The sequence below is a fragment of the Urocampus carinirostris genome, chromosome 1 (genome assembly GCF_059441175.1).
Source record: "Urocampus carinirostris isolate Australia breed hairy pipefish chromosome 1, RoL_Ucar_1.0, whole genome shotgun sequence".
In the NCBI taxonomy this organism is placed as follows: domain Eukaryota; kingdom Metazoa; phylum Chordata; class Actinopteri; order Syngnathiformes; family Syngnathidae; genus Urocampus; species Urocampus carinirostris.
This window is the reverse complement of record NC_142349.1, coordinates 32,178,768-32,321,913: the sequence shown is the minus strand read 5'-3', so window position 1 is coordinate 32,321,913 and position 143,146 is coordinate 32,178,768. Positions and strand designations below refer to the sequence as shown.

The 143,146-nt window shown below is 39.1% G+C and overlaps 9 protein-coding genes and 3 long non-coding RNA genes across 18 annotated transcripts; 5 read left to right on the top strand and 7 right to left on the bottom strand.

The window, feature by feature from the left end:
• Nucleotides 1–1,593: 1,593 nt before the first annotated feature.
• On the top strand, nt 1,594–17,354 carry tsen15 (TSEN15 tRNA splicing endonuclease subunit). 6 transcript variants are annotated; one of them, XM_088335213.1, is made up of 6 exons: nt 1,594–1,935; nt 1,999–2,080; nt 4,189–4,324; nt 4,612–4,803; nt 12,798–12,864; nt 15,453–16,000. In XM_088335213.1, exons 1-5 carry the CDS (start codon nt 1,894–1,896, stop codon nt 12,844–12,846), a joined length of 501 nt encoding a protein of 166 aa, XP_088191339.1. In that variant the 5' UTR covers nt 1,594–1,893; the 3' UTR covers nt 12,847–12,864; nt 15,453–16,000. The 6 variants fall into 6 exon arrangements, 5 of the variants coding, with proteins under 5 accessions (XP_088191339.1, XP_088191346.1, XP_088191330.1 ...); XR_015850437.1 differs by having other exon boundaries at nt 1,598–1,935; nt 4,612–4,790; nt 15,249–16,000; XM_088335220.1 differs by lacking the exon at nt 12,798–12,864 and having other exon boundaries at nt 1,595–1,935; nt 4,612–4,790; nt 15,249–16,000.
• Nucleotides 7,739–20,037, bottom strand: LOC148374350 (uncharacterized protein C1orf21 homolog). Of its 2 annotated transcripts, XM_088335258.1 has the most exons (7): nt 20,004–20,037; nt 19,813–19,901; nt 17,352–17,487; nt 15,361–15,440; nt 12,939–13,009; nt 12,777–12,840; nt 7,739–9,172 (listed from the first exon to the last, which is right to left on the bottom strand). In XM_088335258.1, exons 3-7 carry the CDS (start codon nt 17,440–17,442, stop codon nt 9,134–9,136), a joined length of 345 nt encoding a protein of 114 aa, XP_088191384.1. In that variant the 5' UTR covers nt 17,443–17,487; nt 19,813–19,901; nt 20,004–20,037; the 3' UTR covers nt 7,739–9,133. The 2 variants fall into 2 exon arrangements, with proteins under 2 accessions (XP_088191384.1, XP_088191376.1); XM_088335250.1 differs by lacking the exons at nt 19,813–19,901; nt 20,004–20,037 and adding an exon at nt 18,491–18,807.
• Nucleotides 20,038–22,863: 2,826 nt separating this feature from the next.
• On the bottom strand, nt 22,864–29,060 carry imp3 (IMP U3 small nucleolar ribonucleoprotein 3). The gene is made up of 7 exons (XM_088354922.1): nt 28,836–29,060; nt 27,670–27,777; nt 25,326–25,400; nt 23,812–23,891; nt 23,685–23,736; nt 23,526–23,598; nt 22,864–23,441 (listed from the first exon to the last, which is right to left on the bottom strand). Exons 1-7 carry the CDS (start codon nt 28,970–28,972, stop codon nt 23,415–23,417), a joined length of 552 nt encoding a protein of 183 aa, XP_088211048.1. The 5' UTR covers nt 28,973–29,060; the 3' UTR covers nt 22,864–23,414.
• Nucleotides 29,061–34,267: 5,207 nt separating this feature from the next.
• Nucleotides 34,268–59,813, top strand: ripk2 (receptor-interacting serine-threonine kinase 2). Its single transcript, XM_088335193.1, has 11 exons — nt 34,268–34,823; nt 40,916–41,069; nt 43,403–43,558; nt 45,001–45,158; nt 45,248–45,297; nt 46,694–46,855; nt 46,931–47,016; nt 49,365–49,463; nt 49,554–49,644; nt 51,292–51,468; nt 53,716–59,813. The coding sequence occupies exons 1-11, from the start codon at nt 34,624–34,626 to the stop codon at nt 54,096–54,098; spliced, it is 1,716 nt and encodes a 571-aa protein (XP_088191319.1). The 5' UTR covers nt 34,268–34,623; the 3' UTR covers nt 54,099–59,813.
• A 2,371-nt stretch (nt 59,814–62,184) lies between these two features.
• LOC148374347 (Y+L amino acid transporter 2) lies at nt 62,185–70,529 on the top strand. The gene is made up of 10 exons (XM_088335153.1): nt 62,185–62,263; nt 62,591–63,112; nt 64,606–64,731; nt 64,815–64,959; nt 65,464–65,587; nt 65,681–65,784; nt 67,000–67,096; nt 67,181–67,330; nt 70,063–70,246; nt 70,316–70,529. The coding sequence occupies exons 2-10, from the start codon at nt 62,602–62,604 to the stop codon at nt 70,384–70,386; spliced, it is 1,512 nt and encodes a 503-aa protein (XP_088191279.1). The 5' UTR covers nt 62,185–62,263; nt 62,591–62,601; the 3' UTR covers nt 70,387–70,529.
• An 894-nt stretch (nt 70,530–71,423) lies between these two features.
• On the bottom strand, nt 71,424–85,729 carry LOC148374344 (uncharacterized). The gene is made up of 5 exons (XM_088335165.1): nt 85,606–85,729; nt 83,253–83,361; nt 79,375–79,485; nt 74,424–74,499; nt 71,424–73,628 (listed from the first exon to the last, which is right to left on the bottom strand). The coding sequence occupies exons 1-5, from the start codon at nt 85,689–85,691 to the stop codon at nt 73,537–73,539; spliced, it is 474 nt and encodes a 157-aa protein (XP_088191291.1). The 5' UTR covers nt 85,692–85,729; the 3' UTR covers nt 71,424–73,536.
• Nucleotides 75,096–76,297, top strand: LOC148374346 (uncharacterized). The gene is made up of 2 exons (XR_015850433.1): nt 75,096–75,503; nt 75,918–76,297. It is a non-coding gene; the product is annotated as an uncharacterized LOC148374346 (long non-coding RNA).
• On the bottom strand, nt 76,381–77,909 carry LOC148374345 (uncharacterized). Its single transcript, XR_015850434.1, has 2 exons — nt 77,610–77,909; nt 76,381–76,845 (listed from the first exon to the last, which is right to left on the bottom strand). It is a non-coding gene; the product is annotated as an uncharacterized LOC148374345 (long non-coding RNA).
• Nucleotides 85,730–88,165: 2,436 nt separating the features above from the next.
• LOC148374343 (uncharacterized) lies at nt 88,166–93,681 on the top strand. The gene is made up of 4 exons (XR_015850431.1): nt 88,166–88,411; nt 88,527–88,610; nt 88,701–88,777; nt 91,774–93,681. It is a non-coding gene; the product is annotated as an uncharacterized LOC148374343 (long non-coding RNA).
• A 503-nt stretch (nt 93,682–94,184) lies between these two features.
• LOC148374342 (coiled-coil domain-containing protein 39-like) lies at nt 94,185–120,051 on the bottom strand. Its single transcript, XM_088335131.1, has 20 exons — nt 119,897–120,051; nt 117,758–117,877; nt 117,551–117,697; nt 116,288–116,446; nt 116,124–116,216; nt 113,567–113,695; nt 112,289–112,480; nt 110,215–110,318; nt 110,007–110,139; nt 108,185–108,379; nt 107,946–108,110; nt 107,738–107,875; nt 106,208–106,416; nt 105,904–106,036; nt 104,621–104,780; nt 104,439–104,545; nt 102,384–102,524; nt 102,121–102,300; nt 96,100–96,188; nt 94,185–94,509 (listed from the first exon to the last, which is right to left on the bottom strand). The coding sequence occupies exons 1-20, from the start codon at nt 119,993–119,995 to the stop codon at nt 94,347–94,349; spliced, it is 2,856 nt and encodes a 951-aa protein (XP_088191257.1). The 5' UTR covers nt 119,996–120,051; the 3' UTR covers nt 94,185–94,346.
• Nucleotides 120,052–120,326: 275 nt separating this feature from the next.
• On the bottom strand, nt 120,327–140,589 carry LOC148374340 (coiled-coil domain-containing protein 39-like). Its single transcript, XM_088335122.1, has 19 exons — nt 140,389–140,589; nt 140,169–140,288; nt 139,946–140,092; nt 139,698–139,856; nt 139,532–139,624; nt 139,316–139,444; nt 139,035–139,226; nt 138,510–138,613; nt 138,301–138,433; nt 137,335–137,529; nt 137,081–137,248; nt 136,865–137,002; nt 134,689–134,897; nt 131,069–131,198; nt 130,824–130,983; nt 125,448–125,554; nt 124,690–124,851; nt 124,028–124,107; nt 120,327–122,670 (listed from the first exon to the last, which is right to left on the bottom strand). The coding sequence occupies exons 1-19, from the start codon at nt 140,485–140,487 to the stop codon at nt 122,580–122,582; spliced, it is 2,616 nt and encodes an 871-aa protein (XP_088191248.1). The 5' UTR covers nt 140,488–140,589; the 3' UTR covers nt 120,327–122,579.
• Nucleotides 126,799–130,659, bottom strand: LOC148374341 (GPI alpha-1,4-mannosyltransferase I, catalytic subunit-like). Its single transcript, XM_088352692.1, is given in 3 exon segments — nt 126,799–127,363; nt 127,366–127,438; nt 130,654–130,659. Coding segments are annotated over 3 exon segments (621 nt in total). The 3' UTR covers nt 126,799–126,821.
• Nucleotides 140,590–143,146: the final 2,557 nt, after the last annotated feature.

Sequence of the window (143,146 nt, the reverse complement as noted above, 5' to 3'; positions counted from 1 at the left end):
TGGGGATATGAGGCTAGTTTGAAAATGATTGGATACGAATTAGATTTATTCGATTGTTCAATCATCTATCCATTAATTAATTTATTCATACATTCATTAATTAAAAATGCATATAATATTTGTTCATACTGCATTATTCCATTTGAATGATATTTATAGTGATTGTAAAACAAAAATCTGCAAAAATAATGTTTTGCTGACAGAATCAAAATGACTTTACATGATTTTTGTTTTAATCTCAGTGATTCAATAGGATTCACAATTCATACACATTCGAAAATGGCTTGTCGTGGCCGGGCCGATTGAAAATTGGATTTGGCTGCTGGGGTGGTCAGTGGTCGGTATCTGCAGTACCCAATATGGCCGCCAGAGAGAGGTAGAGACTCCACGAAAGCAGACCACACAAAAACAGATGTTTAACAATTTTATTGGTATTAATTGGGGGTGCCTTGACACGAAACCTGACTAAAGACACTCGCGGAGGCCTAAAGTAAAACAGTGTACACAATGTTTCTAAGTGTTTATTTTTAATCTGGTGTTATATGATGTTTCATGCTCAAGCTAAACTGCAATGTTACTGGATCATCTTTTTAAAAAAAATGTTTGATCGACTTAATCAAGATGAGCCTCTCACGAAACTTATGGTGAGTCAATATGATTTAACAGATTTGTACTCTTATATTTGAGTAGTAATGATTTTTTTTTAATTTATATGTTGAATTAAGTGTCTCATCATGTTGTTATGTGTGTAAAGAGTCCTTGTTGATAAGTGGGCAGGTTCATGATAAGCCCAGGGTTTTATTCCTATCAATTCTCTTGTGTCTTAATTTAAGTATAACATGGTTCCTTGAATGAAAAGAGGTGAAAATGATTAAATTGGCGACAACAATTACTGCAAGTTGGTTGGCGCGTGTACGGCACAGTTCTGAGGTCATGAGATCGAACCCCCTGTGAGGAGTTTGCATGGTCTCCCCGTGTTTGCATGGGTTTCCTCCCACATTCCAAAAACATGCCATCCATCCATCCATTATCTGCACCGCTTATCCTCAGTAGGGTCACGGGGGTGCTGGAGCCCATCCCAGACATCTTCGGGCAGTGAGCAGGGGACACCCTGAACTGGTTGCCAGCCAGTCGCAGGGCACACAGGGACGAACAATTTGCTCGCTTGTTCACACCTAATACGCATGTTTTTGGATTGTGGGAGGAAACCGGAGTGCCCGGAGGAAACCCACACAGGAGATTCGATCTCATGACCTCAGAACTGTGCCGCACACGCGTTAACCACAACGCCAAAAAAATGCATGTCGGGTGAATTGGCCGGTCCAAATTGTCCTTAGGTGTGAATGAGCGAGCGAATTGTCTGTCCCTGTGTGCCTTGCGACTGGCTAGCAACCAGTTCAGGCTGTCCCCTGCCCACTGCCTGAAGATAGCTGGGATGGGCTCCAGCACCCCTGCGACCCACCCGAGGATAGGCGGTGCAGATAATGGATGGACGGATGGATGGATGGAATTACTTTTTCAAAATTATTTCAGTCAAATAACGTGATCATTGTCCTTTGAGTATACAGTATTTGCTCATTGCCTCTTGACAGATTAATTAGTAAGTGAGAACTGAACTCCTTTTGTGTTTCCACTACGAACATATTTAGGTAGCACGCAAAGCAACTGTGCGGATTTGTTTGAAATGTTTGATTCCAACACTCGGCACGTGCAAGTAAAACATTTCCACGATTCCTAGTCTTCGTTTACTTCGAATTTCACCAATGAAAAATAAAGTAAACAAAATATATGACAAAATATCAACGGTAACTCTCGTGGGACGTAACATGGAGCATACGGCATGTTAATTATGTCAACACTAGCCACCCGGCTTCCAGCACAGGCGTCGTCGACATGTCAGGAAAGCCTTCAAATTGGATGCTGCTACACCCAGCGGTGAGTGTCTTTAAATTGGCAAGACGTATTGGCTTGTAAAGTAACTGTTTGTGTTCTATTTAGTATGTGAAGATGAAGAACTTTGAGTTGGAAGACTGCGAACAAGTCCATGCTGCTTTCCTCGTTTACTTGGATTTAACCGAGGGTGCGTTTGAGTTAAAGTAAAAAGCCACGGTGTCAATTTCCCTATTTGAGACTCGGGAACATGAAAACAGCATCGCCATAGTGCAATCAAACTTGCTTTGGGGTAGTTATCTTAGCTCTATTAATAAATTATGATGATTGATATTATACTGGTCAAGATACTGTTTTGACGATTTACATTTCTTAGCAACACCTTGCTGTTCAATTAATATGGTTTGCAAATTTAAGAAAAGGCATTTATGTGTATCGGGTTCTCTACCCAAAATGAAGATTAAAAATACTTGCGGTAGAACAGTGTGTTGAAACCTCTCAATTTTCTTTGCATACGCGCATGTCAACGATCCTCGTCTTAGTTCCATGATGCCAAATATTCTTAGCAGGGCTAAAAAGTTTGTTACACCTTTTGTCACTGTGAATACTTGATTACATACTCTCAATAGAAGCTCAATTTCTGGCACTATTTACAGGTTTTCCTAGATGAAGATTTGAAAGTTTTTGTTCCCTTTTTCTGCTACGTTTCCAATCGTAGATGTATTCTCCAATGTAATTGCTGAGATATTGTATACAGCGGTCAAAGAAAGTGACGTTTGAATTTATAAAATTACTTCATTTAAAGGTGGGTTGTGTTATTTGAGAAAGTTGAAAGATAAATATTTTTTCTATTTAGTTTCTGTAAACAATGCCCAATTTAGTTGTAAGCCTTTCTACCGTTTTTTTGTCCGTGTCTCTCCCCCTTTTTTACTTTTAGTACCGCTGTTCTTGGACATCACAACACATTAGGAAACAGGAAAAGTGGTGGGGGCATTGCTTTCATGCTCGTTTTTTTTTTTTTTTTTTTTTTTACAATTATTATTATTATTTTTTTGATAGTGCCTGAAAATGGTAAAAGAAAATGCCTGTTTCAAATACAGTCCAAAGGCCAACCAAAAACAATGAAAAGATTGAAAAAATAGGAGTTTATCAGTACTTGAGGAATGAGCTAACTGAGGCTTTGATCATGACTTTAAGCCGGAAGATGGTGACGGAAAGTAACAAATTTTAAGCTATAAAAAAATTGTATGTTACATGTGGGGTGCATCATTTAAGATTACCTTAAAGGTTTTGTCTGGAATTTAGAACATTTCTACTCGCTAAGGCCATCTTCTGGCTTAAGTCATCATCGCAGTCTCTCAAGTGCCTTGTGTGGCATGTGCAAGTACGTGCATTTCTTATACATGCTTGAATAAAGTATTGTATTTTCATTTTTGGGGGGTTTTGGTTTGGCGTTTGGTCTGTGTTAAAACATGCCCCTCTCACCGTTTTACTATGATACAATAACAAAAAGAAAAACACAGGGACAAGCATGAAATCACTCCACCTCCCTTTCTTTAAGTGTTACGCGTTGGGAAACCGCCTTGCTAAGAGTACGATAAAAGCAGATAGGCGTGGTAAAAACAAAATTATAAAGGCTCTTTAAACTCAGTCGGGCTTTTTTTAACACATACTTAAAAGTAAATACCTTTAACTTAAGAACACCTCAAATGATGCACCCAACCTTTAAAATGTTTCTCTATGAAGTATGTTAATAATACCCAACTGAGTTCAAAGAGCCCTTATGCTTTATTTTCCACTGTGTTTATCTGGTTTTATTTTACGCTTAGTAAAGCTGTTCGGGGAAAAACACATAAGGTTGGATGAATGGGGGTTGAGGGCAGTGCTTAAGAGTAACTTCATGCATGTCTCCGTGGGTTTTTGTTTTTTTAATATTTGTAAGTGTAGCTTGAAAATTGTGAAAATTAGAAAGGGCCAGCTTAAAGTAGCGTAAACACCAACCCAAACTCCAAGAAAGACGAAAAAAGGACTTTATTCAAGTGCGTCAGAGAAATGCACGTACTTGCATGCACATCATGAAGGAGCTGACTAAGGCTGCAATGATGACATAAGCCAGGAGAAGGCGAAGCAAGTCAAATAGTTGCAAATTCCGTACAGCTACTTTAAGTAAAAATCATATTAATTTTTGAATACGATGGCGTTGAAATATTTTTGCAGAAAAAAATAATAAATTTTGGTGCTTGGTAGGTATGATTCTTCTTGGTCCTAAATAATCTTGTCTGACCTTACTTTTTGCAGTGCGTCAATGGAAAAAGGTGTCCTGTGTTAAAAGTGACCAGCTCCATCTGGTTTTGTTGGAAGCTAAAGAGAAAGACTGCTCTGCCATGCACTCAATTCTTCCCCTGCCTGCGCATCGCTCATTGAGTCACAACATGTGAGACAGATTTTTGTTGTTGTTTAAGTAACAAGGAATATTTTCATCTTTAAATTCAGATTGAACAAAAGATTATTAATAAATAATGCTCACAGACACACGGAGCACATTTTCGCATATACCTGTGAACATCACATGACTAACGCCATAAAGTTGGTGATTCTTATCCCACAATGTATAATATACGATATAGAACATACTAGCATTGCCTGCATAAAACGATCCCTTCAACTTGACCTTTCTTGGACTACATTTTGTATATTATCAGACACTCCCTTTCTCATCAGAATACGACATGTTTTAGCCAGAGGTTTTCCCATGCTGCTGTGTGCTGTGGCCTCTGACTCCACGCTCGTCTACCAGAAGCTGACTGATGGCCTGGTGACCCCTGACCCACCAGCTGGTCCCTTCCAGGACGTGGTACACCGGCAGCGCAGGAAGAGACGCCAGCAGCAATCCACATCTGGTGGGAACCAAACGTAATGTGTCGGGATGTTAAGTTATTTTTTCCCCTTTTTTCAGTTTGCTGCTGATTTTAGGTTTACAGTATATTACAGACCATAGGTAGCACCCAAAAACAACAAAGTGGCTGGAAATTTGCGCCTTATAATCCAATGCACCTTATATGCGGACAAAATCGGATAAGCGTTACCATATTTGTGCAAATATGGATCAGTAAATGCATTTATTCGCAAACCACAATCGCATAACAATGGTGGTAACTGGGATCAAACTGGATATCATAGCTAGAGACATGGATGGTTGTCCACAATTGTATAACATTGAATTTAACGGATCAAACCGGATCCTGGCTGGCAGAGCGCCGGATGCTATACACTAGACCACTAGGGAAACGGATAACACATTAAAAGCCAGTAGGTCTTATCTCATTTCCACACTATTTTCTCTCATACTATCATATATGGTAGAGAAATGAGAGAACAAAGTGTTTATAAATCTGTATGCATTTTATTTTCACTTTGCTCAAATTAAACATTGGATGTGACAAACATTGTTAGGTACGTGCGGCCATGCTTTAATTTATACCTTTCATGACGACCAAATTTCTTCTCAATGCCTTTCCCAACATTCAGTTCAGAATCTCGCTTGCTTTGTAAAAACTTTGCTAGTCAGTGATACAATATTTTATTCAGTGGTCCCCAACCTTTTCTGTACCACAGCACGGTTTAATGCCTGACAATAGTCTTGCGGCCCAGGGTTCTGCTAAAACGTCCTGTTGTGTCGAGACATCCTATCGCAGGTTGATCTTGCAACAATTTTGTTTTCTTTATAATCACCTAAAACCAGCAACACTGAAACATAGAATTATTGCAAACAGAACCTTTACTGATGATATGAAATGAGGGATGGCATGCATACATACACCCTGCGATTACCGTCAACAAACACCATGCTAAATCTACCACATCGCTTACAAAGGCACATATGATGTGTGGAAAAAACTTTTCCTTGGAAATTCCCTGAAAATCAGTGTAGTGCACATCCGCACTGGGCATTGGTAGGACGTATCGATGTGTAGAAAGAAATTTCAGAACAACTAAGTCGGAATATCTTGATAAAGTATTAAAATATTGACTCGATGTTTTTTTTAAAAAGTTCCTCAAACTATTTTTTAGCTGCATGCCGAAACGTACATTGTAGACTGGGGTTAGGCCTGGGCTCTCATTTGACTCTTTGTCCCCATACTATTCAGTACACAAATCAGGTGGTTGCATCTTAACAGTATTTTTTTGTTTAGCTCATTACTAGTGTAACTCTTATGACCAAAAGATGGGTGTAAGAATATAAAACAAATACGCAACAGTTCTCCCAGGAAGAGTCAGAAATGTTAATGTGTTCTTAACTCTAGCCACCTCCCACTAGGGGTATATGGCTCCGGTATACATATAATTTGTATACTTGATGTACTGACCAACTAAAAGCCTGTGTACTATTTAGCTTCAAACTTCTAATGCAACTTATTGCGTTTTTTTATCAACACATATGAGCCTAATGTTACTATTTTATCTGGATGTCAATGACACTAAAGTTGTATAATTAGTCCAAGTGATCAATGTGATGGAGGGAAGTCAAGTCATGTTTAATTGTATAGTCCTTAATCACAAGAAGTCTCAAAGGGCTGCACAGACTATTACAGACTACAGAATATTATTACACTATCCCCTAGAATTAAGGGACTCAAAAAGACTCAAACAGCACAACTCGTTTTACCTGTAGTACACCTAAACTGCACTACACACAAGGAGTACTGAAGGCCTACTAGAGCAGTTTTTCCTATAAAATGTAGTTCTCCTTTTGGCTTTCAAAAATGTCAACTCTGGCAGTAGTTTGGGAAGAAGTTACTAGCAATACCTAATACAGGTTTGCCGCAGATCCTTAAAAAGTCTTAAAAGGCATTGAATTTGTTATTCTAAAGGCAAGGACTCAATTGGCATTAAAATGTCTCATCTCATCTCATTAGCCGTACCGCTTATCCTCATTAGGGTCGCGGGGGGGGGGGCTGGAGCCCATCCCAGCCATCTCCGGGCAGTGGGCAGGGGACACCCTGAACTGGTTGCCAGCCAATCGCAGGGCACACAGGGACAGACAACTCCTTCGCTCATTCACACCTAGGGACAATTTGGACCGGCCAATTCACCTGAAATGCATGTTTTTGGAACGTGGGAGGAAACCGGAGTGCCTGGAGGAAACCCACGCAAGCACAGGGAGAACATACAAACTCCGCACAGGAAGTCTGGAGCTGGATTTGAACCCACGACAGGTTCCCATGACATGAACTGTGCCGCACAAGCGCTAACCACTGCGCCGCCGTGCTGCCCGGCATTAAAATGTCTTGAATCTTAATTCCAAAAGTTTGAAAAATGTGAACGCATTAATAACATTTGTATTTGTTTTGAACCAAAAACATTTAGTAACATTTTTCAATTCAGAGCAGACACATTTCTTTAGTCCACCCACTATACACATAGCAACTTTGGACAGAGACCGTTACTTTGGACCAAGGGAAACCTTGAATTTAATGAAAAAAACGTATTTCGCCATGGCTAAAGCTGTGTCACCTAAAGTGTACGAGGCATGTTGTATTGTGTGCCAGAAGTTTTTTTTGTTTTTGTTTTGTCTGTTTCCATTTAGCTTTGTTTTGTTGTCGACTTGGTCTAAAATTTGATTTCAAAAGGCATTGGAAATGTCTTAAAAAGTCTTAAGTTTAACCTGCCTTAAGCTTTAGGAACTTATTATTCCACCAGTGCACTGAATTGTTCTACTGTTCAGAATGGATAGTATAGCAACTCACGGACCTTAATATGGTTATAACATAATAAACGCTCAAACTGTGATTTTGCCAGCCCAAGTATCTTTTTTTTAATAACACATTCAACACAAATGCACTGAAGATCAGTTTAAGAAGAAAAATACTTTATTAATTTTTTTCTAGAAAAACAAAAGACCGACATTGACCTACACAGTAACACTGGTGAGTGAAATACAGACTGGGAATAATGCATGAAGTTATCAGAGACGAGCTCATTTGGACAGTGTAAGAGGGTCCGTGCAAAGCAAGAAGACCTTGTGAGTGCTTATGAGTGTTTTCATTTGCGGTGATGGCAGGAAGCAACCCTGAGCCTTTTTTCCACACACATATATTCAAAAATAAGTGTGGGCGCTGAAGCAAACACACGGATAGACATTTAGTTTGGGTCTTGAAATAGTAGAAAAGAGTGGTAGTAGTTCCTTGACTTCAGAAACCAACCTTGTTACATTTTCAAGGACAGTTGAGTCTTTATGTCTATCTGAATGCCACGTACGAGCTCATTTTAAATATTAAATCATAAGCAAAAATCCTGAAAACGTGACCCGTGGCAAATCTGACTTGGGATCAAATTAGGTGCATCTAGTCTGTTTCTCCACATTTTATATATATATATATATATATATATATATATATATATATAAATCAGGGTTCCTGTGGATCCATCAAATGTCTTAAAATGCATTAAATAAATTGTTCTAAGGCCTTAACTGGCATTAAAATGTCTTAAATCCAATGACCGAAAGTTTTACTGTAAACACATTAATAGGATTTGTATTTGTTTTAACTAAAGATTACAAACGTTTGAAAATTGTCTTGTTTATTAATTCACAGATTTACTTTCACTATAAGGTAACTATCAAATGGGTGATATGGTTTCATTTGGGGCTTTCATAGCACATGCATGTCTTGGGTTTACCCACAACACACATAGCAACTTAGGACATAGACGTCTACTTTCGACCACCGTAAAGTGTACATGTAATAAGAAGTGGCTGTCCGACGAACGTTTTTTGCTACGGCTAAAAGCTTTGCCAGGTTATGTGCACAAGGCAATAATGTATTGTTTTGTTTGTTTCAATTGTGTTTTTTGGAGACTTAGTCTGTAAGAACCTTGATTTATATATATATATATATATATATATATATATATATAAAATCAGAAACATTCATGTGTAGAGCCCTATTTTCTGACTTGTCATTAACATCCAAATGTGATGATAAAATTTCAGGAGAAATCAAAGCAAAGAAGAGTTCCTCTAAATCTCATCGTCCTTGACATTCTGTGAGTTTTCAATGAAGTAAACAAAACTGCAGTATTCCCAATCAACTGGTCTTTGATTTTCGGTCTCTGCATTCAACAAGGAGCTCCGCATTGAGCGAGGGGGCAAGAAGTCGCTCAGTAGTTATTTCCTTCTGTACTTTAGGCAGGTGGAATGATCCTGCCCATTGCGACACTGACATAATCTCCATCTCCGGGGCTATGTCATGTCTTCTTCCTCAGAGCAGAAATCCCTACCCTGGAATAGAGAGAACACTATCATTATATAATCATAACTGTACATACAGTAATCACTCGCTACTTTGTTGTTCAGATATCGGTGGTTCTCTGCTTTGCGGATTATGGATTTAATTTGTCTTTTTGTCATCAAAATCAATGTTTTGTGCTTTGTGTTCAACAGACAGCACACAACAAATGCTTTCACTGGGTCAGGTTGTGTGTGTGTGTGTGTGTGTGTGTGTGTGTGTGTGTGTGTGCGTGTGTGTGTGTGTGCGTGCGTGTGTGCGTGCGCGTGCGCGTGCGCGTGCGCGTGCGCGTGCGTGTGCGTGCGCGCGCGTGCGCGTGCGTGCACTCGTTAATGTGGGCACCAGAACAACCTGAGAAGTATGGCGGCAGCTAGCGTTTAGCGACTTGTTACAATAAAAATAAATTTATAAATCAAATCGGACTCTGGGGAAAGTCAGAAAAGTGCAAAAAATAGTGATCACCAGTGAGGGTTTTGTGGATTGTTTTCGGGTCCAGGAAGGGACTGAGTTGGTGTCGTGAGAGAAAGCAATATTGGGGCTGCAGGTCTGGCTTACTGTAGCCAGGCTATGTAATAAGTCTAAATAGCTACCCCTACCAAGCTTGTGTCTCACTAACGTCATCTCCATTACCCATGAAATGGGTGACCTTGAGCTGCAACTCGTGGGAAACCATTGAAATTGGAATGGTTGTATTTTAAACACTGCAGAGACCAGGGTCATTTCGAAGCTACCCAGCCGCTTCCTCACACTGAAAGGAGGCCTCCAATTTTGTTGTAATTTTCTATAATGACAATTAAGACCTTTCATTCAACTGCAATTCTGTTTTCTGTGTTTTATTTTTAGACATCTAGTTATTTTGTTACAGTGGTATACTCTCAGTCTTAAAGGCATCATCTCGATGTTTTACCCTGACGTCGGTCCTTCACGGATTTTCACGTTACGCAGTAACCGTATCCGTGATAACTCGGGTTTATAGCTAAATGTGACCCTCTTGGTTAAAAATGGTTAATTTGCATTGGTAAAATATTGAAGACATTTTTATCAAGGCCAAAGGTCCCTTTGATTTTAATCTCTGACAGAAAAGGGAGTCAAATTCAAAAATGGCTTCACCTTGTGTGGATTAAAAAAGATGTTTTATTTTACCAATCCAGTATTTACCGGACTTTTAAATGACAACACGTTGGAAACCCTTAAAATATGACAGATTTTTTTTACTTTTTACCCAAACTGAGTTGACATTTGTTCAACCCTAGAGTATGGTTGAAAGAAACAAAGAAAATCACTGCATCTATGCTTATCTTGGATGTATTTCCGCAACTTATACGTATTACACAGGGATTTACTTGCATGTCTGCCTCCCAGTTCAGAAGGCGTGGGTTTATTTCCAGGTACCAGCCTTCCTGTTTGGAGTCTCCTCATGTCGGAGTGGGTTTTCTCCCGGTTCCCGCCAACATACCCAAATTCATTATTTGCATTCCTTGTCCTCAGTAGGGTCGCGTGCTGTAGCCCAACCCAGCTGTCCTTGGGCAGGGGACACCCTGAACTGTTTGCCAGCCAGTCATTCACATCTAGGGACAACAGGCAAACTCCGCAAAAGGAAGGCTGGTAGCAGGATTTGAACCCATGGCCCAAGAATTGTGCCGCAGATGCGTTAGCCAGTCAGCTGGTGTGCTGCCCTTTATCCAAATCATTATTACAATTATTCCTTAGTTTAGTTTCCATATATAGTGGAACCTCGGTTTTCGAACGCCTCTCAGTTCGAACAAATCGGTTCTCGACCAAAAATGTTGAGAAATTCTTGCTTCGCTGTTCGGTCAAATAATCGAAGTTCGAACGCCGGTACGTTAGGGTGCGATGCTGAGCGGCGTACGGGTGTAGATCGTGTAGATTGCCCCCACCCCTCGTGAAGAACTGTTATCACGTGCGGACGTGTTTCGTTTTGCTTTCGCTTTTAATATAGGTGTACCAAGTGTTTTAGTTCCTAATTATGCCTCTGAAGAAGGTCGGTGCAAGCAGCAAAGTTGTTACAGGTGAAAAAAGAAGAGTAGTGCGTACAACTATTGCATTTAAGAAAGAAATAATAGCAAAATATGAAGAAGGTGTGCGAGTTTCCGATCTTGCTATACATACAGCTTGGCTTCTGTTGAGCACCACTAAGGTAAGAAATCCTATTCATAATTATTTTCTTTACCCTTTGTATATTTTTACACGTTCATGTTAGCGTAATCTTTCGTACGGAAGATTACGCTAACACAAACGTATGATTAGCCTGGTTTAGCTTTGTTTACGTAAAACATTCAGGGTGTTGTAACGGAGCCCCATTTCCAATGAAGCGCTAGCCACTTGTTGTGGAGACCCGGGTGCTAAATGACGCGTAAACGAACAGATTTTTTTATTTTTACACGTTCATGTTAGCGTAATCTTTCGTACGGAAGATAACGCGAACGTACGATTAGCCTGGGTTAGCTTCATGTTTACGTTCATGGTAAACATTCAGGGTGTTGGAACGGATTAAAAATGATTTACATTACTTTTAATGGGAAAAACGATTTTGGTGATTGAACAAATCGGTTTACGAACAGGGTTCTGGAACCGATTATGGTCGAGAACCGAGGTTCCACTGTAAAGTACATCATATTTATATATTAAGTCTATAAGAGCTAAATATTATATAAACTCTTTGGTGGCAGTATTACTCAAGTAAAAGCAGACATTAAGTTAAATAAATTCCCTAGCGGAGGAGAGCCCTGCCGGGAGGCCATCTCACCAAATGTCCTCGACAGAACTGATTCCTACCGGTCGGGGGTGTGGTTTATTTCTCGTCAGTAGAAAACAGGAAAAGGAACACACACACATGAGTGCGACTTCACAATAAAAACATATAAGATAAAGAAATATAAAAGATGAAATTAGACTGATGTTTGAAACGTGACTATATGTGTGTGTGTGTGAGCGATTGTTTTTATATTTACGAATATGAAAATAGGTTCATTGAGTTCTAAGAAAAGCACATATCTCAGTCAGTCAACTTTACAAAGTCAACAAGAGAAGCTCAATCCGACCAAAACATAATTGACATTTCGGGTTATAACCCAGGCAGACACTGGCTAGGACTTGAGCTTAAAAGCTTACCTCTACTATTGGTTAGTGCCTGTAGTCACAAAATAAGTAATTAAGCGATCAGACATTCAAACACATCACAATATTCACGCATAGATTTATTTATTTTTTTTATCTGCATAACACAGCTAATACTCTAGTATGTAACATTGTCTGCATCAATCATACAAATTGCAAAACCAATGGCAAAAATCATTCGTATCATTTTTTCCGAATAGAAACTATTTTTTAAATTATATGAACAACAACTCTTTCTCTTTTGGATAAAGAGCCTTTTCATTTTAATGGAGACTTACTTGTGATTCAAGCAAATTACTTTTTGAGCCCCTATGAATAAATGAGATTCTTATCTCAAGGCATTTTCAATCACGCCAGATCAATAAGTAAGTTAACAGTTTTGGGCTTGTCATTTTATTTTATTTTGACGCCTTCCCACCAAAATTAAGCTAAAATGCGGAATGTGTCCTTTCATAATACCTTTTCGATCTTCTCATCCAGCATCCTGAAGAATTCTTGCTGGCTCTCTGAAGAATGGATGCTCCTGTAAGGACAAATCAATCCAGAGGTATTCAAGATGATGCAATCTCCTAAAGCAGTGATTAATATAGAAAAGCTACATTACTGGCCAGTGGTTCTTACAGTATCTTTCCATCTTCATGTGATCCGGTCTCATCCATTTGATAACTTTTTCCAAGTAAAGCACTTTTCTCCTTTAGGAAATGTAAAAATAATAATCAGCTTTTGTTGGTACTTTCTTTTACTGTTAGCAGTCAACAGTCTCAGCATATTTATTAAATACAGTATCAGTGTCATTTCCTGTTTCGCTGTACAGTAGACTGAAGACATCTAGAATTTAAGGAGGGAAATTGGGTATGACTGTGGGGAAGCCACCTGAAATTTAAAGGATATTTTTGTTTAGCTTATCAGAAAGCAAAACACAATGCAAAATGCAAACCCACCTAGTAACGAAACTGAAAAGTAAATCGCGCTCTGGCGAGAGACTACTGTATGCAAATGAGGGAGTCGACATTTTCCGGAAATTCTCATTGTCGTGTTTCATTCAAATGTAGAGCTGTCTAATTCAATATGAAAAAAAATCAAAATATGATTTGATCTTTTGAGTCAAAATGTATCTCTTTGTATTCACATTCTTAGGAGAAAAGCAATCCGGGCAAGTTTTCCCTCACCTATTGACTATTTTCCTATGACAGTTATTTTTTTATATACAGTGCATCCGGAAAGTATTCACAGCGCTTCACTTTTTCCACATTTTCTTATGTTACAGCCTCATTCCAAATTGTATTAATTTAATCTCTTATCTCAAAATTCTACACAAAATACTCCATTATGACAATGTGAAAAAGTTTTTTTTTTTTTTTTACTTTTTTTTGAATTTATTAAAAATAGAAAACCAAGAAATCACATTTGCATAAGTATTCACAGGCTTTGCTTAATACTTTGTTGATCCACCTTTGGCAGCAAATACAGCCTCAAGTCTTTTTGAATATGATCCCACAAGTTTAGCACACCTATCTTTAGGCAGTTTTGCCCATTCTTCTTTGCAATAAGTCTCAAGCTCAATCAGGTTGGATGGGAGACGTTTGTGCACAGCCATTTTCAGATCTCTCCAGAGATGTTTGATCGGATTCAAGTCTGGACTCTGGCTGGGCCACTCCAGGACATTCACGGAGTGGTTCTGAAGCCAATCTTTTGAGTTCTTGGCTGTGTGCTTTGGGTCGTTGTCCTGCTGAAAAATGAACCTTTGCCCCAGCTTGAGGTCAAGAGCGCTCTGGAGCAGGTTTTCATCCAGGATATCTCTGTATATTGCTGCATTCATTTTTCCTTCTATCCTGACTAGTCTGCCAGTTCCTGCTGCTGAAAAACATCCCCACAGCATGATGCTGCCACCACCATGCTTTACTGTAGGGATGGTATTGGCCTGGTGATGAGCGGTGCCTGGTTTCCTCCAAACATGGCGCCTTGCATTCAGACCAAAGAGTTCAATCTTTGTTTCATCAGACCAGATAATTTTGTTTCTCATGATCTGAGAGTCATTCAGGTGCTTTTTGGCAAATTCCAGACAGGCTTCCATGTTCCTTTTACTAAGGAGTGGCTTTTGTCTGGCCACTCTACCATACAGGCCTGATTGGTGGATTGCTGCAGAGATGGTTGTCCTGGAAGGCTCTCCTCTCTCCACAGAGGAACGCTGGAGCTCTGACAGAGTGTCCATCGGGTTCTTGGTCACCTCCCTGACTAAGGCCCTTCTTCCCCGATCACTCAGTTTAAAAGGCCGGCCAGCTCTAGGAAGAGTCCTGGTGGTTCCAAATGTCTTCCATTTACGAATAATGGAGGCCACTGTGCTCATTGGGACCTTCAAAGCAGCAGAAATGTTTCTGTATTCTTCCCCAGATTTGTGCCTCAAGACAATCCTGTCTCGCAGGTCTACAGACAGTTCTTTTGACTTCATGCTTGGTGTTTGTGCTCTGACATGCACACTCAACTGTGGGACCTTATATAGACAGGTGTGTTTCTTTCCAAATCATGTCCAATCAACTGAATTTACCGCAGGTGTACTCCAATTATGCTGTACAAAGATCTCAAGGATGATCAGCGGAAAAAAAGATGCACCTTAGCTCAATTTTGAGCTTCATGGCAAAGGCTGTGAATAATTATGTATATGTGATTTCTTAGTTTTCAATTTTTAATAAATTCAAAAAAAGAAAAAAAAAACTTTTTCACATTGTCATAATGGAATATTTTGTGTAGAATTTGTGTTAAAAGTGAAGCGCTGTGAATACTTTCCGGATGCACTGTAAATTCACTATTTAAGGGGTTAGATAAAACAATTATTAATGGTTTAACATCTGCCCGCACCTTGTAAGCCATGCAGCTTAATAGTGTCAAGATTGAAAGTGGACCTTTTTTTTTTTTTTTTTTTTTTTCACACAGAGCGAGTGAAAAGCTGGTTGGATACATTTGGGGAACCTTTTCGGCCACTCATTCTTTAGCAAATAAAAGTATGCATTCCATTTTAGATATAATTAATATCTTAAAAACAAACCGTAGTGTTTTGGCCATCCACTGCTGCCCCTTCTCCGCTGATGTATTTGACTTTCTCCACGCCTTTCATCTTGTACTCATCTGTGAGCAAAGGGAGGGACAAAAGACACAGAGAAGAGAAGCACATCTCATTAGTCCACGAAAGCAACGCACAATGGCTCAAATCCTCCTCCTCTCACCCTTGGCTTCTCGGCTAAGTCATTATACGCTCAGTTTCTTACACTACTGCCCAAATCCTCGGTCCACAAACTCCCTGAATGAAAAACTCACGTTGTCACTGTCTCCCAGCAGGTCAGAAACGAAATATTGTTGCATTTAAGTATAAAAAGAAATACAAATTATAATGTAATTCACTTGGACCAATCTATTGTTACTGTAATGGCATGAAAACAGCTAGGATTATCACTGCACTCTCATAATATTAATACAATTTAAAAAAACAAACAAACGTGTTTTATGAGAAAAACATTTTTGGTGAAAACTTCATGCATACATTCACTGTCTTGCAATAAAATGTTTTTTTTGCAAGCAAAGTGCCCTTGTGTTTATGGAAATCAAAGATATTGGAGGTGTCACAAATGATTTCATATGTACACACAATAGCACCCAAGTGAAGTCCTACTTTAAATGCATCATTTATCCTATAGCTTACAGAGCTGAATTTTGTGTAGGCTTTTAAAAATGGGTCAAAATGGCAAAGATTCATTTGTACTAGCACTTCCCATTTTAGAGAAACATCTGGCACAGAATGAGTTATGAATTGCATACTTTGGTCTGTGGAATAAAAAATCCTGTTTAAGTCATAGTGTCCAATCAATGGAGAGATATTTTATTAGCCCAATTTCTTTGGGCTGACAAGTTGGCACAATTTTATTGTGAATTGGACTATGAAAAGGGGATTCCTCTTAGCAATATCTGTCTTCCATTTTTTTCTACCTCTCCATGCTTAAATGGACAGTGTGTATTCATTGACCAAAAATGAGTGCCAAAAAGCACAAGGAAGAATGCAAACTACAAAGACTCAATGTGATAAAAATGTACTATTGTACTTTTTTTGCCCCGCAGCTCTTGAACTCATTATGGCCTGACTTCTGTAATTCCTGTTCACCTTCGAATCCGGGCTCAATACCCACCTTTTTAGACTTGCCTATTCATAATCTGCTTCACATACAAGTCGGTTTTTAGTTCTACTTTGTTTTTATTTGAATTTTATAACTTGCTTGTTTTATTTTTGTTTTATTGTTTGGTATTCTGGTACAGCGACCTTAGGTGTCCCGATAGGTGCTTTGAAGTAGAATGTATTATTATATTCAGTCATTTTTTGATGAGTTCATTCCGTTCAAATATTCGACACCTGCAAATGTTAATTTATAGGATTATTAGTTATTTATTTTTACTATTATTGCACACTGTTGCTAGTTGTTTTGACTATTACACCATTGTTGCAATCGGCCAACCATGTTGCTGTTCTTTGATTACCACACCCTTCAGGGCTGATCTGATTGTTTAGCTAATTGTTTTCTAATACAAAGATGAGGCTCAGGGGAGGGCATCAGAAACAGTGAATGGAACTCTCTTATCTAAACGTGTTTCACCTCGTTTCTCCATGCTAATTCAAAGTCCATTACGTCTCCCCTCCTTTATTTTGAGTGTTTTCAATGTTAACTTAACATTTGGTTCTGGTGCTTGGTTGTGGAACCACTGGTGCGAGGCTGATACCTGCCAGATTTAGAATTACAGGTTTTCAGTCATACTCCATTCCCTGTTTTTGACACCCTCCCTTTAACCTCATCTTTTTATTAAACCTTCAAGCTACAAAAAAAAAAAAACATGGGCCCGAAGGGTATGGTCATCAAAAAACAGCAACATGATTGGCCGATAGTGACAATGTTTTAATAGTAATGACAGTCAAAATAAGGAAATGGCATCCTATGAAATCTCCTTTGCAGGTCTCCAATATTAAAAACAGAATGAACGTGTCAGTTTACTAACCAGAGAAGAGGTCTCCATTGCTGTGTGCTTTGCTATGGTCCTCTTCACTATTGGGCACTGCAGACACTTGCTTGGTGGAGGTGCAGCCCATCTCCTCAACCAAACCCCTTCTCACCCCCTGACATCACAGGCAAGTCTGAAGAGAACAAAAGAGATTGGAAACTTTGTAGCAAATTAGTACAAAAAAAAAATGTTTCAGAGAATATTCAATTAAAATATTGTGGGGTAATGTTTTTGTATAAAGCATCATTGTTTTTATGGAATATGGTCTGCAACAAGTGAAAAAATTATTCATTTAAAGCTTGAATTGGCCATTTTTTTATTTATTTATTCATTCACTCTTAATTTTGGTCAACATTGTCGGTACATGTTGGGGTGTCCGATCTAAATTGTCTTGGGGGGCGGTGGGGGTAATCTTTTAAAATGCTCCTTTATAGAACTTTCCCCGTCTTTGCTAGTAGACTTTTCCCGACCTGCGGCTTGAAACCACTCGTTTCTCATCATCAATTCTGAAGAATCAGCATCGCCCTCAGCGTAAAGCGCATCTCCTCAGCGAGTCTGGAGTGACAATGCCAAGCTGGGTTTGCTCCACGCACAGCAAGGCGTCATCTTGCCAAAGAGGATGCACGATGGTTCGAGCTGCACCGCAACAATGGAACCTTTTTTCCCCTCTCCTCACCTCTCTCTCTCGCTCTGTCGCTCTCTCTAGGCCTTTGAGAGGGGTCATTGATTAGTGCATCCAGGGGTGGGGGTGGGGTTATGTTACACTCCCAAGGATTAAACTGGCGGCTGTTCCATCCACCACAGACCTGATCTATAAAAGTGAGCTGCATCGGCTGTGGGCCAGAGATTCCTCTTGATGAACCAGCTGAGTGATCAAATGCAGATATCTGATCCAGACACACAACACAACCATTTTGTTTACCTTGGGGTAGACTTCCCCCTCACAAATCTGTCATTGCTTTTTCAAAATATGGAAAGTAGGCAGGTTTTGATTCAGTTTCAAAACTCAAGGCAAAACAGGCAAAGCTTGTTGAGATGCGCTACATAAGTAATGAGTAGGGTGGGAAAAAGCAAGAAAAAATCTCACATAAACAGATGAGGATTTTTTTCCAACTGTCAAAATATTACAAAATTACCTTTCTGGGGTCTCCATTCGTAAGGGGTCACTCCTCAGATGTGATCAAAAGGGATTTTCAGAGGCAGACAAATCCCATCCGCAAACCTTTTCTTTAAGGCAGCATCCGAAGTGAGGATGCAGTCAGTCCGTCTGCCAGCTGTCTGGTCGGACGCTGGATGCTGTTGATCGTACCTCTAACTGGATATAAATATACATCTAAAACCCGACGCAAAAAAAGGGTTCAATTAAATTATAGCACTGTTGTTTTCAAGCCTACAGTGCGAGATGGTCTCTCTCCTCGACGGGGAAAATAAATCCACCGCCGAGTTGCTCCTGGATTCAGTTGCAACACGGACGTATTTTACCGACGCACAGTTTATTACCGCCTGAGTAATTTCTTCCGAACCGGCAACTTGGCAGAAGACAAAACTGCATTTCCTGAAAAAAGTCTCATAATCAAATAGATAGGATAGGGTGGCCTGAAAGCAACAGATTTTTACTGAATGGAACCCTAAAAATGAAATTGATTCAAACATAGCTGTACAATAATACTTTGTTCTAGATTTGAATCCCTAGCTACATATTTTATATGTATATATTTTTTCCCTCTATGTGATTTCAATACTGAAAACCTACCAATAAAATTGTCAAATTCTGCTCTACTAAGAATAACTTTATGTGCACACTCAATTGCGGTGCAGTGGTTAGCACATATGCCTAACACGCGAAAAGTCCCGTTTGAGACCGGGTGGAAACCTATGTTGGCCTGAAGAGGGATGGGCGCCACCAGGCGGTACTTGCTCAGGGCACACCAAAGGAAATGGCGCACCCACCACCATAGTGTTAAAGGAATCCAAACATTACACGGGAAAAGTCATTCTTTTTAAAGATTGGTATAAGAACATATGATTATCACATCTGGTGGATGGTAACGGGGAAATATTAAAGTATATATTTTTTCGAATAAAATGTGACTAATACACACCCAAATTTGAATTTAACAAATTGGTAAAGGCCATTCTCATCTATATTGCCCGATATATCAACAAATGCTCCACATAACTCCACTTTTTGTACAGGGGATATGTCAATGGACAGTAAAGATAATAATAATCTCTTAAGACAAAATTTGACAAAATGACATTTAATGGAAAACAAAACAAAAATGGAATTCATTTCAAACGGGATGGTATTGTGTTAGACTGATAACTACATTTCAAGTGACCCCCACCCTAAAGTTAAAGAAACACACTTTAAAATTAGGAATATTTATATATCAAAAGGTATTAAAATAGCGTTTAAAAATCGAAGATACATTTTGCCACATTGGAAACCACTGACCATGTTCTTCTCATGTTCAATTTTACAGTTCTGTCAGAATGTTTAGCTGTGGCTCGCTCCTGTCATCTCCACTTTTCCCACCAACTTGTCTAGAGATCATATAACATTTGGACTCGTTTTACAGGACAAGAATGACGAATATGCAATTGATCTTATTCCATTTTCAGCAAAGAAATATCAAAGGTGTATACCTGTTTGATTGGAAGTTGTCCAGTGATTTTTTTAGTTGAATCTAAGTTTAATGAACACTCCCAGTGTCTAAGAGATTTTCGACATACTTAAGACTCGTCCACTTATATTTAATTAGAGATGTCATAAATTTTACTTTATATATTAAATTTTTCTTTATATTTCTACAGCAGCTAATGTTCTCTTGAAAATTGTTGGTGTTATTGTCAGCGATAATAAATGTTCTGATTCTCATTTTGAAGGACACTTCATCATAAAACATGGAGAACCCGGGAATTGAACCTGGGACCTCTTGATAGATTTGGAAAGGGGTTTGGATCTGCAAAATGGAACATAACACTGCCAATAAATATCCTAATATCCTATGCATAAGAATCTGACCTCTGCCTTTATATATATATATATATATATATATATATATATATATATATAAAGTTATATATAGGAGCAGCATGGCAGCGCAATGTTAGCGCGTGTGCGGTACAGTTCTGAGGTCATGAGATCAAACCTTCCCGTGAGGAGTTTGCTTGTTCTCCCCTACGACCCTACTGAGGATAAGCGGGAAGGATAATGGATGGATGGATGTTAAATATATCCTGATTTTTTTTTTTTTATTTTAATTCATTTTTGCTTTATACCCCCTTTATATTTCTACGACACTTTCGGTTCCCTTTAAATTATTATTTTTTGACTGTTTCAAGACAATTTTGTTTGTTGGTGCAGTGTTTAATATAAGAATTTAAAAACATTAAAAATTTATTGACAGGTGGAAAAAAAACTGACCAATTTGGCGTCACGGCGCTAATACAAGTTTTCGTGTGATTTTTAATCACTTTTCTAACAGATAAATTTGGGCCCAGATCAGCTAGGCACCAAAATGACATTGTATAATTGGACAATAGAATGTCAAATGTATGTACCTAAATCTGTATCCAGTTAGCTAAACCTTGGTGCGGTTTAATTCAGTGTGGACAATGTTTAGTAATCATATGTAGAAAATTATTTTGGATTCAACCCTTGGGAGGTATTTTACCATTTTGTCTTTTGATCATATTGAGTTATAGTCAAAGAGGAACAATGAAAACATCTTGAAGGAGGGCATCAAAAAAGCATGCGTGTCTAACGTCGACCATAAAAGTTTTAGTGGTTGGAAGTTAAAAAAAAAGAGAAATTACAAAGTTACAACACCTCAAAGGTGTTGTCAAAATACCTTGAGTGTATATGGTTATTTCCAACCCCTAATATCGCATATTGCACTTTTTATACGACGCAAACAAATAGTGTTTGCGTAATACGAGTCGAGTGACACGACTAGATAGCTTAAGGAATGAGGAATTGAGGAGAACTCTTGTGGTGAGAGAACTTATTGAGAGGGTTGATGAAAATGTTCTGAGATGGTTTGGACATATGAAAAGAATGAATGAAGGCCATTTGACAAAAGGGTTTGTAGTCCAGACGTTTTGGGAACTAGAATGAGAGGAAGGCTCGATAATGGTTGGATGGATGGGATGAAACATGCTCTAGATGTGAGGTTGGATAATGTAATGGATGCAATCGTGTGTGCTCGGGATAAGTGTGAATGGAGAAGGATAGTTAAGAACTGATAGCGACACAAATGATGCAGAGGGGGTAAACCAGTTTATGCTGTCGGCTTCTCTGCTGATGAAGGGTTGCATGGCACAGCAACTCAGCCCTAGTTGTGTTGTGAGCTTAATGTTTGATATCAGGTTGGGAGGAGTGATGGGGAATGATTTTTGGTGAATGTCAAGTGTGTTCTTGACTGTAGCCACCTCTTACTAGGGTGATATGGTTTTGGTATGGAGATAGATGTCAAGTTTCAAAACAAGCTCAAACACTAAATGATGCCCTACTGTGAAACTGATTAGTTGCCTTTATGACCTTTTAACTTGGAATCAAGAGTCGGAAAGAGAATAGAATACAATAGACCTTTATTGTGCAGCACGGCGGCGCAGTGGTTAGCGCATGTACGGCACAGTTCATGTCATGGGAACCTCCTGCGTGGGTTCAAATCCAGCTCCAGACTTCCTGTGCGGAGTTTGTATGTTCTTCCCGTGCTTGCGTGGGTTTCCTCCGGGCACTCCGGTTTCCTCCCACGTTCCAAAAACATGCATTTCAGGTGAATTGCCCGGTCCAAATTGTCCCTAGGTGTGAATGAGCGAATGAATTGTCTGTCCCTGTGTGCCCTGCAATTGGCTGGCAACCAGTTCAGGGTGTCCCCTGCCCACTGCCTGGAGATGGCTGGGATGGGCTCCAGCCCCCCTGCGACCCTAATGAGGATAAGCGGTACGGCTAATGAGAGAGAGATGAGACCTTTATTGTCATGGTTACAAAATGGGTTAACATATTGTGACAACGAAATTGACCTTCAACAGAGGGGAGAGTCCAGCCAAGCAGCTTTTGCGCAGATTATTGCTCAAAGTCCTGAGCGTTGCACCCTGGAATTCCACGACATGAGCTTTAAATAAGTCAAGATTGAAAGACAGATGAATGAATAAGCAGAAACACTGCAGATGCACTGAACAGTGAACACACCTTTTAAAGTACAGCCTTTTCTATTGTTATTATTCGCACAGGTTTTAACCCATGTGATTGGGGATGGGACACCACTTTTGAAGGGATTTTTTTTCACCAACACCACATTTAATTCCTCTCGGCGGTGCCTCACTTGAGTGATTTAATAAGTTTATTCTTAAAAGCTAAGTCAGCAATTATACGAACTCCTTAATTTTGGGTTAGGACAAGACCATAGAGGCGGATATTGAATTGGTCAACCTTAAACATGTTCAGAACTGTGGCCTTGCTATGGAAAATGAGTGGAGAGCAAGAGTGAGGAAGCCTTACTGTGGTAGGAAACTTTTATGGTACATTCAAGAATTAAAAGTTGACAAATCTTGTTTACATGTTTGAGAAATGTGTTTCACTGTATGGCACAGCTATATTTAAGTCTTAAACTCTGACTACACAGTGGTTTTAATGGAAGTTTTAAATGAATAAAAATATTTCTTAAACATTTACCAGTTGCACAAACTAATACAAAAAAATATGTTGCATACCAAAAACGCTGCTTTTATGGAAAGTTGTAATGACAATCACATTTCTGTATAATTGTGTGCCGTGTAAGCATACATAGTATCCAGCAACAGACCACTTTTCTAGTTAAATTACCCGAAAATTAACTAATTATATTTTATTACATATAAAATAACTGGTCAGCACAGCAGATTTCCGACTACATCGGGAACCGCATAGTAATTTTGATATCGTGGATGGGGACTTTGCTCTTCTCTGTAGTTTGTTGGTAGAAATTCATTTAAATTGTTGTTTTCCCATCATTGAAACTTTACCAGATTTAACGGTGGCTGGTGCCAGATGAACAAAAAAATATATATATATTACGCCAACATGTCGAAGTCGTCTCTCTGCAAAAGAAGCAGGAACCGATTAACTCCATGAAGAGGCTGTCACCTTGTTTGTAAATCCCACAATCTTGTAGAAGTACTCACCTCATCATTGTAATTCAAAACATGCTGCTTGATCTTTGAGGAATCCACCCAGGTAACAAAATCTTCCATATTTCTGCAGAGATGGAAAGCAAAAATTGTTTCTTACTTTTAAAACTTTGGAATAAGCTGCTGACTACTTGTAAAATTATCTTTCCTGACCTTGTGATGAGAAATGCAGGATCTGTGATAATCTCTGGGCCAATACGAATATCTGAGAGGTAGTGAAGGTACACTAAAACAGGTATTTAAAAACGTTAATGGGAGGGGAGCCGGGAAGGAAGGATACGTCCTTGCTCAATGAAAGTGATGGCTGTTTTTAAGTTCTGGGCCATTCGAAGGTTCAGCAAGATGCAAGGAAGCCGCCTCCTTCGGGAAGAACAACCAATGTATGGGTAATACAGATAAAACGCTGACTTCAAAGACAACGAGTCCATCATGAAACAGTGCATTTGCCACTTGTGATCATTTTTAACCCTCACAGCATGTAGATACTAAATATTAGAAACATGTGCCGTTTTTTTTTGTATTTTCAATCAAAGAGAGAGCATTGAAAAGTAAATACTTGTGATGTTTCCTCTGGGTTTTGGAAGCATAATGTTCAAAATGGCATAGTGCTGTAATTTATGTAATTTCAATTGAGAGCCACCTACATCCTTTTTTTCCCAAAACATGCTATTTACATTATTTGGGCATATGGACATCCCCTATAATTCATAATCTTTGATATATCATAAACCTGATGCATTTAAATGCATTTCCCAGGATTTTGGAATTTTTCTCTTGAGTGCCGTAGAGTCAATTGTATGCCAAGTACGTTTACCAACTGGTGGCACCAAAGCCCGAATAACAATTTAGCCTGCAAGCCGCAGACTGCATTCTCACTGCAGCTCCATGACGCTTGTTAGCGATTGCTGGGATTGCACACATGTCCATAGGGCTGTTGCCACTGAACATTTTAACTAGTTAAGAGGTCAAAAAATAATTATAAATAATGGAGTTATCCCATTTCGAGTTCATATCCAAATAATGCACACTTGAAATGAATTGTGCCATTGTTGCGATGTATTGAAAAAAACGCCAACCACGTTTTGACCAATTTAAGGCTCGAATCAACCCATATGCAGAGTGATGGTAAAATGAACAACAAGTCTTCTTAGGAATGATGCCAACCCTGCTCTCTGGTGGCTTCACTTTGCCATTGCATTTCCTCTTCCCTCGTGATTAACGGCAGCTGGCATTAGTTTGTACATCATTGTCCTATGAAGCGTCTTTGGGTCGAGCCAAACATCACGACTGCAAACTACGCCTAAATATGGCACTATAAAATGAGCATTAGTGCAAGGATTACATATCAATTATGGACATTTATGGGCCAACCAAAAAATTAAGGTAGTGTTTCCCAATGGGGAAAAGGAAGAACTTCCTGCACCTAAAAAACGCAAAGTACATATTACAGTCATTTTACCAAACACCTGAAGGGGGGGAGATTTGTCTCAAAAACAAATATATTTATGATTTACCCAAGATCTAAAAATCATGCCATCATAAATGCACACCCAGATTAAAAATCACATATGTAAATTACAGATACAATTGAGCTCTGCAAAATACATGATTCACATGAGATTTTTTCTTTTACTGGCACTGGTGAAATTGGAAAATTGGCGTGAAAGTCCTTAAAAGTGCTTTAATATGGCCATGAAAAAGGTATACGGAGCCAGGTAATTTGTGCTGCCTATATTTATCCAAATTAAATCAGTTTTACAATTTAATACAATGTGCTCACTCGCATAAGTTTACCTGCAGAAAGATGAGGCCGTAACTTTGTCTGCGAGGGCCAGATTTTGCCTAGTTGGGATGAGTCCAGTGCTGTACCTATGAAGAAGATTCGTGGATTAGTTTCACTAAATGTCTTGTTTACAATTTGACCAATTCATTTTTTTTTTTACATGTGGTAAATATATTGTGCAAAGTTAAAATGCAATAGTAATTTTTTTTCTTCTCTTATTGCTTCAGATCCCGAATTACTTTTCAGACATAGAATTAAAACACAAATTGCAGCATGAAAACATTTAATTTACAGAAAGGAAACAAGAATTTTGAAACTCTCATGAGACTTAAATGAATTACACATGAAAGACAGAAGACACGAGGTATGTTAAAACACAAACTAAATCTGGCCAAAACATGAAAGACAACGTGTGCTGTGTTAGAACTAGTTTTAAAGAAACAAAAGACGACAGAGGGAACACTCTCGCACGTAGATAGGATAAACTACTTAATATTCCAACACTGACCAGCTCTAACAGAATAAAACATGAAAACACAACAAAAACATTGAGGTGTCAAGCACTATACAGTTATCAATTCCTGCAACACAAACACTTTTAATGGTTCACAATGAGATTTTATATATATATATATATATATATATATATATATATATATATATATAGTAAATATCTATCCAGGTCATATCCCTCGAGAAGGGTGATTGACAGCAAGACAAACACATACACAAAAACAGATGAGAAAAAAGGAAAAAGTAGCAAAAAACACACACAAAACTTTTTGGACCATGGCCAACCCAAATGCCCAAATACCCAAACTAGCTAAGCGCCTCAGCACCCAAGTTGATCATGCTTTCGTCCCTCCAGATGAAATGGGACACAAGAATGCGGCCATGTCACTCAGGTCAGGGTGACACAACACACTTTTCTGTTCAACAGCAGGGCCCAACAGCTTTCACTGGTTTGTTGTTGTTGTTGGGGTTGTCCATCGATTTGATGATGACCATCTTCTTTTATTTGTGAGTCTGCTGATGTTTGAACAGTCTGATCCTGGATTGTGGTCGGAGACTCAGGTAAAAGAGGATACCTGCGCAATGACGGTTTTTAAAGTGGCGTAAAGGGTGCGCTTTCCCCAACGCCACTATCTTGATTGTAAAGAAGATGGTTCCAGTGGCAAGGGACACCCTAGACGACCGGCATCTTTCTACAACTGCAGGCGGCTAACGGGATCCAGGTCTGTAGGAAACCGCCTCAAAGCGTGCCGCCACCAGCTTTTGGGATCACTCTTAGTCTGGACTCTACCCTTCGACCTGTTCGGCTTGGGTAACCCTACCAGGAGTACGAGACTCCGGCCGACATAGCTCTAGGGGTCATGGAGACGCGCAAAGTGCCCCACCACGATAAGGTGGTGATCCGTCGGGAGACTTCACTGGTTTACCCCTGCGGCATCATACATGTGCCCTGCCCATCCCCTAGAACACGTCTAAACATCCCACTATCCTTTTACACCACCTCTCCACTCATTCCTTTCACCAACAAGAGCTCTAGCTTCCACTATATTTAGACATCTTTCCTGCAGTGCACTCATGACACCATCCATCCACATCAATCAAGACCTTCCTCTTGGTCTCCTTCCGTTTATTTCTGCTTTGTAGATCCTCTTCAACATTTGCTCTTCATACATCCTCTCCATGTGTCCAAACCAACCGAGTACTCTCTTATCCAGACACTTGCTCAGTTCCAATACTACTCCAGTTCTGTCTCTCACAATTTCATTTCTCAATCTATCCAATCTTGTCAGTCCTAAAATACTCCTCAAATACTTCATCTGAAAACAATTAAATGTATTTCTATAGATACAGTATATCACACACACACACAAACACAGAATATGTTTCCTTCCATCTAATGCTAATTTAAGGCTTTTATTTTTTGCCGCTCTTTTATGGCTCTATCTACATTTTGGGTTGCCGACCTCTGTCTATGGGAAAGTATAGTTTTCCATAAAATCAACATAGCGGCAACAAAATATATCAAGCAAAAACTTAAGTGCTCTGAAAAAAATTCCACCCATTAGTGCAATAAATGCAGCATTTTTTTAATTATTATGAGTTGACAGGACAAAAGTGATTTGGGGAAGGAAAAAAAAATCATATACTTTTATTTATCAAACAAATGCTTGGGTCTATAAATGAGGTTTGTTCTTTGGTTTCGATGTTTAATACAATATTTAATAACAAAGGGTTTCTATTTTGCGGATTTGGACTATGGCAGGACCTTTTTTGGAACATCACCACAGCAAAAACAAAAAACGAGTGATTACTACATTACAATGGTTCTAGGACTCCACTTACAGTTTTTCTAGAAGATGATGCGTACTCTGAGCTCTGAATCCATCTTTCTCATCCAGGTCTCTGATTTTCTGTGCCAGGTCCCTGATGTTACGACTTAACTTATTGTACCTAAAAGAGAAAGAAGTGAACTCTTGGTCAAACACGCATGCCTGCAGGTTCGAAGACAGGGGTGCCAAGTCCGGTCCTCAAAAGCTGCATGTCCCATACCTGTCAACCTGTACGTTTTTGCCGTACAAAGTACGTTTATTATGCATTTAAAGACGTGTACAACGTACAAGAAAATCTGTACGGAAAAACTTGTGGGTACCATCCGGTATACACCGACTATCACGAAACGGCAAATCGATCAAGTCAAACGAGTTCGAAGTCATTCTGATCTGAAAACAACAGGCGGGGTTGATTGAGTAAATTTGAAATACATGTGGTCTTAAAAAACATCGGATTTCATGTGGTAGTTGTGTAGTGAAAAGAAGTCCGTCTCTTTTAGAGAACCGGCTTTTTCGGCTCAACTCATTAGAGACGGGTCTCAAACGGCTCACTTGCTTTGAAGCATTATATTACGAATTATTATGTTGTATAAAGAAGTTAAGAAAAAAAAGAAGTATAAAAGGAGAAAATGAAAAAAAGACAGGTTTGTTGTTATCAGTATATTACCAACAATAATTTAATGCAGAAAATGAATCAATAATTTGAATAAGAGAATGTATTATTCTACTTAATTATACTTGCATGTATTTTTTCCTTCTACAGTGAACGTCCATCCAGGCTACTTAATTTTTGAACCTCATTCATGTCGAGCAACTCAGGATCTCACAACAAAATAATAATTAACAATATGTATGATATAACGAAACGCATGTACAATATGCTATGTTAAACTACATATATAAACACATTTGGGAAAAAATATGATGTAGATTATTTAGTATTTTGCAAAGGAAAATACGACCGTTTGTAAGGGCATGGAGCCCTGGAGGTTGACAGGTATGTCCTGTAGTTTTTGGAGGTTTTTCTTCTTCAACTCGGATTATACAAATGATCAGCTCTTTTAGCAAACTGCAGGAGCTTGGTAACGATTCCGCACATCAGAGCATAGAAACGCCGAGATCATGTAAGGACATGCGGGTTAGCCACCTCGGTCCGACGGCATTCAGTCTCTTGCTTACTTGGTGTAGTCTTCCCTCTTCTCGATGTGAAACCTTCTCAATACTTTGACCTCGTGAATGTTGTTGTCCACCTCCCAGTTGATAAAGTCAACCTTTTTCAGTAACTTCTGCTCATGGTACTTCAATTTACGGACCATTTCTACGGTACTTGTTATTTGTTTATTCACACGCTGGAAACACGGGACGCATGCAGTTTTCTTCGTTGGTGAAAAATCGAATTCAGATGACTAACAGTGCCACCTCTTGAAGAAATTGGGTAGTTCATAAAAGAATGAGTACATACAGTACACCACTGTAGTTATTTTCTCATAACACAGTACACACCGTGAAGCCACATTTATTTTATTTTTCATTTTTTCTTTGTTCCTCCATCTATTCATTTATCCTTTATAATCTTGTGATACTAATCACTCATACGTACAGTATTTGCCATATCAGTTAAAGGGAACGCGTGTAACATTGAATGCCTTCTAGTGGTACGAAAAATCTTCGTTCAAGAAAAAGAAACATTGATTTGAATCATAAAAGTAAAAATACATTAACTATCACACCAATATTATTTTTATAAACATTCAAAGGTCAAGAAATGTATATTTCTGTGATTTCAAGAATATTGAATCTTTACAAAAATACAAACTCATTAAAGTCGCCCATGAAGTCAAGTCAAGTCATTTTTAATTGTATAGCCCTTAATCACAAAGAGTCTCAAAGTGCTTCACAGGATTACGCATTTTCAGACGATTATTACAACATCCCCTGATCTGGAACCAACATGAGGGCAAGGAAAAACTCAAAAAAACCTCAACATGAGGAAAATGAAGAACCCTTGAGAAGGGACCCCACATGAGGTATCCCCCTTCCAGGATTACCAGACAGCAGAGGATGTTGCAATCGCAAATAATACAGAGATATTGTCCACGAAAAGTTTAGGTTATTCATATGCTATAGAGTAGAAGTGAGTTTTAAGCTTAGATTAAAACATTTCCACTGAGGTTGCAGATCAGATCTCAGGGGAAAAGGCATTCCACAGCACCGGTGCCCGGATGGAGAACGCTCTCGAACCAGTGGAACACTTCTTGGCTCTTGGGATCATCAGAAGACCGGCGCTCTCAGAACGAAGGCTTCGGGCCGGAACATAGGGGGAAATAAGATCTGAAAGATATGAGGGGGCAAGTCCATGTATGATTTTGTATAATACTAAGAGAACCTTGAAATCACGTCTTAGGCTAACAGGGAGCCAATGCAGGTTAGCCAAAATCGGGATGATGTGATCGGACTTTTTTGTCCTAGTTAAAAGCCTCGCTGCGGCATTTTGTACCAGATGAAGACTCTTGATTCTGGTCATCGGAAGACCAGAGAGTAATGCATTACTTTTTTAGACGGGAGGTAACAAACGCGTGAATTATAATCTCCGCATCCGACTGAGACAGTATAGGACGAATTTTAGCAATGTTACGAAGATGGAAGAAAGCGGTTCTAGTAATTTTCTTTACATGTGTTTGAAAGGACAGATCGGGGTCAAATATGACACCTAAATTTTTAACTGAGTCACTCTGTGTGTAAAAAGTGTAACAATTTTGAAAGAACACCTTCTTCACTGTTCCATACTTTTCACTAAAAATCTCATCTCATCAGCTGCACCGCTTATCCTCAGTAGGGTCGCCGGAGTGCTGGAGCCCATCCTAGCAATCATCGGGCAGTGGGCAGGAGACACCCTGAACTGGTTGCCAGCCAATCGCAGGGCACACAGGGACAGACAACTCATTCGCTCATTCACACCTAGGGACAATTTGGACCGGCCAATTCACCTGAAATGCATGTTTTTGGAATGTGGGAGGAAACCGGAGTGCCCGGGGGAAACCCACGCAAGCACGGGGAGAACATACAAACTCCGCACAGGAAGTCTGAAGCTGGATTTGAACCCACGCAGGAGGTTCCTATGACTTGAACTGTGCCGCACGTGCGCTAACCACTGCGCCGCCGTGTGATGTGACATTTGTCAATGTTCACAGCAGTTTTTGAGAATAAGTCGCGAAATTTAGATGGACCAATAACTAACATTTCGGTCTTTTCAGAGTTAAGACGCGAGAAATTGAGTGACATCCACTCTTTTATCTCAGTGAGGCAGGCCTCCAAATTTCCACAATTTAGTGTGGCAGATTCCTCCAACGGAAGATATAGTTGAGTGTCATCTGCGTAACAGTGGAAACTGATATTATACTTGCAAATAATATCACATGTAAATGCTGAAAAGAAGGGGGCCAAGCACTGAACCCTGCAGAACACCACAGGTAACACTAAAGGGCTCAGATGTCATTTCGCCATATTTAACACAGTGCGTCCTATCTGAAAGGTAGGATCTGAACCATAAGAGGACGGTTCCTGAGAGACCAATCCATTTTTCCAACCGTTCTAGGAAGATATTATGGTCCATTGTGTCAAAAGCAGCACTAAGGTCCAGCAGCAGCAAAAGTGATGAATTGCCAGAGTCCATTGCCAGTAGGAGATCATTGGTTACCTTAATAAGAGCTGTCTCAGTAGAGTGGTTAGCCCTGAATCCTGATTGCATTGATTCAAAAAGATTGTTTTCGGATATGAAATCATTCAGCTGCTGTGCCACTACTTTTTCAAGTACTTTAGAAAGAACGGTAGGTTTGACACAGGTCTATGATTACACAAGCTTTCTGGATCCAGGTTGGGTCGTTTCAGTGTAGGTTTTATAACGGCAGACTTAAAAGCCGCTGGAACTGCACCTGTGGGGAGTGATATGTTTATAATATTTAGAACTGAAGGTCCAAGGACGCCAAAAAGACCTTTAATAAGTGAACCTGGAAGCGGGTCGAACTGGCAAGTCGTCGGTTTGGCCGTATTCACCACCTGTTTAAGATTATCGAGTGACAGTTCACTAAAACGGGACAAATTCCCTTGACAGCCACCATGTATGCATCTATAGATTTCAGCCCTTTAGTATGTGTTGTATTAATACTGTCTTTAGCAATTTCTTCCTGTATGCATTGAATCTTCTTAGTAAAGAAGACCATTAAGTCATGGGCTGAATAGGTGGAACTATCTGGGATAGTCTGTTGCCTTGTAAGCGATGCCACAGTGTCGAAAAGGACTTTGGGATTGTTCTTTTGTGACGCAATCACCTTCGAAAGGTAGGCTGATTTTGCAGAGGCAAGGGCCGCTTTATAGTTTAACAAGCTGTCACACCAGGTTTGATGGAAAACCTCAAGCTTGGTAGCGCGCCATTTTTTTTCAGATTTCCTGCATTCTTGTTTAAGAGATTTAGTTTCATCAGTAAACCAAGGCGTGCGTATTTTAGGACGTGATTTAAGCCGAATGGGCGCTACTGAATACAGGACACTAGCCAGGGTAGCATTAAACTCATTCACGAGTGAGTCGATAGAGCCTTTGTATGAAGGAAAGGACGCAACTGCTCCTGGAAGAAGATCGGAGAGCTCAAAAACTGTGCCAGTCCTTATATTGCGTCCGCTAAATCCTTCAGATTTTTTAGTACTACATTTAGCTAGCACCTCGAATGTAACTAAATAACTAAATAATGATCCGAGATAACAAGATAACGGTAGTACACGGTAACACCGTCATGTTTGAGGTTTAAACTCCTCGAGTCAGAACCAAATCTAGCGTGTTTCCATCTTTATGAGTTTGCAAATCAACCAGTTGATTAAAACCAAATGCGTCATGAAGGTTGGTCATCCACAGAAGACAAATGCAGGACACTGCAGGTATGTCATTGAGTAATTGTTTCCACACTTCAGCTGGAATTTCTCACCAGTTCACTGCTGAACACGGTAAGGATCTGCCTCGCCATACAGTGTCTCACCGTTCAAGAGCAATCGGACTGAAGGCGCACAATTTAGTGACCAAAACTCTCGTTATTAAAAGAAAATCAAAATGCTATACTGACATTTGCCGAGGAGTATGTTGTGTGGAAAGAGGAGAACTGGTCCAAAGTTCACTTCAGTGATGAAAGCAAATTTAATTTGCTTGGGTCTAATGAGAAGCAATATGTTCAGCGACACGTTGGAGAAAGACTAAACCCAAAGTGTGCAAAAAAGTCAGTGAAACATGGCAGAGGAAGTGTTATGGTTGGGGCATGTTTTCCGCAGCAGGAGATGGGCCTCTTGTACAGCTACATGGCCGAGTGAATGCAAACGTGTATCAGAACCTTCTTCAACAGCACATGGGTCCTGACTTGCGTTCATCGCCCAATCAGCCTGCAGTCATCATGCAGGACAACGTTTAATGTCAAACAGCAAAACAGGTTAAGAAATTCCTTTCGGTCGAACATTGAATTAATGGCATGGCCTGCGCGGATTCTGATCAACTCAATAGCGACCGTCTAGAAAATTGTTGGTGACAAAGTCATGCTTTAGAAACCCACTACCATCACCAAACTGTGGAGGAGGCTGGAAGAAGAATGGACCAAAATCACACCAGAGCAGTGTGAGAGCCTAGTGGTACACTGAGGCCGCAGATGTGCTGAAGTCATTTACAGCAGAGGCCTGCACACTTACTAATTCCTGACTATTGTAACCTTCAGATTCTTTTTCCATGCCAAAGTCATTGCTGTTCACTAGTTTTGATTAGTGCATTTTCAGAAAAATAATTTTAGTGAAGGCAGCACGGCGGCGCAGTGGTTAGCGCATGTGCGGCACAGTTCATGTCTTGGGAACCTCCTGCGTGGGTTCAAATCCAGCTCCAGACTTCCTGTGCGGAGTTTGTATGTTCTCCCCGTGCTTGCGTGGGTTTCCTCCGGGCACTCCGGTTTCCTCCCACATTCCAAAAACATGCATTTCAGGTGAATTGGCTGGTGCAAATTGTCCCTGGGTGTGAATGAGCGAGTGAGTTGTCTGTCCCCGTGTGCCCTGCGATTGGCTGGCAACCAGTTCAGGGTGTCCTCTGCCCACTGCCCGATGATTGCTGGGATGGGCTCCAGCACCCCTGCACCCTACTGAGGATAAGCGGTGTATCTGATGAGATGAGATTTTTAGTGAAAAGTATGGAACAGTGAAGAAGGTGTTCTTTCAAAATTGTTACATTTTTTATGGGTTGTTCTCGAATTTTGATCTTCAGTGTGTATAGATAATATATAAATATATATATATATATATATATATATATATATTATGAAAAAAATCTAAGTCACTTTAGTGCTGAACTGTATTGGAGGTTCATATCGAATTCAGACAAAACGTTCAACACCCATAAAACAAAATATATAAAAATTGCGGGGATCAACAGTCACCCCCAACTTTTCACAAATGTATTACTACAAGTAAACTGCCAAAATAAACAAAATTATAGATATCATCGAATCGGTAATTATCGACGTCTTAAAATTGTGGATCCCGCTTGCAATGAAAACGGCGTGCGCCAACCCGGAAGTGTGACGTCAAACTGGAGACCAAAACATTTGCCTCAATCTACTAATGACCGCGTTGTCGAAAAGTCTGTCGCTTCCATATAATCTATCAAATTATTCCACAAAATGTAACTATATGGTGCTAATTTAGTCAACAAAATATACAGTTGCGGCTTCGCAACTGTATCAAAATGACATTCCCTCAACCCGCCAATGTTCACCATTCAAAATTAGCTCAATCTGCTAGCATTCGTTGACGTAATGTGATGAGATGTGTGTGAAACACGCTTCTGCTCCTCCCACGTTTTTATTTTGAAAAGAACAGTTCTGCTTTTTCATGGAGGGGACAGTTCATAGCATATTCGACCATTTTGGAAATCAGAAGACTCCCGGTCGGTGATGGAGCCACACGCGGTTGCTGGCTGCGTGAACGTCGGTTGTCTCACCAGCACGTTGCCGGAGATTCCCTACCAGAAGCTGACCGACTTGTACTACCTGAATGGAGGTGGATTTGGTACCGTGTTCAAGGCTCAGCATTCCGACTGGAGGACAGCAGTGGCCGTCAAGTGCCTCAAACTCGACTCCCCGTTCGGCGAAAGGTACACACGTATCTCTGTAGTTTCATTTAGCTTACAATTGGAAATTGTAGCATATACACCCAAGGTGTACTGTATAAAATTAAGTGTTGCTCACACAATTGTAACTGAGTCGGAAAATATTCACAATCTTGAAGTAATACTCGCAACGAGGCTCCCCTCTCACAAATCCACAATTTTCTTATGTACTTCTTCAGCAGTATTGGGCACGTTACTTGAAATAAATAATTAGCTATAGTTACTCACTACTTCTTCCAAACAGTAACTGCTTTAGTAAGTCGTGTTTTTTATAGCCCTTAATCACAAGGAGTCTCAAAGGGCTGCACAGACCACACAGTATTGCTAACTATAGACTATTATGACACCATCCCCTGATCTAAAACCTACATGAGGGCAAGGAAAAAGTCAAAAACCTCAAGATGAGGAAAATGAAGAAACCTTGTGACAGGACCGCACGTGAGGTAATCCCCCTTTCAGGATAACCAGTAACTGAATTACTCTATAATAAAAGTAATTGGTTACCAGGGAAAATAACCACTTAAGTTATTTTGGAATTAAGTTGTTGTATGTCAAAGAATATGACATATGAATAGAAGAAGAAGAAAATAATTTACTTTTATTGTCATTCTTGTGCCCATGCACGCAGAACGAAATGTCGATACATCTGACCCGCACTGTTAAACTGTAGCGAGCCAATGCAGCCGCAGTGGTGCAGTGTTTGAGTCAGTTGAATAGAGAAGGACTAGTAGTTGTATTATAGACCCTTGGACTATTTATTGGACCTGACCAGCAACATATTTATCCTACACTTGAAGTGCAACAAAAATAAACGTCAAACAATATTAAGGGAGTTTAATCTGTTAAATCTAACAAACAATCTAACAAACACCCACCAAAACAGGTTGTGTTACTTAAATGAGAACAGAAATGCTTTCGTGCCATGGGAACTCAGGATGGTAAGTGTATACAATGCTAGTGACATTTTTTTTGTGGGGTGGGGGGGTGTCAGGTGTTTCACACATTTTTATTGAAAAAAATATATATATTGGAAGCATTTGGTTTTAACCGGTTTGTCTTTTCTTTTAAACCTTTTCCAGCTTTTGACAATAATGTCTCACATAAATCCCTTGACAACTCTGCAAGATGGGGATAGTTCCAATATTTTAAAGGAACATGTGTATTCTTTAGTGCCATCCTAGTGGTTAAACAATTTTCCTTCATTATAAAGAAAACTGTTGAATGGGATGATAAGCAAACATACATCAACTTTCATATAAAAGTGCACGTCTTTTAATTAATATGGTTTGAGGAATTTGTATTTTTTTGACATGAGGTTCACCTAGAGAGCTGACATGTATGTTGGCCATCTTGTACCAAATAACATAAACCAGACTTTTTTCCCCCTTTTTCTTAGCTCTTTATTTTCTTTGTGTATGTCTTATTTCACTTTTTTGTTTTTCTTTTCTTTATCGTTTTTCAATTATTTTAATTTTCCCCCTTTTTTTCCTTTTCTTTTTTCTTCTTTGTTTTTTTGCTCCTTTTTGTGTTTTTTCTTCATGTTTTTTTTTCTATATTATCTTGTCTCCTTTTTTCTTCGTAAGGAGCCGAGCAGAAAAATACTGCTGACCGGTGACATTGAGTCTCAATTTTGTAATCTTCATATTAGTTTTTGCTTGGACTACACAAAACAGTGACTAATCTAATCTTTAATATTACACACTGTCCCTTTTGAGAAATGCAGAACTGGCAGAAAGATCAACAAATACGAAAATTCACAAACTGACCAAAATTTAACAGAATTACAGAAAAAAACGATAAACACAAAAATAAACACATATATAACTGACGTAATGTCTGCTAAAGGTCTCTTCCTCACAACCCACAACAATTTTTAAAACCAAATTATATTTCCAATAATAGGAAAGCAGTAAACTGTTCAGAGGAAGTATTGTTTGAATGACACCATGGTACGGTACATTTCAGTCACTTAATTTAAAGGGAATACGTGCATGTCAGGTGAATTGGCCGGTCCAAATTGTCCCTAGGTGTGAATGAGCGAATGAGTTGTCTGTCCCTGTGTGCCCTGCGATTGGCTGGTAACCAGTTCAGGGTGTCCCCTGCCCACTGCCCGGAGATCGCTGGGATGGGCTCCAGCCCCCCCGCGACCCTAATGAGGATAAGCGGTACGACTAATGAGATGAGATGAGACGTGTCACATTGACCCGTAGACATCACTGTCTTATGAAGTGCAACTGAAAACGAGTGCTACAAAGCACATGGAAAATACAAACTATGGAGATTCAAAGTGACCAAACCACATTATTTTCCCCAGCTCTTCACATGGGTGTTGTTTTTTGGGACTACCTGCAGCAGAAAAATGGCAGAGAATCATGTCACTTTCCTTTGTGGGGCGCATGTGGGTGGATTGACTAGGGTTGTAGGGGTACCATTTACTGTAGTGTGTCGTGGGCTAGTACAGCCTGGCGGCACCCATCTTTTCTCCACCGACTCCCATTTAAATAAAACAAGCAAATGGCCGGGCATTGCCTGGCATTCTACTTGGGCAATGTTGTTGGGGCAGTGGTTTGTTGAAACGTGTGCATAAGAAACTATTGCATCAATCAAGAATAAAAGATTGTATTTAGCTGCTTGGAGTGGTGGACCCAATTTGGCCGGGAAGGGTGTTAAAGACCCCACAAAAGTAGACGCCACGAAAGCAGATGTTTATTGATATTGTTAGTATTTATTGTGGATGTCTTGAAACAAAAGCTCGCTAAAGACACTCGCGGAGGCCTAAAGTATAACAATGTAAATTTTCACAAAAATTGGTTCAGCTGTTCGGAGCCTTTAATAAGTCACACACTTACACACACATACAGGGATTTAGATGGATTAGATAGATGCACATTTATACGATAGTTTATGTATTTTTCCCTATTTTTCAAAACATGTTTTTTTCAATTGATTTAGGTTTTTTTTTTTGCGCTAGCGGGCCCTAAATAATACACAATGTTCTTTTTTTAAAGTGGTCGGTCATAAAATTGTCCTGGCTGTGTGTAAAAGAGGCAGCACGGCAGAGCAGTGGTTAGCGCGTGTGTGGCACAGTTCTGAGGTCATGAGATCGAACCTCCAGTGTGAAGTTTGCATGTTCTCCCCGTGCTTGTGTATGTTTCCTCCGGGCACTTCCCACATTCCAAAAACATGCATGTCAGGTTAATTGGATGGTTCAAGTTGTCCCTAGGTGTGAATGAGCGAGCGAAGTGTCTGTCCCTGTGTGCCATGCGACTGGCTGGCAACCAGTTCAGGGTTTCCCCTGCCCAACTCCCGAAGATAGCTGGGATGGGCTCCAGCACCCCCGTGACCCTACTGTGGATAAGCGGTGCAGATAATGGATGGATAATGGATGTGTGTAAAAGATAAAACAGTGGTATTGTTAATTTGTGCGCTGCACTTTATCACACCCTTCTGCTAATTACCAATTATGGCTTTTGGGAATCGGGACATTATACTAATAATATTTGTTGTTAATTATTTCAAATATGCTGACATTTTTTTTTAATTTTGTATCTTATTTTAAAAATGTGTATCATGTTTACGGTGATCATACAAAACTCAATTCCAATGAAGTTGGGAAAGTGTGTTAATTGCAAATAAAAATTGATCCAAGTAAATTGCAAATTCTTTTCAACCCATATTTAAATGAATGCACAGCAAAGACAACATATTTATTGTCTTCACTCATAAACTTTATTGTTTTGGGAGAAAATCATCAACTCTGTAATTTGATGACAGCAACACGTGCCAAAATAGTTGGGACAGGTGTCAATAACTACTCAGAAAGTGGATGAATGGAAATCAACCAACTATTTGCAGGTGAACAGATGAATTAGCAACAGGTGAGAGTTGTTACTGGGTATAAAAAAGGGAGACCCGAACAAGCTAAGTCATTCACATGCAAGGATGGGGCGAGGTTCACCTCTTTGTGAACAACTGCGTGAGCAAATTGTTGAACAGTTTAAAAACAACATTCCTCAAAGTACAATTGCAAGGAATTTAGGGATATCATCATCTACAGTCCATAATATTGTGAAAAGGTTCAGGGAATCTGGAGAAATCACTGTGCGTAAACGGCATGGCCGTAAACCATTATTGAATGCCCGTGACCTCCGAGCCCTCAAGCGGTACTGCATTAAGAACCGACATCAATGTGTAAAGGACATCACCACATGGGCTCAGGAACACTTTGGAAAACCACTGTCAGTCAATACAGTTCGACGCTATATCCGTAAGTGTGGGTTAAAACTTTATGTTGCAAAGCGTAAGCCATTCATCAACAACATCCAGAAACGCCGCAGGGTTCTCTGGGCCCGAGCCCATCTAAAATGGACTGATACAAAGTGGAAAAGTGTTCTGTGGTCTGATGAGTCAGTTTTCCAAATTGTGTTTGGAAATTGTGGACGTCGTGTCCTCCGGTCCAAAGAAGAACAGAACCACCCAGACTGTTATGCACGCAAAGTGCAAAAGCCAGCATCTGTGATGGTATGGGGGTGCATGAGTGGCCAAGGAATGGGTAACCTGCACATCTGTGAAGGCACCATTAATGCAGAAAAGTACATTCAGGTTTTGGAACAAAGTATGTTGCCATCCAAACAGAATCTTTACCATGGGCGCCCTTGCTTCTTCCAGCAGGATAATGCCAAGCCACACACTGCACGTCTCACGACAGCGTGGCTTCGTAGTAAGAGGGTGCGGGTGCTTGACTGGCCTGCCTGCAGTCCTGACCTGTCTCCCATTGAAAATGTGTGGCGCATTATAAAGCGCAGAATAAGACAAAGGAGACCCCGGACTGTTGAACAGCTGAAGCTGTACATAAAGCAAGAATGGGAAAGGATTCCACTATCAACGATTCAACAACTAGTCTCCTCACTTCCTAAACGTTTATTGAGTGTTATTAAAAGGAAAGGTGATGTAACACAATGGTGAAGAAGCCCCTTTCCCAACTACTTTGGCACTTGTTGCAATCATAAAATTCTAAGTTTATCATTATTTGCTTATGGAAATAAAGTTTATGAGTTTGAACATGGATAATCTTGTCTTTGTGGTGTATTCATTTAAATATGGGTTAGAAAAGGTTTGCAAGTCATTCTATTCTAATTTTACTGACATTTTAAACTTTTTCCCAACTTCAATGGAATTGACTTTTGTATAATTTCCTGCCATGGATGAATGAATTAATGGCTTTTATTGTCATTACACACGTAATGGAGGGCTTCTTCTTTGAGTGCAAGTAAAACAAATTAAAAAGATATAAATGTGCAAAAGGATAAGAACGTTATGTATTATACATCAATAATATAGTGTTTATATGTACATATTCACTGTGGCAGTAGTACAGAATATTATGCTCATGAACGCTGAAGATGGTAGTTCATGACGGTAATGGAAAAGCATATCCTCTTTTTGGTGGTTCTTGCTTTAATGCACTTGTAGCGCCTTCCAGATGGCAGAAGGTCAAACAGCTGGGTACCTGAATGTAACCTGTCCTTGATAATGTTTACACTCTGCTGAGGCACTGACTGGAGTAGAGGGCAGGGAATGATTTGCTGTGTTGCTTTTACTGTCCTATGCAGCGGCCTTCAGTCCGCCTCAGTGCAGCTCCTGTTCCATGTAGAAACTCGGTAGGTCAGCACACTGAGTTACTGGATGAGTGGTAGAAGGCCAGCAGCAGCTTCCTGTCTAGGTTGTTCCTCCTAAGGACATTTAGGAAGTGTAGGTGCTGCTGGGCCTGTTTTATATGATGGCTGTGGGGTTAGTTGTCCAGCTGAAATCATCACAGATTAGGAACCAACAGATTAAAAGCTATAAGTCTGTGGTATAAATAGCAATAGTTAGACAGGGTAACTAATGATATAAAATACTATTTGATGGTAGAGAATTTAAAAGCTGTGCCTTTGTCATTTGTAATTACAAAAACAGTTAAAGTAATGTTTAACCATTTCCTTAAGCTTGACATTCGGAAATAGCTGGTTTAACTATAGATAATAAGACTTTTTACTTGACAACAATAATGTAATTTGAATCTGGTGGTGTTCCAGGGAAAGAATGTGTCTATTGAAGGAGGCAGAGATCCTCCACAAGGCCCGCTTCAACTACATCATCCAAATTTTTGGCATCTGCAATGAGCCAGAATTCTTCTGCATTGTGACTGAATTTATGAGCAATGGCTCTTTGGACCAACTTCTGCATGAGGTACAGTAAATGTTTTCTTCCTCTATCAAAGTAGCACGGAGCTTGTCAACACATTGTGAGATAGTCATTTCCTTTTTTAATATAAGAAGCATAATTTAATGGATGATGATATCAGACAATGGAAGAACTTACAAATTTTAATGCGGAGCAGTAAGTGACTGACATTTCAAGATCAGTGGAGGATGAATCACTAAGTCAACAACGGTCAATCGAGTGGCTTGACACTAAGTGTACAACAAAGAAAACAAGCTTATCTTTACAAATGCCCATCTTTCTCTAAAACAAAGCAATCCGAGTTTCTATTTTGCTCCAATAGGTCCGAATACCTTCAGCCAGTTGTTACCAAATCAAATGATGGTTGACATTTTGTTTAGCCATTAAAATATCAAACATAATTTTATGCCATTTTCCGAGGGTTGTATCCAAATTCGCAAGTGTGCATGATCATTGATTTGACTTCTGAAAGGAGAAATTCTGAAAAGGGAAATCGAACATTTACAAATCTTTCACAATGGCTAAAAATTGGCCAAAGCAAAATACAAATTTGCAAACATTTTAGTGTAGTAAAGGAGTTGTCTCCAAATGGCCCCTTTTGGAAACACCTAAACCTACCATTAGAAAAATGTGTAAAATACAATGTTTAGTTTTTCAGATTGTGATCAAATTTGACAAAGTACTAGGTAAGGCTTCAAGATATATTCTTACCTGTTTTCCAGCTGAGGTACCCATGTTACACTCAACCGCAGGCATTTAATTGCAAAAAAACATCCATCCATTATCTGCACCGCTTGTCCTCAGTAGGGTCGCGGGGGTGCTGAAGCCCATCCGAGCTATCTTCGGGCAGTGGGCAGGGGACACCCTTAACTGGTTGCGAGGCAGTCACAGAGACAGACACACCTAGAGACAATTTCGACCGGCCAATTAACCTAACCTGCATGTTTTTGGAAACCTGGAGAAAACCCACGCAAGCACGGGGAGAACATGCAAACTCCAACCAGAACTGTGCCACACACGCGCTAACCATTGCTCCACCGTGCTGCCCACCAAAACCATCCATATTCTCCTAATAGTTCAAGAACAGCATTTAATTTACTTTAGGTATGTCTTGGATTAGGATTTCAGGCGAATTGTACAGGAACGTTAAGGGGTTAAAGGTGGAGTGCGTAGTTTGAGGTGTTCTTAATAAGTTGACAGTTAAATATGTTTTCTATTATGCCCAATCAATCAATGCCCAACTGAGTTCAAAGGGCCCCTATGCTTTATTTTCCATTGGCTTTTATCTTACTTTCATGTCAAGTCATGTCAAGTCATGTTTATTCCTAAAGCCCTTAATCACAAAGAGTCTCAAAGGGCTGCACAGTTCAAATACAACTGCAAACTACAGACTATTATGACACCATCCCCTCATCTAAAACCTACATGAGGGCAAATAATACACATGTTATCAACATAAAATATAGGTTATTCATATGCTATAGAGTAGAAGTGTGTTTTAAGCTTAGATTTAAACATTTCCACTGAGGTTGCAGATCGAATCTCAGGGGGAAGACCATTCCACAGCACCGCAGCCCTGATGGAGAACGCTCTCGAACCTGCGGATCTCTTCTTGGCTTTTGGGATCACTAGTAGGCCAGCGTTTTCACAGCAAAGGCTCCAGACCGGAACATAGGGGGAAATTCAATCTGAAAGATATGAGGGAGCAAGTCCATGCACGATTTTGTTTACTACCAACAGAACCTTAAAATCACATCTAAAGCTAACAGGGAGCCAATGCAAGTTAGCTAAAATCGGGGTAATGTGATCAAACTTTCTTGTCTTAGTTAAAAGCCTCGCTGCAGCATTTTGTACCAGCTGAAGGCTCTTGATTTTGGACTTCGGGAGACCCGAGAGTAGCGCATTACAGTAATCGAGACGGGAGGTAACAAACGCGTGAATTATAATGTCCGCATCCGACTGAGACAGCTTAGGGCGAATTTTAGCAATGTTGCGAAGATGGAAGAAAGCTGTTCTAGTAATATTCTTCACGTGTGTTTGAAGGGACAGATCGGTGTTCGGGCAGAACAAACCCCCTAAAGATTAGCGTGTCTAAGAAATGCATACTTATTATGTGTTATTCTAACGCCATTTCCTGGCTTAAAGTCATGATTGCAGCCTTAAATTTTCAAATCCCGCACCCCACTTTTAAGTACAGGGAAAATTAAAATTTAGGATTCATTTTCTTTTAACTTTATTATGTTTTTTTTATTAGACAAGTACTATGTTTGCAATTTTTTCAACTCACTTGGTTTCACTCATATTGTAAATAATTGCATGCCTGTGTGATGTGTACGTAGAAGGAACGGTACCCTGTGCTGGCCTGGCCTTTGAGACTGAGGGTTCTATATGAGATCGCTTTGGGAGTCAACTTTCTTCACAACATGTCTCCGCCACTTTTCCACCATGACCTGAAGACACAGAATATTCTTTTGGACAGTGAATTCCATGTTAAGGTGGGTGGGGTTTTATTTTCAGCAAGGGAACATCGCTTATTCTAAAATAACATCCTCCGGACTATGGCAGTTGGTTTTTTCTTAATTGTTGAATAATTGTTATTTAAGATGAACACTTAAGCTTCAGATGTATGTGTTCCAAAGGCAAAACTACAAAAGGTTTAAAACTTCAACAGAAAAACTTTGGCTTTACCAAAGTATAACTTGGAACACACATGTTTAATAAAAGATACCTAAAAAGGGTTCTTTAGCATTTGTACACATTTTATTTGTTCACACTAAAATGAGGCACAATATGCTTGTTTATTAGCTACCACAAGTTGATTTTAGCTTAAAGTGAAGTATACAACAAAACAGCTATTAACTTTTTGAAATTTTGTCAAGCAAAAGTCCAAAAAAATTATACAGTGGACCAATACAGTTTGCTCGGGCCAAGTAAGTGCACAAAATAATGTTCCATTCAGATATGGTAGGTGATTTATATATTCTTTTTAGTTTTTTAAATGCATTCAAATAAATAAATACATTAATATAGAATAATGATTTCTTATAAAATACCAAAAAAATCATATTTACATATATAAAATTGAAGTATAATCATCTGATATGACAGATAGACGATAAATTTGCACATATTTTGTGTCATGTTGATCTTTAAAAATGTTCTGCAAAGAAACAGCAAAATTAAATGAAAAATCTGCTTAATGTCATACTAGGTCGTTTTGCAGATTTTAAAGGGACTTTGTGTATTATTTAGCTCTGCCTACTGGTAAAATTATCCTTTTGAAAAAAAAGAAACTGTTGATTTGAGCGATTTTAATTATCGAACCATCATATGAAAGTGCATTTTTAGTCATACATCAAGAAATTTGTATTTTACATTACATGAGGCTGACATGATTGTCATCTTGCTGCCAAGGGTTCCCCCAAAAGCCTAAAACCTTCTGAAAGTTGCATGTTAAATGATGGGGGGGAAATTGCACTGCAACCGATTTTTTTTCCAGGGATAAATACTGAATTTATGACAAATGTGATTAGTTCATCACTTGACGGAACACTGGAATGTGTACTAGATGACATTATAAATAACAAGAAACATATGACATAGTGGTCATGATGACTCTGTTTTTCGTATTTTTCACTCTGTAGCACTCGTTTTTGGTTTCACTACACAATACAGCGACATCTAGTGGTCCGATACTACACAGCATCTCTCTAAGTACTGTCTTTCCTTTTTACAAAAAAAAAAACAGACTAAAAACATAGACAAGTGCGGTAATAGCATTTGTCATTTCGGTTTTCAGTTTTCATCAAAAAATTTCATTTGATATTTTAGCTGGTTTAATTTGAGCTACTACACAATTAAACCTGAATTTACAATTGCACATGTCCTAAATGCTACTGCAGTATAATAAATCCCTGATGTTCTTCTTACCATCTAGATTGCTGATTTTGGTCTTTCCAAGTGGCGCCAGCTGTCAGTTAGTCAGGGCTCAGGTTCCAAGCCATCGGAAATTGGGGGCACGGTCATTTACATGCCCCCCGAGGAGTATGAGCCCTCCAAGAGCCGCCGTGCTGAAGTTAAGCACGATATGTACAGGTAATCAGGGAATGCTTTCATATTACGTTGTACTTTAAAAGTTGTACTATAATATTTTCATGCCGGCCTTTTACTCTCTTCTTCATAAGTTACGCCATCATCATGTGGGAGGTGCTTTCCAGGCAAATTCCATACGAAGGTAATTTTTTTTACCTGATTTTCACTGTGCGTCCTGCCTTATACAGGGGATACCTCTTTATACGAGCACCTCCACAAGAATCTGAATAGACGCGTTCTTTTTTACAAAAATTTTGCTGGGTTCACAAAGGAAAATCCAGTTTATGAGCAGTCCCAGATCCTACCACTAAAGACAGCTCGTGATGGCTCACTGTCTTCAGCTGGGTCCGGTTTGTCCATGCGCGTCTCCCGCCATCAGGCCTCTGATTCCGCAACCTTTGTTATACCTTTTATATTTCGCATTTCGCAGCAAATTTGTTTCTATCACATCTCTTCAATCACATTTTACATTTTTGGTGACTTTTTTGTTTACTGTAACCAGTTCTGAAAAGGGTAATGGTAAAGTGTCTGAGGAAAAAGAAGAACGATGACAATTGAAACGTACTAATAAGTAATAGAAAAAAGGCTTCATTTGACCAAACCTAAGAGTACACAAAGCGCGGAAAAATTTACACAGCGCTTTGCTGCATTTCTTTTCCGAGGAGGAAGAACTAGAGAAGCTGGCATCTCCAATGGAGATTTGATAGGTGCTGATTAGTGGGATGAAGGTGCTGCTTTTGTTGAAGAAAATCCAGGAAAAAGTAGCAACTTGTCTTGCAGCAGCTAACCTTAATGAGACTCACATTAGGCAATTCCGTAACATTTTAAAGGAGAGGCAGAGACAAGTCAAGTAAATTTTATTTGTTTAGCCCTTAACCACCAAAAGTCTCAAACGGCGGCACAGATCTCCCTTACAACATCCCCTTATCTGGAGCCTACATGAAGGCAACCTCAGGATGAGGAAAATAAGGAAAGCGCACATAAGTTGATTCCCCCATCCAAGATGACCAGGGTGCAATATTTGTAAGGGCATAAACGCATAATACAATACACAGGCATCATTAACATGAGCTATAGGTAATAAATGAATCTCGAATTGAGACAACTTTCCTTGTATACGTTTTTTCCCCCAAAAAAGACTTGTAGGAAGTGATAGCATTGTAAGTCCACCTAAAAGGGCAAAAGGAAGTGATATATGAAAATTTAAAAAGGCCAAAGAAATTGGGCTTTAAAAAATATCTTTTCGTTTTAAATTACAAAAACTAAAATTTTAGGTGTACAGTGCTTACGTGTCATCAAAAGTCTGCATCGATCCTCCTCCCATACTCCTGCACCTCTGCAACACGCACACATCTCCTCTACAGCGATTCCCTCAAAATAAACTCTCATTTTGTTTTCTTCTTACTTTAGGGAGGTCTAATTATTAATTAATTTATTTTATATCAGGAATAATTACTCGATACACAAGCAAGTTCCTGTAAATAATTAAGCTCGTATTTAGAGGTACCACCGTATGTGACTTTTGCTGCGCATGACAGAAGTGAGCAACCCAATGAAGATTATGTTCAACGTACTTCGCGGAATGCGCCCCGACACCAGCTACGCCAGTTTGTCTGATCAAATCCCCAGCAGAGACACGCTGGTTTCCTTAATGACGTGCGGCTGGAACGCCAACCCCGACGAACGACCTTCCTTCCTCAGTGAGTGGTGTTTTAGTCTAAACGTGAAACGTTTCCCCGTAAGGTGACTGTGCGGCATCCTCGCTTCGATTTCAGAGTGTCTAATTGAGCTGGAGCCCATGGTGAGGAAGTTCAACGAAATCGAATTCCTGCTTGCTGTACTAGAGATCAAAAAGTCAAAGGTCAGTAAAGATGCTTTTTATTTTTTGTGTTACACTGATAATGTGTCTAATGTTACAGGAAGTCATTTTGTTAGTTGCTGATTCTGGTATCTGTGGCGCTGAGTAACTTTCTGAACATACTGTGAGACCTTTGCTTCCTTGATCTTATCTGAGTTGTCTGAACCCGTGACGCATGTTTGTTTATCTTCACAAAGTTCAGTATTCAGAAACTCCCCCGGAAGGTGACGAGTTACAAATCGGGAGTTATAGCTGACTGGTCATTCATTTCGTTTCCCCTCAACATGTCCTTTCTCTTTCTGTGTCATGGTAAAATTCCCGAGAAAGATGAACACTTCCAATTAATGTACATTTTTATTTTTTCTTGACGCATTTTTACAATTGACTATTCAAAATGAGCTGGTAAAATGTGGTTTGTTCTGAAAAAAATAGACATTTTACCCATATCCTTGTTATTGATGAAAATTAGGGCTGTCCGATATCCCCTTTTTTCAAACTGATACCAATATCACCTGATTGGGTGTCCTCAGTATCAATACCAGAGATACCACAAAACCCCTCTCCCCCCACCCCAAAAAAAATTTAAAAAGTAAAAAAAAAAAACACATTATTTCAAAACTAATATTTTCCCCTTTGTAATGCATAAAATAAATGACAATTCTTCCCTGATTTTAAATAATTGATTGTAAATGAGGCCACTAGAGTGCAGCCGATACTGGTGTAGCCCAGCATTGTTATTGAGCTTCATACAAGTGAAGAAAACAACTCTGCGTTTTGTTCGTTTTTAAAGAGTCAGTATGTATTATTTGGCACCTCCCAGAAGTAAAAACACTGAATTCCTTTTAAAAGAAGCAATATTGAATTAAATTATACAAAACATAACTACTATACATCCATCCATCCATCCATTATCTGCACCGCATATCCTCAGTAGGGTCGCGGGGGTGCTGGGGCCCATCCCAGCTATCTTCGGGCAGTGGGCAGGGGACACCCTGAACTGGTTGCCAGCCAGTCGCAGGGCTCATGGAGACAAAAATTCTCTCGTTCATTCACACCTAGGGACAATTTGGACCGGCTAAATAACCGGACATGCATGTTTTGGGAATGTGGGAGGAAACCGGAGTGCTCGGAGGAAACCCACACAAGCACAGGGAGAACATGCAAACTCCACACGGGAAGGTTTGATCTCACGACCACAGAACTGTGCCGCACAAGGGCCAACCACTGCGCTGCAAACATGCTTTAAAAAAATGCATTGGTCAAAAATGTGCAATTATTATACATAACATGAGCCTCACCTAGAGGAAGCTATAATAATTGTCATCTGTGCTTCGGGTACCCAAAAGACTCGTAAAAGGCTTGGCAATAAATTGAGAAGAAAAAAGGTGTAGTTTGGTTACCATCAGTCTCTGTGGTTTGTGTTTTTAGCACTCATTTTCTGTTGCTCAACCCAATACAGTGACATCTAGTGGTCAAATACACATTGCCCCTTTGTAACACAAATATCTTTCTATAAGGTTGGTTAAAAATACTACACAAATCTATTCATGGAAAAAGGGACATTTATTTTCTTATTTTAAGTACCATAACTAGTCATTATCTTTCTTCTTCTGACATTCAATAATGCTCTCCAATGCATAAAAAAATGTAGGAGTATAATTTTCAGTATGCATTAAAAAATTGCTGGTGAAACGCAAATGCCGCCGGGCCGTAGTTTGGATATCATAAAATAAGACTGGTGGTAATCATGAATGCAAGACCTATTGTTATTCATAGTTTCCATCCTTAGTGCAAATATATACTTTTGTTTTTTTGTCTCACTCTAATTTACTATTAATAACAAAACAGCTCATTGAAATCTGAATAAATGTGTTAAAATTGAAGTGTGGATATGTTTTGCTTTTTTGTGTTAAAAAAAATGTTAAAATATTTGTGATGTTGTGCAATCCATATTAATTTGAATGATTCTGTTTGATTCCTGGGAATAGACTTGGATTTGGGATGTTATGGCTCAGTTAAAGAAGGTATGCAAACATTTATCAATTGTAACAAAAAACAGAAGAAAAATGTGCTTTTATTTAAAATTGTAATGGTAATAACAAGTACCAACACTAGGGGATATAAATCCTATCAAGCACACAACACTGGGAGGAATAATCAAGCTATTTTTTCACTATTGTAAGTTTTAATTATCTACGAGTGATCATGTTGAACTGTGAATGTAAAACAACCTTATATTTTGTCCATTATCAGTATGTTCCCTCCTGTTGTCGTCCGTACCACACACTTTTAATACTAAAATTTTTTTTTTTTTTTTTTTTTCCTTCTAATTTCCTGTTCTCCATCTAAAGCTGGCTCAGCACTCAAACTGCTGCACAGCTCTGCCTGAAAGCGAAAATACTGATGAGGACAAAACTTTGAAGAGGAAGGGCACGTGTTTCCCTTGGACGGTCAGTTAGGACATGTGCCAGACAACAGTTCAACAATACAAGCAGTTATTTAGCTATCAATTTTAACCATAATTTGTTTGTGTTTGACAGGAGAGCTGTTCCTCAGGTTCATATTCGTCGCAGAAATTGGACATTTCACTTCCTGGCGCTCTCACCAGCACCATCACTGAGCTTTCAAAAGGTGCCACTCAAGTACTGCACAATTTTTTTTTAAAAAGCCAGTTCAAAAGTATAGGAGAAAATTTTAGTTTTAAAAACAAAATCTGTCCGATTACGGTAAGTATATTTTGGACTGATAATTTTGCTCGTTTTAAATATTTGATTACTTTAAAGTTTTAATAGACACTTAAAATAAGGCAGAGAATACCTCAATGGGTTTTGAACTTGCTCAGGAGAGCTCAAACCTCAGATAAGAGATTTCAACCTGTTCTAAAAGCCCTCATTTTGAGCCCTTCCTTTTTATTAAATCTCCCTGGTTTCAATAGAAGATCCACCTTAAAGAATATGGAGTTCATTAAACAGCAACATGTTTGGCTGATAGTGACAATGATTTAAACAGTCAATAATAGTACAAACAACAGTGCAGTAATAGTCCAAATAATAAAGTGGCGTCCTATGCAATCTCTATTGCAGGTGTCCAATATTAAAAACAGAATAAACTTGTCTATATTGATATATTTTTAATTGTTATTATTACTACCAGAAATTATTATCATTTATTATAAATTATTTGTTATGATTTCTGTTCATTTTTCTTTTTATTTTACATATTGTACTGATTTTCCATATTTTTCTTCATTATCATACCTTAAAATTCGGACTATAGAGCGCACTTGATCATAAACCGCACCCTATACATTTTTAAAATAAAAAACATTTTATACATGCATAAGCCGCATGTGCCCACATTGAAACATGATATTTACAAAGGAAGACAGTACACGTAAAGGGTTTTAATGAAACGGTATACGGTACCTTAACCCCTTAACCGTATGGACTTTGGATAAACAAATGCATGTCTGTTCGATGTCACCAGTCACTGAACTATGTCATGCCACATATCGTTGGAAAGCTTAAACTCTTGGAATTCAAGATATGATGACCATTTCAAAATATTCTCAACATCACGATAAGTTTGAAACTAGATACCCGTAAACTATAAAGCCAGCATAACTCACCGTTACGTCCCCTGGCTGTTTTGAACTTCTTTGAATGTCCGAAAAAATGGCTTCTTTACATCAAGGACACTCCATAGAATCCAACCGAGTAAATATTTTTTCCAAAACATACGATAATACCGACAGATGAATAGGAATCCGCCTTAAACATTTCGTCTTTGTTGGACGTCGCTTTGTGTAATGTGTTTTTTTCAACACATTATTTCTCATCTCATCTCATTAGCCGTACCGCTTATCCTCATTAGGGTCGCGGGGGGGCTGGAGCCCATCCCAGCATAAAAACAACAATGCCTAGAATGTTACTTAAGCAATTATAAAATATTTTGTATCAGAAATTATATATACATTTTGAGACATCTGCCATATCAAACGATCTTATTTTTCATATTTTACAAGGAAAACAATATTCATAAAATTACACAATGTTGTGCTTTTCTTGACGGTCTAAGTGCTTACAATTAATAAGAGAGATTAATGAAGGAAATTAAAATAATTTGTCATAATTAGAATTAAGTAATATTGGCACCTAATTAAGTAACCCACAAGTAGTCAAACACTCATTTAATAACATTTAAAAATGAATGTATTTAGTTTTTCTTTTCATCCCACCACTGAAGTCGCTCCTTCATCTGTTGCCATTTATCCTCTAGATTCCCCCGACTCTCTGGAGGACCCCTTTGCTGTCAACCATCTTAATGGATTTCAGAGCGCCCGGCCGATCAACGACCTCAACAAATCTCTCAACAATGCAGCCCTTCTGCCAACAGCTGAGAGCGAAACGCAGCTAGAAGCCCTCACACTTAGTGTTAATTGTGCAACGCTTCAAGGTGTGATCACTTTTCATTTTGGATCATTTAAGGAACAGTGTGACATCTTCAAACAAGCTTAATTTGTTCCAAGATGGCGCTCGTAGCTTGAATTGGTCATGTAGCGGGCACATTTTACTGATATGAAATAATTAAAAACAAATGTGTCCGATCCTGTCCGCCCTAAAGCCTCCAAGGAGAACCCTAAGTAACTATAAAACACATTTCCGTGATCAAATATTACAGTTTTATTTTGTGTAGATAACATTTGAAAAAAAGTGGATTTTTTTTTTTTTTTTTTAAACCAAAAAATTCTCCTTGTGAAAAACATGATTTAGCCCAACCTGCCCCAGACTCTAGCTTCGGTGGCCTCCAAATATATTTAGTTTGAGACCCCTTCTCTGGATAGACAACACCACACATATGATCAATCACATACCCCAGGGGTCCCCAAACATATTCCTGTGTGAGCCTCATAACTTTTCTGTTATCTGATAAGGGACCGAGGTCCGTTAGTAACAGGAAAACAGTGACGTCTGTAGGAGCGCCTAAATGTAAAAAAAATATTGTTTTCCAGAAAGCCACAATCAAATAGCCCTTCTGGATTCTTTACAAAGCAAAAATCAACAAATAAATATGAACCCTATTAATTAAAACAATCAGCGTTTTTGAACCTTTTTCAAGCCAAGGCACATTTCTTTCATTGAAAAAAATCTCGCGGAACACCACTAGTTTTAAATGTGCAAAACAAGCTGATATTAACAATATAAGTGTTTTTAAACATTGACGAATGACCTTGTATTATAACGTCTTGTATACGAATAAGATAAACACGAAGAATAAAGTACTTTATAATATTTTATATCTATAATCACTCAGTGTGAAACCTTGGCCTGTTTGGATGAAAATAGAGCTGATATCCTGGCAGGAATCAATGAAAGGCACTAAAATGAAATGAAATGATCTGCATTTTATATAGCGCTTTTCAAGTCAATGACTTCCCAAAGCGCTTTTACAATGTGCTCCACATTTCCCAATAGCGGCCTTGCAGCCATGTAAGGCGCTAACCTGCTTATTGCGGGTATTAGGGGTTCAAGTGTCTTACCCAAGGACACTTCGACATGTAACACGGAGGAGCTGGGATTCGAACTGGAATCCCTTGATCCCAAGACGAGTGCTCTACCTCCTGAGCTACTGCCGCCCCGCACTAACAATGCTCTTCCTCCATGGTTCTCAGTTTTTCCTCTCACTAATTCGCTTATATCCAAGCACAAGGCAATTAGCTACTTGCTGCCTCTAACGGTATGGAAGAGTATTGCATCAGTACTCTGCCAGGCACTAGACCGCAAACAAGTTGGATAATTTCCCACACCACAACTGACAATATCGGCACAGTGGTTTAAAAACACTAAAACAGATGATAAACAAAAAACCCTTTGTAGATTTCCACAGAAAAAAAGTCAATAAGACTAAATAAATATGACTATTTATGAAAAAAAGAATAAGCAAATAACACTGTGATTTCTTCTCTGAGTTCAGCTTTGTTGTCAGAGCACTGGACCACCAGTGGTATAGAAGACTTATAAAGAGGCATAGGACTTAATGTATTCATCACACTATCTTTAGTCACGGTACTAGAGACCATTGTTAATTTTGTTGTACATTTCACAAGTTACAAATACTGTTACAACCTAAAAAAGTTATTTTCCAAAAAGTTGAGAGGAAATGTGCGTCTAAATACATGCTGGTATTGTTCAGGGGTGGACCAAATGTGGAGGCGCGTGCCGTTTGCAGGCCATAATTTGGGGACCACTGATATATGCCTTTGTCACATTATTCCCAAGTTTTCTTGGAAACGAGTACTCTTAAGAAACTTGGCAATGTTCAACTGTTGTTTTCTAAACAATGGTAAAGGCGAAAAAAAAAAATATTAATGCAAGAAGAGTGTTTAAGCTTTCTTTTCATATATCCTATGCCTATATAGCTAGAGAACAAACTGTAGGCCTTCAAAAATGTTTTGAAATGGCAAAATTTGGCTGGCTTTGGCTCTTCCCATTTGGGAGAAAAGTCTGGTACAGGATGAGTTACTAGAAAAAATGTGAGAGAGGGGGTAAAAAAAGTGTCTCGATCCGAACCGGCTCTTACTTTGTGGGGAGCCGCCTCATAGAGTTGTTACGTTCTCGTTCTAGGTGTGTGAACTAAGACTAAAAGATTCTGATTTCCGATTTTTCTTCTCCCGTCTACCCTCTTGCTCCTTCCTTCTTGCAGATAATTCGACATGCCGCACTCCTCCACCTTTGCAAGGCCCCGTGGGTCAGTGGATGTCGATGCGGCGTGAGGAGATAGTGGCCCAGATGACGGACGCCTGCCTCAACCAAAGCTTGGACGCTTTGCTGGCGCGCTCCATGCTAATGCGAGAAGATTACGAACTGGTGGTCAACCAGAACACTCGTGCCGCCAAGGTCCGACAGCTGCTCGACAACTGCTACAGGCACGGCGAGGATTTCTGCCGGCTGGTGGCCCGCAAACTGCACCACAACAAGCAGATGGGGCTCCAGCCTTACCCTAGTGAGATCACCTCAGTCAGCGTCTTCGTAGTGCCCAGTGCTCCGCCTCTTTCGCTGTCCTGCAACATTCCAAGGAACATGTAGGCTCCTCAGCATTGATATTCGCTCTATGGATGTCTTACATGTGACAAACGCCAAGCACTAATGTGAAGCTGGAAGACAACTGCAAAAAAATGTGATTTTTTTTTTTTTTTCCCCCCAATTACAGTTCTATCTCTTTACGAGCACCTCTAAACAGGTGAATTTTGATACAAGAAAAATCTTGCTCCTCCTATGATACAATATCCAGGTCATGAGCGTTGCCAGAGGCTACCACTGGAAACCAGATGTAAGATCATGCCTAAAAATTTCAGCCTGACCCAGGTCCAAGGGGTATCAAAGTCCGAGCACGACCAACTAACTTCATTTGCACGACCGAGCCTGAAGCGAACCCTAAACTTAGTATTTTATTTGGGAGGACTAAGGAGGAGGAGAGGTGATTTATGATAACAAATTAAAGCTGGTGTTTTGTAACAAAATCTAAGTTAAACAACACAGTATCAACATTTACATATTTTATATTTCTGTGTCTTCAGAGGTTGCTTTAATCGACAATTTTCCATCATTTAGAGATTTTTTTAAAGAGTTGACAAAAATCTTATGGCTGTCTGCCATTTTGATGAATTAAAAATTCGGCCAATCTCATGCTGCACATAAAGAGAAAAGAGGCAAAGACACAGAGAAGAAAAATTAAAGCCTGTCAAATGCGGGGTATCGATTTAGTATGCATTTTTCGGAAAATGTATTTATTTTTCTTAAAATCAGCCTGAGAGATGCATGATGCGAACATATTGATTGACATTTTAGGCCCGAAGCGGGTTAGGCTCGGGTTAAATATCTTACCTCTGAAACACACAGAGTATTTGAATGGAAGGAAGACAATTGTTAAAAAACAATAATTTAATTCCAGTGATAGTTTTTTTTTTTTACATATTCAGGTTATATATCTGTTTATCATCCTTCTCATCTCTCATTAGCCGTACCGCTTCTCCTCATTAGGGTCGCGGGTGGGGCTGGAGCCCATCCCAGCCATCTCCAGGCAGTGGGCAGGGGACACCCTGAACTGGTTGCTAGCCAGTCGCAGGGCACACAGGGACAGACAGCTCATTCGCTCATTCACACCTAGGGACAATTTGGACCGGCCAATTCACCTGAAATGCATGTTTTTGGAATGTGGGAGGAAACCGGAGTGCCCGGAGGAAACCCACGCAAGCACGGGGAGAACATACAAACTCCGCACAGGAAGTCTGGAGCTGGATTTGAACCCACGACAGGTTCCCGAGACATTAACTGTGCCGCACAAGCGCTAACCACTGTGCTGCCGTATATCATCCTTTCCAAAGTCAAATTTTTCATCCAATTTTCGTAGAAAACTTCGATGCTCATAAAACTTGCTGGTGATTTATTTTTATATGACACAGTTGTTTTTCTGTCTTTTAATGGTAGATATAAATAAGGAAATTTACAGTTTGGACTCAAGCGCTTGAATTGTTACAAATTCGGTGGTGTATTTGCTTTTTTATCATAGTAATCAGAGTTAACAAGTTTACTAGTTTTTTATGTCCTGCCAAGAACATGTGTTGGTCTGTGATATCTTTTGTTCCATTTTTTTTGTTGCCAATTTGCAGATATTTTTGCATATTTTTAGTGATGCAGCGCCCGATAGTGGTCAAAAAAGTTTAAAACAACGAAAACAATAGTGATTATAAATAACAAAAATTTGTGAACTTTAGCATATATGTAGTTATTTCAAATATTTGTTATTCGACAAATTAATATTTTTTGGACGCAACATGAGACTCACCGAAAGGGAGCTGACATGATTGTTTGATATCTTGCTGCTATGGATACCCCCAAAAACCTTGTGAAAGGCTGGGCAAAAAAAGGTGAACATGTAGCACTCATGTTTAGTTCCACTACACAATACAACAACGTCTAGTGGTCAAATTTTACAATTGCTGTTTTCAAGACATGGATTTTAGTTGTTTGTCTCAACGCCAACACGTCTTCTTCTCCAGCTGTTCCCTTGACTTTAATAACATTCATATGCTGTTTGTACTTGGTCCAAATCTTCAATACAGCTGACTGTGAACATCCCACATTTTTGGCAACCATACGAGTAGAGTTGCCTTCTTCAAGAAGTTTGATGATCCTGTCTTGTTGGAGCCACAATGCTTGCCAATCCACTTAGTCCAGGAGGCCTGCAAGTTGTGATAACTGCACAATTAACTGCTGACTAACGAGCAGACTTCATCTAAGCCAGGTGCCCAATTCAGGAAAGGAAATTGATTGGGTGTGTCCTTATTTTCTACCTAAGGTGCACTGATTCCAATTTTCTTTCCCCATAATTGAATGATTCAATTTCCATTTCCCTGCAATTGCTCTTCAAAAGTAACATTTACTGACCATTGCAATGTTTTTCTTCATTTCTTTTAGTGTTTCTGGATGCCAATTTGTTGCACTTTGGAATGACCTTACGGTTGTTACATGTTTTTGATCTGAGTTTTTTTTTTTTTTTTTAGATTAAAATGTCTGAGTTAGTCCAGGAATGGTGATTCCATACTTTTTGCTAGGGGTTGTATATTCCACTTGAGTCCACATTAAGCCACTGTCAAATTTCAAGCTTTGGCTGACTGCAGTTTCTGTGAAACAAAATTTGAGCATTCCATATCCTGAAAAAGCATCTGTTTACTGCCATTCTTTCTTCATAGTAAGGTTGAGAAAATGGTCGGAACCATTTTTTTTCGGCCACTTTATACCACGGAGGGGGAACTCTTGAAGCGCATCTTCCTAAAGTATGGTAAACTCAACTTTATTTATCTTTATAGAGCATATTAGTTTATGAAACGTTTATTTTTGAGTACAAAACAATACAGGTTACTTATAGTCAAGTCATTTTTATTTGTATAGCCCTTCATCATAAAGAGTCTCAAAGGGCTTCACAGGTTATTACAGACTATTTTTTCAGACTATTATAACACCATCCCCTGATCTGGAACCAACACGAGGGCAAGGAAAAACTCATCCTCAACATGAGGAAAATGAAGAAACATTGAAAATATATACAAGCCTTAAACATTCTTGTAATAACCCTTATGTACTAGTTGGTTCTTTGTCCTCTCCATATAAGCAAGATAGAATATTTACACGTTAAGACAGTTTACAGTAGTAAAAAAAAAACAGAATTCTTGAGAGCAACATGCTACACATAATACTGGTGATTTACTGTAAGCAATTGTATTTAACAGTACTCCATTGGCAGTGCACAATTCAACAGATGCACAGTTTTGCCTCAGTTGTTAAAATTGAACTATGGTGCTAAAATGTTCTGGTCAAACAGTTCACAAGTCTGAGCCGTGTTGGCTTACTCCAGACAATTTTCTGTAAATGTCCGATAATTCTTTGAAACATGTTTGCAGTTTTGGGTGGCGTGACTCTGAATCTTTGGGGCCTTCACTTCCTCAAAGCCGGTTTTCAGTGATAGTGTTGCAAGTGCACACTGGCTGATATTTCAAGTTAAAGAGGCGATTATTAGTTATTTTTTTGTCTCTGGGGATTCTCATCATTTCAGGGTCCTTACAGATTATCATATATATATATATATATATATATATATATATATATATATATATATATATATATATATATATAGAGGGTGGGCGGTACAGTTAATTTTGGTATCAATTGGATACAAGGGGATACAGGATGGAATTAAGTGATACCGATCTGATGATTCTTTTTGCTTAGAAATGTTCTGAGTTTTGAACAATCCCCCTTCCACTAGTTAGATAAATATAATTATGATGAATACAGCACTAAAAGTTTAGGCAATATGAATCTTTTATTTCTGATTAAGTATTTAAAATGGAATCATCAAAAGTATTTTTTAATGCTTCTACAACTGTTTCAAAACAAAAGTCGACAGGCAAACCCAAAAAAAGAAGAAATGTAACTAGAATACAAATATAACATTGTCAACATGACAACTATAATACCTTCCAGTGCACAGTATTTTGGAAATTAAGTCAGAAAGTGCAAATAGTGTACCATGTAAAAATATATATATTTTAAAACTTTTACTAAACACCTGATACAAAACAAAAGTTGAGTCAAACAAAAAGAAATCAGTGAAATTAAAATACAAATACTGTTTGATCATAGCAAATAAAAATAATTAAAATACCTTCCATTGTAAAATATTTAGAAGATAATTTTGGTAGTGCAAGTAAAGTGTAATCCGGACAATGATATTGATCCAATCACTGCAGGAAAGAGGTCAAAATGTAGTGGAAGCTAGAGCTCTTGTTGGTGATAGGAATGAGTGGAGAGGTGTTGTGAAAGGATAGTGGGATGTTTGGACGCATTCTTAGGGATGGACGGGGCACCCGTATGATGCGGCAGGGGTAAACCAGTGAAAGCTGTTGAACAGAAAAGTGTGTTGTCACCCTGACACGAGTGACATAGCCGCTTTCTTGTGTCCCGTTTCATCTGGAGGGACGAAAGCATGACCAAATTAGGTGCCGAGGTGCCTAACTTGTTTGGGCATTTGGGTTGGCCATGATCCAAAAGTTTTTGTCTGTGTTTTTTGCTACTTTTTCCCTTTTTTTTTCTTTGTTTTTTGTATGTGTTTGTCTTGCTGTCGGTCACCCCTCTCAAGGGATATGACCAGGGTAGATAGATACCGAGATTTTGCACAAAATAATATATATCTTCCAAAGTTTACTCTGGCAATACAGTATTGTTTTTATTTCAATGACCAGCAATTCAAAAATAAACGCATGGTAGTTTTCTTTTTAGAGAATGTTGAGATGAGTTAAACAATCTTGATTACATTTCATGCAGATGAGTCTTTTCATTTTAAACGGTAGTCTAACCTTTTTTTGATCGTCCATCTATACCAGTAATTTTTGCACACTAGTGTTGTCAGGTGTGCCATGAGAAATGATCCAATGTCACTTTTTGAAATTTAAAATTTTATAAAACATTTATGAATCATTTTCTACAATATATTGTGTAATTGTCAAGTGTATGTGCTATAAAAACTGGAGGTATTTGAATTATATTGTAATTAAACGTACTGTTCAGTGTCATTTTATTACATTTTTGGTTTGTGGTGTGCTGCAATGTAAAAAATGTGCCCTGGCTCAAAAAAGGTTGAAAAACTACATCTATACTACCGGTGTTACTTAGAAGGTTAAAAATAAAACGTTCTGCCACCAGAGAGCAGAAGCTGCAACTAACCTCCCTTTCGATTGACATTTTGTATATTTTTTGCTTTAGTAAATTAGTGATTAAGAGATTTTTTTAGTTGTATTTTGTGCCATTTTCTCTGTTTGGTGACGTGGTGGTTTATTTTTCCAATGTTATTTATGGGCCTTAACCTAATAAACTGAGCACTTATTTGTAAACCATTCATCTGGTAGAGTAGACAGTTTATTACAGAAGTGCTCTCAAATGTATGCTTCCCCTTTGGGCTGTTGTCAGGTGGTAGGGTGTGGTTTAATTCCTGAGGCCATCTTCTGCTATCCCTTACAGTGTGGATATGGTTAGTCTGTGCCTGCCATATTATATTTTATTTCTATAACTATTTATTTTGTTTGTATCTTAACCATTGAGAATGTGTATTAGTTGAACAGGTTGTTGGCTGTTGAAAAAGAAGGGGATTATTGTTTTAATGTACACTGAATGTTTTTATACAGCACATTGAGTGGAAATTATGTTGAAAAGAGCTTTACAATTAAATGTGATTTAATGTAACAATGGTAGTTTTCTGCTATTTTCCTTAGGCTGTTCGTTGTATTTCAGGTGACGAGATTGTTTGCAGAACAGAGGCTGGAGAAGCATCACTGCTTGAGATTTTTTTTAATACTAGAATATTCTGGACACCATTATGATACAGAAAGAAAAATATTGTGCAAGTGACATTTAAGGCAAACGTTTACATTTTTTTTTATCAGGCGTTGCAAAAACGCTGTTGATGTTTTCGGTTGTTTTCTGTCGTTTGATCGATATCTTGCTATTGGCCATTTGCACTTTTAACATTTGTACTCAGGAAACTTTTGCAAGGCACTCTAAATGCTCCTTAATTCCTCAAATATTTTTTTTTTTTCCCTTTTTTTCTGGACTTTTTTTCTTTTGCTTTTCGCTTTCCCACATTTTCCCCCATTTCGTTTTTTTTTGTTATTTCTTTTTTATCCTTTTTGTTGTACTCAATTTTTTTCATACTGTTTCTCTGTATAATCACAGGTCGCACAAGCCAACTAAGAGTTATTAAGCGTCCCCGCTAAATATGAAGTATAAAATATCTTTTAATAACCTATTTTCCTTCAATCACAGCATATCGTTTAGCTCCTCAGTGGCTTTGCTTTGCCATTGCATTTTTGCTTGCATTAGTTTGGTCTAGATCAGGGGATGGTGTCATAAGAGACGGCTCAGCTAAAAAGTCTCTGTAGTGCGAAGTGGAAGGAGAAGAGGACGACGAGGTGAGCGGAGAACATGAGGTAAAATTTTGGACTATTTGATAAAGTTTCAGGAGCGAGCAGAGAGAGTGGGAAAGGTGAGATGGCACAACATTCATTTGGACAGGTAACTTAAAATTAGTTTTACCTGGTTATATCAGTATCAGAAATTATTTTCCCCCCATTTTATTAACACTCCACTTATTGAAACATAAATATTTTGTTTGTTTGTTGTACATGATTCAATTGTTTGTTTGTACATGATTCAGATTGAATCGTTTCTTGTACATGATTCAATTGATTCAAATTGAATCGTTTCTCCGGCGCCGTCACGAATGGCAGCCACTCCAGCAGCTCCCGTGTTATTTTCGATTGTTGTCAGTTATTTTCGATTGTTCTCGGCTTAGGGGTGCTGCTGGAAGGGTGAATTTCCCTTCGGGGATGAATAAAGTATCTATCTATCTATCTATCTATCTATCTATTTTGACAGCTCGCCCCTGTGTCACTGTAGTCTTGTGGTCGATGGAATTTTTGACATGAGGCTCTTTTGTGTACAATAATATACGAATATGACCATGGGCCATTAGAAAATCAGCTGCTTTGAGACGTGAAACCATGTTTGGGTGGTATTTCTGTTGTGGGCAGGGTCGTTGGCACATCAAAATGACAAACCCAAGGAGTACGACTGAGTCCAGATGGAGACTAAAATCCTAAAATGGGGCTATGACCAGCCCAAATATGTGCCGGTAATTGTCTAAATATGTATTTCGAGGAAAAAGATTAACCTCAAAAGTCAAAAAATCCAAGAAGAAAGTAAAAGAAAACTGGCTTGTTTTCACATCTAGGTTTACTGACAGGATTGCCTGTAAAAGATGGTCTACATTCAATTGTTGTTCTGGACTGGGAGAGTGGAGTGTCTTTCTGGAGAAAATGCCGTGTCATCAAAACCAAAAAGTTGACTTTTTGGGGGGGGGGTGTTCGCATCTAGATCAACCCTTGGATGGGAAAACCGCTGAGTTAGCAAAGCCAAAAATTCCAAATCACCTTTTTTTTGGCAGTTTTCACCTGTGAGGTAAGCTAACACTCTGCTTGTCAATTGCTTCTGTTAACACCACATTTGAGCAACTGTTTTGTCTTTTTCAAGTGAATAAATGGACAAACCTGACATGTACTGTGCTCCAATCTACAAATAAAATATAACTGACTCATGGGATGTAGAAAAAAATATTTATATAAAAATCTGATACTTTGCGCTTGAAATAATGTTGAATTTTGGCTGCCCTCATTTTCATTCTATGCTGTCAGTATCTTCCAATCAATTTTATTTTTTTAGGTGCTTGAGCAATAAGCCAATCCTGATGAAAGCACTTTTTATAGCAACTTAATTCATTAATTGTGATTTGAAATATTTCTTTACATGCACTTTCAGTGTCCATACCTGTGCATGTTGACTCTGCGAAGATTTGACCTAGAGGTGTCCTGTTCTTGATTCTGTCAGGATGGGGTGGGGTTGGGTCTGCCCCCGACTAAAAATACTACCAGGGGCAACAAGAGAATGCAGTTCTGCACGGAGCAAGGAAAAGCAAGTGTAGTTGAGCAAAGCTGTTGCCTCACTGGCTGTCTCGTGCACTGTGGCTCACATGTGAGCTCACAAATGTCTCCAGGACTCGGCAGGAGCACCAGGGGCCCATGACAGTAAAATAAGGAGCAGAGAGCGAATAATAAAGAAGTGCACTTGTCCTATACAATAAGGTAAGTGAAGATATCATGGTGTTTTCTGAGAGATCTGATCCGTAACATTTTGCTTCCTTCTTGTCAACAATACGGGACTTGGGGCAGTTTTCACATCTGGGGTAACTGACTGAAAGTATTCTTGGATTCAAAGAAGAGCGTCTCAAAGGGATGCACAAGACCATAGTTGGCTGATGGCAACAACATCCTTGATCTTAAACCTCCATAAAAGTCTCCGAAAAGAAAACCTCTCACATTGATGCCAAAATTTGAGAACCTCAGTTTTGGAGTACTCATTCGTTGGTGATTTTCCCCTAATTGAACTCTTCCTGCTTATATCCTCCACAGCATCACTTAGAATGGTGGAACTAAGAGAAAAGATGGGAGCCATATCACAGGTAATCTGCCCGAGAGGTCGGGTTCGTTCCGCCAAAAATTTGAACACTCCAAAGGACGACAAAGTGCAGATGAAGAGGGAAATCTCCCTCACTAACGGCATCTGTCTCATCGTGGGCAACATGATCGGCTCAGGGATTTTCGTCTCCCCAAAGGGAGTCCTCATGCATAGCACGTCCTTTGGACTCTCCTTACTGATCTGGGCACTCGGGGGAATTTTCTCTGTGTTCGGGGCCTTGTGCTACGCCGAGCTTGGCACCACCATCACCAAGTCCGGCGCCAGCTATGCTTACATCCTGGAGTCCTTCGGAGGTTTTTTGGCCTTCATCCGCTTGTGGACGTCCATCTTTCTGATCGAGCCGGCAAGCCAGGCTGTGATTTCGCTGACCTTCGCTAACTACCTGGTAGAGGCTTACTATCCCACCTGCAGCCCCCCGCATGATGCTGTACGTCTCATCGCAGCAGCCTGCCTATGTAAGACAGTTTTGTTTGCAATATTTTTAACCTTATTTCTACAGGTACATGAGAATGGCAACCAATAACTCTTTCGAGCTATATTAGATCATTACTACCAAGCTCATCTTTTGCAATAACAGGGTCATTTTTTTCCAAATCGAAACCGATGTACGTAAACAAATAGCAAGACAAGAAGTTATCAAAACTTTATGGAGAAATGAACATATAGAGCTGCAAAAGGTAGAGGTACTCCCCACCAATCTCAAAACACATTTAAATCAAGGAGATTAAGTATTGTAGTACTCAAAAAAGTAGCACAAAAAATAGTAACTTAGCCCACCGTTATTTCGGGAGGGTTTTTTTTAAGTGTTGGCAAAACCCTAACTCTTAGCTTCTGTTGAGAGAGAGGGAGAGAGAGAAGTGACAAAATGAAGGAGAAGGACCAAAAGAGTGACAGACAGACCGAGGTACACAGAGAATGAGAGAGAGAGAGAGAGAGAGAGATAGAACAAAAGAGTGACAGACAGACAGACCAACACAGAGAGAGAGAGGGTGAGAGAGAGGGTGAGATGGAGGGGAGCGTGAAAGAAACAGAACAACAGAGAGGGAGAGGGAGAGAGAAACATCGATAGAGGAAAAACAATGTGAGAGAAAAACAGACGGATATAAACACAGAGAGAGGCAGATAGAGAAATGTCAGAGACACAGAAACACAGAGGGAGCTAGGGTGATTCTGAAAGTGGTAATCTACACTACGATACGTTATATGGACCACCATGGTCTAAAACAAAGCATTTGATCAGTATTAATTGTATTTGTTGGATGCAAGTTAAATAGCAATGTTCACCCTTTTTTATCCTTTTCTTTGGGCGGCCATGTTGGGAGTGGTTGTTGAGGGATGATGACGTCAGTGTTACATTGGCACAACTGACAAACATTAATGGAGCTACGATGGGTCGTTAGCTCTAGCAACTTGGATATCGTCATCCCTTGACACCAACTCTCTAATGGCCACCCAAGTGATGTAATTTTAACGGGTGGATGTTGCTCAGGAGGTAAAGCGCTCGTCTTGGGATCAAGGGATCCCAGTTCAAATCCCGGCTCGTCCGTGTTACATGTCGAAGTGTCCTTGGGTAAGACACTGAACCACTAATACCCCCAATAAGCAGGTTAGCGCCTTAAATGGCTGCAAGGCCGCTCTTGGGAAATGTGGAGCACATTGTAAAGCGCTTTGGGAAGTCATTGACTTGAAAAGCGCTATATAAATGCAGATCATTTCATTTCATTTCATGCTTCTAAAGTTATATTCTACAGACACAAAATACCATGTTTAGACAACAATGGCACATACAACATGAGATTGTTGTAGTTTGGAATAGTTTGGGTTGACTTCTACTTTAACAAGAAATCACATGAAATTGTATTCATTTGGTAAACTCCGAAAGATGAAAAATGAGGTCCTCAATTGGGACAACGCTAAATATCCTATCTTTTTCTCGTGTCTTCTCCAGGTATGCTCATCTTCATCAACTGCGCTTGCGTGAAGTGGGGCACGATGGTCCAGGACGTCTTCACGTACGCTAAACTGTCAGCACTCTTGCTCATTATCATGGTGGGAATCCTCAAACTGTGCGCCGGTACGTGACAAAGAAAACAATATTGTGACATGAAGCAGCCATCACTCAGTCAACTTGGGTTTTTTTTTTGTTTTGTTTTTCAGGTGAGACAAAAAGCTTTGAAAGCCCCTTTGAGGGATCGTCCACGGAACCTGGAGCAATCGCTTTGGCTCTTTACTCGGCTTTGTTCTCCTACTCAGGTTGGGACACACTCAACTTTGTCACGGAGGAGATACAAAATCCGGAGAGGTAATACAAAGAATTGGAAAAAACAAAACCTTGGTGTTAAGTTTAGGGATGTTTGATATCTCATTTTCTCTGACTGATACCGATACCTAAATCATGCATAGTCGTTGACACCAAAATCACATCTTAATTCCATTAGTCGATGAAATTCCATTTCCTTTGCAAAAACTTAGATTAATATTTTCTAATTAAATTACTTTAAATCCCAAAAAACACTTTCCTGAATACAGTAATCCCTTATTGATTGCAAATAACAAATAAAAAATGTTTTTTTTTGTTGCACAACATAATACAGCGACATTTCGTTGTCAAATAATACACACTATTCCTTTAAAAAGAGCCTGGTATCAGCCACAATATCAATCCTGGTATCGGTTCTTGCCCTTGCCTAGTCACACAAATCCAAAAGGCCAAACTTTCGTAGCTGTCTGTATGATTGTGATGTCCAAAGTCGAAGTAGACGTGATTGGAAAAGTGGAAAGGAACTGAATTCTTTTGTTCTCGCAGAAATCTGCCCCTGGCCATTGGCATCTCCATGCCCATCGTGACCATCATTTATCTTCTGACCAACGTTTCCTACTATGTGGTTCTGGACATGCCTTCACTGCTGGCCAGTGACGCTGTCGCAGTGGTAAGGCATCATCAGCGACTTGAAATAAACATTTCTGAGTTGAAATCCAAGGTTAACAAATTGCTAATGAGAGTGCCAAATATGATTGCACAGACTTTCGGAAACCAAGTTTTGGGACCGTTTAAATGGATCATCCCTGTGTCTGTGGCCATGTCCTGCTACGGAGGACTCAATGCATCCATTATTGCTGCATCAAGGTATCGTAAAACTCTGTGAGCTGTAAATGGTTTGAAAAAGGAGGGGTGCCAGACCACCTATGTGGAAAAAAGAGGTTTGACATCTGAAGCCCCACTGAACAATATACTGTAATTTACGGACTATGACCCTCACCTGACTATAAGCTACACCCAATACCTTTTTTATAGGAAAAAATATTTTTGTACATACTAAACCTGCACCTGGCTAAAAGCCACATATGCCAATGTTGAAACTTGAGATATTTACAAAGAAAGAAGGTACATAGAAAGAGTTCTTAAAGTGTTAATAACAAACACACATGGGAAAAGGGCATCGGGACACAGCAACCAACAATGATTACACAGCAAAAACTAGAATGGTTGCGCAGCATTAGAGCAACACCCGCATTGAAACGCGAAACCATTCTTGGGTGGCATCTCCCTTTTTGGCAGGGTCATTGGCGCAAAGACTGAGTCCAGATGGGGACTAAAGTCCTGAAATGGTGTTCATATTCAATGTCGTTCTGGCCTGGGAGAGTGCAATGTCTTTCTAGGAAAGAATGCTGAATAAAAAACTGGCCCAAGATATAAAAAAATATGCAAAGAAATGAATAGTGCATCTTAACAATAGTGCAATGAAAATAAGTGCAATAACATTAACATAAACAATTTAAAAAATACAATATGATTCACAACGTAGGTATTTTGAGTGTGAAGCACATTGTAAAGCGCTTTGGGAGGTCTTCATGGACTTGAGAAGCGCTGTATAAATGCAGACCATTTACCATATACCATTTAAACAAAACAAAAAGTGCTGAGTCAGCTTTTTTAAGGGGCATTTTTCACATCTAGGGTAAACATCTTCCCCCTTTTCTTGGGTGGACAGACACACAAACGGACAGACAAACACACAAACAGACGCAGCATCACAACTAACACAGCTCATCATCGTATGTTAAACTACTACTTCTATGGTGTTTATTGGCGGTTGTGAATTGGGTCATCCTTGACCTCACTTGTCTCACTCTTACCTTTTCTGCTCAAGCGCCCCAGGCAGCTGTTAGAATGCATACATTAGGCACATCTCTGTATAAGCCGCAGGGTTGAATTTGTGTAACAAAACTTGCGCCTTATGGTCCATAAATTACAAAGTACTGTTTTCATTTATTCTAATCTGATCTGAATATACAGTATGTCTTTTTCCAAAATATGTAGTTTTGTGTGCTTTCGGTATAGGTTGTTCTTTGTTGGTGCCCGAGAGGGTCACCTACCAGACACACTCAGCCTGATCCATTTGGGACGCTACACACCCATCCCGGCACTTCTGTTCAATGTAAGCGCATCTCTTAATGAAAGTTTGAATTGAGTGCTATTGTAAAATGCCTTTTAATGAATAATGTGGAATTTTTCTATGCAGGGTTTGATGAGCCTTATTTTTCTGTGCGTGGAGGATGTGTTCCAGCTCATCAACTATTTTAGTTTCAGTTATTGGCTCTATGTGGGCTTGTCAGTGGCAGGCCTCATTTATCTGCGCTTCACCCAGCCAGACAGACCCAGACCTGTCAAGGTGTGTTGAAGTCTGTCTGTCTGTCTTTTAATATTATTATTTACATGTTAAATTACATGTCATTCTTTGTATGTAAAGTCATTTGAAATTATAGTTGTATCAAATTCTTTCACGCAAGTTTATGACTGTGTCTTTAAAGGGACAGTTTGTATTATTTAGTGCCACTTAGTGGTAAAAAAAAATCAATTTAAAAAACAACAATTGATTTAAAAAAAGCAAAAAACAAATTATCATATAAAAATAATTTAATAGATACACGTGGGTCGATAAATTAGCCTTTATTTTATATATTCACGTGAGCCTCACTGAAAGTGAGCTGACATCATTACCCGGTATCTTGCTGTAATAAGCACTCCCCAAAAAAACAATAACCTTGTGAAAGGCTGGGTAAAAAATGAATAGTAAAATGTTGCGTTTTAGTCACTTTGAGTCTCCTAGTTTGTATTCTTCCTTGTGCTTTGTAATATAATGAGGAATATAAAGGTTATGTTGATTAAATTAAAACCATTTTGCTGCTTTGGGTACCACAAAAAAACAAAAACCTTGCAAAAGGTTGGCCAAAAATGATAAGACTAATGGTGCGTTTTGGTGGATTCATGTCTTTGTAGTTTGTATTCTTCTTTGCTCTTTTTTGCACTCGTTTATGGTTCCATTACACCATCCATTGACATTTAGGGGTTGAATAATACACACTGTCCTTTTAAAGCGGTGCTTCTCAATGTTTTTCTGTCACACTCCAGCCTAAAGAAAAAAACCTCTCACACACCCCTAAAAAAACTCAAGCGTCTTAGAAGTGATTTTCAGTGTAATGTCGTTAATTGACAGCTTCATTTATTTGGCTTCATGCTGTCTGCTGCCAAGATTTGTGTGGTGTGTCTTAGGCAAGTACTGTTTGGTGGCACCCATCCCTCTCCAGGCCAACATCTTTCCACCCGGTTTCAGAGTTCCTGATGTCAAACACCCCCCATCCCCTTGGCATAGCCCTGCGCCCCCCAAAGGAGCCCACCCCACTCTTCGAGAACCACTTCTATAAGGACAATTGTTTAAAAAAATGAATGAATGAATCCATTACAAAAGAAAAATATTTAAAATAAGCTAAACCAAAAATGTGTGATTACAAGAGTACTTAATCTTTTATTGCTTCTATTTCATCTTATTCTGAGTATTTTTGTGTCCAAATAGTAAAGGAAGTTTGCCATACATAAAGGTGCAAAGTCTAATAAATCAGAAAATTAAAAATAACCGAGTTGATTTTTTTATTTTTTTTATTTCTCCAACTAAAACACTCCTGTATAAGGTGTAATTCCACTCAAGAGCTAAAAATTGACAAAAACCGTGAATTTTTTTTCCATGCGGTATCGAGGAATCTTCGATTTAACAACGATCTTGTTTTGCTCGTCTAATAACGGATCAGAAACATTAGTAGACAAGCTGCTGGCAGGGCAAAGTGACCGCTCCACTGAAACCTCATCTGCATGCTTTCTCAGAAAGTGAAAGTGAATCCTTTACTGAAGTGGGGACTGCTGCTTAGCTGTCCAATGAGTTAGTTCTAAGAGTTAGTTTTCAAGACCGGTTGTGCCTGATGACAGGAAAGTATAATCATTTGGACCTGAAGCTTTCAATTTTTGATTATTTGTGCTTTTGCTCAATACAAGAATGTGGGAGGACAAAGACAATTACGATATTTTCAGCACTTTAAGACACACTGGATTATGAGGCTCACCCAAATTTTATGTTGACAATATATGTGTAGTTTTTGCCCTCATGTAGGTTTTAGATCAGGGGATGGTGTCATAATAGTCTGTGGTTTGCAATAATCTGTGGTCTGTACAGCCCTTTGAGACTCTTTGTGATTAAGGGCTATACAAATAAACTTGACTTGACCCCCAAAATAGTTTTATGTAATATATTTTTCATATATAAGGCACACTGGACAATAAGGCGCACAAAATTAAAACTAAAGTGAAAGCTATTTATTCGTGTGCAACCGTTGCGCATTTTACAGTTCATATTAGTGCAGCGATTGATCAGTCGTAAAATGTCTCTGACCAAAATAGATAAACGCAAAGAAGCATGACGAGGGAAACAACTCTTTGGTGTGCCTGATTATGAATCAGACTTGCTTTTATTTAGAACTTTCAGGACAACTTTCTGTTTTCTCCATTCTTTAGCATCATGAGTAAATATAGTGCAATAGTTGAATCTAACCCAATGCCTTTTCATGTGTCTTCTGTATTACCGGTTTTCTTGTGGTTAGGTCTCAGCGCTTTCACTGTTGCGACCTGGGTTCGATTCCAATCACGTACAATGTTTGAAGCGCTTTTGTTCAGCCATAGTTTTTGATCGATTAAATCTTAGCTTAAATATGGTAGCCTACCAAAAAATCTCGTGAAGTAACGCACATGATCAAATATTGCTTTCAATTCTAATCTTACCTGCCGTATTTTTCAGTGTATAAGGAGCACCAAGTTATAGAATAGAATAGAATAGAATAGAATATACCTTTATTGTCATTGTTACAACATGGGATATATTGTGACAACAAAATTGGACGTAACACTCCAGTTCCACATTTTCCAGTGAGGTTAAGGGAAACAAAGGTCGCAAGGTTGAATTTCTGTTCAATTTGGGGTTTTCAGATGCGCTTTATACACAATCATTGAAAACGATAATTCTGAATCCACAACTTCTGAAATCAAACGTGTTTAACGAGTGGATTCTTTTCTCCACAGGTGACCTTGTTTTTCCCGATTATTTACTGCCTGTGCAGCTTGTTTTTAGTCATCGTCCCTCTGTATGGAGACACCATCAACTCACTCATCGGCATTGGCATAGCCCTCTCCGGGGTTCCTGTTTACTACGTGGCTATCCACCTGCCGGAAGAGAGGAGACCCAAATACCTGCGCACGCTTAACAGTAAACAACGTTTGAAAATGACTTTTTGGTCGACATGTTGTCAATTCACTTTTCTTTCTCCGGCAACAGCTTTTGCTACCAGAAGCACACAAAAGTTACTCTACTGCTGCATGACGCAAACAGATGGGAAAAGACAGTGAGCCCTGGACCAAAGATATCATGAACACATTCATTGTGCGAACAGGAGGAGAGCCGCTAGCACGTGTCTGGGAACATGTCGCACGCCAGGTCAGGTTTAAAAAAAGACCGGCGCTATCAAATGTCGGCACAGGAGAATGCCCCTCCTGGCTCGTGAAAGTAACAGACGCCGCAAATAAAAAGCCGGGTCATGGACACAGCCAACCGGAAAGCAGAAAAATATGCAAGCGGTTGATGCCTGATGGTAAAAGTGTGTAGTTTCCTATGCGAGCCACTAGATGGCAGCAAGGAAATCATTTTACATTTCGAAGTAACGCGAAAAAAATGTGTTTTTAAGTAAAAGTCTAGAGATGTATACTGTACATTTGGAATTTTGAAAGGTTTAGTTTATTTTAGGTTGATCCTGAAATTTAAACCTAAACTGACTGTTTGAAAGCATTCTGTTCCCTTACTTTTCGCAAGCGATACCTTTACTGGTCACACATGCATACCTGTCAACTTCAGCCCATTGCTCCCCATACTCAGTAGCCTAGATGGTAAGGCGCCCGCTTTGAGACTGGGAGGTCGGTGGTTCGCGCCCCGGCTGAGTCATTCCTAAGACTTAAAAAGTGGTCGGCGGCGCCCTCTGTTGGCTGCGGCTGCATCGGCTCGCTACAACGGGTCAGGTGCAATCGACATTTCGTTCTGTGTACATTGTTACACAGAATGACAATACAAGGAAATTATTATTATTATATTATTATTAATGTATGCAATTCCCCTCATTAAGTGATAATGTACCTTACAAACACAATGTGGCACATATTTACTCACAGCAAGACGGATTATGTAGAGTAATGCGACAATATTAGCAATCTACGAAGACATTTTCATCTGCTACAAGTGACAGAGACGTATAAAACGTATGAAAATTGTTTACAGCGTACAGAATTTGAAATGATCGAAAAGCCTATAAAATACAGAGAAAACATTCAATTTGACCAGTATGCACCAAAAAACCTGCAAACGAGTAAACCCCAGAAAACTAATTTCCAAAATATAAAGGGGAACACTGTAATTTTATTTTTGAGTCGTCCATGAGGTGCTGAACAAAACCTTGTTCTAGATTGTGCACCTTGTGTATTCAGTTCAGTGATACCTCTATATACAAGATTGAAGTGTTCCCGGTCCAAGCTTGTATCTAGAATTGCTTGTATCCCGAGCTTGTTTTCCCGATACATAATAACTAAAAACATATTACTGTAATTTGTTCCTGGCCTCCCTAAAGCATTGAAGCTAACCCAAAATAGCTATAAAACACATCATCCTGATGACTAAAAATACATTAAAATAGTTATTGAAATTGAAAGTACAGTAATGGGATAAATAAGATGATAAAATGGCTCTAATCTAGTGTGATGAAAGAGAGAGGCAGAGAGACAAAGAAGAACAATGAAGGCCTGACCCGAACATAATGATTGACATTTTAAGCCTGTATCGTGTTGGGGTTGTGTCAGGCTCGGATTTAGGCTTACCTCTGATCACAAGTGTGCAGGATCGGATCTGGATGGCAGGAAACGTACGTGATAACAAGGAAGAGCTAATGCTGTTGACGAGCGGTCTCAAGCACTCGGCCCTCTAGTGGTAGCATGTAGGAATGTGCAAAGCTTGGATTTTCTCTCGTATGTCAGGCAAGATTCACGTTCAAATAACATCTGGTCTTTGGAATGTCTCGTATCTCTAGCAGCTTGTCTGTCGAGTAACCAATGTATATTTTTTATTCTATAGTTTTTGTCTACACCTTAAAGTGAGATGGCTTAAATATTTTATGGGGCAACGGTTTTTATAGTATTGGATTGTTGAAACTTTCTTTTTTTACGTCAGATTTTACTTCATGTAGAGCACATTCTATGTGACGATTGCTCTTTTAAACTGTTCTTTTAAAATGTTTAGCTTTTTAAATTGCATTGACTCATAAATTGTAGGTATTATGTATAATGCAAAGGTCTCAAACTCACGGCACAGGGAGCAATTTCAGCCCCCGGGGTGACAGTTTGAGGCCGACGTCTTCAGGAAAGTTTGATGTAAGCGCAGCCCACGTGAATTATGGATTCTTTTATTACTGATCGAGTGATTGATTTTCTTATTGATTCTTAATGTTTTTTTCTATTTTTAGATTCTGTGAAGAAATTTTGAAATATATTTGAGAAAAGTGAAGTGTTTCTATTTGAGCTTTTCCCTGTGGAATACCCCATTTGGCCCAATCTCACCCGGACCCTTTTTCCCTCCCAGTGAAAAGAGTTCGAGACCCCTGGTATAATGCGTTTGGCAATTTCGCACTCTGAACTAGATTCAACAAATCAAACAGAATGAGCTGCTTTAATATCATTAAATTGATGTCTTAGGTGTGTTTTGGGGGGGACTACCCATAGGCTTCCCTTTTACTTTCGACATCACCATGTTAAAGGAGCTGTTCAGAATTGTATTTGATGCGGCCATCTCCTGGCTTAAATATGGATTGCAGCGTCTTTCAAGCTGCCTGTTTACGAGGATTTGTTAGACGCCCTCGAATAAACTCTCTATTTTCATATTTTTTGGTTGGCAATTGTGCTCTACTTAAAGCGAGCTTTTCTTTACCTTCACCATTTTAATACTACAATAACAAATGGAAAGAAAAAATACGTCAACCTCCAGTATTACCCCCCCATTCCCTTAATAATGTATTCCGAGCTTTCCTAAAAGTAAGATAAAAGCAGATAGGCACAGCAGAAAAAAAGAAATATATGGGCTCTTTGAAACAGAATTTAGCAGAGAAAATATTCTACTTTCAACTTTCTAAGGACACCTTAAACAACGCGCTTAACCTTTAAACAAAGACCAAAACAATTTACTAGTCGCAGTATACCTGCAAAAAATGTTTTTGTAAAATTTGATCTCGAACACTAAATTGCTAAACTCAATTTTAAAAATGTTTAACTTCATATTTTAGAGATGAAGAAGCATTCTAAAAACAAATAGATAACATTAACTTAAAAGAATAGCCTTCAACCTTTGGCAGTTTGTCAAGATTATATAATGAACCAACAGTTTCACAACAATTTTGACCCCATACATGTAAATTAAAAAATAAAACAAAAAAAGTTTTGATTGTGCCTATTTTTTTTACGTATTTTTCATGAAAAGGTGCAGTTGGCGTTCTCGAATCCAGCACAGATCCACTTGTTAGTGAAACGTTTGTAGCCCTCAGCTTCAATCAGGTTGCTTCCTGAAATGAAACATTAACACCACATAAACACATCATTGAAATTATTTTTGAAAAATGAAAAACATCCTGTTCACAGAAAAAGGCTGATTATTAGACATTACTGTCTGTGTTGCTAAAAAAACGTTGCTATGTCCAACCAATTAGAGGTTGCACAAATCCTGTGTTATTGTGCCAAGAAAGCTTTACATTTTATTAGGTAAAGAAATCGCTCCATGTCTAATTACTTTGGTCACCATTCTCTGATCATGTTGACATGCCAACACACAGGGCAAAAACACTAAAAAAAAGATTAAATAAATACATATAATGGATAAACACATATGTCAAGTCAAGTTATGTTTATTTTTATAGCCCTTAATCACAAACAGTCTCGAAGGGCTGCACAGACCACAAATTATTGCAAACTACAGACTATTGTTACACCATCCCCTGATCTATATAACAAATGAAAGCATATAGATTCGAAAAAAAAAACACCCTCAAATAAATAAAGCAATTAATATCTAAAAACAAATAAATGAATGATTTTAGAAATTTTAATAGTGCTACAATATATTTTTTTCTCATGTGTTCTCGAGGTATTGGATTCGAGACTGTATCAGTGGTTACAAAAATAAAATCAATAACATGTTTCCTCCCTGCTCCTTCTCCAATTTTTTTAATCCAATTCGCCCCGCTACTCAAAATATTTACCCACCCCTGGAATAGGAGAATACAATGGTTACATAAAGAGTCACAAATACTGCAGAGTGCCTCTGAGAGTACACCTGCCTTCTCCTGCACACATGAACTAACCGTTCATCAGATTCTGGAGGCTGCAGAAGTTGGTGCTATCCGCAGGATCTTTGGGGCTCTCCGACATTCCCTCTCCCTGTACGACATGATGGTTTTCATCAGCGAGTAAAGAAATATTTGGTATCCAGGTTTGGATGGTTGAGGTGCGTCTTGGGTAAGTAAAGCCTGGTAACGCCCATCCCTCTCAAGGCTGACCGATATTTTCAAATAGTATACAGTTATGAAACAAAAAATCGAAGTCTCAATGAATTGAATGACACAAACATAGAAAAAAAAGTTAGATTTGTTGCATTTCATGTAAAATTATGATTGATCCCACTTTTGATTTCTGCAGTTTGAGCATTTGAGACAAAAGTAAACAACAATTATAGTCCATCCCAGGGATGTTTTTGTTGTTATCATTAGAATGCAGTTTCAAAATCGAGTATTACAAATATAAAATTAATCTATCTTGTTTTCCGCACTATTAGGCGCACTGAATTATAAGGCGTACCCCCAAACAATAGTCTTTTGTCATGTACTGTATTTTTCATAACATTAGTGCGGATACATATTATGTATTTATGCCACCCATAAAACATTGTATGGGGTTTGGGTTTTTTAAGGGTTATTGTTCTATCTTCGTTATTCATTATCCATTATCCGTTATAGGTCAGTTCATAATACGCTACAAAGCCTAGGAGCCGGGACACTTAGGCCCAATCCCATTTCTCTCACTCGGCCCCGAGAACCCTCCAGTGAGGTCCCTCGATAGAGGAGTGCCCTCATCGAGTGGAGTGCAAAGTGGAAAAGGTTTGGACAAGACTTGCAAGGTTCCACCCCTGTCCAGGAGATGGCGGTAATATTAATTGGCTGTAGACCTTAGTGACGTGTAGGCCTACGTCACATGTAAACAACTCGAGTCTCAACGTAGTGTGTCAGTTGGAGAGTTCGTGCAACGTTAAAAATGCCCGCTACAGCTGTGTTATTACCGATTGCGTGAAAGCTCATCATCTTTTCCGTGTCTCCAATCAACGGAGGAGAAATGTGCTATACTGAAGACAGCTTTGGCGCTATGTAGTGCTGATTCATCTTTACAAGGTACGTACACTCATTAAAAAAAATGACCCGTTCGGTCAAATACAGTAAGAGTTAACATACAATGCACGTTCACATAATACCCTATGTTTGTGTAGACATAAATGGCAATCTACTTATTAGTATCTTAATGCCATTTTATGACATATAGTAGGGGTTTTGAATGTGTGACATGACGAAAAGTAAACAAACACAAGAACAGTCCACCTGACCCTTAAGCTGACATAATATCGTCACCAAACTTCCCTGTACGACCCAAAAACCTTAGTTCATAAGGAATTTAATTCAAAAGAGTTGTCATTGGATATAAAAAAGGTCATTTCAACATTTTTTCATGATGCTTACATCACAGTTAAAGCGGTCTTTTTCTTTTCTATGCCCACTTTTATGTCTAAATTGTTATCTATTGTGTTCCAGAGTGGCTGTCCCATAAGCGTGGACAGGTTGGACAGGAATGTTCCCATCCTGTGCTTATGGTTGGATGTGGAGTCAGAACTCATTCAGGACTTAAGGTTGAGCAAGAAGGTTAGGTTATGTGGGCCCTGCATGAGCTGCTAAAGAGGGAACAGGGCCGTGGCTGGAGGTCCTGATCTACGTGTACTGGCTGGCCCACGCTCTGTCCTACCGTGTGGTGTCACGGGTCTTCAGGGTTCCCAGGTCCACCGTACAAAGAATTGTCCACAGTTAATATGGAATAAATTGCCCAAAAGCCATATTTAGGCTCTTTAAGTCAGACCCACATTTGCATTATGTGCTTTTCTGCATTACTATTCAATAAACATCTTCATTTTGAGTAACACCTTGGTGGTTTATTTCATAATGATGTGAGATACTGTGTGTGAACTATGTGACTGTTGGAAAGAAAACAACTACAAATCACTCCAGCTTAAATAATAGTTTACTTTCAGAAAAACAAACTCACATTGGGCCAAAATACATAATAGTAAATAATGTGTCACAAATTTTAACAAAAATATACCAATACTTCCATGAAGCTGGAAAACACAAACTGGAACTTCATTGAGTTCTTAATAAAAAAAACAATATTATCCTTTTATAAAACAAAGGGAAACATTGCAGAGATGTCACTGTTCTGGAAATTTGTCCACGAGCTTCCCAAAAAGGACGGGAACCGCTCAGTTTTGGCCACAGTTTCTTCGAGCCTTTTCCTCACTCCGGCAGACTCCGCTTTCAAAAAGTCAAGGAGTGTATCGTGCTTCCTTTTTTTTCTGGGTGATTTGGGGTTTGGCGCCGGATTAGAAGGTGCCAACGACGTGCCCGGTGGTGTGGATGGCGTGGTAGCTGTGATGGTGACCAGCTCTTCCACGGGACGTTCTACAGTGGCCTTTAGGTTGGGTGGAAAAAACAAGAATTACTTAATGCTGATGTATTGTACAAAAACAACTGAGTATAGGATGCTCAGCAAGTTGATGTGAGACAGGAAATTATAGGATGTGTTCTGGATAATTATTTGATAGTGAATAGATACACAAAATTGACATGTTATTCTTATGGCTGTATGAGCCTTCTATTGGCCAGCATCACATATGCTTTAGAATTGTCTCCACATTTGGACAACATTTTGAGAAGGTAATTAGTTTACTTAATATGTGTTTACAGAGAAGGCAGTGGACTATGTGATAGTAGTTTGTTTCAACTGTATTTCCACGTGAAATTCGGAGACATTACTCATAATGCATGATGAAAACTAATGCATTCTGATCTCACATGAAAGAATCATATTGTAAATAAAACACGACACCCGAAATTGTGTGCAGTAAACAAGCGCTTATGTTCAGAACGGTATTCTGACTATGCTCCTTTAGCGACTGGCCATGTACAGTAGATGTAAAAGGACGACTCGTTTAAGATAAAAACAGGGATGGGCTGAACCGTGATTTTCTGCCCAGTTATCCTACTTTAAAGTTTGTAGCGTGAAGATTTTTTTTTGCCAGCTCCCTTGGTAGATTAGTGCACTTCGTAAAGTAGCGATTTTGCAATGTTCGTGTTTTAACGCGAAAATACGATTTTCTATTGCATTTACGTCTAACTAAGATATCTCAATACATTTTGTTGCAAATACATGCGTGGTTGTGGAAAACTACTTACATTTGTGCGGTTCCTTTCCGGGCATGTTTGTTGATATTGAGAATTCGCAAAGCCTTCTGGGTAGTCACTTCGCCGCCAAGTGAGGTCGAGAGCCCCCTCGGTCTTGAAGTGGCTACGACATGGTTTGAGGGCACTTCTGCCTCGGTCTTGAGAGTATCGGGACACACCCCATTTTCACGTGAACGCGCAAACCGAGTGACTAGGGCACATAGCGAGTGAAAGTGCGAAGAATGGGACTCAGCCTTACTCTCAGCCAAAAGGCCAAGCTAAGGTCCTAGCCCTAAAGCCTTGCTACGATCATTGCGAAAGCACCATTCCCGGAGGTACTGCAATTCCAGGCCGATTCCCCACATGCCGAGTCATCTGTAATTTTTCAGTTGGCTGGTGACATCTTAACACTAGAACATCAGTGGTACCGTATACAATAGGAATCCAAACATTTACCTTCTAGTGGTATGGAATACGTACGAAAAGGCATCAGCACTTATCAGATCATCAAACTATTTCTACTCATGGTGCCACAACATTTGACTTGTCCATTTTGTCCTGCATTCTGATGGGGGAAACCATCCCTCCACTTCTTCAACTGTGCGTCAATGACCTCTCGTTTTAATATGTAGGAGTACATAAAGAGCTTGTATAGTATTTTGTTGAAAGACTTTGTTTTCTCTATTCTCTAACATTCATTGGGGAGGAAGTGGATAAACTGTTTAACCTGCAATAATGTGATACAATCGAATTCCTTGTTGTATGTCATTTGTACCACAAGTGGTCGAGTGTTGGGTGGAGTGATGCCACTCTCACCGTCATTACGCGGATTCGATTTCTGTTGCATGCAATGTCTTGTGATTTAGGTCTGTGATGTCGATTCATTCAGTCAATGTTCAAACACAATATTATAATAACACCTAGTATGGAAACACATAACTATAAATACTGTATGCATTTCCATTCGTATCCACTGTATTTTGCGTAATACAGTATAAGGCGCATTGGGTTGTATGAGTGTTACTATCCGGAAAGTATGGCACAATAAATAACAAAAACATAAGGAAAATATCCAGTTAATGGCATTTTTCTCCATTGAGGTCGCCATTGTTTTGAGACCAGGGTGGGAAGTCGAGGTATATGATCTTTCTTTTTCGACTTCGCAACTGGGATTTTGGAGTTTAAAGGGGCGCTCCCATGCTGGCATCCTGGTGCAAAGCAAAAATTACAACTCCCCTTAAATGTAACATTAGAATAACGGTCTGTATTATTTCACCATCTGATATTGCTGTTTGAAATAGTGCAACGGGGGCCAAAAAGCACGATGAAGGATATAGACTTTAGAGACTCAAAGTGATCAAAACACAGACTTACTCCTTTCATACTTTTGCCCAGCCTTTTTGAGGTTTTTGGGTACCCGTAGCAGGAAGATGGCAGACAATCATGTCAATTATCTTTAGACGAGGCTCGTGTTATCCAAATCCAAAAGTATTTTTTATAACACTTTTCAGACACAGAAAAGTAACGTAAAATAAATGCAAATTTCTCGACTCCCATGTGTTTTTAAAAAAAATCCAAGTTTGCACGATCATGTGTTTTTCCCTATTATTTAAATCAATATTGTTTTTGTTCACGAACGAGGGTTGTTTACCACTAGAAGGCATCAAATAATACACACTATACTTTCAACAGTTATGCCGATGTCAGATCACATCTACATATCCAATAGATATCTTTTTAGACGGCTTGAAATTTCTACCAAGCGTAAATTACGTACCGTCACTTTGCAAATGGTGGATTGCTCCAGAAGAAACTGCAACTCGTTGACCTTTTTCGTCTTGGGAGACGTGTGTGTGGCCGCTATCGAGTACGGAGCAGTTGACACGAGCTGCAACAAAGTCGGAATTCACAAAGTTAGAATTAACATTGTCTATTTTTTCACCCTTGGCATAGTGTGGTGCGTCACCATTTTTGGCATTATCGTGCATTCTTTTTTAATGAATACCGTACATAGTTGTACGGTTTTAAATCTCCAAGTCCAACCACATAGTCAAGATTCTGGTTATTTTAGGAAGTATAAAAAATGACTCAACAATCTAACTTCAGTTAAACATTGTATGTTGGAGAAGATCAAAATGATAACATTACATAGAACTTGAATGTCTGGTTTGTTTAGTCTAGCAGAAGTATAAAGTTAAGATCAATGGGTGGATGTTTCTGGGTGCCAAGAGGAAGCTTCTTCTTGTTAATTAACAGTAGCTTATTTTCTAACTCGATGAAATAGAGCAGTCTGATTTTTTTTTCAAATGTGAACTGAACCAATTTAGATTATCAGGATGAATCCTCTTTAGAGTTTCACTTGGAATCTTAGCAAGACTCTTATCAGGTTGATGGGATAGTTACTTGGAGAAAAAAAAGATGAAAACATACTTTCAGTTCTGTCGTGGAGAAATGTCAATTTCCTTGCTTGTATTCAGTGGAATAAACTAGCTGAGAGGCGGCTCTGTTAAGTATAGATCTCGATCTAACAATATTCACGCACTGCATCTTGTAACATGCAGTGGAAAATTTTGTTTAGTTCCTTCTGTGAGTGCTCTTCATTTTTGTATCTTTTATCTCTCACCACAAAAACGATTATAAAAGCCAATTGGCTGCTTCAGGGTGACAAATGAACACACAACAGTACTCAATTTGCATGTAGCTGGAAGACTGACAAAACAAGTATGATATGCAATAGTTTTCAAAACTATTCAATCCCCGCTGTAAATCAGTGTTTTCGTGAGTTTGACATTCATTTCTCATATTGTTTACTATTTGTTTTTTTTTTACTCTGTGCGCGTCCGTGTGTGTGTGTGTGTGTGTGTGTGTGTGCTGTTTGGTTACAGAGATGAAGAAAATGGGGTGTGAGTGATACGAGAGATTGGGAATAGTGTGTTTACAACTATGGTTAACTTTGTTGTTATTGTTGCTATTGTTATATCATAACTGTTACTTTTAATATTATTGCTATTGTTGTGACTATCATTGGTGCCGCAGTGATGTTTGGTGACTAGTGGCATTATGATGTTGAGGGATGGGTACTATGAAGATTAGTGTATAAAATATGTAGCTATTGTTATTGTTATAATTATTGATATCTGACCTATATAATATGTATATCCATGGGACTTTGTTGTATTAGACACAAGAGGAGAAGAGGATATGTAAAATGTATTTAATAGGGAAGATGAAGGAATAGGGAAAATAAGCATCTGAGGCGTGTTCAGGAGAGTGAGTGATTGCTATCGCGAGCTATCGTTAGCTTCTGAACGGCCAGTGATTATTGAGCGCTCGCGTGCCCGAGTAATCACGGGAGAAAGACCGCTTACTTTGATTTCCAACATGGCGTCGACAGTGCAGAAGATGGAGGATCTCACCCTGACGAGTGCTGTTGGCGATGTAATATATCGTCTTACATTGCCTGGTAATGTTTGTGAACAATGCAAGACAGGTATGACCCTTCCACTGCGTTTAGGATAACCTTAACTGTGTCAATATGCGAACTGTCGTTCATATCAGCCAACTCGCTCAAAGCAAGCTGTAGAACGAAATCCATTGTACTGTCGTCGGCCATTTTGGATCAGTAAGGCAATCACAGTGAGCGATTACAACCGTTCAGCAGTGCGCGGCAAGCGATTAACAAGAGACTACATGTCTGATCACTCTCCTGAACACGCCTCTGCTTCTTACTACCCTTTTTCAAACATGTTATGTAACATTATTTTGTTGTTGGGTCATTGATTTTGTCCTGTTTTTAATTTTAGTGTTCAAAATAAAGTTTTCATTCATTAGTTTATATGTATATCCATCCATTATCTACACCGCTTATCCTCAGTAGGTTCGCAGGGGTGCTGGAGCCCATCCCAGCTGTCTTTGGGAAGTGGGCAGGAGACACCCTAATATGGTTGCCAGCCAGTCTCAGTTTGCATTGTGGTAATTAAAAAGTCTACGTGAATATGGGGACACTGCTGTTAGACTAGATTTAGGTATGAAATCTATCTATTTATCCATCCATCCATTACATGCACCGCTTTTCCTCAGTAGGGTCGCTGGAGCCCATCCCAGCAATCTTCAGGCAGTGGGCAGGGGAGACCCTGAATTGGTTGCCAGCCAGTCACAGGGCACACAGAGACAGACAAGTCACTCGCTCATTCACACCTAGAGACAATTTGGACCGGCCAATTAACCTGATATGCATGTTTTTGGAATGTGCAAGGAAACCCAGGCAAGCACGGGGAGAATGTGCAAACTCCACACAGGAGTTAGAGCCCAACCCAGGTATCTCCAGGCAGTGGGCAGGGGACCCCTGAACTGGTTGCCAGCCAGTCTATATATATATATATATATATATATATATATGTATATAAAACGGAAATCAGTGCCTATCTTTACAAAGCAGAAATCTTGGGGTTGTGAGGTTACACTTCCGAAATATTTCGGTGTTAGTGTGGTGGAAGAGTGTAGCCTGCAAGAAACCTTTATCAAAAGGATGAGGAGTTGTCGCACAGGGCTTAGCAGGAAGACACCGCCTATCCAACCCCTAACCAAACAACTCAAAGAGGCCCCGGCAGCACCACGGCATGCCATTCGCAACGGTGCTCGCCTGAGAGACGGAGCCCAGACAAACATCGCCGGGACGACCAGCCGCCCCCCGCCCTGTGGCAAGCGATAAAGCCCAGGCAGTTCAAATTACCCCCTACCAGCCCCATCTAACCTCACCTCGTCTATCCCCCTTTCAGCCACTAAAACCATCCCTAAGCCACTCCCAGTCCACCCACCCAGCACCACCCATTCACACCGCTGTGGTCGTACTGGAGTTATCCCATCCCCCTCACCCAAAAATGCATTGTCTGGTGCTGTATAATACCCGAGGTGAGAGATAGAAAAAAATCCCCAGATGACAGCTCTGACGACAGGGGATTGTATTCAGGATTGATCCCAGACAACAATGATGGCTTATTTGCAAAAGCTCCCAAGCTCAGCCCCCTGCAGAGTCCAAAACACAAACATAGTTGACTCTAGTATGCCAAAAACCTTGAGGACACACCATAAGGGTTTTGGGATGCCTGTCTCTGGAAGAATCAGACGGGAAAATAAATGTCAAACTTGACTTGTGGGAGTTGAATTATTTTAAACACAACTGTAATGTGTTGGAAGTATAAACAGTAGAAAGGAAGGACTAACTATGGGGAAGGAAGGAAGGAAGGAAGGAAGGAAGGAAGGAAGGAAGGAAGGAAGGAAGGAAGGAAGGAAGGAAGGAAGGAAGGAAGGAAGGAAGGAAGGAAGGAAGGAAGGAAGGAAGGAAGTTTGGAGGGAAGGAAGGAAGGAAGGAAGTTTGGAGGGAAGGAAGGAAGGAAGGAAGGAAGGAAGGAAGGAAGGAAGGAAGGAAGGAAGTTTGGAGGGAAGGAAGGCTGGAGGTTTGGAAGGCATGAAGGAAGGAAGGAAACTTGAACACTGCTTCTTTCGCCACTGCTGGCCACTAGATGTTGATGACCCAAAATTTGCTGAGCAAAGAAATATTCCTATAGTTGCATGACTATCTGTTTATAGCTGACTCAAAGGGTTGTTGAGTATAACTAAAAAATGAGTGAGTTAAGGATTTTTTTTGGTTCTGACTTCATATGAGCAAATCTCTCCTGCGTCGAGACAGCTTTGTTGGATTTGCCAAGCCTTGATCTGCTTGACCAACGTTCCTTGAACTTCTTCACAGGGGATGCCAAACAACCTGCAAAGAACAACACAAACACACCCTGTAATGACAATCTGAAATGTTACACACGGAGATTAAAAACAGGGATGAGCGAGTTTGGCACCATTACCAGTTATCCATCTAGAGCCAATATCAGGCCATTTTCAGAATACTGTAATCCTACTCTCAAATGCCATCATCATCTGACGGCAGCAACTCAAGATATTTTTGGAATGTACAGTATTTCAATTATAAATGCATAATTTTATAAAGAAAAGATGCAAAATACTTAAAATACTGAAGCATCTGTTTAAAGTCATTTTAGGAAATTTACTGTATATTTGCTATTTTGCTTTAAATGTCTTTGTTTTGACGGGCATTTCATCCATCAAAAGGATTCATGTTAATGGCACTTAATATTGATATCATTGAGTATTGAAGAATTAAATGTTAACAAGAGTGATATCAAAATGATCAATTCAGAAATGTATGTACCGGTACACTTAACGATGAAACTACCAAAGCTTATACTGTTGATCCCCTTTGAGGTACACTAAAACATCTTTGTGACTGACCACTATTGCTCTATCTATTTCCTAAAATATCCATGTTGTTTGCCTATGATGGGATGGTTGGGTTTTTATCCATACCCATCGTGTGTCTTGGTTTGAGCTATCTTCTGCAATCAGCAATATCAAAACAATAAATTCCTGCAATATTTCAGCTGATTTGTTGAGAACACAGACTGTATGACAATTTTTTCAATTACATTTTGTAAGATAAAGACATTTATTACAATATTCATTTTTTTTTGTGACAGTACTCTATATTGCCCATTGAAAGACTGCATAAAATAAGCCCCCCCACCACCCACTCCCAAAATTGGTTTTAGTCTTTTATTTAATCACTATATATGTTTATAAAGTACAGTTAAAATACAAAAATATAATATATAGGTATATATATATATAGATATATCAAATTGATATCAAAATGATCAACTCAGAAATGTGCGATCTTGAGAGCTTGCAAATAATATATATATATATGTATATATATATATATATATATATATATATATATATATATACTGTACACACGAATACACAAAGACACATTTGTATCTACAGTTCTCCCTCACTATGATAATCACTATAATATACTTTTCACAGTTACGCTATTTCACAGATTTGCATCATGCATTGTGTTTTGCATTCTGATTGGCTAAAGTCTTTCCAATTGTTATTTGACGTTACAGTAAATATTCAAACACAAAAAAAATGTTTACACTGTACAGTATTGTAATTTGTTAAACAAATGCTTGAACCTCTGAAATGGAATGCAGATCATTTCATCGTTCTTTGGCTTCAAAGTATATCAGAGTATGAAGGATTTTATTTATTTGACTACAAGGGATTTTATACAATTTTATACAAGTTACATTTATTGAATGCAATGAAGATTTTTCACAGAGAAGGCTTAAGGTCAATGACAGGTCTTGCCGTTCCGAATGCGAATGTTTTGTTTAGTTCTGTTGATAACAGAATTCTGTTGCAGGTGGCGGGCGATGTTTGGAGGACAAAGTCCTGATGACGTAGAAAGCGCTTGTTGTTGTTTTGAGTTTCTCCAGACGAGGTGGCGACGAGGTTGAGCCCACATGGGTGTTCCTGGCCCGCCCATGGAGGTGGCCGACACGCCGGCTTTGGAGGAAGGCGTGGGCAGAGTAAGGACTTCAGAAGATCGATCACGAGGGACAATCGAGAAAGAGCGACAATAATTCGGCTAATTCGATGGAGTTCACTTAGTTTATTATTTAAGAAATTAAATATGCCCCAGTGTGGAAATGCTGGTCTCTTGCCCATATTTTCCCAAAAAGAAACGAGCATGCATTGTTGGGTGAAGGATGGTTATGTTTAGTTAATGGAGTCAGATAACTAATTCGAACAATTTGGTAAACGATTCATTTTTATTAGTTTAATTCCCAACAAGTATCTAATTGTATAATTGTAAAAAAAAGAAAATGAAGGTTTGTACTTCATGGATTCTGTCTGTCAAGAGTTCTTTTCAGAGCGTAACCATTGCGATAAACAAGGGAGTACTGGTTGGTGAAGGAACATTCGATGCGTGAGTGTTTGAGTAACGAGCATTGACATTGAAAATCGTAGAATCGGTACAACTGGAAATGATGTGTAAAAGAATATGGCACAATGAATGAAGAGTAGCACGGCAGGATATAAATCAGGAATATTCAGGAAAGAAAAAACAAAGAAATAATCTCACCACTTGATTTTGCACTGTGCTGTGGCAAAGGCTAACGAGATGCTGAGCGTTGCTCCCAGAAAAGCAGCAAAGAATCTGACGTGCATCTTTAAAGAGTGTTGACCACAAACAAGACTGAGTTGCCTGCTCCTCTGCTTCTGTCCGCTGAAAGTGATGAGAAAACTTAAACCGGTCATTTGTAGAAGCATTGCTGCAGAGGGCCATCCCAAATGAATTATCACAGGCTGGGACATGTGATAATGACACTCGTGTAGAGTATTAGGAGTGCCACCTTAAGATTACAACAAGCACGGTAATTTATGTTATTTTTTAATACTAAAAATAATTCAATGTACCTTTTGATTATTTTGGTTGCTGTTCACGCTGTTTATTGATGTTTATTTTACTTGACGGTTTGGGAGCGTTACTGAAAATCAGCGATTAATTACAGTTACTTGTTAATTACGGACACCAAAAAGTAGCGCGTTACTCTGAAAGTAACGATCTAGTTACAAATCACAGTATACACTCGTATTGAAGCCGACCCCCCAAAACTGTTTCAAAACATCCGCATTATGAAAGAGATACAACAAAATGTGTACACCAACCAGTGAAGGCGGTGAAGCCTTCGTCTTTCTTGCCTTGTGCGATCTCGAGAGCTTGCAAATAAATACCTAGCCGAGACACTCCATCTCAATACTGTCTTTGGGCTTCAAAACACTCCAAGATCTCCACCTCTATTTCTGGGTACTGTCCAAGACCATTTTTCTCCAGGCAAAGTGTACTGCAAGACATGGGTTTCAACTCGGTCCTGTTCCTGTTGGTATTTACTGTCCGCTATTGTTCCCGTTTATTTTGTCCTGTTAAATTTCAGTTTCCAGTTTCGTCTATTTTTGTCCTGTTTATTATTTTCTCCAGTTTTCCTTCCCGTCTAGTTTGTCCTGTTTATTTTCACTATCCATTTTCGATGTCTATCCTGTCCGGAATCGACCTCATCTGTCCGATATCAACTTGGGCAATTGGTATCGATCTCGTCAGCCTCTGGCTTCCTATCATTTCACCCCAGACTGCTGCCTAATGTGCATGACTCCCCATTTTCCCGTAAAATAAAGGCTTGTCTGAGTAACGTTTGGTTCCTGATCCTGTTCCGGTTCTTGACATTAACAAATAAGATACCAAACTTCAGCACACTTTTACCTTAAAGTCTTTTCTCTGAACTGAGATGAAAATGTTATTTTAAATGTCTTTTTGCGTGGACCCAAGTGACGGGAAGCAGGAACTAAGGCAGTGGTGCTCAAAATAAGGATAGTGTTTAATAACATAAGCAGGAACAAAGTAACGGACAAATGAAGGCCCCCGAAACAAAATCCAACTTCATAACATCCAAACAAAAAAAAAAAGACCTAACCAGAAATTGAAATGCAATGAGGGATGGTTAGGAACAGATGTGGGGAGATTGGGCACGGGTGTGTCCTAACCCACTCCCACTTTGCGACATCTGGGGGAGGTTGCCGAGCCGGATTCAAAAACATGGGCAGGGAACCCCTGAACTGCTGTTTTAATGACTAGTTTCGGGGTTTATACAGGTGCTTGAAATCCTTGTAAACGCTTGAACTTTAATGTTGTGTTTTCAAGGATTGTAAATTGCTTGTATTTAGGGTGAAGAACTTAGTAATAGTTTACCTTGTTCCCATACTTCTCAACAAGTCTGCTTAGAGATGACGCTGACACTGCCCTCTAGTAGCTTTGCGTTGCCATTGCTTTCTTCTTCCCTCACGACTAACGACAGCTGGCATTAGTTTGTATGGTGTTGCCCCCAAAATGTCGCGCCTAATTGGACAGGTGAATGGTCCACTTAAACTGGGCATTAGAAATGTGTATTAGTGCTAGGTTTCAGTTTTGGACCTTTATTATGGGCCATATAAAAAATTAAGTTTGTGTTTCCCAGTATTACATTGTAATAGGAAGAAATTCCTGCAACTGAAAATGTAAGCTACATATTAGTGTCATTTTTACCCAACACCTATATAGGGAGTTATTTGTCTCAAAAATATTTACTCAGGCATTGTTCAGATCCACCAATATATTCGCGAAACCGTATGTCTTGATAAATGCACATACAAGATTAAAAACCGCATATGTAAATCGCATATATATTTGTGGCCCTGCAAAATAAATTATAATGGAACTGGAGAAATTAGAAAATTAGCTATGAAAATCCTTTAAAAGTGCTTGGATTTGGCCATGCATTACAGTAGATGACTCTGCTCGTTTTAGGTAACATTTAGTTATTTCACTGAAAAAAATAATAATTGAATGAAATGAGAATATGTAGTTTGCAGTGTTAAGTGTATGAAAGAGTGACTCACACTGTCAAATGCATCACTTAGCACTGTTTTAATTATATCCTAATGACAAATCAGTAGAACGAAAATAACAATTAACAGTTTTTATGCACATTATAAAAAAAGCAACCTCCCAAAAGTATTATCTTGTAACTCACTTTACCGGCAGAACTTGTTTTATCATCCTATCTTTAAAAGCTCAAACGATTTAGAATAAAGCGACAAACACTACCTAGTGTTGTTGAATCATCACCTGTCGGGACAAAGAATAACAATACTGTACACTTGACAAAACTGAATTCCGCTTCCTGGTAGAGAGCAAAAGCGGCCAGAGCAGCTCGGGGCGAGCAGCAAGGAATATTTTCCAAAGACTGATTTCATTTATTTATTTATTTTTTTTTTTTTGTGAGACGACTTTCTCTTCATAATGCGACTTTTGATCCTGTTGGTGGTGTCTTTGACTTCTTGTGCTGGACAAACAGGTGAGCAAATTCAACTTGTGTACCCATCTTTACCTTATCAGTGATAACAAGAAGAAAAGCAAAAACCGATTGTGTCTGAAAACTTAAAAGTGAAAATATTTTTTACTTATTGCAGCCCCTCCCTCATCCACTATTGGGCCGACCATGAACACAACAATTCCAACGTCAAATACTAACGCCTCAATTATTTATCTACCTGGCAAGTGTTTTCTTTATTAAACAATGCCCAAAATAGCGTTTCAATGAATTATTCTAAAAGTGCAAAGGATGTTTCTGTTTTGGTATGCAGTTACGTCCATTTTGGAGCTGAGAGTCAAGTCCAAGATCGACCTAAATGGCACGGAAACAAAACCCTTGTTCGAAAAGGTAACTCAAAGAGACTATGGTACACCTGAGTATTGTAATCCTAAACCGTTGCAGTCATGTTTTAATTGGACAGTTTGTATTATTTGACAACAAGATGTCACTGTAGGGTGTCGTGCAACCAAAAACGAGCGCAAGGAAGCAACAGAGACTTAAATTGATAAGAATGCATCATTTAAAAAATTTGGGTCGGGTCTAAAATGACAATCATTACGTTCGGGTTGGGCCGGGGTTTTCTCCTCTTGCCTTTTTTGAAAAATGCTAAGCCTCTCAATATTTTTTGTATTTTTTTTCTGAGTCGCATGATGGTGGATCTGCACAATGGATGCATGAGACGGGGACTGAATCCATCGTGCGGATCCTCCATTGTGCAACACAAAGAAAAAGAAACAAAAAACTTGAAGGGTGAATGATTAAAAATAATATCAATTATAATAAGGTAAGTGATATCAAAGCCCTGCCCTCATAAATAAAATATGAAAATTCAGATTTTTATCAAGCCCTCAAATCAAATTAATTAGTCTGGTTAGGGCTGGGTCGGGGTTTGATACCCTCAGGCCTGAGTCAGATCAGCTGAATTTTTAGGCCCGATATTACCAGTAAGTGAGTTACATGTTATGTAAAATGAAAGCTAATTTTTCATCTTATGAGTTTTTTTTAAAAAACATGTTTATTTGATAGTGGATATATTTTTGCTTATTGTTCAAATCAATATTGTTTTTTTAAAAGAATGATTTTTTTTCTACAATGTTACGATGAATAACACACACTGTTCCTTGACCAACCTAAAAAGCATTTCATGACGCATCAAAAGAACATGTTAGGTTGGGCAAAAAAAAAAGAATAGTGCTTTATAGTCACCGAGTGCTTTATAGTCACTGAGTCGCCGTAGTTTGTTGTTACGTATTGCGGGTGGACCCAAATGCAGGGAAGCATGATCAGATGCAGAAGTGCTTGAAAAGGGCATTGTATTTAATAGGAAAAGGAAGTACAAAGTAACAAACAAGTGGTCACAAAATAAAAAAATGATCAAATAGAAAATACATCTAAAAAATTCACAAACCAGAATGGAACTGGATGGGGATAATGATCATGACCCGACCCAGAGTGCTGTCCAACCAGTCCTTATCTAGTGTTAGTGTAATCAAAAACAGGTGTGGAGAGATTAGTCACAGATGAGTCTTGCTCCTCACACGGTTGGTGCCCTGTGGGGGCCGGTAGCATGTCAGATCCTGACACAATTGCATACAGTGCCCTCTACAGGGAGTGCAGAATTATTAGGCAAGTTGTATTTTTGAGGATTAATTTCATTATTGAACAACAACCATGTTCTTAATGAATCCAAAAGTCTCATTAATATCAAAGCTGAATATTTTGGAAGTTGGAGTGGGGCTTTTTTAGTTTTAGCTATTTTAGGAGGATATCTGTGTGTGCAGGTGACTATTACTGTGCATAATTATTAGGCAACTTAACAAAAAACAAATGTATACCCATTTCAATGATTTATTTTCATCAGGGAAACCAATATAACAGCTCAACATTCACAAATATACATTTCTGACATTCAAAAACAAAACAAAAACAAATCAGTGACCAATATAGCCACCTTTCTTTGCAAGGACACTCAAAAGCCTGCCATCCATGGATTCTGTCAGTGCTTTGATCTGTTCACGATCAACATTGCGTGCAGCAGCAACCACAGCCTCCCAGACACTGTTCAGAGAGGTGTACCGTTTTCCCTCCTTGTAAATCTCACATTTGATGAGGGACCACAGGTTCTCTATGGGGTTCAGATCAGGTGAACAAGGAGGCCATGTCATTAGTTTTTCTTCTTTTAGACCCTTTCTTGCCAGCCACGCTGTGGAGTACTTGGATGCGTGTGATGGAGCGTTGTCCTGCATGAAAATCATGTTTTTCTTGAAGGATGCGGACTTCTTCCTGTACCACTGCTTGAAGAAGGTGTCTTCCAGAAACTGGCAGTAGGACTGGGAGTTGAGCTTGAGTCCATCCTCAACCCGAAAAGGCCCCACAAGCTCATCTTTGATGATACCAGCCCATACCAGTACCCCACCTCCACCTTGCTGGCGTCTGAGGCGGACTGGAGCTCTCTGCCCTTTACCGATCCAGCCACGGGCCCATCCATCTGGCCCATCAAGACTCACTCTCATTTCATCAGTCCATAAAACCTTAGAAAAATCCGTCTTGAGATTTTTCTTGGCCCAGTCTTGACGTTTCAGCTTGTGTGTCTTGTTCAGTGGTGGTCGTTTTTCAGCCTTTCTTACCTTGGCCATGTCTCTGAGTATTGCACACCTTGTGCTTTTGGGCACTCCAGTGATGTTGCAGCTCTGAAATATGGCAAAACTGGTGGCAAGTGGCATCTTGGTAGCTGTACGCTTGACTTTTCTCAGTTCACGGGCAGTTATTTTGCGCCTTGGTTTTTCTACACGCTTCTTGCGACCCTGTTGACTATTTTGAATGTAACGCTTGATTGTTCGATGATCACGCTTCAGAAGCTTGGCAATTTTAAGAGTGCTGCATCCCTCTGCAAGATATCTCACTATTTTTGACTTTTCAGAGCCTGTCAAGTCCCTCTTCTGACCCATTTTGCCAAAGGAAAGGAAGTTGCCTTATAATTATGCACACCTGATATAGGGTGTTGATGTCATTAGACCACACCCCTTCTCATTACAGAGATGCACATCACCTGATATGCTTAATTGGTAGTAGGCTTTCGAGCCTATACAGCTTGGAGTAAGACAACATGCATAAAGAGGATGATGTGGTCAAAATACTCATTTGCCTAATAATTCTGCACTCCCTGTAGTAGTCTAATAAAGTAAACTGTCCCTTAAACTTTCATAATACGACGGGGACCTCAAACTATTATCCGGAAGGACCCAATTGGTCCCCAGGCGGCAGGTTTGGGACCCCTTATTTAGAGCACATGAAATGTATTAGATGTATACTGACAACCTGTTTGAATCATTTGTGTGTTTCAGCTACAAGAGGTCTTAGGACTGGATACTCTTGGATCATTCATCCTTAGAATACACAGAGTTGTAGAGATTTAAAACCTGACGTATTTCTTTTGTTTGCTCGTTTGTTTTTTGCAGCAGCAGAAATTCCGTCCAACTGAACAGTGACTTATTCTGTAAGAGTCTGATAAATGCCCTATCCTTGACTAACCATGTACAGATATTAAAATGCGATAATCCCAATTTTTGGGAGCTGATTTGAAACAAAGCTGACTTATCATACTGACTTATCATAAGATTTTTTTTTAGTATTTACCTCAAGATTAAGTGATGGAATTAGATTTTATGAGCCACACGATTAAATACAATGTCAACATTATTATAACTATTATCATGACTATTGTTTTTGTATTTGTTGTTACTCTTGTTATTATCATTATCCTTATCAACTACATGACTATTCTTATTGTTATAGTTAAATGTTCTTATTGCTGTCATCATTATATTATGCAAATTCATTAAAATCTAGATCTATATTTAGAGACAAAACAATGAGGTAAATAAATATGTTGGCGATGATGGTGAAAACTAAACAAAAACTAGATAAATGGAGATACAATCACATAGAACTTTTAATAAGAACACAAAATAGACATGCCCTGCACAAATTATAGTTAGGGCAGACAAGTGGGAGTTTTGATGCTAGAGGCATCTGGCTCAAGCGCCCACGTTTTGTCTTTTTAATGCATAGATCGGGACTCTCAGCAATGGGTGGTCCTGCTGCTTCCCCCCCTTGCAGCAGATTCAAAAATACTTTGTATGAGGGACAACACACACCATATAACAGTCTATTGTCACCATGAGCACCAATGAGAATTATTATTATTATACAAGATACTCTTGTTATATAATATGCTGAAAATGTATTGTGAGAGCAATGATAATAATGAGGGTGAAAGTAGGGACGTGATGGTGATGATAATTATAGTGATGATAAATTAACGATATTTAAAGAAGTCGAAGGAGATGGGATTAAATGAGCATTTGCTTCTTCCTATCCCTTTTGGGACATGTTACGTTAACATTGTTTTTCTTTGTTTTTTTTACTTGTTGTATGTTCGAAATAAAGTTTAACTAACTCATTTATTCCTTCATTCATTCATTTAACAATTTTGTGCGCACAAATAATTGAATACTGCTCCTTATGAAGACACACTCAGTTTGTATTATATATAGATGTTACTCCTTATGGGCTCTCAATAGGTCTATGTAAATGCAAGCTGCCTCCCCCAATGGATTAGTTTCACATTTGGCTCCGCTCAAATCAATCTTTTTCCCAGTCCGTTACATGTGTGCGAAAGGTAACAGGGTGAGAATTGTTCCTTTGGCAAGTTTAAATTATTTGACTTGGTCACTTTCTCACGTAGGCTGTGGCTGCTTTAGTAGTCCAAGTCGCACTTGGGATGCGCATTCCTGCTAGCTTTGATGTTAAAACGTCTCGCTGATGTTTTCAGAAGATAGAAGCAGTTGGCTGAAATTGGTCTGATCCCTTAACAACTACGGTCATAGTGGCATCATTTTCTGTGGTGTGTCTTGGGCAAGAACAGCCCAGTGGCTCCCATCCCTCTCTAGGCTAAGAAAGCGGGGACCTTTCACAGTTATGCTGTCAAATTTCAAAATGATTTATCCATCAAAACATGTTGAGTCAAAACCTTTTACACTGCGACATGGAGAGGACACTACACTGATGTGTATTTTTTGTCAGGATTAAGCTTTTTTTAGATAGTTTGTCCCTTTTTAATGCAGAAAAAAAAGACTGGTGGTTGTTGAATCTGTACTAATGTCCCTTTCTTTTCTTGTTTGAGTTGCACTGAATTTTGTGAGTAAACTCAAACTCATAATTGCAATAAACATCTTAAAGCCTCATGCTAACCAATTCTTTATTCTTTCATTCATTCATCCATTCATTCAGCCAGGGTGTTGTTCTTGACTTTGTTATGGCCCTTTTATGGTGCGCAAAAAACCCAAAAGAATTTATGTAATTGCACATCCTGTAGCGGTTGATAAGCTTAAGATGAATCTGGGACTGTCCTGTACTTGTTTCGTTTGTTTTGTATATCCCAAATCCTGTTCAAACCAAATTTTGACCCACTAATTGACCTGCCACGCATGTCTTTAGAACCTGGGAGGAAATCAGAGTGCCCTGAGGAAACCCACGGAAGCACAGGGAGGACATGCAAACTTCGCACAGAGAGGCTGGTAGCTGGATTTTAACCTAATATTATGGGATCATAAAAATTGCACCATGTCCCAACCAATGCCAAGACCAACCCTAATAGGTATTAAGTTGTATTCTACAGAACATCTAAACATTATGCACCATGTTCTTTATGCAGCTTGAGTAATGAATGAAACAGAACTCAGAAAGCCCAAAATTCTACACACGTACTCAAATATTCCATGTTTATGTCATTAAAGGAAAACAATTACATTATGTATTTTTCAAAGGGGAGGAGGTGACAAAACAACAAATTAATGTAGTCACGTAATTGAATTTGCAAATGTTGTCAGTTTGTAAAACATTTAGGAGTATCATATTAAGGACGTTTCAAGAGGCTGCTAGCTGAGCTGGAGTTCCTGCTGGCAGAAACGGGAGTTGAAGGACAGGAACCAGGAAGATCTAGATTCAAGGACACGGTCTTCAGTAAAGGGGACTGGGGTGAAAATGTCCCATGTCTGCTGTTTGAGGAAGCTGAAGACCTGCAATTGAGAGAACAAAACTATTTGGACTTTGCTTTTTGTTGATTGATGTGCTAATGTTTGGCGCCAGCTGCAGACATCTTTAATGGACTTGATATGCAATATGTCATGACTGAATAATTATGAGGATTTAATAAACACAGGTTAAGTCTGCTCCAAGCTGGTTTTCAAATAAGTCTACTTTCAGTCAAAAATGAGCAATAAAAACCTGAAACAGGGCGCATTGTCTGCCAAACATGACCTTTTTTGTTTTGTTTTTGTTTTTAAGGCTAAGGACTTAGTTTGAGAGTTTAGGTTCAATTGCACATCATTTGGGGCTGGATAACTGTTAAATGCTTAGGTAATCACTCGTGAAGGATTTAGGGGTGTTAAAAAATAAATTTGCCCAGGGGCCACATGGTAAGTAAGAGACACTCAGTAAAAAATACAAAAACATATAAAAATAAATGGGAAAATACAAAAAAAAAGTACTGAAAAGTATGAAAATGTACTAAAATGTACTGAGTAGCATGGAAAAGTTTTTAAGAAAATGAAAATTAAGAAAAAAAGTACTGAAAAGTACTGAAAATTGAAATAGTACTGAACAGTACTAAAAAACTGAAATGTAAAAGGTTTTATGATTAAACACCTGCAAAGGAGAACACATTGGATGTCAGTTCATCATTTTCACTGTTGTTCGTTGTGTTGACTATTATGCGCTGTTTACGTTATTTTAGGTATTAACCAATCATGTTGTGTTCTTTTATTTTCCACACCATTTAGAGGTGATCTGCTTCTGATTTGCCTTGGTGATTTTATCAATAGAAAGGGCTCAGGGGGGTGGGATTTTCTGATCCTGGGTTTTGGCTTTTCCCTGTTTTGAGTGTCTACTGAACAATAAATGTTTCAATCCTGAAAAGTGTGAAAAAAACAAAGAAATCAGAAAAAGCACTAATTGTTATGAAAAGGTACTAAAAAATGTATAAGCACAAAAAGTACCGAAAAGTACTCAAAACAGCAAAAAGGTGAAAAATTTACTGAAAAGTATAAAAAGCATTGAAAAGTATTCAAACATATTAAAAAGAAGTGAAAAGTATGAATAGGTACTAAAAGTATTGAAATGTATTGAAAAGTACTGAAAATTATGGATACATACAGTGGGACCACGCTACTTCGCGGTTCCACGTTCACGGGTTCAGAGCTTCGCAGGTCTAAAAAATAATAATAATAAAATAAAATAATTTAAAAAAAAAAAAGTTTTGGTCCCCATTAACCGTGATAACCGAGGGATTACTGTACTAAAAAAATAGTAGTGAAAAATTCTGAAAAGGGTGTGAATACTTTTGTGACATCTGGTGGGTATGTTAAAAACGGTCTTGTTTTTCTGACACCATGAGCTTAATTTTTTCTCGTGTCGTTCTCAGTGTTGTTTCGCAGACCAAATTAAATCCAATGCCAGGCCTGTTTGGGCTCACGGGCCGCATCTTTGACATTCCTAAATTAAACTTAAATTGGCTAATATAGGATGGCCATCACAAGTACAATTGTGTGTGCGTGTGTTTGTGCATGTATGTGTTTTTGGTCATGAGAATGCGTGTGTTCTTTGTAGACCTGGACGAAACGGAGAGGAGAGCTGAGTTTGTTTTGGAGCTTCTGTAGCTGCCGGGAGTTGATGGCTGGGACGGAAAAGACAAGTTGGCCTAAAAAGGAAGAAAATAAATATTTTAGCCAGACAGACAGACAGTGACGCACACGTCACTCCCGCTACTATAACTACTTTTACCTCGTTTTATCTCACTTTTAGGGAATGTAATAGCGAAAATGTCACCAAAACCATTTCGTCTTACATTTGTTGGGAATGGAATAAAACGGTAATGCACATTGTATATAAATCACTGAGCAGGAAGCATGTTTATTTCACCTTTTCTTACTCAAATCATTGGTATTGAAACTGTTATTCGCTTTAGCATAAAGCTTATTATGCTGAAATGAACTGTCAAGTCATCAATAAATAAAACGAGAGACGAAAGTTTTTGATTTCTTGTCGTCATCAAACAAGACGGAAAACGTGGCTAATTGTATTTTACTTGAATAAACAGATCGTCCTGTGCCTACCATTGTCTCAGCAACCGTGCCAATTTTTTTCTGGTTCAAATGATCCAATGTCATCCTGATAAATGTAGCTGATGCTGGTGGGAGAGGTTACCCTTTTTTACAGTAGACTTTTGTGTTTTGAAGAAATGCACACACCAAAATAACAGGTCGACAAATCTTACTGTAGGGACCCATGCGGGGCCCATCTTCTCACGGTAAAAATCACATCTTGCTGGATACAACTGAACCTGTTTTAAGAGGGGGGCATTACTGGTCTGCCTGGCTGACCAGAAATGTCCCCCATCTATCTCTGGCTATGAAGGTCACAGGTCCATGAAATCTACCCTGGTTACCCATGGTGGGCCCATCTCCTCACAGTAAAAAACACATCTTGCTGGAGGCTGTTTTAAGAGCCTGTTTTAATCATTAAATTAAAAGGGACATTTTATACAAAAAAAAGCTGTGAACATGACTGTAAATTAGTGAGGAAGAAATAAGCAGTATGAGAAAAGTAACGTTCATTTGGAGGGATAAACCATGCAAACACTTTTCTCGAAGGTACCAAAATACAAACTTGAACCTGAAAAAAAAGCACAAGATGTCGCTTTAAGGTAAATATCCAAAGACATAATTAGAATAGACATGGGGGCGGCAGTAGCTCAGGAGGTAGAGCGCTCGTCTTGGGATCAAGGGATCCCAGTTTGAATCCCGGCTCGTCCGTGTTACATGTCGAAGTGTCCTTGGGTAAGACACTGAACCCCCAATATCCCCCATTAAGCAGGTTAGCGCCTTACATGGCTGCAAGGCCGCTATTGGGAAATGTGGAGCACATTGTAAAGTGCTTTGGGAAGTCATTGACTTGAAAAGCGCTATATAAATGCAGATCATTTCATTTCACATGGTATGCAATGAGATTGGACATGGCACTCCATATAATCATGACCTTGAAGAGATAAAAAGACTATCAGGATAAATAGGCAAAAAAGTCAAATAAGCAAGCTTATGAACAATTCAAATGTACTTGTTGCCATCTTTTGTTTCTGTCAGTCGTCCAACAAGGTCCATCCCCACTAGCTTAAACGGCTGTTTGACCTAAACAAACAAACAAACAAACAAACAAAAAAACAAACAAAAAAAACAGAGCAAAGAACAACAAGTGAGGAATAAATGCCTTTTGGCTGAAATGGATTTCTGGGTTAGATGAAGCAAAAAACTAATTTTATTTTAAAGGATTGATAATTAAATGAATTGTTTTTCACTGTTGTGTTGAACAAAAATGTGTGAGGTGTTACAACGAGTGACTAAATTCAGTCAATTAAAGTTTGAAGGCCTATAATATCCAGTACATAATACCTGTTTCATTATTTTGATAATATTTCTGGTGAATTTGAGGTACTGTTGTATGGTGGTGTGCGATGGAATTTGTCTTGTGTAAAATATACTGTGGCTTCAAAGAAGTTTGAAAACAATGCTTTAGAGATAATGTAAACAAACTATTCTTACCTTAATTGGTGTGTACTCCACCTCCTGATTAATTGGGCCAGCCTGGCAAATTTCAAATTCTGACACCCATGAAAAACAGAAAAAGGTTGTCCACAACAGGTAACATTTTCATGGATTATTCATAATCTCTGAATTACAAAATACAACAATGATGTATGCCAAAGGATAAAGATAATTTGTAATGTGATTAGATGAGAAGGAAGTTATAATGCTGTGATTTTATTTACCCATTTCTCGATGTCAATACTCATTCCCGGCCAGAGAGATCGCTTTTGCATCCCTGGTTTTTCTTTGGCCAGTGGGGCTGGCATGGATGTCTACAAAGATGGCATTCGCCTCTTCCACTCCTAAGACCACTGGGATTTGGGATCCAGAAGTCCCTTTGTTGTAAAAGAGTTGGTCTCCTATGGAAGCCATTGATGAATCCTATGGAAGCCATTGAAAATGGCTACGAGTCAACACATTTGGATTATTGAGATGCCTAGTGGTAAGGGAAATGATGAGTTGAAGAATAAATTGACCATGTAAGGATAAATGCTTACCTAAAACTGCGCATTATGTTTTAAATCAAGGAAGATGACTTGTAATTAATAAAACAACTTAGTTACTTGGAGCATGGTATAAGAAATTGATTGTGTACACAATTAAACATGCTTCATTATGCATACCATCAGGGAATAGAGCTTTTCTTCAATCAGACGTTTCGATTAAGTTTTTAAATTGGGCGTTTTTTACACATGAAAATTTAAATTAAATTCAAAGCAAATCTCGATTATGTTTGTGCAGACGTTAATGGACATGTGTTTGATTGCAGACTGTGCAACATTAGTGTTATTGAAAATGAGACTTACCTACTACAGCATAATGGGAGGCTTTTCAGCGGATTGCCCTCCAAATACACGCCTTTCGATTTGTAATCCACAATTTGCTTGTAAAGGCCGGGGTCCATCTTGTGATGATAAAGTGTTGGAAAACAATGTTAGACATACATTTCATGCAGGCCTATATATAGAGAAAATGTAATGGAACTAAATGCTTAACCAATGAATTAGATGCCGGCCTCTGTTTGTTTTAAAAGCATAACGACTGACATTAAAAATAACTTACCGCAATTATGATTCTTGCTTGTGAGGTTTTGTGTGCCCGGAAATGCCCCCCCTCTTAAAACAGGTTGACTTGCCTCCAGCAAGATGTGCTTTTTACTGTGAAGAGATGGGTCCACCATGGGTAACCAGGGTAGATTTCATGGACCTGTGACCTTCATAGCCAGAGATAAATGTGGGGGGAATTTCTGTTCAGCCAGGCAGACCAGTCATGCCCCCCTCTTAACACAGGTTCAGTTGCATCCAGCAAGTTGTGATTTTTACTGTGAGGAGATGGGCTCTGCGTGGGTAACTACAGTGAGCTTTGTCGAACTGTTATTTTGGTTTGGGCATTTCTTGGCATCAAACACAGCAGTCTACTGTAAAATACGTAAACCCTCCCACCAGCATCAGCTACATTCATCAGTATGACGTTGGATCATTTGTACTGGGAAATAATATTGACACGGTTGCTGTGACAATGGTAGGCACAGGACTATCTGTTTATTCAAGTAAAATACAATTAGCCACGTTTTCCGTCTCGTTTGATGACGACAAGAAATCAAAAACTCGTCTCCCGTTTTATTTGTTGATGATTTGACAGTTCATTTCAGAAAAGAGTGTAGAGTACATTCGTAACAGTTTCAATACCAGTGATTTGATTAAGAAAAGGCAAAATCATCATGTTCTATCTATGTCATGTCCTGCACGGTTGTCATGGCGCCGAGCTGGCCCCGCCCCTGGACACCGGCTGACCTGCATTTACTGATTACTCCTATGGGTACTTAAACGTGCCTTTTGGAACTGCCCTTTGCCAGATCATTGTTTACCCTTGTTGAAAACGTGTTGATATCTGTTTATTCTTGTTGTGCTTGTTGGACTTTTTTGCACTTCGGTGTAACATTCCGAGAGATTCCTGCAAGTTCTGTTTAATCCCGTTAAATGCCTAGTCTGTAGTTTTGCCTGCATTTGATCCTGCTTTGTTTTGTTTTTTTTTGTCTGTTTGTGTGTTGGACAACTTTTCTTTCTCAATTAAAGTGACAGATCGTCTACACAAATGAGTTCCAACTTCCTGCTTCCCGACCCGTTTCGTGACAGATTTCGTGACAATCTATCTACCCTGGTCATATACCTCGAGGGGGGTGACCGATAGGAAGACAAACTCATACAAAAAAAAAGGAAAGAAAAAAGATAAAAATCTGCCCCCCAAAAAAACACAAAAAATGTTACCATGGCCAACCCAAACGCCCAAACACACGAACAAGTTAAGCACCTCAGCACCCAGGTTGGTACTGCTTTTGTGAGTTGCGACTCACTGTCATAAGTTAATAAACATTTTAAATGACGCTGTTTTTTTTAAATGGGCATAGCAGTATGTTCAAACTTTTCTTAAAGGGACACTGTAATAAGTGTCTCCACACGGTACAAAACAACTTTCATTCAGTAAAAAAATTGAATACGAGGCATAAATACATGAACTATCATCTATTCATCAATCTATCTACCCTGGTCATATCCCTCGAGAGGGATGACCGACAGCAAGACAAACGCATACAAAAGCATAGAAAATAAAAAAGGGGGAAAAGTAGCAAAAAACACACACAAGCATTTTTGGACAGAGGCCAACCCAAATGCCCAAACACCCAAATAAGTTAAGCACCTCGGCACCCAAGTTGGTCTTGCTTTCGTCCCTCCAGATGAATAGAATAGAATAGAATAGAATAGGATAGAATAGGATAGAATAGAATAGAATAGAATAGAATAGAATAGAATAGAATAGAATAGAAAAGAATAGAATAGAATAGAATAGAATAGAATAGAATAGAAAGAATAGAACAGAACATACCTGTATTATCATTGTTACAAAATGGGTTGAACAATATTGTGACAACAAAATTGGACGTGGCACTTCAGTTACACACTTTGACTGTAAAGATAAAAGATTTAAAAAAAGATAGAAAGATAAAAGAATTTGGATATATATACACAAGAGAGTTCGGGCATGTAATGAGCAGAAGATATTCACATTGGGACACAAGAAGAAACAGGACACAAGAAAGCGGCCATGTTACTCAGGTCAGGGTGACACAACACACTCTTCTGTTCTACAGCAGGGCCTGACATCTTTCACTGGTTTACCCTTGCCGCATCATACAGGTGCCCTGCCCATGCCTTAGAACACGTCCAAACATCCCACTATCCTTTCACAACACCTCTCCACTCATTCCTATCACCACCAAGAGTTCCAGCTGGCACTACATTGAGACCTCTTTCCTCCAGTGCACTCATAACACCATCCATCCACGTCAATCGCGGCCTTCCTCTTGCTCTCCTTCCATTGACTTCTGCTCTGTAGATCTTCTTCAACATTTACTCCTCATCCATCCTCTCCATGTGTCCAAACTAACCGAGTACTTTCTTATCCACACATTTGCTCAGTTCCACTATCACTCCTATTCTGTCTTCTGTCTCTCACAATTTCACTTCTCAATCTATCCAATCTTGTCACTCCAAACATACTCCTCAAACACTTCATCTCAAAAACATTTAATAGCCTTCTCAAATCTGCGTTCAGGCTCCAAGTCTCTCCACCATACAACACAGTCTGCACAGTCAGACTCTCATACAGTCCTAAACACATTATCTGCTCAAAAGTGCATTACCGTTCTATTACATTCCCAACAAAAGTAAGACGAAATGGTTTGGGTGACATTTTCGCTATTACCTTCCCGAAAAGCGAGATAAAACCAGGTAAAAGCGATTATAGTTGCAGCAGTGACGCCACGGGGGTGCAATTCACAGCACAACACCGGCCCCCGTCGTCCACTTTAAAGAGCCGACTCTTTGAGCTGTTTCCTTCGCGAACTCATCCTATCATTGTTTTTAAAATGTAACTTTTTTTTCGTTTTGGGAGCACAAGAGCATACATTCCACTTTAGTCTTTGATATTTACCTCTATAAAGTACATCTCTAGCACTGATCTGAGGTCAGGCTTGTCCGTCGAAGCATCATTGAGCATCTTGTTGATCCTCTTGTTCAAGTCTTTCAACTGTCGCAGTTGAACGTCCTTCTCTTCAAAAGTTTCCAACTTGGTGTTTCTTGAGGAGCGGATCTTTTGAGTCAGTTTGTGGCACTGAAAGCGCCAATCGAAATATTTGTTGAAGAGAGCACCTGATGCGGATTCCGCATCCTTGCAATTCCGTTACAATTTCAAACCTGTTTGGTGGCCCGGAGAATCTTTTCCTTTTGGGATGCTATTTCCCGATTCAACTTGCTGATGAGACACCGCGTGCTGTCAATCTTTTGGTTCTCAGCTTGTTTGTTGTAAAGCATTTGCTCTACCGTGTTCTTAAGATCCTGAAAAGGGGAAAAAAACTGCAAGATGAGAAAATGGCGTAAACAGCGCGGGCGTTCCTCAGACAATTGAAATGAATAAGATAAGCCAACTTTTAAACAAGTTAACCTAAAAAAGTTACAATTGAATCATTTTTAAAATGATCTAAAATTGTAGGAAGAGAAACAAATATTAGCATACAGTAGCATACAGAGCTGCAGAACACTGTCTCCTAGGGTTGGCGATACTGGGAATTCTTGTATGGAAATAATTCAAGTAAGGTGGTAGCGTTCGATACTGATAGAACTGATACTACAGATACTGATCATTCTTGCTTATAAATGTCATTAGCATTGGATAATTGAACCCCTCCCTAATGAGTTGGTTTATGATACCAATAAAAACGGCACCAAGAATTTTGGCACTTAAATGTTTTTTATTAAATGGTCTGCGTTTATTTAACATTTTTCAAGTCAATGAGGACCTCCCAAAGCGCTTTACAATGTGCTTCACACTTTACACTAACTAACTAACCGATAGCAGCGTCAGCCATGCAAGGCAAATATCTGCTCATCGGGTGCATTAGGGATTCAGTGAGGGATGGGCGCCGGGCAGCACGGCCGCTGAGTGGTTAGCACGTCTGCAGCACAGTTCCTAGGTCATGGGGTCAAATCCAGCTACCAGCCTTCCTGTGCCAAGTTTGCATGTTCTCCCCGTGCTTGCGTGGGATTCCTTTCGGGCACTCCGGTTTCCTCCCACATTCCAAAAACATGCATGTCGGGTTAATTGGCCGGTTTAAATTGTCCCTAGGTGTGAATGAGCAAGTGAGTTGTATGTCTCTGTGTGCCCTGCGACTGGCTGGCAACCAATTCAGGGTCTCCCCTGCCCACTGCCTGAAGATTGCTGAAATGGGCTCCAGCAACCCTACTGAGGAAAAGCGGTGCATGTAATGGATGGATGGATAAATCGATAGATTTCATACCTAAATCTAGTCTAACAGCAGTGTCCCCATATTCACGTAGACTTTTTAATTACCACAATGCAAACTTTAATAGTATGTAAATAAATATATCTATTACTATAATTTTAGAACAAAAGTCAAGAGTCAAGCCAAAAATGAAGCAATGTAACGAAAATCCTAGTCCAAAACTACACCTTCCTTGGCGCGGTATTTTGAAAATGAGAGTGTGATTACTAAAAACAAAACAATGTCAAAACATCTATTCATTCATTATCTGCACCGCTTATCCTCAGTAGGGTCACGTGGGTGCTAGAGCCCATCCCAGCCATCTTCGGGCAGTGGACACACTAAACTTGTTGCCAGCCAGTCGCACGATGCACAGAAACAGACAACCTTTCATATACTCACTCATACTTCACTGTTTTTCTCTCTCTTTTTCTCTCTCTCTCTCTCTCTCTCTCTCTCTGGTTCTCGCTTACTTTTATCTCTCTTTATTTTGCTATTTCTTTTGTTGTCTTTTCTCTTTTCTTTCTTTCTGTCCCTCTATCTATTCTTTTTCTTTCCATCACTCTATCTCTCTTTATTGTGCTTGCTCCCTATTTTTATCTCTCTCTTTTAGCTTTCTCTTTCTTTCTGTTTCTCTTTCTGTCTTTCTCCCATTCTGTCTCTTTTTTCTCTTTCTTGCATTTTCTCTCTCCCTTTCTCTCTTTTTATCCCATTATATCTTTCTTTCTCTCCTCTCTAATCGAAACTATTACCGTACCTGTGTGAGTTTTTTTCTAGCATTGATTTAAAAGAACAGCCCGTAGACTTTATTTAAAAATTAAGGTAAGACAAAAAAACTCCATTGTAAATGATACAGATTATATATTGCTTTCTTGCTCTGTCTATCAAAGGATGAATTAGATGAAAGTTCATGTATTTGTAAATCTGACTGTACCTTACGGCATGTCACTGAATTTTGAATAGCACTAACTTGTTGGTCTTGCTGAAGTTCTCGAATTTTTCTTTTCTTAGACCTAAGGGCGTCTTCGGCCAAACGTAATTGCTCTTCCATCTTCATTTTTTCCTGGTATTCTGGGCCTGAGGGAAAATCGAGTAGCATAAACGAAATAATCAAAGACATCCGCGAAGCCCCGGACGAGGACGTCGACTTACTAGATGCTTTTGCGTTGTTGACAGACGCGTTCAAACTTGAATTGCTGATGTTGAACAAGAGTGTTGTGTTCTCCAGAGCTTCATTCTCTTGCTCAACCTTTCCAATTTTGGCAGTTAGAATCTCAACCTGTTCTATAAGTTCCGCGCGCTGTAGTGCCACCTGGTTGGAGGAAATTGTATTGTTATACACACCCCGCGTAAACTAAAGCAGTATTTTTCAGCCAGTGTGTCGCGGTGAGACCAGTCTACTTCATCTTGGAGAAAAGCAAGCCATTGTTCTTCATGCAGTAATCCCTCGTTTTTCCCGGAGGTTACGTTGCAAAACCGTCCCGCGATAGTCAAAACCCGCAATTTTTTTAATGTATTAATGTATTACTCAACAACAAACCCAAATTTCAGGCTCAAGTATTTGTTTAACATATAAAAGTACTGTTCTATTCACGAATAACTTCTGTACTGTGAAATTATACTGTTAAAAATAATATTGATGTTTCATTGCACAACTTCATGGATTTCTGACCCGATCCAATTCACTTTTCTTTACTTTACTTACTACGTGTGGTTGTTATGGAAAAGTGCATTTATTTTCCGGTTGTGTCGTACAGAAATCATATATTCTTCTATTATCAAACATTTTTGAAAAGCATCTAGGGGCCATTAGGGAGCACCATAGACCCGCATTTGGCTCATGAGCAAGTTAATTTGTTGGCATTAGAAAGCATCTTCCTCTGTTTAACCAATCAGATTGCACACCAAAATCGGCAAGATAGCGAAACTGCGATTTGTAAACCGCGATACTCTGCATTTGTGTGGTCTCCAACGTGGCGCCTGCAGGCAGTAGGTCACCCCCTGAACTGAGTAGCCCGTGGACAAGTTCTGAAAATGGCTTACCAGTGATGGCTTACTGTGGTTTTCTAACAAAGATAAAATCTAACCAACATGATGTTTTTGTGGTTGACTGAGCCTGTATGTACCCTATATGGTGACAACCTGGTTATAACATGGTAACAACATAGTAATAACATGATAAGTTGTCAATTTATAAATGCAAATGAAAAAAATAGCCCTTTGCCGTTATCCGTGACAAAATTAGCTCTCAGCTTCAAAAAGGTTAATCACCCCCTGCTGTATTTGCTTGTGAGAAATATACAGTATCTTACACAATGCTAATTATATTTGGACCAGTCAATCAGAACATCAGACAATCTACATTTCTAATGCTCCTTCTATGAATGTTGTTTGGATTTGCTGAACGCTTGCGATGCAGACTAAGGTCCTGTCACCTTGGCGATGTAGTGAGCTTGACATTTAACCGCATCTTCCTCGTCTTCTCCGGGGGTCGCCATCGTGAAGGTCACTACTTCGAAATGTTTCCTCATGACGTTTACCTTGGAAAACTTTCCATTCAGATCAGCGCTGGGAAAGAGAATCACTATGAACGAATTAAAGGGACGAAGATAGATACCAAAGGTTCACACATAGGGCTTGAGCACATCTCAGAGACTTCGGGGCTTTTGCATTTTGAGACCTTAATAATGACAACATGGTGATAATAACAATACATGAATGACAAAGAAATGATTTTACCTCATTCTTTGTTTCTCCTGTTCAGTGGTCTTCAGCTCCTGACTGAGCATTTGACTGTAGACCCGGATCTCCTCTTGCCTCTCTTGGATGGCTTTCTTAATGTTCAGTTGCCTTTTTTCCAAAGACAGCACACCGTTGGATTTGTTAAAGAGAAGATCCCTCTTACGTTTGACCTCCAGTTTGAAAATATTTTGCTCCACGAGCTGTTCCTAATGATGAAAGACACAGTGAACTGTGTTTTGGTGTACAGGAAGTTATTTGATACGGTTTTTGATGTGTGAGATTTAAAACGATTCAATCACAGCTCAATCGGAAAGAACGATTCAATTAGATTCTGATTCGTTAAGAATCTATATAATGATGACACGGCACATTTCACAATGCCATCAGGGCAAGCAAGGCCTTCTCTCTTGGCCAACCATAACCAGACATTATCATAATTGTAACAACAGACAATTTCATTCATTGTATTTTTTCTAAGAGTACACACATGTTTCCATAGTGCAGTGGTTCGCACATTCGACTTACATGCGAGACCGGGTGGAAAAATATGTTGGCCTTGGTGAGGGATGGGCGCCACCAGCCTGTACTTACCAAAGACACACTACACTGTAGTGACTACAGGAAATGGTGCCCCTACAACCCTAGTGGTTAAGGGATCCAACCAACCATACATATTTATAATAATTCTTCATATTTGATACATTTCATGATATATTTCTGGTGGTTTTAGGTCAGATGTTTTATCCAAACAGAATTCAGATAATCTGTGTCCTCAGCCTGTATATCAGCCCAAGGCCTTCAAAATCAACAGTGCTGGCGTGTCTGAGCACTGTAAGTGGACGGCACATGTAGCCCATTGATTGTTGCAATAGCTAATCAGATCCTAAAATTGCGACAGTCAGGCCAGCTAGAAGGCCTCATGTTGAACGTGACAAGTCAGCGTTTTGTGATTGAATACTCACTTGAGTTAAGATAAGGCAGCGCTGTGCAGATAAACCACGCTAAATCATAGCTTTTTCATGTTAAAAATGTCAAAAGGTGTCATGTTAAAAATGTTAACCCCACTATGGCTGAAGGAAATGACTACAACGGTTGGTCACAACTATTTTCAAGACGAACTTTTCAAGAGAAGCAAGGCTTCGCGAGGAGGTAAAGCTTTGAGGACAACTCATTTTGAAGTCTTTTATTTTTAAATATTTGCATTATTATGATGGTTTTATTTGCAAACTCAGCTGTATTGATATTTAAATGCTCTGGAAAATAGACTGTGTTGTACACGATTAAGGTGATTCCCAATCTTGTGCATGTGTGCTTTTATGGAGGATTTCTCAAACCGTGATGCCATAAATGAGAGTATTACTAGTTATTGTTCAAGCTGGACTAAGCAGGGCATCACTGAAGGCCTTGGTGTGAAATGGACAGACTGGCACTCGTTTTTGGCTTGGATTAATATATTATTAATATTCAGCTAGATATATGGTATTTCCATCGTATTGTACAAGGAAATGTTGCTTGATTTTGTGATACCTGTTTGTTGTGGCCACGTTTCTTCAGCTCTTTTTCTGTGTTATTATTGACGAGCTTAAACTCTTCCACTTTGTTGTGCAGCTCTTGCTTCTCAGCTATTGACTTATCATTAATTTTTTCCAAATAGCGAATATCACCCTGTAAAAGACAGATTGCGTGATAAAGAGTGTTGACTAAGTTTGGTGAATTCAACCTTTCGCACGCTGACTTCAGTCTCTTTGATTCCATTGAGAATTTTGCTGGATGTATTCATCATCTCATCAAGGGTTTTGGTTAGTTCACTGATCTTTGCTTCTAACACTTGTTTTTCATCTGCGTCGTGAACACCCTGCAGTCGAGCGAGCTTTTTCTCCAAAATCATGATCTGGTGATCCTGTAACACAGAATTGAGAAAGAACTGTGAGCTAGAAGACAAATCTCATTTTGGTCATTGTTCCGATGGCATACTTTTTCACCCATGATCATCTGCTGTCTTATTAGATGCTTCTCCTGTTTCCTGAACTCTCTTTCAAGACTTGTGATTGTGGATCTGCTCCACAGATCCTGGGCCTGAGAGTCCTTCTCCATTCGCTTAAGGTTTTCAACATGCTGTTTACAACGGAAAAGCTGCTCTCTACAATCCCGTAATTGGAGATCCAAATCCTTGGGTAAAAAATACATTTGAGCATTTTATTTAAAAATAAAACCATGCCTCCAAATATTATCAAAAGCTCCAAAGTCAAGATATTTGGAAAAGGTTAGACGCAATTGAAAACATTTTCTTGCTTTTGTTTGCATAGAGATAGTGAAGAAAATAAGTATTTGAACACCCTACTATTTTGCTATTTCTTCCACTTAGAGATCATGGAGGGTTCTGAAATTTTCATCGAATGAGCATGTCTACTGTGAAAGAGGTAAACTAAAAAGAAATATTCAAAAATCACAATGCATGATTTTTTCAAACAATTTATTTGTGTGATAAAGCTACCAATAAGTATTTGGAAATGAATGTTAATATTTGGTACAGTAGCCTTTGTTTGCTATTACAGAGGTCAAACGTTTCCTGTAGTCTTTCACCAGGTTTGCAGACAATGCAGGAAGGATCTTGGCCTAATCATCCTCACAGATCTTCTATAGATCAGTCAGGTTTCTAGGCTCTCGCTGAGAGACACAGAGTTTGTGTTCCCTCCAAAGATTTTCATTTGGGTTCAAGTCTGGAGACTGGCTGGGCCATCCTAGAACCATGATATGGTTCTTATGGCGCCACTCCTTGGTTTTTCCGTCTGCTTGCTTCGGGTGGTTGTCGTGTTGGAAGACCCAGCCACGACTCATCTTCAATGCTCTGAGTGAGGGACCCATGCATGATTTCAAACAATGACGTCTTAGTGTATTACCTAAAGTAACCTTGGAAACATTGGTACCAGCTCTTTTTAGGTCATTGACCAACTCCTGTCGTGTAGTTCCGGGATGATTCCTGACCTTTCTTTGAATCATTGAGACCCCACAAGGTGATATCTTGCATGAGGCTCCACTCCGATTGAGATTGACTGTCATGTTAGGTTCTTCCATATTCTAATGATTGCTCCAACAGTGGACTTTTTTTCACTAAGCTGATTGGCAATTGCTCCGTAGCCCTTTCTAGCCTTTTGGAAGTGTACAATTTTGTCTCTGGTGTCTTTGGACAGCTCTTTGGTCTTCGCCATGTTACAAGTTAAAGACTCACTAAGTGTATGGGGTGGACAGGTGTCTTTATGCTAACCACTTCAAACAGGTGCATCTGATTCAGGATGATGCATAGAGTGCAGGTGGACTTCTAACAGGTGGACTAACAAGTCTTTCAGGATCAGAATTCTAGATGATACAGAGGTGTTCAAATATGTATTTGCAGCTGTATCACACCAATAAATTGTTAAAAAAATCATGCATTGTGATATCTGATTTTTGATTTTTAGTTTATCTCTCTCACAGTGAACATGCACCTACAATGACAATTTCAGACCCTTCCATGAGTAGGAGAAATAGCAAAATAGCATGGTGTTCAAATACTCTTTTTTGGACAGACGGACGGACGGACGGCCCAGGTAGGTAGGTAGGTAGGTAGGTAGGTAGGTAGGTAGGTAGGCAGGTAGGTAGGTAGGTAGGTAGGTATGTAGGTAGGTAGGTAGGTAGGTAGGTAGGTAGGTAGGTAGGTAGGTAGGTAGGTAGGTAGGTAGGTAGGTAGGTAGGTATTTTTAGATATAGTGAAGTATTTTAGCTTAGTTTAAAAAAACATCTTTGGCAGGCAACAAACCTTGATGGCCTGCTCCTCATCCGTGAGGAACTCCTCCATCTGGGCTGCTTTCTCTTTCTCACTCAGGGCGTTCTGTGTCACTGATTTCAGCCTCTCTTCTAGAGCGCAATTTTGGGCGATTGTTTGCCTCAACCTACAGTCAAACATGTAAATCACAACTTGCTTTCCAAAATCTGCATTTACACATATGACGACGAATGTGACCAACTTGGAGTCATTTTTCTGGATTTGATCTTTGAGCCTGGAAATGTTGGACCTCATCGACTCCACAGTGCTAGCTGTTTTATCCAGGGAGGTTTTGCAACTTTTTAGCTGCAAATGCATGTCAAGAAAGCCACACAGTCAATCTAGTAAGAAAAGCTATTTTGTGAGCAAACAGTGTTTCCTATAAATATAAAATTGCATTTTGGTTTGAAAAGAAGAGCTTTGAAAAGGCTATTCACAAAAAGCTCACTGGCACTACCTTGTGGCTATTAACGGCAATTACAATAATGTACTAGTAATGGGAATACCGGCTCGTGTCGAGAACAGACTCTTTTGGCTTGGTTCACTAAAAAGAGTCAGCTATTTTGGCTACCAAAAGCTCTTATCTCATCTCATCTCATTAGCTGCACCGCTTATCCTCAGTAGGGTCGCAGGGGTGCTGGAGCCCATCCCAGCAATCATCGGGCAGTGGGCAGGGGACACCCTGAACTGGTTGCCAGCCAATAGCAGGGCACACAGGGACAGACAACTCTCTCGCCCATTCACACCTAGGGACAATTTAGACTGGCCAATCCACCTGAAATGCATGTCTTTGGAATGTGGGAGCAAACTGGTGTGCCCGGAGGAAACCTACGCAAGCACGGGGAGAACATACAAACTCCGCACAGTAGGTCCGGTAGCTGGATTTGAACCCACACAGGAGGTTCCCAAGACCTTAGAACTGTGCCGCACACGCACTAACCACTGCGCCGCCGTGCTGCCCACCAAAAGGCTCTTCCAATTATTTTATTTTTTTTTGCTTTAATTGATATATTACCAGTTATTACATCGTCTTTTTAATCCATCATATTGTACAGTTATCCCTTGTTTTTGACGGGTGTCTACAAATAAAAACATAGAACACAGAATTGCAGTTGAATGTATGCTTTTTTGTCATTATACAATAGTTATGTACAACACAATTGGAGTGCTTCACCTTCTATGTAAGAAATTGGTGTAGAAAGCAGCCAGCTAGCTGCGCGCTAGCATTGGTGATACCTGGACTGAATGATACATGCTCAGTAGGGGTGGGTTTTGAGCATTTAACATAACCTAGCTGCACTTGGCCAGAACTACGGCACCGCAATTGCTTTCTCTCCCAATGCCGCATCAGTCTCTTCCCGGACCCGATAACAATCCACGGAGCACCTGGTATTGATCACAATTTATTTGCGCTATCCCTACAAATAGCATTTGTTGTGCGCTGTCTGCTGCTGAAAACAATGCACAATGAAAATTATTGAAACCGCAAAGAGTAAACCGATACAGCCAGGGATTACAGCACTTCTAAATTATAATACCATTTTTTTCTTGCTTTCGGTGAACATTGAACTCATCTAAACGTTGAACTCTTTTATACTAAGATACTTTAAAGTCAAACATTACAGAGTTCACATAAAACATCCGACACACCAAAATCATACTCATCAACTTATATGTTTTCCGATTATTTTATACATTTTTCGATCATTTCAAATTGTGTACATTGTATAACAATTTTTGTACTGGATTTTTGTTTAAATACACTGCTACGTATAACCAACAATGAATTTACTGCAAAGTGGGGGAAGAACTAAAAAAAGGTTCTCAAATAATTGTTTGTGTTTAGCAAATAAAATAAACTTGTTTACACAAATTATCTTTGTTTTATTTGACATAGTCTGTCTTGCTGTTATTAAATAGGTGCCGTGTGCTTAACACGGTGTTATGCAATCATTAGTAGAGAGAGCAATTGACGGAGGACGACTATTTTGTAAAATGTAATTAAGAATAAATATAAGTATAACAATAAACTTTAAATTCATTACATTAGAAAACTTGAGAAACACTTTATCCCCAAATAAAGAAAAGGAAAAGAAACCACAAAACAATTTGGACCTTTTAGGTATTCTACAAAGTCAACAACACAAAGTCCCTAAAAAATGTATATTGACCAATCACAAGAGAGAAAAATGGTGTCTCGGACGGAGTCGGTTCCTGATTGGTGAGGAGCCCTTACGTTCGGGAACGACACATCACTATATAATACAGATTTTTACCTTATCCTGCATCTCCAAGTAATTCTTTTCGTGCGCCTTTAGTTGTTGCTGTAGTTTTGCAGCCTGTCGATTTGTAGAGTTTAACTTTCTCTCTTTTTCTTTGTTGTCGTTGATGTGAGAGTCATGGAAGTGCTTGATTTGTATCAAAGAGCAGTTGCGTTCCCTGATGATCTGGTTGCTCTTTGCGAGTTTCTAACACAATAAATGCAGAACGTTTTTGGAGTCAAATCGAGGCGGCAATGATACAATCGTGTTATTTCCAAAGTACATATTCAGTGGAGATGTGTTGTGAAAGGATAGCGGGATTGTGGACGCGTTCTTAAGGATGGGCCGGGCACCCGTATGATGCGGCAGGGGTAAAGCTGTTGGACCCTGCTGTTAAACAAAAGAGTGTGTTGTGTCACCCTGACCCGAGTGACATGGCCGCTTTCTAGTGTCCCATTTCATCTGGAGGGACGAAAGCATGACCAACTTGGGTGCCGATGTGCCTAACTTGTTAGACACTTTGGGCAATTGGGTTGGCCATGGTCCAAAAATATTTGTGTGTTTTTTGGCTATTTATTTCCCTTTTATTTTCGTTGTCATTGTATGTGTGTGTCTTTCTGTTGGTCACCCCTCTTGAGGGATATGACCACGGTAGATAGATAGATAGACATATTCCACCCGATACAACCTACACTGGTCTAGCTCCAAATTTCATACGTGGGTTGTATGTAGCAATGGGCAGGTTTCGATACCATGTATTGCTAACAACCCATTTTATTGGGGTCAAGACTTGCAAACGGGGAAGATGCCAGAATTGGTTGGGCTTTGGTGGCAATTTGGTAATCAAGAATAACAAATTAGTTGTTAATAATAAATTAATAATAATAATAATTGTCATCAATTAAATGTAAAATGAAATATATTGGGACTTAAAGGTAATTCTTTAAGAAAATACCAGACCTTTTGTTTTATAAAATACTGGTATCAATAACTGGTATAACAGGTATTGGTATCGCTGACTAACCAGCAGTGTTCGAAGTTGTATTTCTATCGACCTGCAAAGTACAACTGAAAACAATTAAGGTAGCACCATCTCAAGCAAAGGGCATAATTTCCCCCTATTGATATTCTGATATTCTCCCTACCGTGTATACTTACATCAAAGCCGTCTTTGCAACTATAAGATAAAATACTTAAATCAGGGAGTCAGTTTATATGCACATATTTGGTTGTGTTTCACCAGTAGCAAATGGTAAGCAGCGCGTGGGGAGGGAGCGTGGCTTAGACTGTTACCAGGGCCCACTGTTGCATGTCAGCATCTCGTTGTTTCATCTGCCGGACGGTGCTCTCCCATTGGTGGATGATCTGTTCACTCTCCTGGTGAGCCTGCTGCAAGTGTGCCATTGTGTTGTCCAAAGCAATCTAATGGGACAATAGGAAAGGATGGACCAGGAGTCTCCAGCGTGGTAGCCGCGGGCAACAGGTAGCCACCTGAGCGCACCTGAGTGGCCCGCAGATTGGTTCTGAAAACAGCTCTCCAGTGAAGGATCATAGTTATTTTCTAGGAAATTTAAATTTCTAACTGGCATGATAAATCATTGACAAGATCAGTGTCTTTAAAAACAATGTTTCAGTGCTTGACTGTGCTTATTTTAACCCTACTTCTAACAATTGCAACTTAGTAATGACATAATAATAACATTGTAAGAAGACATCGAAGTCACGTCATGTTCATATGTATAGCCCTTAATCACAAAGAGTCTCAAAGTCTGTGCGGACCACCATTAGCCAAGTGATCAAAGAACTTCTAGTATTAACCCTGTAAGACCCCGATATAGAAAAACATAAGATACATTTCTTTGAATACGTGTTTTGGAGGGCTTTGAAGATGAAAAGGAAATGTTTGCAAAAATACATATTATTCGGTAAAGTTATTATACTTAGTTATATATAATAAATCCAGTCCAAGGTAACAAAGTTTTCTTATTCAGCCAAAGTTGTGCAGATTGTGAAAGTTCTACACCTGTGACCTAGGCTTTTCTAGGAATATCCCACCCAAGATCATCGTTAGTTAGTAATTAAAACGTAGCTCTCATGTTCAAATGGTTGGCAACCACAATGTTAGATACCAATGGTACATTCTTTTTGTTGATGGATAAATGAGACACATGCACGCTTAACTTTTGAAGGACAATCACTAACTCCAAAATGGGATTTTTAGACATAATGCATGATTTATCACTGCCTAAATACAAATATCACGGACTATTCAAATGTTACCTGGCATATATATTCTTGTTATTTATTCAGTATAGAAGCTTTGCTTTCAACACTCAGATTCTTTGGAATGCCGCCATGCTTCAAAGATGAGGCCATTCATGAGTAAAGAATGAGAATTATCCCGGATGCAACGTTATTCTTTCTATTCTATTCTATTCTATTCTATTCTATTCTATTCTATTCTATTCTATTCTATTCTATTCTTAACCACCCACACAATTTATTTGTTTAAATGACTTTACAAACACACTGCACTACTTGGAGCTTCCCTTTGAGTTTAAAAAAAAATGTCTTTTTCCTAGTTTTGTCATTTCGTTGATCAAGTTTGTAGTTTTTAGTGTATAACGTGTTAAGATTTTTCTTCTTTTATTTTTTTCCAAGGCTTTAGAGGTTTCAGTGTTGAGTTCATGTGTTTGGTTAGGTCATGAAGTTATTTAGCGTGTTGTTTATTCTAAATTGTCTTCCCTCCAGTGTTATCGTGAGATTTTCAAAAGTAGAATGAAAATCACTACACTTGGTACCCATCTACCTACACTGCAAGCGACAATCTTGCCCCCTTGGCTAATAATTTGGCACATTTCAAGTATTGTTTTTCATATTTTACCTGATTTTAAAAACTGTAAACTTGTTTCAAATATCAGTAAGAAAAAATACACAAAATACAAGGAATAGCTCATTGTTGGGTGAAGTCGTGTTTAACATATAGATGTCAATATGTACAGATGGCTAATAATAATTTGAGATTTATGAGTATTGGCTTGGAGTCCCTCAAGAGTCAGTCTAATTTTTATATATATATAAATGGTTTGTGTAATGTTTTACACAATGAAAATAGATTTTATTATCTGACGGTTATTTGATAATACGATCAGGTACAATATCAGTATAAAGAAAGAATATTTTGAATAGAACACTATAATTAACATTTGAAGGAAAAAAAGATATAGAATTGTTTAGATAATTAATTCTAAAACATTTCTTAACTTATATCAATTTCGAAGATTATATATGACAAGTATTTCTACATATGTTCTACATTTAATTATGTGGTTTTTTTTCATGAATAAAGTTTTTTCTGCTTGTCTGTTTTTAATCCTAGACAACAGGAAAGAAGATTGCATCGTTCATTAATTTGTATTTATTTTATTATATTGTTTGTTATTTTGACTACTATTCACTGTTTATTTCATTGTCACTATCGGCCAATAATGTTGCTGTTCTTTGATTTGAACACACTTTAGAGCTGATCTGCTTTTTGTAATCTGGGAGATCTAATAAATAGAAAGGCCTCAGGGGACAGCCTTTAGAACAGGTTGGGATGTTCTTCTCCTGACCATTTTTGTACTGTCCTCTTTTTTTCGAATTGCAAGTTTAATATTGATTGTTGTCCTCTTTCCTTATTTTGAGTCTACTGAACTATAATCTTATCAAAAGTAAACACGAAAGGATGAAAACAGAGGTTTTTTGAGTGCACGTGTGTGACGTGAATATTACATCCTACTCCATGGCTTTCATTCAGACACAAAAAAGTACTTGTTGCTAATCAAAAATACATTTTGCCACATCGTACCTGGGCAGATAAAGTTTGAGTGGCTTCTATGTCGAGCGCTTTGTGCCTCTTCAGGCCTTCCAGCCTTGCCCTCTCAATGGCCAAAGTGAGCGACTATGGGACAGACAAAAGGTCGGAATTTCGAAGACTTTCTGATGACTTCATACTCAAGATGGTTTCCTGACCTTGATCCTCTGCTCATCCTGCTGCGTATACTTGATGATGGCCATCATGTCGTCGTCTTTTTGCGCTGAATCCTCCAAAAAAGAATCCATGGCTTGCTGCTCCCACTTCATTCGGGTGCGAAACTGCTCCAGTTTCTGTTTCGCCCTGAATATGTCATTCTGATCACAGAAAGCAAAAAGGTTCGGAGAGAAATGGTAGCAAACTTGAATTGCTATTAAAATGAAATTGGAAATCTGTACAGTAATCACTTCCTGTGTTGCGGTTCATTCATCACGGTTTCGCTACTTAGCGGATATCAATTGTGCATCGTGTTCTGCATTCTGATTGGCTAAACAGTCGCCTAGACCTGCTTTGTGTCAACAACATTGCGTTTTAAACCGTTGTTCATTTAATCTTTTTGATTTTCAAGTTTTTCTAAAAAGCCGTTATGTGAACGAAACGCTCAGACTGACTGCGGCCATGTCATGAGCCAGCGTGCCATTGTCCATCAGGGGGCGCTGGGGAATCACCACACCTGCTGCCCAATATCCAAACCTGTCGTTCATCAGGGGCTTTGTAGAAATGGACTGCGCTGACCATTTTGGTTGTCAGATTGTTGCGCTTCAAGCTGTTCCTGCCTGCAATAGTGCCCACTCCTTGTCACCTGTGCCGTACCCCCGAAAGACTGCCATTATTGTTGTGAATTGTTCAGACTGAGCATTTTGTTTATTCCTTCCTCCCAGTGCGGAGCGCCTTACGTAAAATAGGTTGTGTTATAAAAAGATATTTTAAGGCATAATATTGAAAAACAAACCTAAACATTTGGAGTTGACACTCTTTTACAGATGTGGACCGTCTGATATTCGAAAGTTTAGACCGGCTCCAGATTCAAACTGAGTTTGACAGCCCAGCGCTAAAAGAAGGTAAATGCAGGTTTTTCATTATGTCCACATAATGGTGACAAAATAGCACGTGAAGTAAAAACGTAGGGTCCTGAAATCATTTGCGCCCCTTAGTGCAATATTTTTTATTTTCTAAAACTATACTTTGACAGTGCAGAAGTTATTTTCAAAACAAACAAAAAACTTTTATTTGTTAGACAAATCCTCGCACCTGTAAGTAAGGTCTATTCTTTTGGTTTCATTGTATGATGGAGTATTTAATAAATAAATACATTGAATAAAGAAATAATGGGTTCGACTTTTGTGTTTTGTCTATTGCAGGAACATTTTTGAAGGCAACCCCTGCGCAAAACGAGGGATTACTGTAGTTCAGTCGTAAACCTCAAGCATGTTTTTCCTCTCAGCCAAGGATTGAAGCTCTTTGTCCATCTGAGCCTTCTCCTGCACCATGTGGCCGATTTCTCTCTGTGCGATGGCAGTGATGTGAGCCTCCGAATCTGTCTCTCGTTCTTTGGCCTGACACAAGGCCTTTGGACAAAAGGCAAATGAGCAGGGCAAATTTTGTGCAGGTAATTTGTGTGTGTTTACCTCCATGTTTTCCAGCTCTGATTTCACATGTTTGAGATATTCTCTCGCCAGTTGGGTTTGATCTTTATGATTCTCTCGCTTGATTTTCACTTGAAAGAGTTCCTTCCTCTTTTTGTTGATCTGTGAATGTAATTCAAACATTCAGATTTGATTTGAAGTACTTCATTTTATTACAATATAGATTGACAGAAATATTTATAGAAAATCTATTTTTGATTAACTTTAATGCCAGACGTTTCTCACAAATGGAATGTACAGGTCAGCCATTTTTTTGCCATTTTCACTCATTTTTTAAGTCTTAGAGAAAATTTAGGTATAGGCGTAGTACATATTAATAAAGTTTCAGCCCTCATCTTTATAAGCAAAAAAGTATCGTATAGCTTTTACCATTAGTTAGTAAACAACAATTGAATATTCTTGAAAATACCTTTTTCTGAGAAACTTCGGATAAAAACGTTTGTGTGTGTAAAAGGGTGCATTTCAGTCAGAACCTTCACTTCGGTGCTTTTTTCCATTTGTAGTACCTCCAATATCTAGACATCGCTTTCCATAAACACAAGGGCACTTATCTTGAAAATCAACAATTCATTACAAGAACACTGAACTTATGCATGAACTTTGCAAGAACATTGCAGCGCCCGATGTTTCCAGTGACGTGATCACAGGATTTAGGTAATTCAGAAAGGCACCCGCACACTCTCAATCGCTGGATAGAGGAAGCAAAGCAACACAAAGAAGTGGGGGCTCCTTGATGTGTGGACAAAGATCTGATCAACGCTATTCCTGCCACCTAATGGTGATTTATCATACTCAAATTTTTCCCAGAGGCTTGATAGTTACTGGTCAGCAGTGCCAAAGCCTTTAGAATATATAATTTTCTTAATAAAACAAAAATAAAACACACATGCATTTTTACCTTTGGGCACTCAGGAACAATGTTTCTGATAACTCATTTATACGTTATGGCACTAAATGAGTTAACATTGAAAAAAACATTTTGGGGGAAAAATTTCTGGGGCTCAAGATGACCTCATTACACTTCATTGTGGACTAAATAAACAGTTATAATATATTAAACATGCCACCCTTTTGACAGAAATTGCATTAGATTTTATCGCACACTCTAATTTTTAGCCATGAACCGCAATTTTTCTCAAGAATATAAAAAAAAAACATGTGCTTGTTGTGGCAAATGTTTACCAGAACAAAAATCTAACACAAACTTCGGATCAATTTATTCACGACCAAAGATTTAATCTCATCATTACTGACCTCAATGCACCATTTGATAATTTATAATAATAATAATAATAATAATAATTATTATTATCATTAATATTATTATTATTACTGTTATAAAAGACAATTTTAAAGGGACTTTGAATATCATTTAGTGTCTCCTAGTGCTGGAAAAATGTAATTAATTTAAAAAAAACTATGAATTTAAAAATAACCCAAAATACATAAATATATAAATACACAATAATAGAAAAGGCATGTATTTTTTTAAATAGTAGGTTGAGAAATTGAAATCTATTCATTGTAAAATGTTAAGAATGTTTGTGCCATGTTTGTCCTCTTATTGAAACTATATCATTTTCTATCATCCAACATTTTTGAAAAAGCTCCAGGGAGGCAATAGGGAGCGAAAAAGAGCCGCAAGTGGACAAAAGAGCCTTCCGAATCTTATGAGGCTATAAATGAATATTGGGTTATGAAAAAGAAAATAAACTACATGTTGATTATTTGATTTCTTTAATCCAAGCACTGATACTTGTGAAAAATAAATTATCACTTGTATGCATCATAAACAAGTCCTGCCCAGACAAATATTTTAACACGTTTTCACAATGGATGATAAATTGGCACTGAAATTTCACACACGTTTAATCATTTTTAAATAGTAATTGCCATAAGTCTATAGATGTTGCCTATTTGAAGCCTGCTATTTAAGTTATTAAAAGAACCAAATGTTCCTATTTTCGCAGGACAATTCTGAACAAGTTAAATATATTCATTACTTTGGACTTTTTTGTTATTTTTCCCTAGAGGACATTAAAAGACATTCTATAATAGACCAATCCATTCAAATTGCCATCACCAGATATTCATAAAAGGTATTCGTAATTAATGTCTCACCTCTTCAATTAAAGCCTTGTTCTCAGCATTAGCACCAGGAACAGCATAAGACTCGTCCCAACCCAGCTCTTGTAAAACCGCCATGGCCACGCTCAACATTATACAACTGAGACAGTCAGCCCTAACTTCAACTCTATAATGATTTAGCTGTGTTTTTTGGAGGAACAGCACTTCTGCCAGTACCTTCTGTCTATAAGCTGGGAAGACTGGTGGGTGTTTGTTGTTGGTCGCTCCTAGCAACCCATTCAGGTCTTTTTTTTTTTTTTTTTTTTTTTTTTCAAACATGAGCAGCAGGAGATAACATGCAGCATGCAACATGCAGCTGAGCTTGAAGCCATTCCGGGCTACACAAACAGCAAATAAAGGCATTGTTTTGAGGGAACAAAGGGGAAAGAATTGTATTCCTGTGTTGTCAGTTAAATCAAATAACTCACAAGAAAAACAATTGCTTTATTTGTAGAATCATTATAGGAACACATTGTGACAACAGAAAACATTGAGCTTTCAATCAACCACTTTTCTATTATTAATTTCTAATAAAGGTACAGTGTGTATTATCTTGTGTTTCTTAGTGGTTTAAAAAAAATCCATTAAATAGAGAAAAGATCAATAATTAAAAAAAGATGAGCTATAAAGACGTACATTTTATAGAGTAGGTCAAAAAAATATGTATTTATTTTAAACAACATGAGAGCAGCATTTCTTAACTGGTGGATCAGGACTCAAAAGAGCGTCACGGACCTTTTTTTAGCGGGTCCTGGGCCTTTGTCCTGTCAATATAATGCTATGAAAGAGAAAAAAAACGAGTCAATTACACAGTAGATGACGATAATGCCCAGCTCAATTGCTTCGTGTAAAGTGGTACCACTGTGCATGTAAGCTATTGTAACTAATACAGGCAAAAACAGTGAATTAGCATACAGCATGTGATAAGGAATAAAAGTGCCATTGTTTGTCTTGGATGAAAAACAGTGCTGAAAGACAAGGTGAACATATACCCAAATATGTTTTCTTCGAATGTGTGAGTACATATGTAATTTAATATAAAAATTATAAATCATGCAAAACAATTAGTATTATGGATGTGTACTGTAAATGTGGCTGTCATTTCTCAATCAATGAATATCCCTTATTCAAACTAGCCTCAATCTTTAACTTGATTTAAAGCAGCTCTAAAACGTTGACAATACCGTAACAAAAAATTGCATTACAGTGCAGTAACTTACGGTACTTGTTTTAGCTTTTGTTGGCAAATAGTCACCTTTCTTATTGAAGTACGACATACAGAGTGTTCCATAAGTTTTGGGTACATTTTGACATTGAACATCTCAGAAATTATTAAGGATATAAAAACACATCTGATAAATTCAGAAAGCGTCTAATCTGAATGTTTACATTGAATGTTCAAAGATAATCAATGTTAGCACCATTGGTCATGCGACGCACATCAAGCAAATAGTCAAATTCTTGCTAAATGTGTCCCAGGATTGCTTTGTCAATGGTTGAAACAGCTTGTTATCTGTACCTTCCTCTCATCTGGGTGTCTAGGAATAGGGTGTACATAGACCAATCCTTTCACAAATCCCTACTCAAAGAAATCGCATTGTGTGATATCTGGAGATGTAGGCGGCCAGGACATGAGATTTTGATCATTCTACTCAGACCATCCAATCCATCTGTCTGGCAGTGTTATGTTCAGAAAATGCCTAACCCTGAGGCTCCATTGTGGTGGGGCCCCATCCCGTGGGCAAATGAAGTCACAAGACTCCTTCTCACTCAATTTATCCATTAACCAGTTTTACCGCATGTTTATGTATGTCATCATTGACATGGTTTGTCAGAGTCACTTAACTTTTGGATTAACTTAAGCTTGTAAGGCATCATGACCTGTTGACCTTTTTACAGCCATATCACCCCGAGAACACCCAATCTCAGGAAGCTAAGCAGGATCAGGCCTGGTTAGTACTTGAATGGGAAACCGCCTGGGAATACCGAGTGCTGTAAATGGATCTATTGGCGCACGCTCTGCTGCAACAGCATTGACTGTACCCACCCGTTGCAGTCGGTGAAAAGTAATAATAAATAAATAAATTGAATTAAATCGAATGTGCAGTCGTTTTCTTGAGACATGCCGAACAGTTGTTGTAGGACACTAAAGTTACCTAATGGCTCTTTTGAGCAATTTAACGGAGCTCGTCTGGAAAACAGTTCGAACTTGTTCAATTACAACTCCTCAAATTGAGAGGCTTCCAGTTCTTTGAGTTGAACATAAGCACCCATCCCATGTGAACTTCCCATGCCATCTCTCTATGGATTTTCACTCCATCTTTCCGATTTTTTTGTGAAATTTACGTTGAATAGTCCATGATTTAGTTTTTGCAAATTCAAGCACACAAAACAGTTGAGGCCACGCCATTAACGGGTCTGAGAAGAAATGGAAAAATCATTTGCCTTCCTAAGACCTAGTGTAATTAAGATAGCACAGTTATTATCTTATTCATAGTTAAAGGAGATATAGGGACTTCAAATGTGCCTGTGACTTTTGGAACACTCTGTATATGTTTGCCCGGCAGTTGTTTATTTTTCTGCATGTCGGAATTTTTCTTTTATGTAATCAGCAATCATCAAAGTTTTTGTGAACTTAAGGGCAACTGCTATTATTGGACATCATGGAGCAAAAATGTTAAGGCAGATCCTGGCCCAGAACAACAGTCTTCACAGTGGGGTCAGGCTCTTCTGAAGGCTTCTGGCTGCTGGCTGAGAATGCAGCACACCTATCATAGCAAGGGAAGAATATGTTTTCAATTGGACAGGTGCAGAATTTCCATCATAGATACATTTAATTTTGTTCTTCCTTGATTTTGGTATGCAATTTTGTTCTTCCTTGATGTTGGTATACAAATCTGTCCTACACTAATCTCCTAAAAAAGGTTATTTTACAGTACTTTACAGTTACTGTATCTATTTTTTTTTTTTTTGCCTTAAACGCAAGGATGTCAATTCATTTTATTTCGGGGGCCAAATGGTAAAAAAACGCAAAAAAAAAAAAAACACTTATTAATGTCATAAAAAGTGTTCTTTAGCTGTTGGGCTGTGGATCGTTTGGAGGCTCACAATTAAATTACATTTATCTTCCAGAAGTCTAAGAATCAACTATTAAATGATTGAGAATTTGTTTTCCTCAAAACAGTTTTCTTTCAAGACAATTGAATCATTTGTAGAGTTTAACAACTGTGCATTTGTTAAAAAAAAAAAAAATCCACAACTGTTAATTTAACTCATGCAAACTTAAAAAAAAAGTGGGCACAAACACTAAATGCAAATGATTTTATGAAATAAATGTATTTTCCTGCATAATATGTATTTGTTTTGAAATTGTTTACCTAAATTGGGAACCCAACTCTTACACTCCATATCTGTTATAGAAAGGAGCTAAAGCTTCTTGAAAGACAAAACTTCTACAAAGACCACTCGGTGCTATTTAAATGTGTATGCTGTAATTTAAGCGCTACCAATCATTTCTAATCACTGGGGATACATTTTTTTTTTAAACGCAGTTTAGAGCAAATGTTGCGGTTAAGAGAGACGTCCATGCACCACACATGAGTGCAATCATATTGCCTTAAGAAGCACGTCCGTGACTTTTATTTTAAGGAAAATCAACTCAAGATGGGTGTTTCCTTAAATGTTCTCTGGTTGATAAATGGTAGTCAGCAAATACAATACAGTGGTTAGTTTGCTTTGGGAATGACACCTGGCTTTGGCAACATCCATATTTAAAATTGTTTCATGGAATGCAGCTCATTTTTTTTCTTGTGCTTCTCTCAGCATTGTTTCGCGAGGTGGATTAAACCAATTGGCAGGCCTGATTATTTTGACATGGGAAAAATATTGACCAAGTCATGATGTGTAAGTTAAGCTATACTATACACTAAAAGGGGGATTTTAGTCTGTGACTTAAAACAATACAAAAAATTATGAAAGACATTAGGTAATGTACAAGGGTTCCGATTTTTCCATAATAAACCTAAATTACACCCAAAGATGTGCATTTTATGATGAAAACAAAATAAATAGTGAGATTTTGGCCCAATGACAGCAAAACAGTAATCGCTTTTTTTCTTCACGTGCCTGGCAGAGACTGAACCGCTGACAGGGTTGGACCGTCGACTCACGCCAGAGACAGAAGCCATTGGAAAATGCAGACTGACCTGAAGAAAACACAGACATTTGGAGAAGTTTTGCATCAGTGTTTCATATCCTTTTACAAGGCTAGCCCCGTTTTAGAAAAGATATCTGAAGGCACAATCAAAATAGCATACGGTCAATGGAAACTTGTAAAGTAAAGAGCATCTATTTACACAAACATTTGTTGATCAAAATACAAGCACAGCATATTGTAATATGTGTAATATTTGACCACTAAATAATGCTGTACTGTGTCGTGCAACCAAAAACGAGTGCTAAAAAGCACAAGGAGAAATACAATGTAGTGAGCCTCTAACCGACCAAAACTCAGCATTTTTCTTCTCATCATTTTGTCCAGACTTTCAAAGGGTATTTCTTTGCTTTGGGTACCCGTAGCAGCAAGTTGGCAGACAATCATATAGGTGAGGATCACTGTAAAATAAATACCAAATTCTCGACCTACGAGTATTTAAAGAAATGTATGTTTGCTTGATGGCTCATATATATGTACTTATTTCAAATCAATAATAATGTTTTTAATGATGTTTTTGACCATTAGGAGGCGCAAAATAATACAAAATGTCCCCCTAAGAAAAGAGCCCCACCTGCTGAAAATGTTGCATCAGGGCGGATTTGAGTTGAGGTCTGTACTTGGTGGCAGCAACCAGCATTTCATTGATAGAATCGTTAAATTCCATCAGTTGCCTGACTTGGTTCTCCAAATCCTGCTTGGCCTGTAATCGGTTCTTCAAGGAAATGTTGACTTCCTAAAGGGAACAAAGGTCACATTAGGCTGATGCATCTTTGGCTGGCATTGCAAGTAACAAATGTGTCTAATATGACCTCTTTTCAAGGTTTGGAAGACAATCACACACACTTTGTTTGTGAAATGATATTATTGTTACTGTAAGTCAAGTCACGTTTATTGTATCGCTCTCAATCACGGGGTCTCAAGGGTCTGCACAGGCCACATTTCCAACATCCCCTGATGTGAAACCAGCATGCAGATTTTTTTTTAAATAATTGCGTAAAGAAAATCAGAAAACTTGAGAAGGGGCCACACATGAAGTTATCCACTTTCCAGGATAGCCAGGCTGCAATGGATGTTGCTTAAGCACCAATACATAGTCAATAGTTGGGAAAATGCCATGTCGCTGCCCATTTGAAAGTAAGACTGGTGTAAAATGTTGATGAAAATTGCCAAAGAAGAAAAGAAAAAAGGCCACACCACTGTCTTTGAGCAGTGTCTGATACACAAAACTTGCTGATGAAAAGGCCTCCCCAAGAAGAGTCTGCTTTATGTGGGTGGTGTTTACTGTCAAAGCTTGAAATTAGCTGTTTCTCAATTAATTCTTATTAGTACCTGTACTTCCTCACGTAGCTTTTTGGCCAAGTCACTTTTGCTCAGCAGTATTTCCTGGGATTGCTTCAGTTGTTCCTCAAGCTTGAATTTTTCCTGATAATCCGGAGCTGGCGTGGAAAAACAAAAACGGTGTTTACTCAAAGACTAATAATAAAATTGAGGAATGCTTTTTTTTACTCGTTATTAATAAATAGATTTGTAAATAAGTGGCATTTTTAAAGGCACAGTGTATTGTTTAGCGTCTAATATTGGTAAAAGAAATCTATTCATCAAGGGGAATATATATATATATATATATATATATATATATATATATATATATATATATATATATATAGGCCGCTACTTTTTTCCCAAACATTCAACCCTGCGGCTTATTCAGTGATGCGGCCATTTTATGTAATTTTTCTTTTTTACAAAAAGTACGATTTAGAACGGTGGAATATATGCGCCGAGGAAGACTGCAACTTCTTGGCTTGACTAGCGGCGAGAAATCTTTCACTAAAACTGGCCACATGCGAAAGGCAACTTTTTCGCAAGTCTTCCAGTGGATCCTATCAGCGTGGGGCAGCATCAAAAAAATCCACCATCACCAACTGGTTCCGAAAAGTCAGTTTTGCTGCGTGACGAAGAGGAGGGCACAGAATCAGGAGTGGATGGGAGCGTGGGACGACGTCTATATGACAACGTTTCTTTCCGACACGGAGGAAGACGACTTTGATGACTTCAGTTCTAAGGAGGAAGATGAGGACGGTGTACCGTGATTTTTATAAGTACGGTATGTTTTTTTTAACAGACCAGTTTACTGTGTTGCGAGCGTGTTGCTAGCGTGTTGCTACCTGTCACAGGCGCCGTTTGGGATGAAAGTTATATTATTATCATTAAAGCTTTGAAAACTCTCTCGGTGTACCGTCTTTGTAAATATGTGTAACCATGTATAATATGTATTTGCAACTGCATATTTTTGTAATGTATTTATTTTAAAGACTTATTCCGATATGTTTTGTACGGGCGAATCAAAGAGAAGGGACGAAAACCACGGGGGCTGACGGAAAAAGGAGTAAACGTGAGACGCGTTTGTGGATGTGGCGGACAATAGTGGATATATATTTTTCCCACCCTTACCTTTGGAAATGTACCCTTTTTCCTTGGATTACTTTCAACGGGACCCGGACTCTGCAGGTCTGCATCAAACCTTAAGTACCGGTATCATTTTCCGTTCATTTTGCCGGCTGTGTACTTTATTGAAGGACATTCAGTTTCAATGGCGGGACTTAAAGTCGGGTTTGGGTTAATTTTGTGTTTGTGTTACATTTTTTACATTTTTTAATGAGGGCGCAAGCAAACGATTGTTGTTGGTATATTCCAGAGATCTCATTCCGTCTTGAGTCTCTTCTCATCGACGTTGGGTTCGTAATGCCTGATCATCTGTATCAAGACGAAACAATTGACGATGAGGAAGAGCAGCCCGGCCGACCAGACCCACAGAAAAGCGTGGCGGCCCTCGAACTCCAGGAAGTAAGCCGGGATCAACCACAGGCCCTGTCCGGAAAACCACAGCAGGAGCAGTCCGACTCCTTGTTTAAGCGAAAGACTCAAATGAGGAACGGCCAGCGGGAGCAAACTCAGGTACCACAGGAAGTACTGCGATGTGCAGACTTTGTTAAAAGAAACAAAAATGGCCGTGTGGAGGAAACAACAGAAAGTCAGGTGACGGTGAAAAGCCCACGAAGTCCCAATCAAGAGGATCAACTGTGGCAGGAATGCCGCAAGAGACATCCAATGGCTCCACCTGCTGTCTGCAGTCAAGTAGAGCATGTAGAAATATGGTGAGAAGTTATGTCGAGTATCTCTTCTGGTGAGATGATACAAGTAAGTCTCGTGAAGGAACGTCCACCCGTAGATGTGATAAAAAAAGCGGCCAGAGCAGAAAAAAGAGCAGCGGCCACACCGACAGGTGCGGCTTGTGTAAGTACAAAATCGGTTTTCCTCTTAAAATGTGGTGGGTGCGGTTTATAATCAGGTGCGCTCTATTGTCCGGAATTTACGGTATATATATATATATATATATATATATATATATATATATATATATATATCATCTCATCTCATTAGCTGCACCGCTTATCCTTAGTAGGGTCGCGGGGGTGCTGGAGCCCATCCCAGCAATCATTGGACAGTGGGCAGGGGACACCCTGAACTGGTTGCCAGCCAATTGCAGGGCACACAGGGACAGACAACTCGCTCGATCATTCACACCTAGGGACAATTTGGACCGGCCAATCCACCTGACATGCGTGTCTTTGGAATGTGGGAGGAAACCGGAGTGCCTGGAAGAAACCCACTGAGGCACGGGGAGATCATGCAAACTCCATACAGGAGGTTAGATCTCATGACCACAGAATTGTGCCGCACACGCTCTAACCACTGCGCTGCCGTGCTGCCATTTATTTACATATATACAGTGCATCCGGAAAGTATTCACAGCGCTTCACTTTTTCCACATTTTGTTATGTTACAGCCTCATTTCAAATTGTATTAATTTAATCTCTTATCTCAAAATTCTACACAAAATACTCCATTATGACAATGTGAAAAAGTTTTTTTTTTACTTTTTTTGAATTTATTAAAAATAGAAAACTAAGAAATCACATTTACATAAGTATTTACAGCCTTTGCTTAATACTTTGTTGATCCACCTTTGGCAGCAAATACAGCCTCAAGTCTTTTTGAATATGATCCCACAAGTTTAGCGCACCTTTCTTTAGGCAGTTTTGCCCATTCTTCTTTGCAATAAGTCTCAAGCTCAATCAGGTTGGATGGGAGACATTTGTGCACAGACATTTTCAGATCTCTCCAGAGATGTTCGATCGGATTCAAGTCTGGACACTGGCTGGGCCACTCCAGGAAATTCACGGAACGGTTCTGAAGCCAATCTTTTGAGATCTTGGCTGTGTGCTTTGGGTCGTTGTCCTGCTGAAAAATAAACCTTTGCCGCAGCCTGAGGTCAAGAGCGCTCTGGAGCAGGTTTTCATCCAGGATATCTCTATATATTGCTGCATTCATTTTTCCTTCTATCCTGCTAGTCTGCCAGTTCCTGCTGCTGAAAAACATCCCCAGAGCATGATGCTGCCACCACCATGCTTCACTGTAGGGATGGTATTGGCCTGGTGATGAGCAGTGCCTTGTTTCCTCCAAACATGGCGCTTGGCATTCACACCAAAGAGTTCAATCTTTGTCTCATCAGACCAGAGAATTTTGTTTCTCATGGTCTAAGAGTCATTCAGGTGCTTTTGGGCAAATTCCAGACGGGCTTAATGTTCCTTTTACTAAGGAGTGGCTTTCGTCTGGCCACTCTACCATACAGGCCTGATTGGTGGATTGCTGCAGAGATGGTTGTCCTTCTTGAAGGCTCTCCTTTCTCCACAGAGGAACGCTGGAGCTCTCACAGAGTGACCGTCGGGTTCTTGGTCACCTACCTGACTAAGGCCCTTCTTCCCCGATCGCTCAGTTTAGAAGGCCGGCCAGCTCTAGGAAGAGTCCTGGTGGTTCCAAATGTCTTCCGTTTAAGAATAATGGAGGCCACTGTGCTCATTGGGACCTTCAAAGCAGCAGAATTTTTTCTGTATCCTTCCCCAGATTTGTGCCTCAAAACAATCCTGTCTCGCAGGTCTACAGACAGTTCTTTTGACTTCATGCTTGGTGTTTGTGCAATGACATGCACACTCAAATGTGGGACCTTAAATAGACAAGTGTGTGCCTTTCCAAATCATGTCCAATCAAATTAATTTACTGCAGGTGGACTCCAATTAAGCTGAAGAAAGATCTCAAGGATGATCAGTGGAAAAAATATGTACCTGAGCTCAATTTTGAGCTTCATGGCAAAGGCTGTAAATACTTATGTTAATGTGATTTCTTAGTTTTCTATTTTTAATAAATTCAAAAAAAGTTAAAAAAAAACTTTTTCACATTGTCATAATGGAGTATTTTGTGTAGAATTTTGAGATAAGAGATTAAATTAATACAATTTGGAATGAGGCTGTAACATAACAAAATGTGGAAAAAGTGAAGCGCTGTGAATACTTTCCGGATGCACTGTATATATATATATATATATATATATATATATATATATATATATATATATATATATATATATATATATATATATATATATATATATATATATATATATATATATATATATATAGTGTGTGTGTGTGTGTGTGTGTGTGTGTGTGTGTGTGTGTGTGTGTGTGTGTGTGTGTGTGTGTGTAATAAAAATAGTAATTTGATGATGATTTTTCTCTTTTACTTTTTTTTACTTCAAATCAATGACTGTTCCTTTCAATGTGCATACATGTATTGTACAACCATAAAAACGTGAAGAAAATAAAGTAGGTTCGTCAGTAAGTTTTCCAAAAAGAATGTTTGTCTGCAATTCCTGCATCATAATTACACTAATCACTCGCTATAACGCGGTTTACTTTTTAAAGTTTTGCTACCTCACGGATTTGCATCGTGTTCTGCATTCTGATTGGCCAAACAGTCTTCCGCCACAAAACGTTTTGCCCTTTAGTTTCACTGAATAGGAGAGTATTTAATTGTATGATAATTGTATAAAAGATTGAGACATCGACATCAACAAGTACTTTTTGGAATGCAACCCCTGCAAAAAACAAGGGATTACTGTATCTAACATCTTTGTATTCCGAGTTTTAAAAGGTCGGATAAGTGAAATTCGTACCAAAGTTTAAAGGGGCAGTGTGCAAAGTTTAGTGCCTCATTCTGGTATAAAAAAAAAAATCACCCAATAAAAAAAGAACAACAATGATGGCTGAGTGGTTAGCGTGCAGCCCCATGGTGCCGAGGTTTAGGCTTCAAGTCTAGCTACCGCAGCCTCCCCTTGTGACGTTTGCATGTTCTCCCTCTGTCTGCGTTGGTTTCCTCCCACATTCCAAAGACATGCCTTTAAGGTCTTTGTGTACACTGCGACTGGCTGGCAAACAGTTGAGGGTGTCCCCTGCCCACTGCCCGAAGATAGCTGGGATGGGCTCCAGCATGCGCCAACCCTACTGATAAGTGGTGCAGATAATTGATGGAAGATTTGAATACTACATAAACATAAAATAACTATTATACAAAAAAAAATCACAAGTTGAGAAATTTGTATTTCTTTTACACAGTGGAATCCTACTTATGTCACCGCCATGTTTGTTCGGCATTCAGCCGCCACGCTGTGCACAGTGCCATCTAATGGTCAAATATTACACTTTGGGGCTTTAAGCATTTACACACATAAAAAGGGATTGCTAAAAAAACTATTTCCCTTAATAATTGCAACCTATTAAAGTGTCAAATTTTGTGTGTACGTACTGGATTCCTTTGCTTTCATGACAGTCGTGTGAAATCCGGTATTACTGAGGTGGAATAACAGAGTTGTGTTCTCCAAAGCTTTGTTTTCTTGTTCAGCCTTGCGGATTTTATTGTTGAGACACTTTCCTTGCTGTCTGAGTTCCGCTTTTTCGAGTGCCGCCTAGCAGAAGAAAACGGTGTTTTAGTGACTTGAGGCACCTGGCGAAATGTGACATCGTGTCATTTAACATTTTATATGTTCTCACCCGAGCAATGTAATGAGCTTGAGACTTGACCGGATCGCCGTCATCTTCGTCAGCTGCCATGGCAAATGTCACAACCTCATAATGTTTCTTTGTGGCTTCCACTTTGTACAACTTTATATTCAGGTCCAAGCTAGGAGGAATGACAGTGGAGAATAGAAATCAATACGCGATCCTCAACTAACTGTGGCAAGGTTCATACACCTTTTTCACCGCCAAAATCAAGCACTTTTTGACTTTCATAGCCAAATTTCAAATCTCTCCAGTACTATTAAAAGAAGAAATCCGGTGCGAATTATGTATTTTGCAGATTTGTCCCCAAATATGTCCGCAATCTTCAAACGTTTTGCAGGTCGACAAATATATCCGCAATTTACATCTGCGATTTTTAATCTTGTGTTTGCATTTATCAAGACATATGCTCTTTAGATCTTGAGTAAATTGCAAATATGTTTGTGGATCTAAACAATATGTGTGTAGATGTTTTTAAAAGAAAACTCTTCTCATGTAGGTGTCTGGTAAAAATTACGGTATTATCCATCTATCTATCTACCCATGTAATATCCCTCGAGAGGGATGACCGACAGCAAGAAAACACATACAAAAACAAAGAAAATTTTAAAAAAGGGAAAAAGTAGTAAAATTACACACAAAAATGTTTGGGGACCATGGCCAACCCAAATGCCCAAACACCCAAACAAGTTAAGCACCTCGGCACCCAAGTTGGTCATGCTTTTGTCCCTCCAGATGAAGCGGGACACAAGGAAGCACTCTTCTGTTCAATAGCAGGGCCCGACAGCTTTCACTGGTGTACCCCTGCCGCATCATACCTGCCCATCCGTTAGGACGCGTTCAAACATCCCACTATCCTTTTACAACACCTCTCCAATCATTCCTATCACCAACAAGAGCTCTAGCTTCCACTATATTTAGACTTCTTTCCTGCAGTGCACTCATAACACCATCCATCCAGGTCAATCGTGGCCTTCCTCTTGCTCTCCTTCCATTTACTTCTGCTCTGTAGATCCTCTTCAACATTCACTCCTCATCCATCCCCTCCATGTGTCCAAATCAACCGAGTACTCTCTTATCCACACGCTTGCTCAGTTCCACTACAACTCCAGTTCTGTCTCTCACAATTTCATTTCTCAATAATCCAATCCTGTCACTCCAAACATACTCCTCAAACAATTCATCTCCAAAACATTTAATTTCCTTCTCAAATCTGCGTTCAGGCTCCAAGTCTCTGCATCCTTTAACACAGTCTTCACAATCACGCTCTAATACAAAGTCCCCTCTTAACATCCATACTCATACTAATGTTGTCATCACTCTCCTCAGAGCACCCAAAACCTTGCTTCCTTGATTCACTCTGTGCAATACCTCGCACTCCATTCCACAAACTGCAGCCACATCACAACCTATATTTATTACCATACGGTAATATATAACTTACATGTTCAGTTGCAAGAAGTTCTTCCCATCAAAATTTACCACAGGGAAACGCAACCTTAATTTTTTGCATGGCCCATAGTAATTAATTGATCCGTGATCCTTGCAATGAAAATTCATAAATCATAGATAAGCTAGGGCAGCACAACGGCGCTGGGGTTAGCGCGTGTGCGGCACAGTTCTGAGGTCATGAGATCAAATCTCCTGTGTGGAGTTTGCATGTTCTCCCCGTGCTTGTGTGGGTTTCCTCCGGGCACTGCAGTTTCCTCCCACATTCCAAAAACATCCATGTCAGGTTAATTGGCCGGTTTAAATTGTCCTTAGGTGTGAATGAGCGAGCGAATTGTATGTCCCTGTGTACCCTGCGACTGGCTGGCAACCATTTCAGGGTGTCCCCTGCCCACTGCCCGAAAATAGTTGAGATGGGCTCCAGCACCCCCGCGACCCTAGCGGTGCAGATAATGGATGGATGGATGGATAGATAAGGTAGTTAATCTTCTTGAATTATTTTATGTGACTGGATAAACCGACTCTCCCATTGGGAATCTCCTTTTTGCAAACATGGCTGCATGCAGAGCGTGGATTTTTCCCACGTTTGAGCCATTGTTTGTATTGTTTGTTTTCTAGCCATCGTTCATGATAACGGCAGCTTCTCGGCATTTGACCTTATGTACCTGTCCACTATTGGGCGATGACGCTTCGAGTGACATACAAACTAATGCCAACAGCCATTTAACACAAGGGAAGAAGAAATGCAATGGCTAAGGCAAGCCACCAGAGAGCAGTGTCAGCCTCAAGCAGACTTTTTCTATTTTTCTTCATTTAATGTGTGGTCTATCGAGTCAGACTGCCAAGATACATGGCAACAGTTTCAACAATTTATAAGCACTTCACCCAAAACTCCAGCAGGTTTCGAGCCTCGAAAGCCCAATATTAAAATTCAAGCATTTTCAAGGATTTTAAGCTCTTGTATGAAACCTGCTGTTAATGCTAATAGCGCTGAGGCCAGGTAAATTTTCTCTGCTCATGTTGCCGCCCCACATATCCAACATGCCAAAATTTAGTTGCACAATAGCAGACTATAGAAGTACATTAGGTTAGTGTCAAACATAATGCCCGCGGGTCACATCAGGCCCGCCAAGAGATTTAATGCGGCCTGCGAGACAAGGCCGAGAGAAGAACAAGAGAAAATAAGCCGCATCACATCAAAAATTTGACATGAAGTTTTAAATATGTCCTCTGGATGTCGTCAAACGCCACTCCCAAATCAGACCAACCACTGTAGCTGTATTTTCTGACTACCATTTATAAACCAGAGAACTTTTGAACAGAACACATCGCAATGTTATTTGACTCAAAATAGAAGTCACGGATGCGCTGCTTAAGGCAACACGATTGCACTCACATGCGGTGCATGTCTTCCTTGACCGCAACACTTACAATTAAACTACACGTTTTAACCCCAGTGATTGGAAATTAATGGTAAACACAAAAAGCTTAAGAGATCTTTTGCTACTTTCTATAATAGATATGAAATCCAACAGTTCCCAAATTCAGTTAAAAGTTTTCATAAAAAAACAGATAATCAATCATTTACACTTAAATCTGTGGTTTTTGCTATTTTTGTCTACATTCCTGAATTAAGGGGACATTGTGTATTAATTAGCACCTCCTAGTGATAAAAGGAAAACCCTCACTCAATAAAAAAAAACAATTTTAGTTTAAATACTGAGAAAAACTACATGGACTATTTTATAATAGAGCATTTTTTTCAGATACGAAGTACAAAATGTGCATTTAGTTTATATAACATGAGCCTAAAAGGAGCTGACATATTTGTCCGCCATCTTGCTGCCACGGGTACCCAGATGAAAATAAACAAAAGTACTGAGAAAGGTTTCGCAAGACGTTGAAAAACAATAATGGTTACTTTGGTCTCTGAAGTTTGTGTCCTTTCTTGTGCTTTTTACCACTCATTTTCAGTCTCACGACACAGTACAGCCACATTTAATGGTCAAATAATACACACTGTCCCTTTAGATACACTGTAATTAATTTGTTCGTTTGCTTTTTTTTCATATGCACAGTTGATAAACACTAAAAAGAGGAAATTCCTTCAGAAAATATAAAAGATATTACATAATTTTACAAAAATTCAAGGCAGTTTTTACCCGATTTTCTGTCTCTCCTGCTCCATGGTCTTCAGCTGCTGAGTGAGCATCTGAGTGTAAACCCGGATCTCCTCCTGCCTCTCATGAATAGCTTTCTTCACATTTAGTTGTCTTTTCTCCAAGGACACCACACTGTTGGCTTTGTTGAAAAGGAGATCCCGCTTACGCCGCACCTCCAGCTTGGAGATGTTCTGCTCCACCACATTATCCTGATGAAGGTCAACAAGTCATTGTTTTGCTGTGGAGGCCGCTCATTTGTTAAGCAGAATCATCTGAGACTGAACGTTTCAGTTCCACATTTTCTTTTACGTGCCGCGGTTGCCGTGGTAACAGTCAACAGTGTTTGAACATTGTACGGTGAGTCACTAAATCGCAAAATGGCACTGTTTAAAAACAAAATTAGACCATGTACTGCAGTTAGAATAGAAGTGTACGGTTTCCTACAAAATAAAGTATTTATTTGAGTCCACCCAGAAGTGAAACTTTCAAAATTGGGCATAATTTACATTTCTTGGTATTATATGAATAGTCTGTTTTCCAAGTTAATGTAAATGGAGAACAGATGTTTTCAATTTAGCATTAAGATAAATACGGGTTATCATACTATGGCTTGGGGGCCATTTGCCGCCCACCATCGGTTTTAAGTGGGCCACGGCACAAAATTAAATCTATTGGTTTAAAAAAACTGAACTGAATGTTATATTTATCATATTTTCTGGACTATACCGCTCACCTTTAGAAATATTCCCCTGTGAAAGATCTTTTATATTTAAGGGGAACTGCTGTCAGGTTTTGCAATTTGAAAAAATCTGTCTCATAAATATTGGCAGATCTCGTTCTGCAACTAAAATAAATTGATTCTGTTAGGTTCTTGCATGCCACCTTCCCCCAAAGGGCACCAACCGGGTGGGGGGTAAGACACACCTGAGCCCAATCTAGACAGACCAGTCCCTAATTTTCCTGACAGGTTATAAAGACCGTTTGGACAGCACAGTGGTCGGGTCATTGCATTTGCATTTCCATTTCCAGTTTGTTGTTTGTTTCGGGTTTGGATATTGTCAGGTTTGATTTTGTTTGGACATATTTTTTGTTTTGTAAACACTGTTTTTTAATTTGTTCCCGATTCTGTATTAAATACCAATCTTATATTGAGCTCCTTTTCCTAAGTTCCTGCTTCCCTTTCACGTAGGTCCGACTGCAAAACCCAACTGATTCGTTCGTAAACGGTTACTGTATATAGAACCATTTCAATGTAATTTTGCATTTCCGATTTTATTTACCGTATATCTTGTCCATAAGGCATACGGGCTTTTAAGACGCACTTTTGAATTCACGGCATCTTTTGTTTTTTAAGTGCACTTTATAATCTGGAAAATACGGTACCATCATACCTTCAGGTCTGATTCCTCAACATCAATTAATTCACTGCAAGTCCGATCAGATTTCATGTATGTTTGACACCTTAGGTCGGATAGCAGAGATTGAGTAATTGATTCGAAACCAACCCAAAAAGGTCTGAATTACTAAAACCTGTTTTGTTTGTGTTCAAAATGTTCCGTTATAGGAAGATTGTGTGAAGCGGTTTGACAAAATAACTAGAACATATGGAAAATTGTTTTTAGTGTGTGTAATAAATACTGCAACACAGCCACCAATGTTATAAAGTATTCCAGTATCTCTTTGACCTGTTGCCACCTGGTAGGCGCTACAGATCCCTTAAAACAAGGACTAACAAAGTTCAGTCAGTTGATTCCCCAGGGCCATCACCGCCATTCAAAACGTGTGTAGAATATGTCTAACCAGTCGTTTTTAAAAATGGATATTCGTATTTATTGATTTATTTGGGAATATCTTTGCGCTGTTTTTCATTGCACTATTCTCATGATGCACTTACAACTTAAGCCAGTCACCATGCACAACCTGGTAGATACTTTTGCCGATTAATCCTGACATTTCTATTTATAATTTATTTCTTTTTTAAGTCTTTTTAAGTTTATCTTGGAGTGCCATTTCTTATGTTGTTGTAATCAGTGTTCACTTTGTTGTTATCAATGACAGCAAAGACAATTCTCATTCTTATATTTGTGTACGTGGCCTTCAAACAAATATTCTGATATACAATTTCATTCCTGTAAATAGAAGTCAAACATAAACACGGCGTACATAAATGAGCTACCTGTTTCTTGAGCCCGAGTCGCTTGAGTTCTTTCTCTATAGTATTATTTATCAGCTTCAGTTCCGCTACTTTGTTGTACAAGGCTTTCTTCTGAACAGCAGAAGCCTCTCGCTCATTTCTCAAATAGCGGATGTCCTCCTACAAAGGACAAAATGATATCCAGTAAGATAGCCGCTTTTGTGATGAATGGCATCTGATTCCGTACACACTTCTGACCTCAGACTCTTTGATTTTGACGACCATCTTACTGGATGTTTTCTCCCTCTCTTCGAGGGTATTGAGCAACTCTGTGATCTTCACTTCCATCACCAACTTTTCCTCCGAATCGCCAACCACACCTTGCAATCGGGCTAGTTTCTTGTCTAATATGATCACCTGGGAGTCCTGATGGATGAAAGAGCCATGAAAAATGACATTAAGAGAAAGCTAAGCAGGTAGGCCAGCAAGCTAGCTTTCACTTGTTTGGTTACCTTCTCATTCATGATCATCATCTGTTTGACCAAGTATTCTTCCTGTTTCTTGAGCTGACATTCCAGCGTGTTGATGGTGCATTTACTACGTAGCATATGCGCCATGTGATTCTTTTCCTTTTTTTTGAAGTCTTCCCCTTGCTGTTTGAAGTGGACCACCTCCTTGCCGCGATCTCGTAGCTGAATGTCCAGCTCCTGGAAACCAAATATGATCTTTTAGCAGTGGCGTGCATTTCACACCTGGGCCTTTGATAATGTCTCTTTTGCAAACAAACTGGCTCTTGGGAGTGAAGCCGGCTCCTCTACCAAATAAGAGCCAGTTCCCTGCGAGGCATATTTTTCTCTCTTGTGATTGGTCAATATGCATGTATTTTTCAGGGACGTTATGTTGTTAACATTAAATTATTTTAGGAATTTTGTACATTTGTAAATATTTCAATTTCCCTGTAATTTTCAGGGACAATAAATGTATTTTACCGAACAAATATAGAAGTTATGACATAATTTATCTGTTGTGGCACTTAAAAGTCCGTCCATCCATTATCCACACCTCTTATCTTCAGTAGGGTTGTGAGGGTGCGTGGGCAGTGGGCATGGGACACCCTGAACTGGTTGCCAGCCATTCGCAGGTCGCACAAAGACAGACAACTCAATTGTTCATTCACACCTAGGGACAATTTGGACCGGCCAATTAACCTGACATGCATGTTTTTGGAATGTGGGAGGAAACCGGAGTGCCCGGAAGGAACCCACACAAGCACAGGGAATTCATGCAAACTGCACAGGAAGGAAGTATGACAAGATCACATGATTCAGATATTTTTAGGCCAGCAGAGAAGGCCTTACAGGCACTGACAGTCCACCGCTATCTATCAATAACTAACAGTTAAAATTATTTCACCACAAATTTGTTTCAGTACACGTTGTTATCACAACTGCCAGGAAATGATATGTACAGCATCCTACCTTGATTGCCTGTTGCTCTTCCTTGAGGAAATTTTCCATTTGAGCAGCTCTCTCCTTCTCACTCATGGCATTCTGTATCACAGATTGTAGCTTCTCTTTCAAGGCATTGTTTTTGGCCCCAGTCTGAGCCAGTCTGCATCACAAGTGAGACAAAATATGTGGTCATGCGTGAACTGCAGCATCACACTTGGTGAGCGAGTTGGACAGACTTTTCGTCGTTGTTTTGGATGTTTTCTTCCATCCTGCGTATCTGGGATCTCATCGAATACACATTGGAAGTTGTTCTATCCAATAAGGCTTTGGAACTTTTCAGCTGCAGATGAATAATGTAAATTAAACATGGTTGATTCATACACAAATCACCCCATTTCTATTTGATTTGGCACTCTCTTTTAGATTTCAATTAACCCCCCCATTTCAAGGTTTCCACACAAAATTCGAAATGAGTAGACTTAGTAATTTAAGTATTATTTTTCCAATGTTATGATTTGTTTTACAACTACACGAGGAACATTCACTGTCTTCCCATATCAGAAAATGTTGCTGCATTTTTCTTTTCTTTTAACAATACAGGAAATAACATTTTAGAAATATTGTTATTATTTTTCAATCCAATTAAAAAAACAAATGCATAATCTGCTATTTGCTATACCAGCTCATATGTACATATCTTAAAATATTTTTTCTTGTTTTATTACACTATTATTATTACGATTATAAAACTTCTGCGTTACCTCATCTTGCATCGTGACATAGTCTCTTTCCAGCTCCTTCAAGACCAGACGGAGTTTTGCTGTTTGTCGATGGGTCGCAGCTAATTTTTTCTCTTTGAGTTTGTTGTCGTTTATCTGTGATTCCTGCAAGTTTCTCATTTCTATGAGAGTGACATTCCGGTCTCTGATGGTCTGGTTGGTCTCGGCCAGTTTCTATAGCAATGAAGGAACTCCTTTGGTTTATTCTGGAATAGCTTGTAGCTTTGGGCTAAAGCTTGATCACGGCATATTTGTTTGTTTACCAGAGCACACTGATGCATTTCGGCATCTCTTTGCTTCATCTGTTGAATGGTGTTTTCCCACTGGTGGATGATCTGCTCAGTTTCAATGTGAGCCTGCTGCAATTTTTCTGTTGTTTTTTCCAAAGCAATCTAAGAAAACGAAACACAGGACACGTAGGTCACCACCACAGCTTATCCTGCTGTTAACATTTTCTAGATATCTCTTGCGTTATGTACCTGCACAGCTATAGTTTCTGTCATTTCTTTGTCAAGGGCTTTGTGTTTTTTGCTGCCCTCCAATGTTGTCCTCTCTATGGCCAAACTGAGTGACTGAGGGACAGACGTTTGCATTTTAGTTGAAAATTATTCGGAAATAGAAGGTGGCATGCTAGAACATGTTGACCTTGATCCTCTGCTCATCCTGATGTGAATATTTCAGGATAGCCATGGTGTCCTCGTCTTTTATGGTTGACTCCTCCAAAAACGATTTCAGTGCCTCCTCGTCCCACTTCATTTTCACCCGAAATTGCTCCACCTTATGTCTAGCCTTTGAGATGTTGTTCTAAGAAGGTGGTTGAAAGGTCAGTCGTGAAATTTGGGGATTTTTATTGCGATTTATCACATGAGTGTAAACATATAGCTGTTATTTACCTCATACCATTCGGCCTTTTCACCCAGTTTCCTGATTTCATTTTCCATCTTGGTATTGTCTTGTTCCAGACGGCCCATTTCCCTCTCTGCAATGGCAGTGAGGTCTTTCTCCAATGTGACTTCTCTGTCTTTGGCCTTGCACAGAGCCTTTGTAAAATAATTTAGTATATTTTCAAAAAACAATCTTTGTTTTTTTCCACGGGCTCAAATCAATTAAACCTACCTCTGTGATATCCAGCTCCTTCTTAGCATTTTTCAGGCAGTCATTGCCTATTTGCCTTTTTTCTTTATAAGTCTCACGTTTGTTTCTGAATTCCACAATCAACCTTTTTATGTCACATATCTGGAAGATTGGACAACAATCATTGTGTAGGGGATTTTTTTTAACTTGTACACAACTAATAACATTTCCACTTTTGTGTAGGTTTGAGGATCCTACTCACCTGGTTTATTAGGGCCTTGTTTTCAGTGTTCAGTACTGGCAGGGCATAGTGCTGCTCCCAGCCAGTCTCTGATAAAATTCTCGCCGCAAATACAGCCATGTTTACCTAAAGAAATTTTGTGTCCCTTATGGTTATCTTCCAATATCTAAGTTAAGGCACAAGTGATTCACCACATCAAAATCCAAAAGTATTTTCCCAGTCTCAGAGTTTACAACATTGTGAGCCGTGATTACAGTCCCTTTGATGATGTCACCACAGGGCGATGCATCATTTGAAAGGAGAACTTGAGGGGCTCTTTATGATACATCATGGCAGAAGTTGAGGGGATCTTTATGATACGTCATGGCAGAAGTGCCACCAAGTTTAACAGTACTACAACTTGTCACCTAGCAACTGTGACATTGTTGGGAGGAAAGGGAAAGTCTGATTCAGCGGTGGGCAAAGTATTTTATTCACTATATGTTGGTTGGTTGGTTGGTTGGTTGGTTGGTTGGTTTGGTTGGTTTGGTTGGTTTGGGTTGGGTTGGGTTGGGTTGGGTTGGTTGGTTTGGTTTGGGTTGGGTTGGATGGGTGTTTGGTTGGGTGGGTGGTTGGATGGGTGTCTGGATCGGTTGGTTGGATCCCTTAACCGCTAGGGTCGTAGGGGTATCATTTCCTATGGTGTCTCTTGGGAAAGTATAGCCTCCTGGCGCTCATCCTTCTCCAGGCCAACATATTGACTTGTGAACATAGAAAATAGAACATTTCCAGAAGATATGATTTCTTTTGTAGAACACGATCAACCTAAAATCTACACATTCCTGGTGAAATGTTAAAATTTTTTTGGGTGATTGTAATATTGAGATCTAGTTTAATCCTTCCATATTTCAGTGTTAAGGAGTCCCATAAAACAATTAAACCGACAAAATGGACTGATACACCACTTGGTTTTATTTAGTGTTAGGTCTATTACCTTACATCTCTGAATAAAACACACAATAAGAGACAAGAGACATTGATATATTTCTCATGAGGAGATGGGTTCAGTTCTCGGCCTGATTGTCATCCGACCAAAACCTCAGCAGTGCCTCTTTTTTATTACAAACAATTCAGTCACAAAGTTGTTGGGAGTGGAGTTTGGCACATCAAAGGGACACCATCCTCAACCGAGGAACATCAAACAGACCAGAGTAAAACAAACGTGACAATGCAGCAGTTATCCTCAGGCAAATAGTTGAGTAGTTGACAAGGTGATAAGACTCTTTGAAGAGAGGTAATACTAAACAGTAAGGGTCTCTGTAATGTTCAATATTTGTAGCTAATGCGTTTAAAATTTACAATAATCCTATAATTTGGCCAAGCTTCCTGTTTTTTTTTTCACACCAACAAACAAAAAAAGTGAAAGCAAAACAAAAAATAAAAAAAACCTCTAAAAACATGAAACATTTGCTCTTGATCTCTTACATTTCAGAATAGCAAAGTATAGCATAACGATGTGTCATAAAGGATGCTTTTCTTCCATTGACCACCTAAAATATTGTAAAATTGTAAATGGACTGCATTTATACAGCCCTTTGCAAGTCACTGAAGACATCTCAAAGCACCATAAAATGTGCTTTATACTTACACAATCACACATACACACTCACACTGATAAGCGGCATCAGCCGTGCAAGACACCTACCTGCATGTAATTACTGGGTTAATTGTTGAAAAAGGGTTAAATGCGCTTAGTCAACCAACTTGAAAAAAAAAATCATTTTGCAGTACTAGAAAATCTCAATGACCCAGCACTGGTGAGTTATTTTCAGAACAGGTCCAAGGGCACCTCAGCTGTGTTTCTGATAGGTTCCAAGCAGAATTACTTTTTGAATTTTATTGTGGCAGCAACTATGAAAATCAGCAGAATTAGTCTGAGAATTTGTCCTAAAGTACTCATAATTGGATTATGAAAATTACAAAACATATTTTCAAAGAGCCATTTTGTAAAGTGAAGGAAAATTACTTAATAAATGAAATGCTGAATTGATCACATAAAAAAAAATTATATACATATATTATCCATCCATTATCCGCGCTGCTTATCCTCGTAGGGTTGCGGGGGTGCTGGAGCCCATCCAAGCTGTGTTTGGGCAGTGGGCAGGGGACAACCTGAACTGGTTGCCAGCCAGTAGCAGGGTGCACAGAGACAGGCAACTCGCTCGCTCATTTACACCTATGGACAATTCGGACCGGCCAATTAACCTAACATGCATGTTTTGGGAATGTGGGAGGAAACCCAGGCAGAGAACATGCAAACTCCACACAGGAAGGTCCAATTTCATGACTTTATATATATATATATAGTTTTTTTTCTGTCGTGCCCAAACACTCTTTTTAAGGGCTATAAAAATAAACATGACCTGACTATTGTACACTGTGTTTTATACAGTATTTTGATTTGCAATGCATTACCTGAAATTTTGGTTATTGTCCACCTTTTGCTGCAATTACAGCTGCAAGTTGCTTGGGATGTCTATCAGTTTGGCACACGTAAATACCTACTTTTCTGCCCATTCTACCTTGAAAAACACCTTAGGCTAAGTGAGGTTGGATGGAGAGCATTTGTCAAGAGCAGCCTTCACCTCAATTGGAGTCAAGTCTGGACTTTAACTTGGCCAATCTAAGACCTGGATGTGCGTATTTGTGAACCATTCCATTGTAAATTTGGCTTTAGAAATCTCAGCTTTTCATCCCAAATAGTCTTCCATTCAACATCTCTGTCCATGTAAAGCAGGCC

Coding starts and splice junctions, on each gene's coding strand:
- LOC148374342 (XM_088335131.1), bottom strand. CDS start 119,995: ATGTTGAGCGTGGCCATGGCGGTTTTACAAGAGCTGGGTTGGGACGAG. Junction 107,876..107,945: donor ATGGAATCAAAGAGACTGAA/GTCAGCGTGCGA, acceptor TGTCTTTTACAG/GGTGATATTCGCTATTTGGA. Junction 102,301..102,383: donor TTCTCCGGGCCACCAAACAG/GTTTGAAATTGT, acceptor TGGCGCTTTCAG/TGCCACAAACTGACTCAAAA.
- LOC148374340 (XM_088335122.1), bottom strand. CDS start 140,487: ATGGCTGTATTTGCGGCGAGAATTTTATCAGAGACTGGCTGGGAGCAG. Junction 139,625..139,697: donor AGGATGAGCAGAGGATCAAG/GTCAACATGTTC, acceptor TCTGTCCCTCAG/TCACTCAGTTTGGCCATAGA. Junction 137,003..137,080: donor TCAAAATCAAAGAGTCTGAG/GTCAGAAGTGTG, acceptor TGTCCTTTGTAG/GAGGACATCCGCTATTTGAG.
- LOC148374347 (XM_088335153.1), top strand. CDS start 62,602: ATGGTGGAACTAAGAGAAAAGATGGGAGCCATATCACAGGTAATCTGC. Junction 64,732..64,814: donor AATCCTCAAACTGTGCGCCG/GTACGTGACAAA, acceptor TTTGTTTTTCAG/GTGAGACAAAAAGCTTTGAA. Junction 70,247..70,315: donor ATACCTGCGCACGCTTAACA/GTAAACAACGTT, acceptor CTCCGGCAACAG/CTTTTGCTACCAGAAGCACA.
- tsen15 (XM_088335213.1), top strand. CDS start 1,894: ATGTCAGGAAAGCCTTCAAATTGGATGCTGCTACACCCAGCG. Junction 1,936..1,998: donor GGATGCTGCTACACCCAGCG/GTGAGTGTCTTT, acceptor TGTTCTATTTAG/TATGTGAAGATGAAGAACTT. Junction 4,325..4,611: donor CGCTCATTGAGTCACAACAT/GTGAGACAGATT, acceptor CTTTCTCATCAG/AATACGACATGTTTTAGCCA.
- LOC148374344 (XM_088335165.1), bottom strand. CDS start 85,691: ATGCACGTCAGATTCTTTGCTGCTTTTCTGGGAGCAACGCTCAGCATC. Junction 79,486..83,252: donor GAGAGATTTGCTCATATGAA/GTCAGAACCAAA, acceptor ACTTTGTTGCAG/CTCGTGTCAACTGCTCCGTA. Junction 73,629..74,423: donor CCTCCAGAATCTGATGAACG/GTTAGTTCATGT, acceptor GTTTCATTTCAG/GAAGCAACCTGATTGAAGCT.
- LOC148374350 (XM_088335258.1), bottom strand. CDS start 17,442: ATGGGCTGCACCTCCACCAAGCAAGTGTCTGCAGTGCCCAATAGTGAA. Junction 15,441..17,351: donor CAATGGAGACCTCTTCTCTG/GTTAGTAAACTG, acceptor CTTTGCTCACAG/ATGAGTACAAGATGAAAGGC. Junction 12,841..12,938: donor CATGAAGATGGAAAGATACT/GTAAGAACCACT, acceptor TTGTCCTTACAG/GAGCATCCATTCTTCAGAGA.
- ripk2 (XM_088335193.1), top strand. CDS start 34,624: ATGGAGCCACACGCGGTTGCTGGCTGCGTGAACGTCGGTTGTCTCACC. Junction 43,559..45,000: donor ACAGTGAATTCCATGTTAAG/GTGGGTGGGGTT, acceptor CTTACCATCTAG/ATTGCTGATTTTGGTCTTTC. Junction 45,159..45,247: donor GTTAAGCACGATATGTACAG/GTAATCAGGGAA, acceptor CTTCTTCATAAG/TTACGCCATCATCATGTGGG.
- imp3 (XM_088354922.1), bottom strand. CDS start 28,972: ATGGTCCGTAAATTGAAGTACCATGAGCAGAAGTTACTGAAAAAGGTT. Junction 25,401..27,669: donor CATCATCTTCTAGAAAAACT/GTAAGTGGAGTC, acceptor TCTTCTTCATAG/GTACAGCACTGGACTCATCC. Junction 23,892..25,325: donor ACGGCCTCATCTTTCTGCAG/GTAAACTTATGC, acceptor TTCTTCCCGAAG/GAGGCGGCTTCCTTGCATCT.